Source organism: Furipterus horrens, unplaced genomic scaffold, assembly GCF_987537825.1.
Source record: "Furipterus horrens unplaced genomic scaffold, mFurHor1.1.pri manual_scaffold_10, whole genome shotgun sequence".
NCBI lineage: Eukaryota > Metazoa > Chordata > Mammalia > Chiroptera > Furipteridae > Furipterus > Furipterus horrens.
This window is the reverse complement of record NW_028327180.1, coordinates 60,430,678-60,532,855: the sequence shown is the minus strand read 5'-3', so window position 1 is coordinate 60,532,855 and position 102,178 is coordinate 60,430,678. Positions and strand designations below refer to the sequence as shown.

General features: G+C 39.1%; 1 protein-coding gene and 1 pseudogene across 4 annotated transcripts; both read right to left on the bottom strand.

The window, feature by feature from the left end:
* Positions 1-21,924: 21,924 nt before the first annotated feature.
* CNOT6 (CCR4-NOT transcription complex subunit 6) lies at positions 21,925-97,987 on the bottom strand. 4 transcript variants are annotated; one of them, XM_090290457.1, is made up of 12 exons: positions 97,738-97,987; positions 74,427-74,540; positions 42,771-42,957; positions 40,609-40,694; positions 31,891-31,995; positions 31,741-31,809; positions 30,567-30,724; positions 29,398-29,552; positions 28,440-28,594; positions 27,288-27,518; positions 24,144-24,346; positions 21,925-22,278 (listed from the first exon to the last, which is right to left on the bottom strand). In XM_090290457.1, exons 2-12 carry the CDS (start codon positions 74,536-74,538, stop codon positions 22,066-22,068), a joined length of 1,674 nt encoding a protein of 557 aa, XP_090146583.1. In that variant the 5' UTR covers positions 74,539-74,540; positions 97,738-97,987; the 3' UTR covers positions 21,925-22,065. The 4 variants fall into 4 exon arrangements, with proteins under 4 accessions (XP_090146583.1, XP_090146581.1, XP_090146582.1 ...); XM_090290455.1 differs by lacking the exon at positions 97,738-97,987 and adding an exon at positions 96,226-96,527; XM_090290456.1 differs by lacking the exon at positions 97,738-97,987 and adding an exon at positions 96,226-96,527 and having other exon boundaries at positions 31,906-31,995.
* On the bottom strand, positions 45,624-48,237 carry LOC150000403 (PRELI domain containing protein 3B pseudogene; annotated as a pseudogene).
* Positions 97,988-102,178: the final 4,191 nt, after the last annotated feature.

The following is a 102,178-nucleotide window of genomic DNA, read 5'->3' as shown; positions in this document are numbered from 1 at the left end:
CAAGAGGCATAAAATTGTAAGAACCCGAAGGAGCAAAAAAAAAAAAAAAAAAAGTTTTAATAGGCACCTTTTATTAATAAAGGGAATATAAATTGGAACCATAATGAAATATTACACCCACCAGATTACCAGAACTGAAGTCAGACAAAATCAAGCATTGGCAAAGTTGTGGAATAATGAAAACGAGTCCCCTGAACTGCTGGTGGGAGAGTAAGGGGAACACATACTTTGGGTGGGGTGAAGCAGTTCAACACAGTCCCTTGTGTGGCCCCACCACCCAGCAAATCCCGCTTTCCTGTTCAAACTCCAGAGAAGCCCTTACACCCACACCTACCAGATGTTCCGAGCAGAATCGTGTTTAAGGGGGCAGGGGGTGGGAGTGGGCAAGGAGGAAAACTACATACAATTCAAACATACTTGCAGATGATATTGGCTAGAAATATTTTGAAATATTATATTCATACAATGCAATATCACACTAGAATGAAAATAAAATAACTGTATGCATTTACATGAGTGAATCTTAACACATTGACCAAATAATTCAAGCCCCCACAAAAATGATACAAAAATTTCCATTTATGTATGGTTTTTGATACTTCGTATACCATTAAAATTCACCTCTTCAGATTGAATTTAGGGGTTTTTAGAATATTCAATATTGTACAACCATCATCACTATTGAACTTTAGAACATTTTTATCAATCACCCTAAAAAGAAAAGTCCATACCCATTAGAAGTCACTCTTCTTTGGAGAATTCAAATCCTTTACTCATTTTTAAGACTGGGTTGTCTTTTCATTGTTGAATTAGAAGAGTTCTTTATGTATTCTGGAGGCTTGGCTTATCAGATATATAATTTGCAAATATTTTCTCCCATTCTGTGAGTTGCCATTTTACTCTTTTTTCCCATGGAAGCACAGGTTTTCAGTTTATTAAATGTACTGGGATGAGATTGGTTAATAGAATCATACAGGTTTCAAGGATACATTTCTATGACACATGATCTGTATACTGCATTGTGTGTCCACCACCCAAAGTCAAATCATTTTCCACCACCATGTATTTGGTCCTCTTTACCCTTTACTATCCACCACCTCCTTCCCTCTGGTAATCACCATTCTGTTGTCTGTGTCTATGAATTTCAGTTTTATATCCCATATATTAGTGAAATCATATGGTTGTTAGCTTTTCATAACTGGCTTTATTTCCTTTAGCATAATGTTCTCAAGATCCATCCATGCTGTCACAAGTGGCAGTATTTCATCTTTTCTTATAAATTAGTATGTACATCTTTATCCAATCCTCTATCAAAGGACACTTTGGTTGTCTCTTGCATCTTGGCTGCCGTGAATATTGTTGCAATGAACATAAAGAGTTCACAAAACTAAATGAATAAATCTTTTTGAGATATTTGGGTAGAAAGCCAGCAGAGGGATTGTTGGGTCATATGGTAACTGTATTCTTAATTTTTTGAGAAACTTGCCATAATGTTTTCCATAGTGGCTATACCAGTCTACAGTCGCACCAGCAGTGAAAATGAGGGTTCCTTTTTCTCCACTACCTTTCCAACACTTGTTATTACCTGTCTTGTTGGTAACAGTCATTTTAACAGGCATGATGTGGTATCTCATTTCCATTTCCCTAATAGCTAGTCAAACTGAACATCTTTTCATGTATCTATCTGTTTGGCCATTCGTGTCTTCTTGGGAGAAGTCTCTGTTCAGGTCTTCTGCCCATTTTTTAATCGGATTGTTTGTTTGGTGTAGACTTGTGTAAGTTCTTTATATACTTTGGGTATCAACCTCTTGTCAGAGCTATTGTTTGCAAATACCATCTCCCATTCAGTTTCTTCTGTTGTGCAGAAGCTTTCTAGTTTGATATAGTTCCATTCATTTATTTTTGCCTTAACTTCCCTTGCCTTTGGGGTTCAATTCATAAAATGTTCTCTATGACCAAGGTCCATAAGTCAAGTGCATGTTTTCTTCTATGTATTGTTTCAGGTCTTAGAAAAGGTCTAGATAGGTCTTTGGTCCATTTTGAATTAATTTTTGCACACAAGGACAAACTGTAATCTAGTGTCATCCTTTCGCACGTGGCTTTCCAGTTTTCCCAGCAACATTTTTTGAAGAGGATTTCTTTTTTCCATTGCATATTTTTGGCTCCTTTGTCAAAAATTATTTACTCATATACATGTGGTTTTATTATTTGGGCTCTCAATTCCGCCAATATCATGCTGTTTTGATTATTGTAGGTCTGTGGTATAATTTGAAGTCAAGTAGTGTGATACCTCCAGCTTTTTTTTCTTCTAAGGATTGCTTTGTCTATTCGGGGTCTTTTGTGGTGCCATACAAATCTGATGACTTTTTGTTCTATTTCTTCAACAAATGACATTGGAATTTTGATGGGAATTGCATTAATCTGTATTTGTTTTGAATAATAGGGCCACTTTAATTATGTTGATTCTTCCAATCCATAAACATAAATATCTTTCATTTCATTGTGTCTTTTTCAATCTTTTAAAATAATACCTAATTAATCTAGCTTTTTCCTTTGGTTGCTTATGTTTTTTAAGATGTCTTATCTAATAAATTACTGCCTAAACCAAGGTCATGAAAATTTACATCTATGTATTTTTTTCTAAGGATTTTAACACTTTAGCTCTTATATTTAGATTTTTTATTCATATTGAATTTTTATATATGGTGTGAGGTAGGGGTCCAACTTCATTCTTTTGCTTGTAGATTTTCAGTTGTCCAGCACCATTTGTTGAAGACACTATTCTTTCCTCTATTGAGGTGTCTTGGTACCTTTATCAAAAATAAAGTGGCCATAAATATAAGGGTTTATTTCTGGGCTCTCAATTCAATGCCACTGATCTGTATGATATCCTTATATCAGTATTGCACTGTCATGTGACACTGTAGCTTTTTAATACATTTTAAAACCAAGAAATTTAAGTCCTCCCACTACGTTTTTTCAAAATTTGGCTAATTTTTTGGGGGGGGGGGCTTTGAATTTCCACATGGATTTTAACATCAGCTTGTTGATATCTGCAACAAACAAAAGACCAGTTGGGTTTCTGATAGGTATTGCATTGAATCTGTAGGTCAAATTGGGGAGTATCACCATCTTAATAATACTAAGCATTTCAATCCATGAACACGAAATGTCTTCCCATTTACTTATATCCTCTTTCAATGTTCTATACTTTTCACTGTGCAAGTTTTTTTTTCTTTTATTAAATTTATTTCCAAGTACTTACTGTTTTATTATTAATAAGTTTTCTTAATTTTGTTTTTTGTCCATTGATAGTGAATGAGTGATTTTTGTATATTGATCTTGTATCTTCTAACCTTGCTGAACTCACCCATTAATTCTAATAGGATTTTTGGTGAATGGATTACTCAGAATTTTCTAGGTACAAGGTCATGTCACCTGTAAATAGTTTTACTTCTTTCTTCCCAAGCTGGATACCTTTTATTTCACTTTCTAGTCCAATTTCTCTGGCTAGAACTTCTTGTACAATGTTGAACAGAAGTGGCAAAAGTGGTCACGCTGCCTGTTTTTCAATCTTAGGGCAAAGCCTTCAGTCTTTCACCATTAAGTAGGATGTAGCTGTGGGTTCTTTGTAAACTGTCTATCAGGTTGAGCAAGCTCCTTCATTCCTAGCTTGGTGTTTTTGTTATTTTTAAATGAAGGATTGTAGAATTTTGTCAAATATCTTCTCTGTGTCTAATGAGTTGATCCTGTCATTTTGTTCTTCATTCTATTGCTATAGTATATGACAGTAAGTGGAGATACTGAGCCAGTCTTATATCCTGGGATAAATCTCACTTGGTTATGGTGTACAATCCCTTTTTTACATATTGCTGGATTCAGTTTTGCTAGTTTTGTGTTGAGGATTTTGCATAATTCCTGTTGAGTTTGATTTTTCAGCTGTTTTAGACTTAAATAGGCATGCTGATTTCAAAACTGCAGTTAGTATTCTTCTATCACGTCAAGTTTTTTCTGTACATCTTATCTTAATGTGACCACTCTGGACTGGATTGATGAGAGAAGCACTAGTGCTCTCCTATTGGCTGAGAGCAAACCTCCCTCAAGTGGGGAGGGGTGGGGAACGACCTTGGAGACCAGCGACAGGTTCATACTTGTCTAGGCTATTCAGTTACACATGAGACAGTGTGGTAAGAGGTTGTGAGCTGCTCTATATAGTGAATCATATTCCAAAGTGTAGTCCAAGTTCTTGTCTGTATACAAGGAGTTAGCAGAATTTATTTTTTTAATTTACATACGTACTTATTTCCTTTCCTTCAGATCATATCTGCCTCTGCTATTTCTTGTCGTAAGTGCCTAAACAACCCTGATTCATTTTGTGATACTTGTGGAAGTTTCACCATTCCCAGTCAAAGGACAAACATCAGCGCATTTGTCAGGCAAGCCTATTTTGCATATTTTAAAGTAAAACTTGGTAATCAAGATAAGTCTTGGGCCCATCACAAGGTGTGCAAGAAGTGTGTCAAGTTTATGGATGTGGTCAAAGGGAACACGTGATAAATTGCCATTTGGTATACCTATGGTTTGGTGAGAGTCCAGAGATCATTCAATTGACTGTTACTTTTGTATAATGAAAACATCAGGATATAACAAGAAAAATAAATGTAAAATACAGTATCCTAGTCTACCATCAGCTATACGCTCAAGTGTCTCATTAAGCTGAAATCCCAGTGCCAGTTTTCATTGAACTACCCTCTTTCAAAAAACAAGAATGTGGTAAAGAACTAAGTGACAGCAACAATGAAGATTTTGAAATTGAAGATGACTCAGTTCATAAGGGATTTGATCAGCATGAGTTGAATGATTTGGCACAAGATTTGGGACTATCCAAAAAAGGCTTCAGAACTCCTACCATCAAGACTGCATGAGAAAAACCTGCTTGAAAAAGGAGCAAAGGTATCCTACTTTCGATCAAGAGGAAGTGCTTTTCTGCAGTACTTCCGAAGTGACGGTGGCTTTGTGTATTGCCATAACATACATGGTTTAATGGAGGAATTGGGAATTCCAATCTATAACACAACTGAATGGCGACTGTTCATCAATAGATCAAAGTGGAGCTTGAAGTGTGTCCTCCTTGACAATGGCAATTTCTTTGGTGCTGTCCCAATTGGCCATTCGGTTTGTTTCCATGAAGAATATGAAGACATAAAGAGAGTCATTGACCTGTTGCAATATCACAAGCACAACTGGATAATCTTTGTTGACCTTAAAATGGTCTGCTTCCTTCTTGGTCAGCAACGCGGATACACCAAGTATCCGTTTTCTGTGTATGTGGGACAGCAGAGCTCGTGAGAAGCATTGGGTGGAGTCAAATTAGCCTCCGAGATTTGACCTCAAACCTGGTTTTCCAAACATTCTACATGAGCCACTTGTTGACAGAAAGAACATATTCCCACCTCTGCACACAAAACTGGGTCTCATGAAGCAATTTGTTAAAGCTTTGCCAACTGAAGGAGACTGTTTCAAGTGTCTCATTTTGTCATTTCCTAGCCTGTTGTTTGAAAAGATAAAATATCTTAATATATATGTTTGGTAGCAGAACTTTACTACTTGTACACAATTTGACTTACAGTAACAATATATAGCCTTTATATGAATAAAACAGCTCTGAATTAACAGTATATTAGGTAATTTTTTCTTTATTTTCCTTTGTATGCACATTTTGTATGATTTTTGGGACAAAGGGAGGGTATCCTGTACCTTAAAAAGTTGACATGATAGAGAAAACTGGAGTCATTTTTGGATTCAGATGCCAAAAGTTAGTCAGAAACAAGTGTCAGATCTAACTCAATGAAAATTGTGTCCCCCAGTGTTATTAGTGTGTAGTTTTCTTTCCTTGTCTTATCTTTGTTTAAGATTATCAGGGTAGTATTGGCCTCATAGAAAAGAGTTAAGAAGTGTTTCCTCTTCTAATGTTTGGAAGAGTTTGTGAAGAATATTTATTCTTACGTATTTGATAGAACTCACCAGTAAGCCATCTGGGCCTGGAATTTTCTTTCCATGTAGTTCCCCCCCGCCCCAGTCCTAATTCAATCTCTTGTTATAAATTTATTCAGCTTTTTTTCTAGAAATTTGTCTATTTCACCAATGTAATCTAATTCATTAGCATACAAATTGTCCATAGTATTCCATAATAATTCTTATTATTTTGTAAGTTTGGTAATGTTCCACTTTCATTCCTGATTTTAGCAATCTCTTTTTTGTTGTTGTTCCATATAAAGACACATAACTTTTACCAATTTTTCCAAAGACTTTTGTTGATGTCTCTATTATTTTTATATTTTTATTATTTTATGCTCCAATTCTGTTTACTTCTGCTTGAGTTCACCTTGTGCTTTATTTTCCAGTGTCTTAAGGTTATTGATTTGAGATATTTTTTAATGTAGGTATTTATAGCTATACATTTCCTTTTAAGCACTGCTTTCACTGCAACTCATAAGTTTTGGTATGTTGTGTCTTCACTTATTTCAAAGTATTTTCTAATTTCTCTTGTGATTTTTCTTTGATCTAGTGATTATTTAGGAGTGTATAATTTTCACATACTTCCAACTTCCTTATAATTAGAGAATATACTTTGCACAATTTCAATTCTTTTAAACCTATTGACACTTCTCTTATGGCATAGCCCATAATCTACTGGAGCACGTTCCATATGCACTTCAGAAGAATGTGTATTCTCTGCTGTTGTGGTAGTGTTTTCTACACATCTCTTAGGTCTAGTTGGTTTATAGTGTTGTTGAAGTCTGTTTCCTTGATCTTTTGCCTAGCTGTCCTATCCTCTGACAATGGGGTACTAAAGTGTCCAATAGTCTGTTTCTTCCTTCCATTATGTCAGTTTCTACTTCATCTAGTTGGAGATTGCTTAACATTATTTAGCGCTATCCACCATTATAAAATGTCCCTTTAACTCTAGTAAATTTTTTGTTTTCAAGTCTATTTTGTCGATTACTATAGTCACTCAAACTTTATAAGTTTGCATGAAACCTTCTTCCATCCTTTTACTATCAACCTATTTGTATATTTGAATCTAGAGTGTCTCCTGTACACAGCATATAGTTGGATTGCTTTTTATTCATTCTGATCTTTTTATTGTATTATTAATCTGCTCACATTTAATGTTATTACTGGACTTATCTCTGCCATTTTACTTTTTTCAATGTCATGTCTTCCTTGTTTCTCTATTTCTCCTTTATTACTATTCTTTGTATTAACAGTTTCTAGTGTAAGATTTTATTTAATTTCTTTATAGTTTTCATACTCAATTTAATCAAATGTAATTGAAAAAGTAGATTCATATAACCAAATTGTTCTAAATATATACTTGTTTTCCCATAATGGAATTAAACCCTCAAAATCATTAAAAAAAAGTTTTGATGTCCATCAAGAAAACTTTTCTCTTGTTTAGATGAATCTATTTAACTTTATAGCAAAAACTTATGAATCTCTCTCCAATTTAAGTACTTTTATATCCAGGTAGTGATTCTTTCAATTCTAGATTAACATCAAATTCAAAGAGAGTACTTATATAATTTGAAAAGCAACTCTAAACTTTATCAACAGTGTTCTTCAAACTTCTCTTGTACATTTTGTGTTACAGAAACAGGGGTGTCCAAAAACAAACTCCAGAGTTTGCAGCTGGGGGATGGGGAAAAGGAAGCCGCTTTTAAGACGCCTTTGCATGCCTGGGACTAGTTGCTAGTGTCTTTGTTATGCAAAATGGTTCTGATATTTCCAAGGCCCAAGAAGATGGGAGGAGTCTTGAACTGTGGGATGGTACAGAAGGAGCCTACAGAGACTGCGCAGGGTTCTGTGAATGGTCAGAACTGGTTGCAACACCCACTGCATCAGAGGACACAGTCAGGGATATATAAGCAGCTGCGGACATTTTAGCTCGAACTCACATTCTCTCTGGCTCTCTCAGAGTCTTACGCTCTCCCTCTCTCTCTCGCTCGCTCTTGCTCATTCTCTCTCTCGGGCTCTCTCCATGCGGCTTGGTGAAGGGGCCTTCTCCATGCGGTTTTGAGAAGCTAGGTTCTCCATGCAGTTTTGAGAGGGCTCTCCAGGCCACTTTAAGAGGCTCTCGCCATGCAGTTTTGAGGAGAGGAGATCCACGCGGTTTGCAGGAAGAAAGCAGTTTAGAAGGAGGCTGAGAATCCAGGCGGTCCTGCATTGAGAGCTGGAGGGCACCATGGCACAGAAAGGACCTCCCCAATCAGATTTGAGTGATTGGCAGCTATGGTAAAGCTGAACTGTGCCTTGGAAGTAGGGAAACAGTGTTTCCGACTTTTCTAAGGCTGGCCTGGTTTGGTAGGGGGAGGCAGAACTATGTGTTTGTGGGTATTTTAAAGAACAGAATACTCAACAGCAGAAATCTGCAAATAATCTAAATCTATTTAACTGTTAAGTAAACAGTTCTTTTTCTTTTCACTAAACTCTAGGACTGAGAGTTGTAATTCTGGCGGCGGGCAATCGGGCCCTTAACTAAGTGGCCTGTGGGTTCTGTTTCAGTTGGAGCAGCACAGAGGTTCTGTTACATTTGCAGTCAATTTACAAAATGCTGCTAAGTTAAAATCTGTTAGAAAATGTGCAAAAATCGATGTTCATGATTCGTATTATGAAATTTCAACATAAATTCTTGTATCTGTCTGTGAAAATAAGCTTTTCCTTTCTTTGGGAGCTTCAATTTTAGATTCTATGCTGTGTGGTATCAGTAGAAAATGTTATCTAAGAGGAAAATTTTGCTTTTGATTACTGATATTTGGCAAACATTCCTTTTGTTGCAAGATAATCTTAAATTGGAATTGTGAACAAAAAGAGGGCCACATACTAAACCTATAAAGCTCAGGAGAGACCTGTGTGGTGACCTTATAAACTCAGTGACCACACAGGATGGTCTGAACATAAGTGTGTAACTAAAAGCAAGTGGTAGTTATGTCCTCAGCCTGTAAGTTCCTTGGCAAAGGTCAATCTTTACCTGAAGTGAGCCTGTCTACTGTCTTTCTGCATCTGAAATACTACATCTTTGAAATGTCAAGTCACCTCCTTTTCAGACCGCTCAGGGTGTTAGAAACAAGGACATAGTGACTCCCAAACCAGTAAAAAGTCATTAGTAACAAAGGGCAAATATAATTAAAGGGTCTTAAGGGCAAATGTAATTAGAGGGTCTCTGAGAAGGGAGCTGACAGCACTGGCATATCTACAAACCACAGAAGGGGCATTTAGATAACCGTGTTAGATTGTAACTCCAGAGTAAGCAGTAATGGGGAAACGGGAAAGAAGGAGAGGGGAGGGGGAGCTAATTGCATTAGGGCAGGGAAGCTAATCGCTCTCACTTTAGGGTGGCAATTTTAGGGTGGAGAAGATAATCACTTTAGGGTGGCAATTTCAGGGTGGAAAAGATAATCACTTTAGGGTGGCAATTTCAGGGTAGGGAAGCTAAGACTATAAAACCAGTTTCCTTTGTCTACTTGGCGCGCACATTCTCCTGGCTGTGAGGGTGCGCCCGGCTCTGCAGACTCGTGAATAAAGGCATCGTTTTACTGCTCAAGTCCTGTGTCCCAGTTTTTATTGTGAGCGTTTCTCACAAGGGTACCAGATAAGAGACCACAGAACCCGCATTGTTACATGCTCCTCACATATTATCACTATCTGCTGTAAATATTACTTAATTATCCTGTACCCACAAGTGTAAAACAAGTATGTGTTTCTCCACTTTACCTTTTATCCAGTTCTTAAGAGTTCCCCAGTTTGCTTTCTCCCACCTCCTCAATCTACCACCAATGAATTTCATTAAATCCACTTTAGGTGTCCTCCTTTTATTCCAATGGATAAAATAAGCAACAAAACTGCCATTATTGGGAGCATTTTCTCAATCCATTGAGATTTTGCTTTCTGGTAACTATAGTCAATTTGGCTCAAATAAACTCATAAAAATTGTCTAGAGGTTTGAATGTTTCTTACATTGACAGAACAGTAAGCCATTGTTAAAATTCCTTCATAATTCAACCAATGAACATTAGTAAAAAGGACAAAATCATTAAATTCTTTCATTTCTATTTCTCTGAGCAGTTTCCACAAACTGGTGATGGTCCTTGATTTAAAGTTACATATACTGAACAATGTTAATGTAGGAAGCAAGGAAATAGTGACTCCCAAACCAGTAGAAAATCAGTAATAACAAAGGGCAAATGTAATTAAAGTGTCTCTGAGAAGGGAGTTGACAGCATTAGCATATTTACAAATCACAATAGGGTCATTTATATGATCGGTTAGATTGATTGTAACTGGAGTAACCAGTAATGGAGAAACGGGGAAGGAGAGGGGTGGAGGAGCTAATTGCCTTAGGGTGGGGAAGCTAATCAATTTCACTTTAGGGTGGGGCACTTTACTATAAAACCAGCTTTCTTTGTCTACTTTGCGCGCACATTCTCCTGGCTGAGGGTGCGCCCAACTGCAGACTCGTGAATAAACGCCTCGCTTTGCTGCTCAAGTCCTGTGTCCCGGTTTTTATTGTTTCTCACAATGTCAGGGCTCCTCTGGGATCCTCCGCCTGTGTGCCAAGGGCACGTCTCTCTAGGGTGCCAGTGGACATACTGGAGAGCGAGGGCCTAGCTATCTGTGTTTTGAATTATTGCTCTGTTTATGCTCTGAAAGAATAAGAAAAAAATTGAGGTTTCCCAGGGAAATTTAAAACTTCATGTGCAAGAGAGTGAACAAAAGAAAGCATAAGGCATGGAAATGCAATTTTAGTGAACATTAAAAGGACAAGGATTTTCCTTCACATTGTGTATTTTTCTCCCTACCTAATCCCTCCACAATTTGACTATTTGAAGAAGTAAGTAATGACATTAGGTTTCTTTGCATAAAACTGTTACAGAAACAAGGGAGTCCAAAAATCCCCAGAGCTTGCAGCTGGGGGATGGGGAGAAGGAAGCAGCTTTTGGAATGCCTCCACATGCCTGAGGCTGGTGGCTAGTGTCTTTCTTATGCAAATGGCTTTAATGCATCCAAAGCCTCAGGCAGATGGGAGGAGTCTTGAACCAGGGGACAGTATGGAGAAAGCACACAGAGCCTACGTAAGGACCTGTGAATGGTCAGAACTGTTTGCAACGCCCACTGCGTCAGATGACGCAGTCAGGGATATATAAGCAGCTGCAGACATTTTAGCTCAGACTCTCGCTCTCAGACTCTCTCTGGCACGCTCGGGCTCTCACTCGCGCTCTGGCTCTGGCGCTCTGACTCTCTCTCACTCGCGCGCTCGCGCTCGCTCTCGCTCTCTCGCTCTCTCGTGTGCTCCCTCCACGTGGCTTGGTGAAGGGGCCTTCTCCATGTGGCTTGGAGAAGGGGTCTCCAGGCTGCTTTAAGAGGCTCTCGCCATGCAGTTTTGAGGAGAGAAGATCCACGCGGTTTTGCAGGAAGAAGGCAGTTTGCAAGGAGGCTGAGAATCCAGGCGGTCCTGCATTGAGAGCTGGAGGGCACCACAGCACAGAAAGGACCTTCCCAATCAGGATTGAATGATTGGCAGCTGCTGGTAAAGCTGAACTGTGTTTGGAAAGTAGGGAAACGGTTTCTGTGACTTTCCTAAAACTAGCCTGGTTTGGTAGTGGGGAGGCAAGGATATGTGTTTGTGGGTGTTTTAAAGAGCATAAGACTTAACAACAGAAATCCGCAAATAACTAAATCTGTATAACTGTTAAATAAACAATTCTTTTTCTTTTCACTAAACTCTGGTATTGAGAGTTATAATTTTGGCGGCGGGCAATCGGGCCCCTAACTAAAGAGCCCGTGGGTTTGTTTTCAACTGGAGCAGCCCAGGGGTTCTGTAACAAGACCAGTTACTAATGGTGGTTTTGTCAGCCTAGGCTTTGACTGGAATGTCATGCCTAAAGGAGGCATGCCTAGGCTAATGAAAGCCCATGAGGGAAAGGCCTAACACCTTGGTTGGTTGTGCGGTTCATGGCAGTCTTTCCAGGGAAGGAACAAAAGTTGCTTCCCTGATAAATGGCTAGGAGGAAACTTAAGGCACAATGGAAAACTTGAAGGACTTGTAAAAAACATGGGTTTTACAGGCAAGGCCAGATGGCAGGTGTGTGGCTCAGCTTGTGTGCCCAGAGGGCAGACTGAAGGTCAGCCTGAAGGTTCTTTGTGTGAGTTCCAGCAAAGCAGACTTAAAAGATTTATGTGATTAATTGCTACTCTTGTTGTGTTTATGCAAATGAACAGGCTAAATTAAAACTGGACTTAATGCAGTCCCTTTAATAACAAGGAGGGTAATCTTAGGGAGAAAGATCATAATTTGAGGAGGGTCACAGTGTTCGGTGGTGAACTGTGAACTAGTGCAGCTAACTGTGTCTATAAAGTTTATTTTAATTAAAGGTTTGTTTTCATTTGAAAGTTAAACCAGGTCTGTGACATTATCAAGGATGCTTAATTTACAGGCAAGAAGAATGTCAATTGCCTTGCAACTGGATGTCTTCCCAATAAGGCAGTCTTGCAAATTTAAAGACTGGTTTGTGAATTGTATTGTGTGAATTAACATGTGTGTTCTGTTTTCATAGGGCATAAACCTATGATCTCATTACCTGAGTGACTGTTTGTATATACAGGCCTCACTTAAGAAGCCCTTCTGCATTGCTGCATCCTGAGACTCAACAGTTTGGCTGAACTAAGTGGTTGGGTTGGTCTGTGGGCTCACTTTAAAAGTAGCCTCTCTTTTGCCTAAAATAACTTTAACCAAGGAGCTCCTCCCCCAAACTGCCAGCCTCTCCAGTGCAACCCTCTTCTTCTAACACTTAACCAGCAACAGGCCTTAAGTCAGGAACCCCATGTGGCTACCAGAGTTTATGGCCTAGGAGCTGATGCATCTGGCATAGATCCATTAGGGTGGCTAGGTCTTCACTAGTGACAGCTCGTCCTTCCCTAGAAAATCTAACTTCTCCCAGCCAGACCTCAGAAACACCTAAGACCCCAGAATGATCCAGCCAAGGTAAGTTTTTGAGGTATTATATCTCAGACAAACCATAGAGATAAGAGACTGGGTACAGGGACGCTTGGGTAGAATGGGTCAAATTTACCGTTAAATCACTGAAAAAAGCAACTGTTATGCTTGTACCACAGGGAGACCCCAGGCACAGGTCGTACCATTTCCACTAGGCTGGGACTCTGACCCCTCGGGAATGGCCTGTATGCTCGCTCTCTACCAGGATGAGAATGCATGGGGAAATGAGACTTGCAGAAGCTTGTCTCTCCTCTTCCCTCTATAAGGAGTAATGAAACTCAATCCCTCCCCTTCATACTCAGTGGGGCCCATGAATTACTCTTCTTGCATCTCTAGGTGGGAAGTGAATTCCGATACCCCTGTGGGAGAACTCCTAACATGCACTCATATCAGAAATGTGAGCCACCTTCACAGTGGAGCCGGCAACTATATTCCCCTCTGAATCCCCAGAGCAGATGTCTGGTGGTATTGTGGGCAGAGGAGTCTGGAAAATTCTACCTGACAGGTGGAGTGGAACCTGTGCCCTAGTTCAATTGGCTATCCCATTTACCCTAGCATTTCCAAAACTGGTCCAGACTGCCCGTTAGGAAAGAGGTCAATGGCGCCTGGTGGATCCTTTGATCCTCATATCTATATTGACGCCATTGGGGTCCCCAGAGGCGTTCCAAATGAGTTTAAAGCTAGAAATCAGATAGCAGCTGGGTTTGAGTCAGTGCTGCTCTGGTGGTCGACCATTAATAAAAATGTTGATTGGATAAACTATATTTATTATAACCAGCAGAGGTTTATCAATTATAGTAGGAATGCTATAGAAGGAATTGCTCAACAATTAGATGCCACCAGTCGAGTGGCTTGGGAGAACAGGATGGCACTAGATATGTTGGCAGAAAAGGGAGGTGTATGTGTACTGCTCATGGGACAGTGTTGCACCTTTATCCCTAATAATACAGCCCCTGATGGGTCTATCACTAAGGCCCTGCAGGGACTAACTACCTTAGCATATGAACTAGCAGAAAACTCAGGTATTGACAATCCCATAACAGGATGATTAGAAAACTGGTTTGGCAACTGGAAAGGTCATGAGCTCTCGTATCCCTCGTAGTGGTAGCAGGCGCCCTCACAGCTTTAGGCTGCTGTATTATTCCATGCATCATAGGTTTAGTTCAGAGACTAATTGAGACTGCACTAACTAAACAAATGCCAGCAACTTTTCATAATCTCCTCCTCATAGAGGCCAAAGGGAATCCTAACTATGAGGAAGAAAGTCGAGAAATCCTCCTTAGATTCGAAGGAATAGAATGGTTTGAGTAGTCAATTTTCCAAAAGAGACAGGGGAGAATTGTAGGAAACAAGGAAATAGTGACTCCCAAACCAGTAGAAAATCAGTAATAACAAAGGGCAAATGTAATTAAAGGGTCTCTGAGAAGGGAGTTGACAGTATTAGCATATTTACAAATCACAATAGGGGCATTTAGATGATCGCTTTAGATTGATTGTAACTCTGGAGTAACCAGTAATGGAGAAATGGGGAAGAAGGAGAGGGGTGGGGGAGCCAATCAATTTCACTTTATGGTAGCAATTTCAGGGTGGGGAAGCCAAGACTATAAAACCAGCCATCTTTGTCTTCTTGGCGCCCACATTCTCCTGGCTGAGGGTGCACCCGGCTCTGCAGACTCGTGAATAAATGCCTCGCTTTGCTGCTCAAGCCGTGTGTCCCTGTTTTTATTGTGAGCGTTTCTCACATTAACAACTGTGACACTTTTCAAGGCTCTGTTTCAGAAAACTAAGTGCAACTATTTTCAGTAAGCATCATAAGGTTAAATAAAAGGGGGGGGGGGGCGGCGGGCAGGCGTGGATCCAGTCTCCTTTAAACATTCTAGTCAATCAGATTTTTTAAGCTACCACAGCTGGAACACTATCTGTAGTGACAAATTATTTTTGTCCATACCCAGGAGAAATTCCTTGGCAGATGTGAAATATGCAAAATACCTGTCAGGTGAAATTATTTTAGGGTGAGAATTCACATTTCTTTGTAAAACTGGAGGTCCTTTAAGAAAAAGTATATACTTTGTTGGACATTTCCGGTGATTAATCTCATCTATGTCTTTTGTTGTGGTACAGCAAATTACAATTGTCATTCATCATGAAATCTGTAATATACCTTCTAGTCTTTTCCAGGTGTGGTACTAGCTCGGTCCTCTATCAGAAATTTAGTTATAGCTCCATACTTATCTTACATAGGTACATTTAACTCATGCTGTTTGCATAAAATATTCAACTAACACATTATAATGTTACTTTGGTAAGTAGAACATTGTTAGAATGGAATCAATTCTTTGACATCAACTGGTGATGTTTATGTGTAATACAAACAAGCAATACACTGATCCCACAATGCAACAGATAAAGGGAAATATGGTCCTATTAAAATGTTTCATTTAATCGCCTGGCTGCTGTGGCTCAGTGGATTGAGCGTCAGCCTGCGAGCCAAGTGTTGCTGGTTCAATTCCCAGTCAGGGCACATGACTAGGTTGCATGTCAGGTCCCCAGTTGGGGGCGTGAGTGAGAGGCAACCACATAGTGATGTTTCTCTCCCTCTCTTCCTCCTTTCCCCTCTCTAAAAAATAAATATATAAATAAGAATTTAAAAAAGAAATGTTTCATTTAATAGAAAAAATTTTATAGTTCCAGCCACACTAGATGTATTTCAAGTACTCAAAATCCACTTGTTGCTAAAGGCTACCGCACTGAATACCACAGTCTAATCCCGTTGCATGAGGGGAACTTAACTTCCTTTAAAATTCTTGGGTCCTTTCTATTTGTTGTGTGTTGCTTTATTAAAGTAACTTCTAATGCCTAGTCTTACCTAGTAATCTCTGATGGGCAGTCTTTCTACACTTAAATCATTTTCAGAATATGAAAGATTATACAGGAAACAGGGTAAAAAAATTAAATTAGCATCAAATGCTATCTTTTATTATTTTCTGGGTTTACACAATTGTTTAGCAGAGGCACCTGGATCTTTTGCAGACTAAAATCTGAATGAAAAATAATGGGGAATAAAGTTAAAATGCACCTTGAGAAACAAAATTATTTGATCAAATGTTTTTGTCATCTCAGCAAAGGAAAAGATAAAGCCTTCCTGGTAGAGACATGCTGGGTCAGGGCTGCCTACAGAGACAGCACTCACTTTCCAGTCTTTGCTGACACCCGTGAGTGAGGCAGGAACCAAGGTTCATTTGATTCCATTTCCTGAACATTTCAAATTTCCCTCCCTTCTGCTTACTGCCCTGCAAGCTGGCCTCAGCTTATCTTCTCCCAACTGAAACACGTCAGAACCCAGTTAACTAGTCATTCTTTTCATCCATCCTCCTCAGTGCTGCTACAGAGAGACCTTTCTAAAAAGCACACCTGGTAATGCTACTTGCACTTAAAACCCTGTATGGCTCTTTACCACCCCCTACAGGATGAAGTTCCAACTTCAGCATACGGTTCAAGGTTCAAAGGCACCACCCACTGTGCTCCAGCCTCTCTAGTGACTCACAACCAGAAAGCCACTCCATTCACAGGTGCACATGTTTCCTATATCCCTCACCTGCACCACTGCCAGGGCAGGCCACCTGCATCAGTGCGAATATTAAACAGAAAGCAAGTCCTGAGTTTCGCAGACTTCTTCGACCTGGTTTTGGTCACACCACCATTCCTATTCTCAATGTATGTCACAGACCAGGTTTTCAAGAGTCATGTTAACTTTGGAAAACAAGAGCACCAGCTCTGAAGGGGAAACCGCAGTCAGTGGGGCTGCAGGGCTGGCATCAAGCGGGCGTCCCAGTCGCCTCAGGCCCCACAGCTCAGACTCCTGCACGGGGAGGCTGGCATCGCGGGCTCGAGGCCACGCAGTCACGCCACTGCTGTGAGCCCAGTCTCTCGTGGCATGCCCGAAATAATTTACTGAGCTTTTGAGAAGATTAGAGTGACTTAAAGTTCACAGTTCAAAGAAAACTGATACTCCTTTGATTAAAAATGGTCATGTTGCTAAGGAAACTTTAGAAACTGGTCTTTGAGGCACCTTGCAATCCAGCAGTTTTCCCAATCCTCAGCTTTAGACTAGTTGGTTAGACTCATCTGGGGAACAACTGACCTAGAACATTTTGTTTTATTATCTGGAGGAAATTAACTTACAGAAATATTCCTCAAATTCTTGTGAAATTTTAGGTTCTTCTAATATATAACCTGGATACTAAAATGTTCTTTACAGTATTTGTGATTCTTATAATCATTTTAGATTTGAATACCTAAATAATGCTCCAAAAAGTGAATTCTGGGTATATAATATGACACAGTTCCCTAAAATCTGAAAACTTTATTCTAAATATATTCCAGTTCATGCTTCCTTAGGTACTTGATCCTCTAAAGAATTTATAAAGTAATATGGACATATTTCATTAACTTTTTTACACATTTTCTTGACAGTTATAAGGAGAAACAAGATTGCTGTCAGAGATAGACGTAAAATTATATATTCAGGTGTAGGTAGAAAATGCCTATTTTAAAAACGGGACATCTCAGCAAACATTATTTTATCTAATTGTCTTCTGATTTGAAATAATTTTCCAGCCTCTACATAAAAATTTACATTTATCTGTTACAGAAGTAGTTTCTATAAAGCAAATGAAGTTAATATCCTGAGTAGGGAAGTGACACATTTTAAAAGTTTATATACAACAGAATATACATGTAACAAGTAAAACATTTAATGTATAACCCCACCAACACAATGTTTGCTACTATATTTAAAAGCATTTATTTAAAATATGTCAACCTCCTTCCAAAAGATGGAAGACATATGAGCTCATTATGAGGTATATGGTAACAACAACAACAACAATCCTAAATGCAAAAGGACCATCAGTTGCCTAAATATAAAACTAAACTTTGGCAAAGATAGGAGTGTTAACAAAGAATAACAGAGCCATTAAGAAAATCTTTATGTTTACAGCATTTCTACAGTATTATGGCCTGACCCCAATCACTCTTCCCTTTCAGTGAGTGAGTTATAACCCTGTTCCAGATGACTCAGCATTTAAAATATGTGGTCTGCTGATTAACATTTCTTTTTGTCAAACCTCAGTGCTACAGCTATACAAATTACACTTTTAAAATATTTGAAACAGATATTGAATTTATTGGTCGGCTATGAGTAGGAAAATACATCAGTAAAGAAAAGAGACCCTGCTTATAAAGATAATACTAGCTAGTTACAATTTGACCAAGAAAGTTCCACTGGAAAGAACAGTAAAAGCCCTTGTGACATCCAGCCCATAGGTACAGATTCAGTTTCCCATCATCCTTATCAAAGAGCTGCCTAGGCAAGTGTGACATTCTTTGAGCTTAGTGCAGATAATGTGCTGGGTTTTGTTACAGGAATGGTAAACAGAAGTTAGTCCAGTGCATTACACAATATAATGTACTGTGAATAAAAACTAGATACTCTATTTTAGACACTACTTCAACATACTGGTTATTAAAATGTACATAACCAAGGAGAAGAGCAAAGTGAACGTCCTGAAATACTATTTCTGAGTTGGGGAAGAAACACTTGCTAAAGGTGTTGTTCGAACTGAATTACCTGCAATATTTGTTCTGGGCATTCTGACTGGTTCATTAAAAGAACAAGCTGCTGTAACTGTTCTGTTTAGGTTGGCTTTGTCCTTATATAACATGACCCCAAAATCTTAAAAATCACTATGGAAACAAATCTCATGAGTTCAAATAGTAAAAAATGGAATACTAAAGCTGAAATTTATTATTGAAAACCTGCATATTAGAAGAGCTTTGACATTTTAATTTCAACACTTGGAAGTGCATTCAGCCTATTAATAATATCCTTAGATTTCAAAGTGCTAACTAAAAATAAGTTTTCCTGGCTGTCACCAAATCAGGTAAAAATCAAAACTCACTTCTTGGAGATGTTCCTTGCCTATCTTCTAGAATGATTAAAGTTGCAATCAACATTTTATATCTACAACTTTAAATTATGCCATAGATTATTTTTGATGAACATAATTTAAATTCTCAAAGTATAAATAATTACTACCAATACAGTAAACTGTACTTCAAGAAATTTACAACAAGGAATCTTAATCAAGTGCCTCCAAATTTCTGATCATTAAAACAGAAAACACAGCCCAAGTTTTCTGTGAAACATTCATAAAATGGATTTATCCAGCAAGAACAATAAAATTACATTGTGGCAACACCACATTAAATGCATTTGTTACAGAATCTTTGAAAAAAAATCTATACTGTGACATACTGGTTTTCATTGCATTTTAGGAAGCATGAATTATTGGAAATTATTCAGGGCACAGAAATATTTAAAACACAAAACTTAGCTTAACAAAAGTATCACAATCTATTTTGGTGTTACCGTTTATTCCCTACAGACCCAAAATATTTCTTTTTCTTTTGAAGATTATAGTTGTAAATCTACACTCTTGGCTCAATCCATCACTAGCTCAGTAAGGTGGAGAAGCCGTTCAAACTGACCCACAGAATGCAGTATGCCTAGAAGAGGCAAGAACAAGTATTTTCAAGACATAACAGGCCATTGTGTATTACCATCCTGCCACCCATTCAAATATATTGAAGGCAATAACAAACACAGATGAAAACATTTTCTGTAAAGCTCAAACCTTTAGCATCTAACAAGTGCACTCTAGTTCCAGCATCTATGAAAAGAATACATTCTCTGTTAACAAATATAAGTAAGTGCTGCTCGCTGCTCCCCTCCCCCTCCATAAAGCTCTCTGGACCTGTTATTACACAATACAGATCAGAGGAAAAGCAGTTTCCTGTGTTTTTTCAGTCCGACCAGCTCCAGCCCACCTTTTCTGGACATTACCAACACAGTGTTTAGGAAAAATGAGTAAACACACCTTTATTCACACTTTATAAAAAATTTTTTTTAAAAACCCATAAGAAGTTATGCATTGGTTTTACATCAATAATACCAACTTTTCAACATACTGATTATAAACTGGACATGTTTGGTGTCAGCACAACTTAAAACAAAAAGCTAAAACCGAAAAAATCTATCAACAAAATCTTTAAAAAACCTTAAAGGAGAAACCAGGTCCCAAACAAAGATTCAAGATCAACAGTTTTTGGAGCTTTCCTTTTTTTTTTAAAGGAAAAAAAAAATCATTTATTTAAACAGTATGTAAATTTTATTTTCTCTTAAAAACAGAATAAGCACATTTAAGTGCCAAACACTTCTCATAAAATTTTAAGTCATAATCCAAAATGACTCATTCTCTGTGTAAAAACTGTTAATTAACATTCAACAGTTTTCCCCTAATGCCCACATGGTGTCCTTTTGCTGCTCCCTCGCCTACGGCTGAAACAAAAGCAGGTGAACCAACTTCCCTCTGAATTCATTTTACTTTTGAGATAAAAATAAACGAATGAGACCAGAATATATATAAGTTAACGTTGCAAAGTTAGCGCTGGCTTCAATCTCTAATCTACTAATGGCACTATGCGCAAAACACAAAGGGTACAATAAAACTTTTATCTTGGTTGACATATTAAAATGACTTAGTCACTTTAAAAATGATCTGAAGAATTGTCTTAAGGACCTGTTCTGAAAATACATCTCATTTATACTGCTTCATAAACGGAAAATCACTTAAAAAAAAAAAAAGGAATGATTTAAAAAACAAAACACAGAGACCAAGGAGTACATGGACAACAAGAAGAATTCACATGATAGTTGTGTTCTGGTGACGGCACTGTGCAGTGACACTAAGACACAGTGCGTGGGTCTGGGAAGCAAAGACCCAGGGAGTCACCCTATGAACATGTTCCAAAATGTGATATTCAATGCTTCTCAATAGAAAAAAAGTCACAGCTCATATAAAAGCATTTTCATAAAATTCTCACAAATGTTAAACAGTATTTAAAAACTATAAAAGAGGATGCACAGGCTTTCTCTGCATGCACAGGCAGTGTCTGGTAAGAACAACTGAGGCAGGCACAGTGGAGATAGACAGGAGGTATCTCAAAGAGGAGTTAAAAAGCTGTGCCTAGCAGCTGTAATTTTTTAACTTGAAAAAGTTAAAGGTTTAAAAATATCAGAATGTACATATATCAACCATTACATTCAGTCCATAAATGCCTAGAGATAGTCACTGCTCAGCTTATCTGTCCTGGTAGTTAGTTTTTGTAAAAACCCAGGAATTCACGAATAAGGTTACCTCTGGTCCGAAAAAATGTCCTAAGCTTTAAAAAAGTTTAAAGAGCAATGTTCTCTATTTAAAAACAAAGTAGTACAATAGGGCCAGGAAAACCCCAACAGTGCAAATCATTAGCAGAGAAAGTCTGTTGCAACTTCTTTTACAAGCCAGCCTTTAGAACATGTGGAACAGGTGTAAAAATAAAAAAACAGACAAACAAAAAAACTTAGCCTTAGTTTACAATATAATCATTTCCAAATCTGATCTTTTTAGTACAAAATTTCATAAATCAGGTCTTCTGTGGATCATATACAATCATACAGGCTAAATTCGAATTCTGTATTTTACAAACACATCTGAAAAAGGAGGGAGTAAAGTATGGAAGAATGGTCTCTGGATGTTATTACTGGCCGCAAAAAAGTAGTGCTACAGATTTCTGTGCAAAGAGAATATGCTGTTCAAATATTTTCCTATTTCAAGGCATGAAAATATATTGGATAGAAGAAACAGGAAAATTACTTGTAACAAATTAAAGATAGGTGCAAATACACCAATCCCTGTCTAACAGTATATAAAGCATATTGGGCTCAGAATTTGTCCATTGCTAGCACCTGGCTTTCATACTATACCCTTATGAAATAATCAGATGGAAAACTCAAATCATCATTAAGAAAAAAAATATATATATATCTAGTGGCCGTACCTCACTCCCCTGTATTCAGATTTTTTACACGTTTACAAGTGAAACTGAGGTTGTCTTCTGAAGGTATCTGACTACCTCCTGCCAGGAAGGTGAATGCCGTTAACTTGGGGCAGGAAAGGCAGTAAGAGCTCCAGTTGTGCAAAAAGTGAGAAGTGGTCGGAGGGGATGAGGGGGTGTGGGCAACCGCTGATATTATTCTCAACTAGCCAGTGGTGGTCCAGAGGTCCCAGGATGCCTAATGTGTTCAGCTGAGGCTTAGAATAGAAGATGTAGTCAATTATACCCTGAAAATGAGAAGGAAATAAAAAAGACAAGACCACACATAAGATAACTCCAAAATACTGAAAGCTCTCAAGACATAGCCTTGCAGTCTGTTTTGTAAACAAAGGAACTTATTTGTGTGTTGGAAGAGACAGTCTATCTACCGCAAACGGCCCCCAAAGGTCAGATCCCGCAGAATGAAGACAGCTCAGGCATGGTCAACAATGCTCCTGTCTGTATCCTCCTAGAATTTTTAATGAGACCTCTGCTTCTCTTTGCTCACTTAATCGGTGCCACTCTCCCTTGCTCACCACCCCTTTGCCATACGAGCCCTTTATTTGGGCAGGGGTGGGGGGATATGATGAACTGGGTCACATTCTTTGCATGGGCCAGTCTCTTTCACATAGGCTGCGCCCGGACTGAAACACTTTCTATTGGTCACCTGGTAAATTCCTTCTCAACCTTCAAGTGTCGAGCTCAGTCCCTTTCCAAAGACTCTGTCACCCACCTCACACCTCCTACCACCTCCAATTCTCCTCCCTTGCTCACCTGCACCCTACTCCATCCGCATCTATGGGCCTGAGGCCAGGCTGCCCTGCCCTGCAGGTGCTTAGCAGCACTGGGCACACAGCTAAGCACCTCCTGTTCGCCCGTCCTCCCTGTAACTTCATGTGCTCCTCTCCACATGTTCTTGGCCCAAAGTACTGAAGCACATTTAAAAGTCTCCTCCTTATCTCTACATCATCAACAGGAAAAAGGGAAGAAAATCCCCAACCTCTCCCACCTTTTTTGGTTATCGCCCTCACCTCTTAGGAATCTCCAAGTTGGTTTTCACTACCTCATCACTCAGTTCTTCTTCAACTCCTGCATGCTAGTCCTTCTGCCCAGCTCTCCAGGAAAACATCTCTCACCAACATCTTTCCTCACTCCTCTTGCCAAGAAAGGCCTGATTTCCTTGGCACTTAAGCTCCTTCACTCCTGGTTTTGCTCCTCTCTGGTTACTGTCATTTACATGTCAGTTTTCCCAGGTCTACTCCAGCCTCTCTTCTAATTGGCATGCTCATCTGTTCCCAGGACCCAATCATTATCTATGGTACTGGGGATCCCCCAAAGTCAAATTAAAAAACCATTAGTTTTCAAGTTTCTTTAAAGAGTCTAACAAGCCCTCCCCTCCAAAATTAAGAACATGTGAACACTAGTTATTTGCAGTCTAGAAGACAATCTAACCTGAACGATTCTGGTTCCAGCAGGTTAGAAGTGTAAAAGCTAGGACTGAAGAAAGCAGAAATGAAAGGTGGCTAATAAGGACAGTTGAACATAAGCCCCGAACAACTGCTGGTACCAAAAACGAGGACACTCACTAATGAAAGGCTGCCCACTGTAAGCTGTTAACTGTAAGAAGGCATGTAAACATATTCTAGCAACGTAAAAATAGCCAATAAACCAAGTTTTCGCACTTGAGGAATAGGTGCCAGTTAACCTCACCCCAACTGCCAGTGACTTAGGTACAGGACATCTTTATGTGATGGCTTCATAGGTTCTACAACTTGAAGCAAAACGACATACAATGAAACCAATTTTATCGCGGGCTAGTTCATATAACAAGAGTTAAGCTCCTGTGGCATCTTCACATCGGAATGAGACGATGCTGAAAGACGTGGCGGTGTCTGGGACCTGCTGTGCGGTGGCACTGCAATCCAGCTGTCAGCACCAAGCCTACCAGACAAGTAACTGCCCCAAAAGGTGAGACAGCTAACTCTGGATTTACTGACACTATTTCACCTGATTTCTTATCCTTGAAATGATGCTAACTGAGATGGCCTCATCTGAACACGCAGTCACATTTTAGAGACGTGACAAAGTAACAGACCTTGACTTCAGAACTTACCTTGAAGTCAAAGGTGTAGTTTGTGTAAGGCATCAGGCCGCTTTCGTAGGCACTCTCTAACTTGAAACCGTGTGTGATCCTGCCATTGGTTGTCCCGTTTTTCCCAGAACAGCTGAAGTTGGTAAGACTTTCATTGTATCTCAGCTCCTTAAAGTCCTTATGGTTTGTTTCTACTCCACCAGTGCTCAAATACTCTACAACACCTAGAATGAAAGTCAATGGACTTTTCCATTGTCTAGTATGAAATACACTGTACAAAATATAACTTAGAAGATTATGCAATAGTTAGCAGTTTTATACCATACCTTCTGTGTGTAAAATAGTCCCACTTTCTAAAATGGGTTTTTACATTTGCCAGAACTTGTCTAAATCCATTTTACATCACTTTAATAACAGTATACTGAATATTTTATGCTTTGCTTTACTGTTTCACATGAACTTATGTGTCTTTTTTAAATGGTTGCATAAGACAGCAGGCAGGGCTGGTATATAACATTTGTTAAACTAGTTTTTCATTTTCTTAAAACAATTCAGGCTGTTTCTACTTTTTTATTTTACACTTTTGTTTTAAATAAGATTTTACTTATATATAGAAACATCAGTGTGTGGTTGCCTCTCACACGTATCCAACAGGGCACCTGGCCCACAACCTAGGCATGTGCCCTGACTGGGACTAGAACCTTTTTGTTCGCAGGCAAGCACTCAATCCACTGAGCTGCATCAGCCAGGGCTCTTTGTACTTTAAAGAGTTAATAAATACCACAACCCTAGGTTTCTACTTATGCTAAATTATTTACTTGGTATAAAATACAAAGATTAGGATTCACTTTTCCATTATATAATGGCAGCTATGGAAGAGAATGGCACCAGTTGGTTACAGAGCAAGTTCACCATCCATGGAAACTATCTTCCCAATTTCCTAAACACAAGATGGGCTCTGCAAATACTTATTTTATTTTTCATTTAATTAGTTAGCAAGGTTGGACATTTTCCCTTGGGTTTGATATTATAACAGTGTTTTCAACAATGAAGTGGGTTTTAAGATCTGTATGATTTGACAAGTCTCTCTTTGCTGCTTGGATACTTTGTAGTGAAACAGAGGGTGGGAAGCAGGTGGAGAAACTGCCAGGGAATTGTCCTTCACTGCTTGATTAGCAGTAATCCCCAGACAGCTTGATGAGATAAAGAATTATGAATCCCAGATACTTTTATTTTCCTTGAAAACAGATTTTAACCCTTTTGAGTGCCAACGCCGCTGTGAGCGATGCTGACAAATTTCCCCAAAAGTGCCAGCGTTGCTCCCAGCGGCTCTTTTTTTGATGGCTATAAATGCAAATAACAATGGAATAATTCGTATTTTATGTTTTATCCTTTTTTTACCTCAGGTTATATACTGATATCACTTTTTCTCATGTTGATCCAAATTTCGAATTTTTACGCTTGTTCAAATACTGACATATTAGTTGTTATAATTTTTATTTACATTTTAAACGGTCCTTTTAATTTCATTTATCTTTGCAATAATTGTCGGAACTCTATGCAGTGTGCAAGATAAGAAAGCTTTTGCTAATGGACATTTTCATTGCTTCATGGTATAGCGTTAGCATGTTGTTTATAAACCTTTTTACTGTTGATATCTATTGATATGTCTCTAGTGTGAATGCTGTTTCTGCTCATTTTTTGTACGTTATGAAGTTTTTTCTTCAAAAATTTATGCAATATTTGGCATACTTCTTGTTCTCCATGTTGCTATGTGCTTTTTCAAATTATAATCATAAGTTTTATATTATGCCATGTAATATACCTCAAAAGCCATATTGAAGAAAAGAATTTTTTTCTAAAATAACTGTTGTAATAAAATAACTTTAATGCAATAAGTTTTTTGCTAAATTGAGTCAAAGAACACTGCTTACAAAAGAAGAGTGTATTTACTATATGTCGTGAAATTTTCAGCTAATTATTATAAATAATTTTTATAGACATTTTTCATAAACTATTTCTCAGTAAAATAGCCTGGCATTTCTCACACAGATTTTAGCAATTACGCATGGCACTCAAAGGGTTAACATAATTTCTATCTTCTGAATGGCTCCCATGTACCATGTTGGCAGTGATGTGCTACTGAATCCAACCCTCCCAAACATGTGCAGGCATGCGTGTATGCATGCATGAGAGTCCAAGGAAAAGGTTCGTATGCATGTGATAGAATATAAACAAGGGGTTGAAATGCAAAAAAGAGGAAATACTTAGATTCAATATTACAGGGGTTATGGTTTATTCACTGTACCAACTATGGAAAAATATTCAAGAATAAAGCTTTCTGTATTCTTCTACTTTGTGATAAAAATAAAAATCTGTTCTTTTTTATTAAAATCACTTGCCTGATCTGTGTAAATGAAGGGTTTTGATTTCCATTTAAGGTAGATTTTTCTAATCAAGCCCACCAAAATCTGAGATTCTGTAATAGATGGTTAAATTTAAACTGGATATCACATGTTGGAATACCAAAGAAGCTGTCTGGGCAAAAGTAGGTTTACAATTGTGAATACATGCAACACAGTTTATTCTTGTATAATTTATTATTACTTTCCATACAAACAAATGTAAACCTACTTTTGTCCACCCTATACACTGTATAACCTGGACATAATGAAACCTAATTATATGTTCTTTAATGAGTTATACCAAGTTATTACCTATGTGTTTATTGAAGATTATTAATGCCCTTCCTCCTGAGGTTTTCATGACACCTTTTCCTTTTCAAAATGTACCCCCTACTCCACATAAAAAAATTTAAACCTGATTCATAGATACCACTACAAACTGACTCTTTTACCAATTTTGGAATGATCAGAAACAATACATTACAAAAAACATTTCAAGTCCAAAAGCATTCTACATAAGCTAACATTCTACCCTGACCAGTGTGGCTCAGTTGGTTGGGCATCATTTTGCAAAGCGAAAGGTTGTTGGTTTGGTTCTCGGTCAGAGTACATGCCTGGGTTGAAGGTTGGTCCCAATAGGGGTGTGTATGAGAGGTAACCAATGTTCTTTTTTACACTGATGTTTCACTCCCTCTTTTTCTCCCTCTCTCTAAAAATAAATAAAATCTTAAAAAAAATAAAAATAATATTCTTTTCTTACCAGAGTCTGGCAAAGAATTAAGATCTGCGCACAACACCAGTGGAATATTTCCAAATTCTCCCAGTACGCTGGACTGGAGGCTTCGTGAGGCTTTATCAATAATGTTTTTCACTTCTGAGAGAAACATCATCGTTTGAACTAACTTCACATCAGAGTATTCAGGGTCCCAATGCATATGAGCATTAGCTACAAGAATAAGTTGTTTTTCTGTTCCAAGATGTGGCTTTCCAGCTGTAGTAGATAAAAAGAAAATAAACAGACAAAACCTGTCTATATGCCCACATATGCTTAGATTCTGAAAGCAAGCAGTAATCTCAGAGTCTTAGGAATAAAAAAGGACCTTAAAATTTACTTAACACTCCCCTACCTGATGATTTAATCTACCCTACAACAAACCTGAGAAACAGACATTTAAGCCTCAGCTGGTGTACCTCCAGCACTGAGTATTCATTGCTAATCAAAGATAGCTCATTCTATTTGGGACAGCTTATTTTTTAAATAGCTGTGTCTCCTTGAAACTTCTAATCTTAGCTTAGATGTACTAAATCAAGCCTCACAAAATTAAGTCTACACTCTTTTCCTTAGCTACATTTAAGACAGCCACTATGTTCCATCTTTCATCTTTTCTATCCTTCAGGTTAAATAACCCCAGTTCTAACTGTCCTTCAGGTGACAGGAATTTCAGTTCTCAGCATGACACTGACTGTAAATAATACTTTTTCATTTGAAGTAAGTGGTTGATTTCTCCAAAACTCGAGACCTTTAAAATAATGATTACAAGTAGGTCAGGAAGAGAAGACAGTTTACAGAATATCCCTACTGCCAAGAAATTATAGAAAGTACATGGAGTTCTTATCTCTGAGCAGTTATTTTAACTAATTATTACTTCAACCTTTCTTTTATGTGAAGAATTCTTGGGAGCAAAAGAACTTTTTTTCTTTGGCTTTATGCCTTTCAAGGTTTTAAATACTTTTCTTGGCAATGCTTTCTCATCTTAAGCTTTTTGGTAGAGAAAACGGGATGTGATAGTTTAGAAAAGATTTAAATTCTGAGTTTCTTCAGGTGTTAGACAAAACTATTATCACAAAACGAATTATCTTTTCCCATTCAATTTTGGAGGTCAATTTTACGGGAAGTGAAATGGTCACTCACATGACATTTCAATCAATTCCTTTCGAAGTTCTAGCAGTACTGCAACTCCAATGTTATCTTTTGTCATGACTCTGTTCAGCATAGCTTCAGACCCTTCTGAATTTGCCATGGCTAGCTGATTAAATTCAACAGTGTGTTTCTGAACCAAAGTAAATCTAAAACAGAAACAAATACATACAGAAACATAAAATTGGGAAAATCAGGATATTAATTAACTTTGTGAGAAATGCATTTTTCTCAAATTTCTTTAACAGATATAACGGCATGTAAATCACATTATGGAAAATCTCCACACCCAACACAGAGGTTTTCACACCCATTTAAGTTGTTCTCAGTCTGTTAATGACAAAAATAATGTCTTGATTTCAACTTCTACAACTTAATGGAGTCATCTTCTGTTTAGATTTTGTGTTGGAATATTTCATCTTGTAATTTTAAACATTCTTTGCCAAAGTATGGGTTTAAGTATCCCTCTACCACCAGGGAGGGAAGGTCAATTGCAAGGTGTTTCAATTAACAGAGTAAAATCCTACTGAACACCTGAAGAAACAGCAGCACCTTCAACATGTCTCCAAAACAAGATTATTTCTGATGATTCAAAACTAAAAGTATTGTCTAAGTTTTCTTAAGTAATAATATAATGCCTCATTCTCTAATTTACCAACTAATTTCCGTACTCTTGGTCCCCACCTTGCAAAGAGAAAATTTTCTGTTTTAAAAATTAAGATGACTGCCCTGACTGGTGTGGCTCAGTGGACTGAGCACTAGCCTGCGAACTGAAAGGTTGCCGGTTCAATTCCTTGTCAGGGCACATGCCTGTGTTGCGGACCAGGTCCCCAGTGGAGGCGTGCGAGAAGCAACTGCACATTGATGTTTCACTCCCTCTCTTCCTCCCAACCTTCACCACTCTCTAAAAAAAAATAAATAAAATCTTAAAAAAAAAAAAAAGGTTACTTACTTTTCTGTTTTGAAGAATATTGCACAGCCATCAACATGCTTTCTTTCTTGTTCTGACATTGTCCTAGCTCTAGATTTAGGACTAAAGAATCCATTATAGCCACGTTCTTTCAGCTCTACCAGAAAAAAACTGTAATACTGTTCTGTTTCAACTTCCTGAAAAATTGTAAACAGCAAAGTTATTTCATAAGACAAAATCAGCCACATGCATTAACTTTATAGTTTGCTTAAAATCATTTCAAAATACTGATCTGCAGAATAAAGAATCAATTACTATCTTTTCAATACAATTATCTGAAACCAATCAGAACACCTACTTGTTCATTTGATAGATACTAGTTGAACAAGGTCAATTCTTTGTTGTTTAGGAGTAAAGGCTGAAAAGACACACATGTTTATGCATGTATATTTCCTTATATTTTAGAACTGATGTAGAACAAGAATCAGAGAAGTAGAAGGAACTTCACAGATAATAATTTCAGGCCACAGGGAGAGACTGACATGCCCAAGGTCATGTAAGTTATGAGATGGACTGAGAACCCCAAGTCACTGTGCACTCATGTTTAATACTCTTTCCATTACATCCGAATTATTCTATTATCACTGGTGGTAAAGCAAGTCAATTTCAGCAACATTGCCACCCAATTCAAAAACAGTGTGCAGGGGCATTAGGGAGAGAAAAAGAGCACTTAGCTGTCATAGCAAATGCTTAAAACCCAGCTTAACCCATTTGCTTAATCTGGCAGCACAGTGCTACAGAACAAAGCAGGTGCTGAATGCTCCCAGGATTCACTAAAAACAGAAAAAGCAACTATTTTAAGAACTGTTACCCTGGCTAGCATGGCTCAGTGCACTGAGCACCGGCCTGCAAACAGAAGGGTTATCGGTTCGATTCCTGGTCAGGGCACATGCCTGGGTTGCAGGGTAGGTCTACCCAGTTGGGGCATGCAAGAAACAACCAATCGATGTTTCTCTCACACATTACTGTTTCTCTCCCTTTCTTTCTCCCTCATTTGCCCTCTAAAAATACAACCTTTTATAAAAAAGGAAAAGAATTGCTAAAGGTGGGACTTCAAATGTGTTAATGTAATGCATTCCCAGGTTACTCCTTGCTGTAATCAATTTTAGGGCATTTGTGCAATTTAAATGAACACTCTTATGGTGACTTACCTGAAGACTTATTATATCAGCATTGCAGCTCAAGATTTCCTGGATAATGGCCTTTTTCCTGTAATCCCAGTTTAGTGCCCATGATGGACAGTAGGCATATAACTGCCGGGTCGCATATTTATCGCAAAGAACATTATAGCACATGACAGAGAACAAGGCTGTAGGAAAGATAACTTCACTCATTCAACATGTGGCAGAAAAAAGCACACAATTATTTTCAATAGTCTTCACTTAAATGCTAAGTTTGACTTAATTCATTCAATATATGTTCATTGAAAAACTTCTATATGCCAGACATGGTGGATATAAATAAAAGCCAAATAATGAGGAAGGACAGATACATGAACAGATTATGAAATGGTGTGTCACCTGCCAGAGGCACGTACAAAAGTTTCAGAGACTAAGAGACTAAGAGACTAAGATCTTGAGCCCTCAGCCTCTAGCCCAGGGCCACTAAATTCTGTGCTCACTTGACCACTTCACTGTCATTCATGTAGAGTGTGGAAAGCTAACAGTTATTTTTCTTAATAGATAAAGAATAAGGGTGTCACAGACCAAATCTTGTTATGCTTATCACATAAGCTCCCAGATTATTTTCATACAATTTAAGTTAAAAGGAGATTAGAAGTCAGGAACTCCACTTCTCTCTCAAGCACTGGTAAGTGTTTAGGCTATCCTACAATTCTGTATCAAATACATTTGGAACATACTAGGGTTTAGAAACTTCCAATATAAAAAAATTTTTGTATATTCATTGTTACTAAATTTGATCAATACTTTATAATAGGGTTCCTCAACAGTGGAACTACTGACATCATGGGGGAGTCAATTCTGTGTTGTGGGAGTTATGCTGTGAATTGTAGGATGCTTAGTAGCAACTTGGAGATGCCAGTAGCACTTCCCCAACTGTGACAACCAAAAAATGTTTCCAAATATTTCCACCTGTCCCCTGGGGGAGACAAGCACCTCTGGTTGAGGAGCACTGCTTTATAGCATACTTGCTATAGCACAGCTGAAAGGCCAGGTGAGCAAGAATTAAGTCTTTATTATATTCCAAACAGATCAACTATAAGCATTCTACTATAACACTGACCATAATCTAAAACATGCCAACAATACTGTTAGGTTTATAAAGATCAAGTAAAAAAGTTAAAAAAAAAATAAGGCTACCAACCAGTTGGCCTTGTTCTGTCTGGTTCTTGTAACATAATCCAAGATCTTGGAGGTGGTTGTTCTGTTGAAACTAGTTGAATATAAAACACAAAATTAAGCAATATTCTTACATGTCTTCCTAAAAACACAGTTTAAACAAGTGACCACTTACTTCTTTTTGCAGTACCTGCCAAATTATCAAGCAAATAGTTTAGTAGCCTTTTTGTTCCATCTGGTTCCAGATAGAGGTTCAATATATCCTGGGTAAGTGGATTTCCTGGAAATATTTTTAAAATAGGTAAAAATGAAACCAAGACAAGTACTAAAATATTTCGAAATTGAAAAATATACCAAAATTATCAGATCATTCACAGCAATGTATATCACTGCTAATAACATACTAAATATTTTTTGTTTTTGATGTTAAGAGTAAAAATGATATATACTATGTTCTATAGAGCACCCAAAAATGATTATTAATGGATGATGCTAGTGTAGGAAATCCCTCTTAGTGCCCTGCCTCAGCACTGTTACAATGATTCAAAGCAGTGGCAATGAATTAGGGAAGAGCAGAGAGAAGGACTGGGTAAGATGAAGGTAACAACCAGCATTATAATTCAGAGACTCTAATTTAGGAATACAACAAAGCTAACAAGAAAACGTCCTACATAACAAATATAGTCATGGGGCACAATGGGTTTAAGATCAAGTCACTAAAGGCAGAAAAACCCCAGGGCTGTAAGCCACCTCTATATTCAATAACTGCTTCTTAAGTGCCAATAATGAAAGTACAAGAAATGATTTACGTGTATGAATCTTAATTCTCTCAGAAGAACTTCTTATGCACAGAAGAAAAGACAGTGTTTTCAACAGCTCCTATTCACACCACACAAATGGAGCCTTAGTTCCACTTAAAGACTAATAAATTCAACACATTGAAGGCAGCTGAAATGATAAAACATCTTAACCATGCTGAATGAAACAGCAACAAAAGGATATGGAATATAAAAGTGATCACAGCTCAGAGAATAAAGGTTTTTATTTTCTATTGTCTTGTGAAAGACTAGACTCATATGGCAGAACAATGACCAAGGGAAAGGACCTAATAGACAGTTAGCTCAGAACAGGGGAGGCTGGTAAACATGAGAACTATTTAAGATGAAATACCCGGGTTCGTGAGATAGCGGCTTAATTTCATGGACGGGAAGAAATTTCTCAGAATCATAGAGGTAGGAATGTGCTCCTGCAAGTGCAGAGCATGTTTCTGTAGGAAGACAATATGAGGACATCATTCCTCGTTTGTGCACAACTCCTGACAGCTAATAAAGCCCTGAAATTCTCACTCAGTCACAGTCCTGTGAGGCAGGTACCGTCACAGCTTAACAGGATCACTTGATAAAGAGAGCTTGAGAAAAGAAGTCAGCCACAAACTTCTCAGTACCAGGTAAGTGGCCCATTCTAACTAGACCTATATTAATGTTACCTTTTTACTACTTTCTAGTGCAAAAATATTTAGCAGCAACTACTGACTACTTATAACTTACACGACCCTCCCTTCTAATATCTTTCTTTATAAATTAAAAACCATCCCCCAACATAAGCATCTATTTATGACTCTAATAAATAGAGCTGAAGCCAAACAGTCTATTTTCCCCAATGTCTGCCTGCTTTTTGGAATTCCTTTACATTTGAAATTAATCTGCTCTTCATTGCCTGGAAAAATAAAATACAGGGGCAGGCAAAAGTAGGTTTACATCTGTAGCATAAATAATAAAACACAATAATTAATAAGTAGTAATACAAGGATGAATTTGCATACTCATATCTGTAAACCTACTTTTGTCCATTCCCCTGGCTGGTTTGGCTCAGTGGATTGAGCGTCGGCCTGCGAGCTAAGTGTCGCTGGTTCGATCTTCCAGTCAGGGCACATCAGAGAAGGAAAACTCTGACTCCAAAAAACCTCCGCTGCCTTGCGGCATACCTCTTCAGGGGAAAGGCTAAGGGAGTAAACCCCGACAGAAAATCCGGAGCCGGAGTCCCTAAGGCGGTTTGACATTGTAGTCAACACCGGCAACTCCTGCGGCGCACCTGAAACCAAGCTGTATTGACTCAGTCTTTCCCTTGGACCCTTCAGCTGTGAAGAGAGGGGGGGTCTGCTGCTTGGGCAACAGCAGACCCTCCATATCACCCTGCCCAGGCTCTGTAGCTTCAGCTTCACTGGAGAGGACACTCCAGCGTCATCGCAAGATGTCGATTCAACACGGGAGGAGACAGATAACGTGTCACTCCCGAGTCGGACTGCACAACCATTCTCGGCGGTGCAGATAGACTCTTAAGAAGCTACACCATCGTCTCTCGAGACGGACGGCTGCCGACGACTTTTGTCCACCCATGTAGAGAGGGTAAACAACAATAACACAATTCTGAAATTAAAACATGATCTTGAAGTAAGTAACAACAGTCACTTCTGGAAAGATGGAGTGGCCATACTTTTCCCTATTCCTCCTGCTAAACACAACTAAAATCCCTGTACCTTATATATAAACTAACATTAGACAATGACATGTGGTGAGAAGACAGAATAGCTAGAGACCCCAGGACCTGAGGAACACTGTAGAGTCGAATTCCTGGATTTATTTTTGCCTCATACATCCCACACACGGAGCCAAAGAAGCCAGCGACATGGAAATATCAACAGGTGCAGAAAAAAAAAAAAAAATTCTCAACAAAAGCCAAAGGATAGCCTAAAAAGACAAAAAACTTTTAGATAGTAACAGCTATGCTCCAACTAAACACCAAAGAAACATAACATTTCTTTGTCACCAAAGATGAGGGCACCTAGACTTCCACCCTTGTGAAGAAACAAGGAGGCGCCCAACGTCCCTAGTGGGGATAGTACCAGAGAAGGTCATGTAGGTGGCTGGGATTTTTACTCCCTTGGAGCAGCAGGACCTCCATTCTGTGGTGTCAGTAGACACTGTGAGGGGAGCCACAGCATGAGGTGGCTCTCCACATCCCTTCTGGGAATGATGTCAGAGGAGGCCAAGGAGAGTCAAGACCATTTCCCAGCAGTAATGAGGTCACCTCCACACAGTAACTGTGGAGATCACATAGAAAGCCAAAATTGCCACCATCATCCAGTTGACCCTCAACAGAGGCTAAGGGGAATCTGAACTCCTACCTCAGCATAGGAGATAGTGCCCCCCACTTTCCCTTCTACTGTTAGAGAAAGCCAGCAAAACCAGAGACTTAAATAACATAATATTATTAATTATATCCAGTTTCAAGTGAAAATCACTCATTATACCAAGAACCAAGAAGATTTCAAACTGAATGAAAAAAAAGATTCTAACACTAAGATGAAAGAAACATGAGAATGATCGCTCAAACCAGAGCAAGCATGATAAAAATACTTCATTGAGAAATTACAGGCATACTTGAAATAAATGAAAAAAATAGGCTCAGCAAAGAAAAAGAAAATTTTGATAAAATATAAACAAATGAAAATATTAAAACTGGAAGAAAAAAAAAAAAAACCTTAAGGTCATGGAAGCAAAGGACAAAGAACACAGGGCTGAAAAAGTACTCAAAGAAGTAATGGCTGAAAACTCCTCAAATACACCAAAAACAGGACAAACCCAAAGGAATTCACACCAAGCCACATCATGATTAAACTTCTGAAAACTAAAGACAAATAAAATTTTTTTGAAGACAGAGAAAAAAAGACACCTTATCTATAAGGGAAAAACCATTTGAATAACAGTTGATTTATCACCACAAACTATAGTGGCCAGAAGAAAGTGGCACAATATCTTTCAAGTGCTGAAAGAAAAGAACTGTCAACTCAGAATCCTATACCCAGTGAAAATATCCTTTAGGAATGGAGGAAAAATGAAGACATTTTCAGATGACAATAAAACTAAAAGAAACTGTTGCCAGTAGATCTACCCTAAAAGAACCACTAATGCAAATTCTCTAAATAGAAAGGAAATGATAAAAGGAACCTTGAAACATTAGGAAGAAAGATAAAAGAGTATGATTAAAAAGGGGAAGGGGTGGCAAATATATTAGGCTTTTCTTATCTTAAATCATCTTTGGTAGTTAAAATTTTTTTCTAACACTTGATTTGCTTCTAAGTTTATGTAGAGAAAACATTTAAGACAATTATATCATAAAGAGAGGGAAAATATTATAGAAGGTCATAAAGACAATTAAGGTTTCTATACTTCACTCAAATTGGCCATAACTCCAACAGACTGTAATAAGTTGTGTGTGTGTATATGTATGTGTGTGCGTATAAATAAAGCAATACCTATAGCAATCACTACAAAAAGATACACAAGTAGATCGTTCAAACACAGCATAGACAAACAAAATGGAAATGTAAAGGGTGTTTAAATAATCCACAGGAAGGCAAACAAAACAAAAAAGGGAGAACAACTAGAAAACAATATGTATAGTGCAGACAAAAGTCCTAATGTATCAATAATTACATTAAGTGTAAATGGTCTAAATATACCAATTAAAAAACAAAGACTGGCAGAGTGGATTTAAAAACATGACCCAACTATATGCTGTCCATAAGAAACTTACTTCGAATATAACAATATAAGTGAGCTGAAAGGAAAAAAAAAGGAAAAAGATATAAATCATACAAATATTAATACAAAAGCAGAAGTGGCTATGTTAATATCAAATAAAGTAGATTTCAGAGGAAGTAAAATTACCAGAGATGGAATACCATTACGTAATGTTAAAAGAAGACATAACAATTCTAGAAGGATATTCACCAATCAGCAGAAATAAAAAGTATTTTAGGCAAAAACTGACAGAACTTAAAGGACAATGGAGAAAGCTACAATTATAATTGTAGCTTTCTCTACCCATCTCTAAACAACTGAGAGAACTAAATAAAAAAGTCCACAACACCATTCTACCCATTAAGAGGCAAATATATATTCCTGTCCAGTGCCCAAGGGACAAATACTAGGATAGACCATATCCTGGGACATGAATTTAACAGAACTTAAATTATACAGAATGTATTAATTCTTCAGCCACAACAGAATCACACTAGAAATCAGTAACTGAAAAACAACAGGAGAATCTGTAAACACTTTGAAAATTCTAAATAATCCATGAATCAAAAAGAAAGTCTCATGGGAAATTTTAAAATGCATCAAGCTAGTGAAAAAATATATATAATGTATCAAAATTTGTGGCTGGACAGAGCTAGAGCAGTGCCGAGAGCGAAATATATAGCATTAAAATGCATATATTAGAAAAGAAAAAGTCCCAATTCAATAAACCAAATGTCCACCCTAAGAACCAGGGGAAAGAAAGCAAAATAAACCCAAAGCAAAAAGAAGGATGAAAACATTAAAGAGCAGAAATTAATGATACTGAAAACAGAAAAAAGAGAAAAACATTTAAGTCATTTCTTTGAAAAGATCAATAAAACTGAAAAACAAAGAGGAGACAAAATTTACTGAGATCAAAAATGAAAAGAGAATATCACTATAGACCCTACAGAAATCAAATGAGTAAGGGACTACAATGAACAGCTGTACATAAATAAATTTAACAACAGAGAAAATGGGTCTCTTCTCTGAAAACACACAAACTGTCACAACGGGGTAATTTAAATAGCCCTTTAGCTATTAAAATAAATTTTAAAATTTATAATTTTAAAACTATCAGAACTCTCCAGGCCCAGGCTGTTTCACTGGAAAACTCTACCAACTATTTAAAGAGGAATTAACTCCAATTCTACAGAATCTCTTCCAGTAAAGAGAAGATGAAGGAACACTCACAAATTCATTTCATAAAGCTAATATTAGCATACAAAAGTCAGCAATGAATAAAAAGAATTACATGCCATGATTAAGTGGGGCTTATTCCAGGAATTCAAGACTAGTTCAGTATTTGAAAATCAATTACCAGGCTATAAAAGAAAAATCACATGATCATATCACCTAACGCTTAATAAGCATTTGACAAAATAAAACCACCATTCATGATTAAAAACTCTCAGAAAAAGAGGAATATTAATCTGAGAGGGCACAGATTAATTTACTAGTGAAATTGTGCCTACATTTTTAGGAGCACAAACTCACCTGTCTATCATCATTTTAGCTATGCAAAGAAGATGAAAGTCGGGCTCTGTGTGGGGGTGACAGCATGACTTGTTTTAAACTTTGGGTGCAGGGTCAAAGCTAGTTTGTCAGCCCTTTGCATAAAACTTCTTAAGTTGAGAAGGAAGATCTACAAAATACCTACTGCTAACATTATACTTACTAGTGAAGACAATAGTTTCTTTCTAAGTTTGGGACAAAGAAGGGCTGTCTGTCGTCACAACTCTCATTCAACAGAGTGCTAGAAGTTCTAGCCAGTGCAATATGGCAAGAAAAGGAAATAAAAAGAATACACATTAGAAAGGAATAAATAAAGATGTCCTGCATGTAGATGACATCATTTTCTAGATAGAAAAACCCAAAAAAATTTACCAAAAATATTAAAGAGCAACTCCCAGAACTAGAAGTTCAAGAAGGTAAAATACAAGATAAAAAATGGAAAGTCACTGCATTTCTATCAACTAGAATAAACACATGGACAACAAAATTTAAAATACAATATCTTTCACAATCACTAAAAAAAACAAACCCACAGAAAAACTTAGGTATAAATATAACAAAAACATTTACAGAACTTATATACCAAAACTACATAACGATGAAAAAAAAGCAAGAGCTAAATATATGGAGAGACATAGCGTGCTTATAAACCGGAAAACTAAAGATGTCAATTCTCCACAACTGGATATGCAGGTTTAATATAATTCCAATCAAAATCCCAAGAATGTTTTTGTAACTATAGACAAGATTAAATTATATAGAGAAAGGCAAAAGAACTAGAATAGCTAAAATCATCTGAAAAAGAAAACTGTACCACATAATGAGATCTGCACCACATAATGAGATCTGTTCTCAAAAATGTGTGCCTAGACGATTTTGTCATTGTGTGAACACCCTAGAGTGTACTTCTTACACAAACCTAGACAGTAGAGTCAATCTAAACCAAGAGTATATGGTAAACTACCGCTGTATATGATGATGTGTTCCATCATCAACTGCAATATCATCATGTGGAGCGTGACAGTAGTAGAGGAAGTAACTTATCCTATATCAAGACATTATTTTAAGACTATCCCATTTCAAGTTTCAAGTAACTATGAGGCATTCACTGGCAGAGGGATAGGCACATAGCTCAATGGAGCAGAATCCAGAAAGATCCACATGGGTATCTCTTGCAAAAGCAAAAGCAATTCAATGGAGGACAGACTTTTCAACAAATGGTGCTGAAGCAACTGGACATTCCTCCACAGGCTGGGGGTGGGGGGGTGACGGGGGGAAGAATCTTGACCTAAAACTCACTCCTTTTAACTCAAAATGGATCACAGACTTAATTGTAAGGCATAAAACCATAAAACTTAGTACAAAACACAGGATCTTTGGGATCTAGAGCTATTCAGAGTTCTCAGACTTGATACCCAAAGCAGGATCCATAAAAGGAAAAACTAATAAACTGGATGTCATCAAAATGTTTGCTACGTACAAGACCCTGTGTTAAACTGTGATTTATGGTAAGAAATATACGGGCGGAGGGTGTGGTGGTGGAGGAGCAGGCTTACAGTTGTTGAGTACGCAAAACAGACTTTATTTTTGTATTATTATTTATTAGTTATTGCATTATTTTCTATATGAACAACTATAAACCTACTTTTACCCCATCCTGTATATTTGGTCTTCCTCCAATGTTCCTGGCACAGAGCTCCTAAGTTTGAAATTTCCTAAGTAATTCTATAATGTTCTACTTCTTTTGCCTTAAAAAACTGACAAAATATTAATGGTTAAATCTGGTGGTCAGTATACAGGTATACTTTGCTACATTTTAATTTTTATTAAATTTAAAAATAGAAAATAAAAAAACTAGGGTTACCATGGAATATGTAACAGAAGAAGGCATATTTACAGTTCACATTTCCGACTTCTACTTCAAGAAGCCTCAGCAAGTCCAGCCCACATAGAAAAAACTTTCCAAAGAACCATTTATAAAGCTAACATTTGTTCCATATAGTTTTACATATCTGTAATGTATTATCTGTATTTTTCCATTTCATTTGTTTTTGTGAATGATATCATTACTGATATGATATAAAATAAACTTACAGAAATAAACCTCATTTTAAACTGTATGTTTTAAGAAACAAAAGAGTGCAATTTGTGAAGACTTCATTATGTGACTTTAAAAAATAAGCAATTATAAAGTAAACTGCAAGACTGGTGAAGAAATTACTTTATGTGATAAAACATTTGTAGGTATTGGCATATTACTAAAATGTGACTTTTACTCTTGATGGCTTAAAAAAAAAATTTCCCAATAGTTCTTAATGGATCAAATTCTAATATCTTAAGGTCCTTATAAATCAAGTTTTTGAAAGAATGCTCAAATATTTTATTAACAGGTCCAAATTTCCTACTTACTGCTTTCTACATTTTGCAAGAGTCCCCGTTTTTGAGGTCTGAATGTAAGAAAAGCTGGACGATGACATATGTAAAGTATAACCTCAGGACTGTGTCACCAGAACAGAGGCAATCGAAACGAAGGCTAGAAAAGCAATGCTCGACTAGGAGTAAAGCAGAACACAAAGACTACTAGATAGTTTACAGGTAGGCAAGAGAGAAAACCACTCCATGTATCTAAGAAATTAATGAGGTTTAGTGAAGAGTTAGCCTCCAAATCTCCAGGTAAAAGGATTCCCTCTTACAGCTTCTTTAGACTCAAAGACATACATACAAAACAAAAGCAGCACAAATATGCGAAGTCATACCTTTCAGGCCTAAAGTCTGCAACTGAAAGAGTTTCCCCAGCTCAAAAGGTAGAACTCGTAACAGGTTGTTATTTAAATGGAGTTCCCTGTTGATGTAAAAATTCCAGGAAGTCAGAAGATTTATTAACCTTTAACAGCTAACATCAACAATATAATTTCTGGGAATATAAGCTCCAAAAATTGACAAAATTTTATATTATATTCCAAGGTCTAATATAGTGCTTCCCAAATCATATGTGGTGAAAACACACAAAAAACCCCACACTTCAACAAAACAATACATTTGTAAAATACAGGGAAACAATGAATTGCTAGAAAAATGAAATGAGGGGGAAAAAACGACCAACAAAATACAAGCTTTAATTTTTTTTAAAATTTTTGATTTATTTATTGTTTTTCTGTTACAGTTGTCCCACTTTTCCCATTTCTCCGCCCCCCCCAGCCCACCCCTTCTCCCACAGTCAATACCCACTTGTTGTACATGTCCATGGGTTATTTATACTAGTTGCTTTACTAAACCCTTCCCCTACTTACCCCCTCCTCTCCCTCCCACAAGCTTTAATTTTTTAAGAGTATTAGATTCAACAGATAGAAAACCTCTCCCATGCAGTGCTTTAGTTTGCAAACCGGCAGCCCAGAGACCACCAAGAGCAGCACTGTTCTAGACCATGTGGGGGCGACTACTAGACATGCTTAAGAACGTGAAAATGACAAAACTGCCTAACATGTGAATTGTTGAAAGAGAATGAAAATGATCATGTAATACCAACTCAAAACAGCTACTGATAGCTGTACAATTAACTTACGATTAACACTTCTTCAAATTTGCTAAAGTTTCACTTTACAAATAATAGCAGCTCTATTAACTACTAATGGTGATTTTAATGATTTGTTTTGTACAGATAACCATAATATAAATATCAAAGGACTCTCAATAGGGGAAAAAAAAAACCCTCAAAGACCCAACACTGAGCTACTGGCAATTTCCTTCAAGAAGTTTTATTTATCAATTTTCATATGTGAATAAGAGCTATTTTTACAATCCTTAGTTCTTGGAATTTAAATACACCTTGGTTACTAGTGAGTAAACAGAAGTTGGTAAGGTCATAAAATAAACAAGAAAAAATGTTCTCATTGGTTCCTATTTCCAAATATATCACATGGGAAAGAAAGTCCTTAAGTAAATATGGTTCAGGAGAAACGGTCATAAGTCAGTCTAAAAAAATATCAAAAAGCTGGACTAAGAAACTGGTAAAGAAACTCTCCTTAAGTCCTTACTCCGTTTTACTGTAAAGCAAAAAGCCAGCAGGACCACAGAGCATGGGCATGAAACATGAAATGGGGCAAGGCTTCCCACTGGGATTAGTATAATAGCCAGAAATTAGCTTCACATTCAACTTGCATGGATCGCATCTATCTTATAAAACAGAGGTAATAAAAACAACAGCGATTCCATTTATTAAGCACAGTATGTGCCAGCCAGCCTGCTCTAGTATCTTTCATCTCAGCCTTGGCAGGGAAGGTATTACAGCAACTTGACAGATGAGGAAACAGTCGGCGAGGTTAAGAAACTTGCCCAAAGTTTACTACTTGTAAATGGCAAAGTCAGGATTCCAATCTGAACTCTGCGTGACTCCACATCCCATTCACTTCCTACGCTCCACATGACAGTCCCCCAACTCAATGACTAATTCCAGCATTTTTCCGAGTCCAGGCTTTATTACTATCATGCACTGAAGCCCTGGGATGGCCAAAAAGGTTTCACTAACTGGCAGTGGTGTCCAGGACTCTGTGTTAAGGATGGTGCAGAATCCAGAATTTAATGGGGGGAAACACCACAACTGTCTGCACAGTTGAGTGCGTATGAGGGATTAACCCCGGTGCCTCTATTTGTTTACAACCACCTTCTCCAAAAATTTTGATGATTCAGAAAAAGTATATTACACAAAACACAGCAATAAAAGAAATTTTAGGCAATGGATTTACTTGATTTATTATTTATTAGTGACACTAAATTGTCTAAGAAAACTTTATATAAAGGATATAGTTATGTTTACTTTTGGTCAAATACCATCAAAATGATAGTGTAGTTTCCTAACAAAGTGAATGCTCTATTTCGTTTTGTGGGGTACACAGTTAGGTACTAAGTTGAATCTGCATACCTGAGTGATACCATGTTTCCGAGTTCTGCTGGTAAACTCCGGATTTTGTTTGAAGACAGGTCCAGATACACCAGATTATGAAGCTTGGCAATGTCTGAAGGAATACGGGACAGGAAATTGTCACTCAAGTGCAAAGCTGTCAGGTGAGTTAATGACCACAAAGATGAGCTTAAGCTTCTTACTCTTCCTGTAAAAATAAAGAAAGAAAGAAAGAAAAGAAAAAACAGGGCACGGATTATAGTATTCTCTGTAATTTGGTCCCCAGATTAAAGAATATTTAGGTGTTTCAATGAGCAATAACTTACCACACAAAAAATTGTGAGAAAGGGGTTAACAGGAGAAACCTTATCTATTCTAGGACGAGTCACCACTATGATTAAGTTATAAACTCTACGCTTAGCAGAATGAAAAAACCCATGTAAGGCAATATGTCAATATTTAGATTGTATCATTATTTTTAAGAGTATAATAGCTAAGAGTTTATCCTGTAAAGTGGCTTCAGCTATGACATAAAAATAAAAGTATGGGTAATTTCTACTAATGATAAGTCCATTATTTCAACATGGTTGATTTGGATTTATGCAAAAAAGAAAAAAAAAATCAAATCCAGTATCTCAGAGGCTGTTCACATCTATACTCCAGAAAATAGGAATTATGTCGGTAAACAAGATATTCTCAGTTTAGCCAAGTTTTAAGACCAGATTACCCAAGCGATAATTGTATCAAGAATCGTGTAACTAAAATAATTAAGGGTAAGAACACTTGCCCAGAAATATTTCAGATATTAAGTCACATCTACACAATCAAACAGTAGTAGACACAGGAGCCAATGAATAAGAACAGAATAATTTCTATCAATGCAGTATTAAATCTATACTTTGACACTTCATGATAAGATGCCAATCATTTCTACAATCTATCTAGGAACTTTCCTCATAACCTTTAATGGTCTAGGACCTAGTCTGTGGGAAAAAGAAACAAACAGATGTAATGAAAATATACCAGTCTTTGAGAACTGATTTCCTATTGGCTGAAAAGCAATCTTGAGACTTCCACATTTACTTGTTTACTTAATAAGAAATCTTTTCATCATCACGGCATTCATTACGCCTTTCTTAGAACAAGTATAATTTACAGAAATTATACAAGGCAACTTTTTATTAAATATCAGAATTTAGCAATGTTCTGTTTAGCTGAAAAGTTATTTCTATTGTAAAAAACCATTCTTGGTTACAAAAAAGAAACAAAAACCTTAACAAATTTCACTTGCTTTTATAAATCCCCTAAGAAGTCTTAGGCTAGCCCTGGCTGGTGCAACTCAGTGGATTGAGTGCTGGCCTGAGATCAAAGGGTTGCTGGTTTGATTCCCAGTCAGGCCAGGTCCCCATTTGGGGGCATGTGAGAGGCAACCAAGTGATGTTTCTCTCTCTCTCTTTCTCCCTTCCTCTCTCTCTCTCTTCAAAATAAATAAATTAAATCTTTTTTTAAAAAGTCTTAAGCTAAACAATACTGTAAGAAGAAAAACACTAATTTTTCAATAGTCTGTTATACTATTTTTGTGGTTTAGGTACAATATGTTACCTGGTTTTGTTTTATAGGAAACCTGACTAGAAGTTTTTCACAGTAAGCATTGTAAAATAAAGGCAAGAACTAATCACCTTTTAACAAAAATACCCTATAAGTAACAATTTTTTAAAATGGATTGATAATTAACTCCTACAAAATGTGAAACGAAATACATATACTAGATTGCATTTCAGAGTGCAGCTGCCCTGTGGCACTGAAGTGAGGACTTCCATAAGTAAAAGCTGCAAAGCACTTCAGGTAGTAGTTACTGTAGGTCAGTGCTTCTCCCCGTATTGCTCTGTTCTCCTTCCCCTTCGCCCCTATCCCTGCAGTGAGTGGCACACTATCATTAAAACCATTAAGTACCAGATTTGAAATTACTCAAATGATGTACAGCTCCTCATGTAAAAAAGATGTTTTGTGGTCACAATTACTTCGAAAAGGAATTATATTCAAATAACCTGACACAGTCATGCTTTAGCAATTACAAAACCATTGACCTGTGGCAATTTATAAGTTAGGCAAATGTGAAATGCTACAAGAAGTTTAAAGTGCTGCAAAATTCTGATAATGACTATTTTTTTCAGTTAACATAACCAGTCCATGACACAGCATACTAATTCATCAAGTACAAATCCAAGGAAGGTAATACCTTCACTAAGTTATAAAACTTTGACAAATCAATATAGTACTCCTTAATAGAATAAAATCATACTTTTCTTGGAGCTATCTATATATTACTTTAGTGATAATTTTCACTCTGAAAATGTCATTTAAGTACCAAATTAAAACAATGGTTTTTAATGGTGGTATAGAGCAGAGCAAGTTATTTTATACAATTTTAATATATCTTTTAAAACCATGCCATTTCTCCTTTGAACGTGGGATCCCTCTTCAAGTTTACCACAGGAGGCAACTGTGTCTCTTGAGAGGTGGCTCTGCTTTGTTCTGGAGTTGGTCCAAAACCAGGCAGAGCTCCAGTGAATGAAAAGCTTTAAAATTCTACCTGAAGGAGACTTAATATGCTAACTCCAGTTTCCAAGCACTTTTCAAAAACTATTAAATTTTCATGTAAATACCAGACAGTCATTTCAAACACTAATAACTTCAGATGTTACCTTTTATTTAGAAATCCTGTATCTCTTTGTTTTTATCAAGTCACATAGTCTGTCTTCAGCTTATTAAAAAAAAATTCTATCTAAAATATAGTTCTATTTTTTAAATAATGAATAAATATAATGCCAGCTAGTCGAGATCCAGGAACCGGGTGTTGCATACCAATTCCCATCATTTCTCTGCCACCACCGCTATCAGGGTCCTTTTGGTGCCTCCTGCTGAAGCCGTCAATTCTTCAATCTCAGCATTTAATTTGTGCATCATTTATTCCAGTGCTTCTCGTCCTGTATTAGCATCAGAAGAGATTGTACTTGCAACCTGCCCTTCAAGAGAGCTGTTGAGACTGACTCCTTTCACAGTGATGATGGCTTCTTGAGTCAAACAGTTTTTTCTGGGTTCTGAGGATGTGGTTTATATACAAGTCTCTCATCTACTGAAACCATATGTGTAAACGAAATAGTAGTGGATTTAAGCTCCATTGTTTTCTCTACAGAATCAACTACAAAATGTTCTTGCACATATGTTTTGGTTCTTGCCACACCAATAAAAAGATTTCACAATGAAAGGTGTTCCCCACTCTGTGCTAAGAAGTCTATGGCTGTGCAACTTTCCAGAAGGATCTACATGTCTGTCCAATACATCAGACCCAAATACATTTGGGCTCCTAGGGTTCTGGTATTTCTGCATTACAGCTGTTGTAACAGTTTTCCACGGGTGGTCAAAGACGAGCTCAAGTCCAGATCTTCCTGGTGCCAGTAGCCTGTGTGCTGTCCAGGTGGTGCAAAGAAGCCACACAGGCCCCCGCCTCACCCCCTAGGCCTTAAGACTTCTACCTTTAATCAAGATGAAGTAACAGGGACATTTACCATCCCACCTGACCTACAAAATCAGACAGTACATGAGTAAACACATTCCAGGTGTCAGATACCAGTCAGTGCAGGAACGGGATCCCTAAAGGATAGGAAACAAACACCGTGGGCCTACAATTGCCTCAGCGCACACTCCCTGACAGCAGCACAGGGAGGGGTCTCAGGGGAAACCCAGAGACCCCCACCCCCACCACTCAGTTCAGGAGACACAGGGAAGGTCCAAGAAAACCAAGATGACTCAAGTTTACAAAGGCAGAGCACCAGAGAGGACAAACACAAAGACAGAGGGGTCTGGTGGTAAGTTCTCAACGGAGTATTGACCAGCAGAAAGAAAAAATGAACACCCAGAAGGAGTGCATGCAATGACCCCAGGCGCACACAGAACGGAGGCTAGCTGGTGCGGACCACTGCCAAAGGGAAAATCTTGTTAACTCTTAAGGCATTTAGTGAAACAAAAATCAGCTCTAAAGGTTCCTCTGGTCTCCGCTAAGAAGGCTCTTTTGAGAAACTTGCTCAAAACTGTTTCCAAGTAACTGTATGCCAAAACAAAGCTCAATATGAATTATAGAAATACAACAATATGCACCCCCCACAAAGGTAAAAATGCACAATAGCTGCAATCCAATAAAAAATTACCAGGCACGCAAAGAAAGAGGAAAATAACATTCATAATGAAGAGGGAAAAATTAGTCCAGAAGAGATGGTCATAGAATTACTAGACAGACATTAGAAGTTACTATAACTGTATTCCATATGGTCAGAAGCTAGAAGACTAAACATGTTAAGGAGAGATACAAGATAGCACAAACCCTCAAACTGAACTTCTAAGTTGAATACCATGTATAAAATGACGATACAGCACCAGACCTATCCCACATGAAATAAAGAAAACATATTGGAAAAATTACATCAGTGAACTATTAAACAACTTTAATCTAATGTATGTAGGTGTAGTTGGAGTCTCCAAAACCGTGACGGGTTAGGAACAGAAAAAAAAATCTTAAGAAATAAAGGCAAGAGTCAATTGGGTACCTACATGCAAAAGAATGAAGATGGACCCCTACCTCACACCATATACAAAAATTAACTCAAAAACAGGCATAAACACACATACACAAAGAAAAGAAAAAGAAATCATAGACATAATCTTTGTGACCCAGGCAGGATTAGGCAATGGTTTTTTTAGATAACACTAATAACATAAGCAACAAAAGATAAAACTGGTAAATTGTACTTCATCAAAATTAAAATCTTTTGTGCCTCAAGGGGCACCATTAATAAGGTGAAAAGACAACCCAAAGAAAGGGAGAAAATATTTGAAAATCATAAATCTGATAAGACATTTGCATCCAGAATATATAAAGAACACTAACAACTTAGCAGAAAAAAGACAAACCAATTTAAAAGTAGGCAAAGATCATACAGATTTCGCCAAAGATACACAAATGGCAATAGCACATGAAAAAATGCTCCATATCATCATAGGGAAATGCTAGTCAAAACTACAATGATCTACTACTTCACATTCACTAGCACCACTATAATCAAACAAACAGACAATAACAAGTACTGGCAAATGTGGAGAAACTGGGACCCTCAAGGCTGCTGGCGGCAATGTGAAGCAATGCTGCCACTTTGGAAAATAGGATGGCAGTTACTGAAAAAGGTCAAACACACAGTTACCACATAAGCCAGCAATTCACTCCTAGGTATGTACCTGAAAGGGATGAAAACATGTTCACACAAAAACTTATACACGAATGTTCATAACAGAATTATTCTTAAGAGTCAAGAAGTGAAAACAATCTAGAGGTCCATCAACTGATTAATAAATAAAATGTGGTATATTCATACAACAGAATATTATGAAGTACTGATACATGCTACAACATGGATGAACACTTACAGAAGCTCATGACCATATATTATATGACTCCATTTATATTAAATGTCCAAAAGGGTCAAAAATCTATTAGGACAGAAGTAAGATTAATGATTACCAAGGGCTGGCTGACTGACATGAAATGGAAAATGAATGATCACATGCATAAAACTGTGAATATAAAAAAACCACTGAATTTGCATTTTACAGAGAACTGTGTGAATTATTTCTCAAAAAAAGAGGTAAAAGATTTTCCACACTTACTGAAAGCTACAAATCCAGACACAAAAAGTTCAATGAATTCAAAGCACACAGAAACTCCAGGAAGAACAAAATAGAAAACTACATAAAGACACATCTTAATCAAACAAAACAAATGAGAAAATATTAAAAGCGGTCAGAGAAAAACTAATTACAAGATCCAATCAAGAGACTGGTACAGGATCTGACGCCACCAGGGGCAGATCCAGGAAGTGCAGATCACTCTAAGAAGCATCGACAAACAATAGGAGTCACAAAAATGGGGAGACAGAGAAACAACCTCCCATCGAAAGGAAAGGTAGAGTCCCCAGAAAGAGTGCTAAATGAAATAGAGGGGAGCAAACTATCAGATATGGAATTGAAACCATGGATTATGGAGAAGCTCAATGAGCTCAGCGGAAACTACAAAGAACTCCAGGAAAACTACAGTGAACTCCAGAAGAACTATAAGGAACTTACTGAGAATTATACCAGCATCAAAAAGGACATGGAAGCTATCAATAAGAGTCAGGAGGAAATGAAGAATATAATCTCTGAATTGAAGAACACAGTAGAAGGAATTAAAAACAGGCTAGAGGAAGCAGAAGATTGGATCAGCGAGCTGGAGGACAATGTAGACAAAAACTCACAGACAGTGCAATGAAACGAAAAAAGACTGAACAAGACTGAAGAGGCTCTAAGACAGCTGCAGGACAACATGAAACGTAATAATATCCGTACCATAGGAATTCCAGAAGGAGAAGAAGAAGAGCAAGGAATAGAAAACCTCTTTGAAAAACTAATGACAGAAAACTTCCCTAACATGAAGAGAGAAAGAATCATGCAAGTCCAGGAAGCACAGAGGGTCCCAATGAAGATGAACCCCAACAGGCCCACTTCAAGACACATCATAATTAAAATGGCAACATTCAAAGACAAAGAGAGAATCCGAAAAGCAGCAAGAGAGAAACAACTAATAACATACAAGGGAGCTCCAATAAGGCTATCATCAGATTTCTCAGCAGAAACACTACAAGCCAGAAAGAAATGGCAAAAAATATTCCAAGCAATGAAAAACAGGCCTACAACCAAGAATACTCTACCCAGCAAGGCTCTCATTCAAAATGGAAGGTGAAATAAGGAGTTTCCAAGACAAAAGAAGGCTAAAAGAATACATCTCCACCAAACCAGCATTGCAAGAGATGCTAAAGGGTCTGCTTTAAGAAAATGAAGAAACAGAGAGAGACAGGGAGGAACACGAGTACAAAGGGGGAAAATGACAATGAATAAGTACTGAAAGAAAGAAGGAACTTCTACCATTTGCAACAACATGATTGGAACTAGAGAGAATTATGCTTAGCGAAATAAGCCAGGCAACAAAAGAAAATTACCTTATGCTATCACCTGTTACAGGAAACTAATGAACAACACAAACAAATGAGCAAAATTGAACCAGAGGTATGTAAACAAGGAATAAACTAACAGTAACAAAGGGGGAGATGGGAGGGAGAGAAGGGGTAAGAAGGGGAAGGGTCTAGTCAAAGAACATGTATAAATGACCCATGGACATGGACAACTGGGTGGGGACTGAATGTGGAAGAAGGGGGGGGCAGGGTGCAGGGAAGCAAGAGGGGGAAAAAAGTGAGACAACTGTAATGGAAAAACAAACAAACAGAAAATTTTTTAGTGGGGGGAAAAAATAAAAATATAAAGAATAGAAATGCAAGTTCAGTGAATATTATAAGGACAAGGATTTTCCTTCACACTGTATATTTTTCTCCCTATCTGATCCCTCCAGAATTTGGCATTCTAAACAAGTAAGTAATGACCTAAGTTTCTTTGCATAAAACTAATAAGACCAGTTGTTAATAGAGGTTTTTTTTTTGTTTTTTTTTTTCTTTAACTAAGACTTTGACTGGAATGTCATGCCTGAAGGAGACATGCTTGGGCTTTGGTTGTTACCAAAAAGCCCTGAGCAACTGGGACTGACTTTCAAAGGTAATAAAAGTCCACGAGATAAAAGGTCTGGTACCTTGGATGGATGAGCGGTCCATAGCAATCTTTCAAAGGAAGGAATGAAGGTTGTTTTCCTGAAAGATGGCTAGAAGGGACCTTAAGGCACAATGGAAAACCAGGAGGACCTGGAAAAGACAGGTGTTTACAGGCAAGGCTGAATGCCAGGTATGTGGCTCAGCTTCTGTGCCCTGAAGGGCAGACTGAAGGTCACCCTAAATGTTCCTTGCGTAAGTTCCAGCAAAGCAGAACTAAAGATCATAAGTGATCATTTGCTGCTCTTGTTGTGTTTATGCAAATGAACAGGATAAATTAAAAATGAACTTAATGCAGTCCCTTTAATGACAAGGAGGGTAATCTTAGGGAGAAAAATCACAACTCAAGGAAGATCACAATGTCCAGTGGTAGACTATAAAGTAGTGCAGCTAACCGTCTTTAAAGTTTCTTTTCATTTAAAATTTGTTTTCATTTGAAAGTTAAACTATGTCTGTGGCATTATCAAAGATGTTTAATTTACAGGCAAGAAGAATGTCAAATGCCTTGCAACTGGATGTCTTTCCGATAAGACAGTCTTACAGATTTAGAGACTTGTATGTGGGTTATGTTACATAAATTAACATGTGTTTTCTGTTTTCAAAGGGCATAAGCCTACGATCTCATTACCTGAGTGATTGTCTGTACGTATAGGCCTCACTTAATCCTGTCTGCATTGCTGCCTCCTGCGACTCAGTGGTTTGGCTGAAGTAAGTGGCTGGGTTGGTGAAGAACGGGGGTGGTCTGTGGGCTTCACTTTAAAACTGGTTTCTCTTTTCTATCCTAATGGCTTGGACAGAAAGAGCCCAGAGGCCTGAGAGGGGGGAAACCTAAAATATTTCCCTCAGTTCAAACTAAGTATAATGGGCAAAAGGGTTTTGGACAGGTGAGATGTACCTGGCATACCTTCCTCCAAAGAAGCCCTTCTTTTCCCTAATGTGGGACATTGAAAAATTAATACCTGTCTTTTATCATCTAGTGGTTATGGATTGAATGATGTCCTTTAACCCTGTTGCCCCCAGAATACAACAAGGATGCCAGCCTGTTAAACCAAGCATGCCGTTGTCCAGAGACAGCCAACCAACCTGGAGTCTGCACGATCCTTCCCCTTGTGGGAAGGCCACCCTCCCCTCCACACCCCCACTCTTATTAGGGATTTCTTGACCCAAGGGTAGGTAGGACGACAACCATGTCCAGCTTGAAGCAGCTAGAGGAGCTCGAGACCTTCGTCCATTGTCCTTTATAAGATTGTAAAGGGTCTTAAGTCTGAGAGGGAGGAATTGTTATTTTTTATTGTTAAAATATTTAACTAATTAATTATTTTTTAAAAAAAGGAGAATATATGAAAGGGTGAGGAAGGAGAGCTTGTATGTACGACCCATGGGCATGGACTTGGGGAGGGGATTGTTGGGGAAGGGCGGTGCTGGGCGGAGGGGAGCAAAGGGGAAGAAATTGGAACTATTGTAACAATATAATCAATAAAATATACTTAATAAATAAATAAATAAATTTAAAAAAAAGCAAAACGTAATGGAAATATAGTCTAACAATGAGACATAAAAGCCGCTGACATGAAGTTTCTAGGCTAGATATTGGATAAAGAACGAGTATTCTGAAGAAAGATAAAAATGGGATACAGTGAAAAAAATGGAGTAGAACTTGAAGATAGTGAGCAATGTATTTAAGATTTCAGAGGCAGGGAAGTTCCTGGTTAATACAGGTTGGGTGTGTCCCTAACAATAGGTTAATATTATATTAATTTAATTACATGTGTGTGTTTTCTCTGTCTAAGGACAACATAGTAAACATTTAGGAGTACCTAGTAAGTTAATTTATGTTTATAGTGGACTTAATATTGTTGGCTTTTAAAACTAAACATTGCTTATCATAATATTTAATCTTGTAATCAACTCATTAAAGGTAAGGCTGGGTGAATAATGATTTGGGGAACCTATTAAATTTCTTTCATTTCCTTTTATTTTCAAAAAAAAAAAAAAAAGATCCAATCAAGATGATGGTGCAGGTAGATATGGCTCACCTCTTTGCACAACCACATCAAAATTACAACTAAATTATAGAACAACCATCACTCAGAACTGTCAGAAATCAAGTTGAATGGAAGTCTGACAACTACAGAATTAAAGAAACCACATCCACCTAGATGGGTAGAAGGGGCGCAGACATGGAACAGGCTGATCCCTCATCCACATGTGGTCGGTAAAAATTTGGGAAGGGTATCTTGGGAGTAAGAGTCCCAGCCCCATACCAGGCCCTCCAGCCCAGGGTTCCAACGCCAGGAAGATAAGTCCCCACAACTTCTGGCTGCAACAATCAGCGGCGATTGAGTCAGTGGAAGAAACTTCTGGAGTCTCAAACAGTTTCTCTTAATAGAACCCACACACAGACTCACCTAATCAGACTCACTCCCTCTGAGCTCCAGCACTGGGGTAGCAGCTTCAAAGCCACCAGTGGCATACAGGGACAAACTGAAGCATCCAGCATCAAGGCAAGCAGAGGCCATTATTCCTATTCTAAACCCTCCACACACAGAGCTGGCAAGCTGGTGCCATATCTGAGACTCCATCAACCTGGCTAACACTGTTTGACCCACCTTGGCAATCCCCAGAGACTGCCACACCCAACTTATGAGCCCACCTAAACTGCTTTTCCATATGAATGACTGGTTTTGGCTCATGCTTCACAACTTCCTAAATGCTATCAAACAGGCAACAGCTGGCCTCAGTGAGCTCCAGGCCTAGCACTAACATTAGCCAGCTTAGACTCACACCTTGGCTCTGCCTGGGAATCTCCAAGCCCAGCACATGTAGCAGTCATCTCAGATTGCTTTATAGTTCAGGCAGGTTGCCCCGGGAAAAACACAAGTGGTGGCTGACGGTGGCCTATACCACCTAGGAAACTCCAGGACCAGCGCACCCAGTGGACACCTGCAGACCACGTCAGAATGTTACAGGAACAGGGGAGTCCAAAAACAAACCCCAGACTTTGCGGCTGGGAGATAGGGAAAAGGCAGCAGCTTTCAGGATGCCTTGCATGCCTGGGGCTAATGGCTGGAAACTTTGTTGCACAAAGATCTGCTTTGAAACTTCCAAGGCTCAGGAAGATGGGAGGGGTCTTGGACTGTAGAATGGTACGGAAGGAGCCTACAGAGCCTGCATAGCGTTCTGTGAATGGTCAGAACCGCTTGCAACACCCACTGCGTCAGAAGACGCAGTCAGGGATATATAAGCAGCTGCAGACATTTTAGCGGGTGTACTCTCTCCATGTGGCTTGGAGAAGGGGCCTCCAGGCTGCTTTATGAAGAGGCTCTCGCCATGCGGTTCTGAGGAGAGGAGATCCATGCGGTTTGCAGGAAGAAGGCAGGTTACAAGGAGGCTGAGAATCCAGACGGTTCTACATTGAGAGCCGGAGGGCACCACAGCACAGAAAGGACCTCCCCAATCAGAATTGAGTGATTGGCAGCTGCTGGTAAAGCTGAACTGTGCCTAGGAAGTAGGGAAACGGTGTTCCTGACTTTCCTAAGACTGGCCAGGTCTGGGAGGGGGAGGAAGAACTATGTGCAAATAAACAATTCTTTTTCTTTTCACTGAACTCTGGTATTGAGAGTTATAATCCTGGCAGTGGGCAATCGGGCCCCTAACTAACAGTTCGTGGGTTCTGTTTCAATCGGAGCAGCCCAGGGATTCTGTTACAAGAACACCACCACCCTGCCCCTGCACAGCTAATCCTTCACGGAGGGCGGAGGTTGGTGGTCAGTTGTCACAGCCAATCACTGTAGCTGACTGGTGTGGGTAAATCCCTCCCACTGATCTGCCAACAGCAACCAAGGCTCAACTACAAGAGGAGGGTGTACTCAACCCTCACAAAGGGCGCACCTCAAGTATCCAGCCTGGGTGATAGGGGAGGCTGTGCCACTAGACCCTACAGGGCACCTACTACATTAGGCCATGCTACCAAGACACAGAGTCAAAGCAGTTCTACCTAAAACATAGAAAAAAACACAGGGAGGCTGCCGAAATGAGGAGACAAAGAAACATGGTTCAAATGAAAAAGCAGATCAAAAGCCCAGAGAAAGAACTAAATGAAAGGGAGATATCCAATCTATTAGATGCAGAGTTCAAAGCACTGGTGATCAGGATGCTCAGAGAAATGACTGAGTACAGCCACAAAATAAAAGAAGTGAAGGTTATACAAAGTGAAATAAAGAAAAAATGTACAAGGAACCAAGAGTGATGGGAAGGAAGCCAGGATTCAAATCAATGATTTGGAAGAAAAGGAAAAAATAAACATTCATCAGGAACAGAAAAAAGAAACAAAAATAGAAAAAAATAAGGAGAGGATTAGGAACCTCTGGGACAACTTTAAACATAGCAACATCCAAATCATAGGGGTGCCAGGAGAAGAGGAAGAGCAAAAAATTGAAAACTTATTTGAAAAAATAATGAAAGAAACATCCCTAATTTGGTGAAGGAAATAGACATACAAGTCCAGGAAGCACAGAGAGTCCCGAACAAGTTAGACCCAAAGAGGACCACACAAGACACATCATAATTAACATGCCAAAACGCTAAAGATAAAGAGAGAATCTTAAAAGCAGTAAGAAGAAAGCAGAGTTACCTACAAAGGAGTTCCCATAAGACTGTCAGCTGATTTCTCAAAAGAAACTTTGCCAGCAAGAAGGGCCTGGCAAGTATTCAGAAGCATTCAAAGTGATGAAAAGCAAGGACCTACAACCAAGATTACGCTACCGAGAAAAGCTATCATTTAGAGTGGAAGGGCAGATAACGTGCTTCCCAGAAAAGGTAAAGCTAAAGGTGTTCATCATCACCAAGGCATTACTATATGAAATGTTAAAGGGACTTAAGAAAAAGATCAAAACCATGAACACTGAGAAAGACAACAAATCCTCAACTATCAACAACTGAATCTAAATCAAAAAACAAAAACAAAACAAAACAAACTAAGCAAACAACCAGAACAGGAACAGAATCATAGGTATGGGGAGCATTTGGTGAGTTATCAGCTGGGGCGGGGGAAGGGTGAGAAATGGGGAAATGGTGCAGGGATTAAGAAGCATAACTGGTAGGTACAAAATAGACAGGGGGAAGGTAAGAATAGTATAGGAAAAGGTGAAGCCAAAGAACTTACATGCACGATCATGGACGTGAACTAAAGGGGGTGGGATTGCTGGAGGGAAGGGGGCTACTGGGTGGAGGGAGGCAAAGGGAAAAATACTGGGACAACTGCGTAGCATAATCAATAAAATATACATTTTAAAAAATCAATAAATAAAAATTTTAAAGAAAAAATAATTACATTTCACACAGAAAAATAAAGATAAAATGTGTGTAAATTTTTCTAGTTGTCCCCAATGTAAGAGAAAAGACAATAAACAAAATATTTAATATACTGAAAAAAAAATTTTGTCAACTTAGCAACCCAGCAAAATATCTTTCAAATGAAGGCAAGTTACAAGATGATAAAAAGCTATGGAGATAGATGGTAGTGATGATTGCACAACACTGTGAATGTATTTAATAAAAACCTCACAAAGAAAATTCTAGAACCAGTTGGGTTCATTGGTGAATACTACCAAACATTTAAGGAAGAACTAATACCAATTTTCCACAAATTCATAAAGAAAACTGAAGACAAGAAGGTACTTTCCAACTCCTTCCACGAGGCCAACATCACCAAACCACGCAACCTAATACAAAAAAAACTACAACTCCACATCCCTCATAAACACAAATACAAAATTTAACAAACCTTAATAAATCAAATACAATAATATATTAAGAGTAACTACCAAGTAAGATTTGTGCCACAAAACATCCGATCTTTCTCCTTTCCTTCCTCTCTCTCTAAAATTAAATAAATAAAATCTTGCAGAAAAATTTAAAAAGAGATGTGCCAGGAAATTCAAGGTTCATTGAGCATTCAAAAAAAAAAAAAAGAAAATCATTCAAAACTTTTTTCTCAGATAGAAAATCATCTAAATAAATGCAGTAAGAGCATTTGACAAAAATTAATACCCATTCCTGATTTCAAAAACAAAAACTCTCAGTAAGCTAAGAATATGAGACAACTTCCTCAACCTTGATAAATGGCATCTACAAAAAGCTGTGGTAAATGAATGGCTACTTCCCCCCTAAGAGCAGAAACAAAGTAAGACCATGCATTCTCAATACTCCCATTCAACATTATACTGGAAATTCTAGCCTGTGCACTGACAAGAAAAGTTAAAAATTGGGAAGGTAGAAGAGGTAAAGCTATCTTTATTTGCAAACAGTACAATCATCTATGTAAAAATCCTATGCAATCTATAAAAGTACTACCAGTAAGTGAGTTTAGCAAGGTCATAGGGATAGATCAATATACAAATACATCTATTGTTATTCTATATACTAGCCATGAACAATCGGAAATTAAAATTCCAAAATGGCAATATTTACAATACCATCAAAATTATAAACTACTTTGGGGCAAATTTGAGCCCCCCCCCCAAAAAAAGTGCAGTACCTGTGTATTAAAAACTACAAAACAATGTTGAGAGAAATTAAAGAAGTCCTAAATAAGTGAAATTTATAGTGGTCATAGAGCATAAAATTCAATATTGTTGAACCATGCAATCCAGGAGACTAAGGCTCCCAGTTTACTCCATAAGAATGTTGCCTTTGGAGAGTCTGATGATGCCTATTTATATCTCTATAGCAGTGTATGAATTTAAAAGGACTCCAAAATTTGTATTCAATTTTAAACAGCTTAGTGACTTGAGAAAGGCTAGGATTAATCTAACCTACATTACGAGCCCTGTTTTGACAAGTAACTTCATTGCAAAATGCCCAGAATCCTTTATTGCTAAGTATCAGGAGAGAGGAGGAGAGTCTAGTGTTCCCTGAAATCAGAGGGTTACACTAAAGGGACTAGGTGTAATTAGTGTCCGTACAAAGAAATCAAAATCACTTTCTCTGCATTTGCAGATTTTTAAAAAACAAGGAAGATGTTTTGAATGAATCTCTAAAATTCTTACATTTCAGAAGAAACAGGAATTACAGTTGATCGTTATTCCTGTGAATTAAAACTCCCTCCAATTCATTTGTAACCCAAAACCAATTCTTGAAGCACCTTCAGTCATTCACACGGGCAGAGGAGCAAAATATGTTCCTTGCCCAAAGCAACTCTGAGCTGAAGTCCAACAAGCAGCTCTCATAAAGTAAACAGCATCTCCTTCACTATTCAGTGCCCCAGTTTTTGCTTTTTGTAAGTGATTTCAATGTTTAAAATGGCTCCCAAGCTTAATGCTAAATACAAAGCCCTATGTGCCTCATAGGGAAAATCCGTGTTTTAAATAAACTTCCCTCCGACATGAGTTATAATGCTGTCAGCCATGAGTTTAATGTTAATTAGTCAAGAAAATATATTAAATAAGGTATCTTTAAACAGAAACACACATAAAATAAACTTATGTACTTATCAGTCAATAAAAAGGTCATGACCAGAGGTTCACAGGAAGCTAACCCTGTCCCCTCTGGGACCAATGGTTCAGTATTCGCCAATTCAGTGTTCAAAGTGACTTTAGGCAAAAAAAAAAAAAAAAAAAAAAAAAAAAGATTTTGTAAATTTCAAGAAAGGAAAGGAAAGGAAAGGGGAAAGGGAAAGGGAAAGGAAGGAAGGAAGGAAGAAAAGAAAGAAGAAAAGGGAAGGAAAGGAAAAAGAAAAAGAAAAAGAAACAAGAAGAAAAGAAAAAAAGCAGCCCCGGTGGCTCAGTGGATTGGGCACCAGCCTGCGAACCAGAAGGTCACCGGTTCGGTTCCTGTTCAGGGCATATGCCTGGGTTGCAGGGTGAATAACAAGCACCGTGAATAACAAGAACCAACTGTAAATGGAAAAGGCAGTAATTTGAATTTTTTTCTACTTACAACTCTTATTGAAGTTAAAGGCTAGGATCTCAGGTTCCTACTAGCAAGGGAAACTGTAACCTCACAAAGGAGGAAGACTGTTTCGAGACTTGCAAATTGGATTAAGAGGAAGAAAAAAGATTAAATTACATGAAGACACTAAGAGAACATTTGGCAGATTAGAAACAACCATTGCTTAACTTAAAAATAGTAAAGTTGATGGGGAAGGAAATGTACTTAACACACCAAAGCATGTGAGTTAAATGGAAGTTTCAACCCATAAAGGAAAGTGTAATTGCAAAGGTACATATGGCTGAACTTTGGTGGGAATTCATGCTTAACAGCAATGGAATGATGAAACTATCTTAAATTATACAGATCTAATTGAAGTAGAAGAGCTTAGATCTAAAGGTAAAATTTAGCCTAGAACCTGGAGAATGGAAAGACTTTGGCAAGTATTAGGGAAAAGATAAGAGAAAAAAGAAAGGTGAGAATATTATGTTCAAAATAAAAAGCCCACTACAGCGGGATGAAGAAAAATAATCCATGCAAGTCGGGTACTGACCGTGTGGTCTAGGCTCCACCATTTAATACCTGCTTGGCCTTTGGAAGAGGAAATATTTACTATAAAGCTGAGTCACCAATATCTAAACTAGTTATACCTCCTTACATTTCTCTAAAAAACCTAAGCTTACTTTTCAAATAAAACTGCTTAGTAAATAATTCAGCAATGTTTAAAAATACCGAAATTCTATTACCCAGTAAAGTAACTACTATTTTATCACATCCATATGTTAATATAAAAATAGGAATCCAAGTGAATTGAATTATACATGCTTCTTTAACAGGGAAAAAACAAAGAAATTACGGACCTTCAAGCTCTTTTCCCTTTTTTGCTGTAACAGATTTTCTAAAATCCTTCCAAGGGTAAGAGGTTCTAGAAAACACGAAAGGTTCGAGTCTTTAGTTTTAACTGCATGTTTCACCCTTAAACTTAACTCCCTACAATGGAACAAGAAAGAGATCATCATTTTACACTTCCTCCTACCCACTCATTACATTCAAAAGTTAGTATCATCTTGAAGGAAGTTAAACAAATGGCCAATAAAGATATACAAAGATACTTAATGTCATGGACCATCAAGGAAATACAAATCAAAACCTCAATAAAATACTTCTCCACACCCACTAAAGTGGCTAAATAAAAATGTGTTGTCAAGGAGTGGAGCAACCAGCACCCCAATACATGCTGCTGGTTAGAATGTGAAATGATGCGGGAACTTTGGTTCAGAACAGGTGAATCTACAGATGTAGGAAATAAACTACTGGTTCCCTAGAGCTAGCGGGTTGGGAGGAAATAGGGGTGACTGTCAAGGAATATACGATTTACTTGGGGATGATAAAAACGTTTTAAAAGCAATGTGATAGTGGTTGCACAACTCTGAATATGATAAAACCCACTGAACTGTACACTTCGGTGAGTGAACTGTATAGTATGTAAATTATTTCTCAGTAAAACTGTTATATAAAAAATAAGGTTTGGCATAACAGAATAACAAAATTAACATGAAAAACAATATTTTGCATATATAAAATAATCAGATGGAAGAACAGAAGGTAAGACCCTATTTATAATAATAACTTGAAGGTAAAGTACCTAGGAATGAATGTAATAAATATATTAGGCTTAAGGAAACAAAAAGCAAATATAAAGACATAAATCATCCTAATTTATAAAATAACATGATTGTTTTAAAAATGTCAGGACTAGATAAGTTGATTCTGAATTTCATTATTAAAAAAATAGCCAAATATCATCTGTCAAAATTACAAATGCATATACCCTTTGGCCTACAGATACATTAACAGAGATGCAAAATAATCTGCAAGGTTATTCACTATAGCACTATTTATCACAGACTAACCACCAATACAGTGCCACTTAATTACAGTACACATGTGATAGAAAAGTACAGGACATCTATCTATATACTTATTTAGAAATCTGAAATACAATGTTACACGAGGAAAAAGCATATCTTTTCAATTAAAAATAAGCTGTGGAGTAAGAATCTATACCTGTATTTGTATATGCATAGAAGTACTCTAGAGAGATGCAAAGAAATGGCTAACCTGGGTGTGCATGTCCAGTGTGTGTGCAGGAGATGTACCTGGGGGGTTGAGAGAGACATGCACTGTATACTTGTTTACACTCTCACATGTCCATTCTTCCTGAGATGCCCTTAACCCCACATTCCCCTGGCTAATACTGTTAACTAGGTAGGATGTGTTTCCTGGACCCACCAAGCTGGTTAAGACAGTCTTAAAGAAAAGATAGTAGTTCAAGTTTTCTGTCCAGTATGTATAATGGTTTTTACCTTCTTGTGAGAGTCTCCTCTTAACAGTCTGAAAGGATCCTAAAATCTCCTCCTATCACCCACCACATCAGAAGTTTCAAAATGAATAAATGAGTATGTAAATAAGACATGTAAATGTTTTCCAGTGATAGGTGATGGCCTCAGAACTACCATTCTTGGGTTTCCCTCCTCTCCTGGTTACCTGTCCCCAACTCTGAACACCTTCCACAAAGCAGATACCTGGGCTCTCTTAGAGGGTGGGCAGCTCCACAAGCTGATCACATAATTAAAAGTTGCTTGACTCAAGGTACACATATCATGATAATAAAAGAGCTAAATATCACAGTCCTAAAAAGAGAGAGAGAATTTGATCCAGAATTAGAGAAAATATAGTCCGTCACTCTCCATGGAAAAACAGTCAGTCTGCACAGTTTCCTTTCACACTAAACTTAAGCCTCCAAAATGCTAAAAGATGTTACAAAGCAGAAAAGGCTACAGGCAACATTCAAAGGTCATTTAATGACCACCAAGGAGCCCAGATCCAAGCCCTTATTTCACGGGAAGTCCCTGAGCATGGCCCTGGCTGGCACATTTCTCCCTGCCTCACGCTGCCACCTCAGGGGCCTAGTACAAGAGCTACCTGGGCTACAGATGCACACCCAAGCAGGCAACCACAGGGCTGCCACCCCACAAAGAACAAGAACAAGGTGAACGTGAGAGTTGTTTGTTATCTGCAGGTTCTTAGGCAGAATTTCAAAATCTGTACACATATGAATGTTAACTTCCTGTAACAATAATTTGTTGTTGACCAATGTACCAAGGGAGGAAGAAAAGTAGATAAAAATAAGGTGCGGGAGAACCCACAAAAATGAGAATGAAAGCCTGGGAAAGCTTTAAAAATAGGATATGAGAAAAAAAAATCACTAGAAAAGGGAAGCAAAGAAAGGGCACGATGCAGGACATACACACCAGATCGCCTCTGGAAGAGTATATGCAACTGCACGGAGAGGTGAGCAGACGAAGGGAAAACTGCTGGCCAGAGGCTGAGGTGTTGAGCACAGCGTGAAGCCTCTTACACAGTCGGAGAGACTCAACAGGGATTCAGGAACTACCACGGGAGAACCTGTTAAACCACCACAATCCCACTTAGGAACTGCAAATGGAACAGAGGCGACCCTGGAGGAAGCCAACCCTCACAACTGCTCATCACCAGGCTTACGTGAGATGAGCCACTGATGAGATCAAGGTCACCCACGCCCACCAGTCTTGCCTGGCAAACACCAAAGGCAGATTTCACTCCTAAGGAAGAGAACACCATCTAGACCAGTGGTTCTCAACCTTCCTAATGCCGCGACCCTTTAATACAGTTCTTCATGTATTAAATACATGTATTCCCCAACCATAAAATTATTTTCTTTGTTACTTCATAACTGTAATTTTGCTACTGCTATGAATCGTAATGTAAATATCTGATATGCAGGATATATTTTCATTGTTACAAATTGAACATAATTAAAGCACAGTGATTAATCACAAAAACAATATGTAATTATATATGTGTTTTCCAATGGTCTTAGGCGACCCCTGTGAAAGGGTCGTTCAACCCCCAAAGGGGTTGCGACCCACAGGTTGAGAATCGCTGATCTAGACCATCAACTTAATTTACCATTTCATACATAATTGCTAGCATTCAATAAAAAGTCTAAAGAACTAAAAACCAAAGAAAAAGAGAAACAACAGAACAGAACCACCAGAGATTCAGATATTGCAGTTACCATACACAATCTTTTAAAAAAACTGTGATAGAACATTTTCAGCAAGAGTAACATGGACTGAATTTACCCTCCCACCTGTAACAATTAAAAAAACCGAACAAATATTATCTATGGAAACCTGACAGCAAAGGACAGAGATCACTGAGAGACAAAAACAAACAAGGTAAGCCCGCAAGACTGTTCCAGCATGCTGACTGCAGTTTCCAGGGAGCAGTGCGGTGAGATGGGCCAAACCCAGGGGCGTGGGGCTGGCCACAGTGGGTTGAGGGGATGAAGGTGCAAGTCCAGAAATGCCAAGGTGGCTCAAGTTCACACCACAGACTGCTCAAAGGAAAGAGCTACAGAGATATAAAGCTTTGGAAGTCTGAAGACGACCCCGCCTTGAGTCTTCAGCTGAGTACTAATCAGCAATACCTGTGAGGAACAATGCAAGCCAGGGGTGGGAGAGTGGAGACACACTGATGAGGGTAGAGGGAATGATACTTGGGATCACACAGGGCCAGGTACAGTTTGTGTTCTCACCAAGGTAGAAAATCTCATAACCCACAGTGAACTCAGAAAGGTATTACTTAAAAGCAAGCCTTGGGAGAATCAAACTATTTCTAAATAATTTAATTGTATCCTAGAACAAAGCTCAAGAGTATTTCTAGGAATACAAAAATATCCAGCATCCAAAAACGTAAAATTCACAATGTAATGTGTCCAATAAAAAATTAACCAGGCGTGGGGTTAAGGTGGGAGGTGGGCAGAGGAAGGAGGGGAGGACCACTGGTGATGGCAGCGGCAGTGGTAGTAGTTGGTGGCGGTGGATAAATCAAAACCAATCAAGAAATGAAAAAGACAGAGGTAGTAAATAAGGGCACTAAAAGTTATTAGACCTGTATTACACTTGCTCAAGAAGATAAAGGCAAACTGTTAAATAAAGGCATAGATGATGTAAAAATCACTCACATTTAACTTCTAGTTATGAAAAATAGTTACTATATGATATTAACAGCAAATTAGATACTGCAAAGAAAAGACTAGTGAAACTGAAGACAGCAATAGAAACTGTTCAAAAGGAAAAAAAGAAAATAAAGACAGGAATTAAATTAAATACTAAATCATTAGTGAGCTATGGAACTTCAATACAAATAACTGTATTCCCCAAAGGGCTGAGGATTGAGGAGGAGTATAAAAACAATTATTTGAAGAAATAGTGGCCTAACTTCAAATTTCATGAAAGCTATAAATCCACAGATCCAAGAAGCTCAACAAAAACCTGAGCAAAAGAAAAATGAAATAAAACAAAACAAAACTATATCAAAGCATATTATAATCACACTGCTAAAGCAGTGATGAAGAGAATATCTTAAACCACGGAAAAGAATCATACAGTAAAGAAACAAGGATAAGAATGACAAGGACTGCTCTTCAGAAGCAAAGCAAGTAAGGAAGACAGTGGAGCAGAATCTTTGAAGTACTGAAAGATAAAAACTGTCCACCTAGAATGCTATGTCTAGCAAAACTACCTTGCAAAAACAAGGCAAAATAAAGATATTTTCAGACATAAAATTTGAATATACAAAAATCACCAGCATACCTTCACTACAAGAAATATTAAAGGAAATCTTTCAACCAGAAGAAAAATGGTAACAGAAATGTGCTTACACACAAAGGAAGGAAGTACATGGGTAAAATAACTTTTCCTACTATATGACTGTTTAAAGGAAAAAATAACAATATTTTGTGAGATTTCTGAGTAGAAATAAAATATATGACAGCAACAGCACAAAGTCCCGAAGAAGAGAAACAGAAGTACATTGCGGTTAAGGCTCACACTATACATGAAATGGTATATTACTGATATACTTTATGTTGTAAACCCTAAAGTGACCATTACTAAAGAGTTACACCAAACTAATTAGTCAACAAAGGAGTTAAAAAGCAATTTTACAAAAAATAGAAAAAAGGCAGAAAGAAAGAAAGAAGAAGGAAGGAAGGAAGAAAAAGAAAGAAGAAAGGAAAGAGGAAGAGAGGAAGGAAGGAAGGAAGGAAGGAAGGAAGGAAGGAAGAAAAAGAAAGAGGAAGAAAATACAGGTGACCCTTAAACAATGTGGAGATTAGGGTTGCCAATGCCCTCGTCATAGTTGAAAATTGTATATAACTTTCTTTTTTAAAGATTTTATTTATTTTTAGAGAGAGGGGAAGGGAGGAAGAAAAAGAGGGAGAGAAACATTGATGGAAGATAGAAACAATTGGCTGCCTCTCATATGTGCCCTGATGGGGAGAAACCTGCAACCCAGACCTGTGCCCTGATGGGGGATCAGATCAGCAACCTTTTGCTTAGTAGGATGACACCCAACCAACCAAGTCACACCAGTCAAGACTGAAAATTAAATATAACTTTTGATTCCCCCAAAACTTAAGGTTGTCCCTTGGTATCTGGAGGGGTGGGAGGTGGTTCCAGGCACCAAAATGGGCATGATCAAGTCTTTATACAAAATGGTGTAGATCAATGCACCTCCAGATCCACGGACTCTCAACTACAGATTGAAAATAGCAGAGATATGTATTTTTAAGAATCTGTATATAGACAACCCTGGCTGGTTTGGCTCAGTGGATTGAGCGTCGGCCTGCGAGCTAAGTGTCGCTGGTTCGATCTTCCAGTCAGGGCACATCAGAGAAGGAAAACTCTGATTCCAAAAAACCTCCGCTGCCTTGCGGCATACCTCTTCAGGGGAAAGGCTAAGGGAGTAAACCCCGACAGAAAATCCGGAGCCGGAGTCCCTAAGGCGGTTTGACGTTGTAGTCAACACCGGCAACTCCTGCGGCGCACCTGAAGCCAAGCTGTATTGACTCCGTCTTTCCCTTGGATCCTTCAGCTGCGAAGAGAGGGGGGGTCTGCTGCATGGGCAACAGCAGACCCTCCATATCACCCTGCCCAGGCTCTGTAGCTTCAGCTCCACTGGAGAGGACACTCCAGCGTCATCGCAAGATGTCGATTCAACACGGGAGGAGACAGATACCGTGTCACTCCCGAGTCAGACTGCACAGCCATTCTCGGCGGTGCAGATAGACTCTTAAGAAGCTACACCATCGTCTCTCGAGACGGACGGCTGCCGCCGCCGCCGACGTATATAGACATTAATATGCTGTAAGGATGGCATGCCCAGAGAGGGTACCTAGGCTGCACCTCACCTGCCACACCGTGCCCTATGCATCTCTTCCATATAGCTGTTCCTGAGATGTACCCTTTGATAGTAAAGGTAAAAAAAATATATGTGTAAAAGAGGACCCACACAGTACAACCCCATATGTTCAAGGGTTAACTCTAAATTGTGTGACAGCATGCTTAAACCCAACCGTATTAATAATAGCATTAAATGTACTGTAAATCTAACTAAAGGAACTGAAAATAGAGAAAGCAACTAGTATCCTCTGGAAAGCACCAATTTGAGAACATTATTGCAACTGGGAGTTTAGTACAATTCAGTAGTAAGGGCCAAATGTCCACAGTAAGTCTGAAAGCAGTCTAGGCCCTAGGAACTCTACAAACTGACCAGCCAAGGACCCACACTGAGGATAAAACTCCAAAAAACAGAATTAAAATGGAGTAGGACAGGAATAAAAGATATGGGGAAAAAAAGGTCCAGATAAAAGTAAGAGAAGGGAGCAAAAGCAGAAAGTCTTATACACTGCAAAAAAAGAAAGGAAGAAAGAAAGAAAGAAAGAAAAAGAAGAGAAAGCTCAAGTAGTTAGAAAACTTTCCTGACCAGCCCTGGCTGGTGTGGCTCAGTGGATTCGGTGCCAGCATGCAAAATGAAGGGTCGTTGGTTTGATTCCCTGTAAGGGCACAAGCCTGGGTTGCAGGCCAGGTCCCCACTTGGGGATGTGCAAGAGGCATATCTCTTGCACATTGAGATTTCTCTTTCTTCCTTTCTTCCCCTCTCTCTAAAAATAAATAAATAAAATCTTAAAAATAAAAAAAGAGAGAAAACTTTCCTGAGCATACTTTCTAGTTCAGAAAACTAAATTAAAAAAAAAAATTATATGGTCAAATTTCATAAAAGTCATATTTTAAGAAATTATTATAAGAAAAATGGATAAAGACCAGGATAAGTCCCTACAAACAAAAGCTTACCTACCACAAACTCTTGAAAAGCTATTACATACATTTTCAAAATAAGCTAAAATGTATTAAGAAAATGATAAAAGCACTAAAAGAACATAAATAAGATTTAGAAAAAACTCAGAAAAGGAAAATCAAACTACGAAGAACTTCATAATGAATAACTGCAAGAGAAAATATTTTTAGAAAAGTTGGAGGAAATTTTTTTAAATCACAAGTAAATAAAAAAGAATTCAAAAATCAATTACTTTCTTGTATAGCAGCAATAAGCCACTGAATCTGACATTAAAAGCACAATACCATTAGCACCCCCATAAATGAAATACTGAAGTATAAGTTAACAAAAAATACACATGATCTACATGAGAAGAACTGAAACTGAGGAAAAAAAAATAAAAGAACTGAATAAATGGAGACATATTCCATGTTTATAAATAGAAGGACCTTGTCAGTTGTTCTCAATTTGACCTATAGATTCAATTCAATATCATCTAAAAGCTTAGCAAATTATTTGGGAGAAATCAACAAACTAATTCTGAAGTTTACATGAGGAAGCAATAGACACAAAATAACCAACACAAAACTGAAGAAGAACAAAGTTGGAGGACTGACAGTAACCAATTTCAAGGCTTACATAAAGTTACAGCAATCAAGACTGTTACTGATGAATAAACTGATAAATAGATCACTGAAACAGAATAGAAAGCCCTGAAATAAACCCACACAAATATATGCAGTCACCTTATCTTTAAAAAAAAAAAGAGAGAGATTTTATTTATTTAATTTTAGAGAAGAGAAGAGAGGGAGAAAGAGAGGGAGAGAAACATCAAGGCGAGAGAGAAACACTGATTGGTTACCTTTCATATGTGCTCTGACTGGGGACAGATCATGCATCCCAGGCATGTGCCCTGACTGGGGATTGAACCATCGACCCCTTACTTTATGGTAGGATGCCAACCAACTGAGCCACACTGGTCAGGGGTAGTCACCTGATCTTTGACAAAGGAGCAAAGGCAACACAATGGAGAAAACAGTCTTTTCAACAACTGGTTTCAGAATAGGACATCCACGTACAAAAATAACATATCCTATTTCCTAGCTCTGTCCAGTAAAAAGACCTAGAAAAAAATGACCAACCCAGTGATAGAAACAAGGACATAGTGACTCCCAAACCAGTAAAAAGTCATCAGTAACAAAGGGCAAATGTAATTAGAGGATCTCTGAGAAGGGAGCTGACAGCACTGGCATATCTACAAACCACAGAAGGGGCATTTAGATAACTGTGTTAGATTGTAACTCCGGAGTAACCAGTAATAGAGAAACGGGGAATGAGGAGAGGGGAGGGGGAGCGCTCTCACTTTAGGGCGAGGAGGCTGGTCAATTTCGCTTTGCCGTGGCAATTTCAGGGTGGGGAAGCCAAGACTATAAAACCAGCCATCTTTGTCTACTTGGTGCACACATTCTCCTGGCTGTGAGGGTGTGCCCGGCTCTGCAGACTCGTGAATAAAGGCCTCGTTTTACTGCTCAAGTCCTGTGTCCCAGTTTTTATTGTGAGCGTTTCTCACACCAGTAGCAGTGAGTGTCCCAAGCAACAGATATTATCATCTTGAAATAACATTTCCAACTTAAAAAAACAGATTTCTTGGAAAGAAAAACAATATTCCAGTTTTGAAGCAATAACTATACAAGATGAACCAAGAAAATATTGCTACACCAAACAGCAAGAAAACTACTAAAGACAGCTAGAGTGTGTAAAAGAATTCAGAAATCGTTTTTAGCAGCTCTCCTGTTAGTCAACAACAGGACAATTTAAGCATTAAAATAAGAGTAATTACAAATCACGACATATGTTTGAAACCCAAATGTTTAAAAATACTTGTTAATGGGGAAAGCTTCTCTTTACAGTTGCAGCCTTCCTAATGAAAAGGAAATTACAGAATTAGAATATCATTATTTCGCAACCGTCAAAGAACTAACGGCTCTAAGCAGTGAATTATCAGTGAAAAGGAGGCATTCGCAAACTTTACATGCCTCCTAAAAAAGAAAAATAGAAAGGCACGGTACCTCTTCACTCTTACACAGCACCCCCTTCAATCTGCCAAAGGGCTTAAATCTGAGTCTGATCAAGCTTCTGCATCCAGCTACTCATTTGCAGGAAATGCTGAAGATGAGAAACAGGCCGAACAGCACCAACTTCATCAGTGAGCAAAAGACCAACTGCAGAACCCAACAAGGCAAACCTCCCAGGCTCACAGGTATTTTGTAAGGAAAAGAATGGAGGGGGAACCTACAAATTAAGACATACCAAATAAAAGAGGGGATGGGTACTAAACTTTAGTGCCTAGTTATACATAATGTGCTGTTAAAACAAAGGAAGTAATTACTATAAAATTTACTATAAAAGTTACTTGTGGGAGCAGGGAGGGGCTGTGGCATATGAAGGGGATTCTGAGGTGAGAGGAAAACTTCTAATTCTTGGCCTGGGTAGTAAGTTACAAGGCTTCTGGCCTTATAACTCATGAATATATTTTGTCTGTGTGGTTTTCTTTACAATAAAAAATGCTTTCTTAAAAGTAAATGATTGACAGTCACTTGGCTTATCTGGTTACCTCCAAATGGCACAAGGAACTAACCATCATTCCCCTGGAACCAAAGGAGCCCATGAGATAACTTTGGGTCTAGGAGCAATGGCTGCAGACCCCTGGAACTTTGTATTATAGGATCTTAAGGAACCGATACTACAGCATATACATGAAATAACTGTTTCAGCGTGAAATAAATTCGGCCTTGACAACTGCTACACACAGGAGCTTATGTATTCAGGACTAAGACTATAAGAGAACCCTCGCGCACTGTTGGTGGGAATGCAGACTGGTGCAGCCACTGTGGAAAGCAGTATGGAGATACCTCAAAAAATTTAAAATGGATCTGCCTTTTGACCCAGTGTTTCCACTTCTGGGAATATATCCGAAGAAACTCGAAACACTAATTCGAAAGAATATACAAGAGGTATGCACCCCTATGTTCAATGCAGTGCTATTTATAATAGCTAAGATTTGGAACCAATCTAAGTGTCCATGGGTAGATGAGTGGATTAAAAAAGCTGTGGCACATTTACACAATGGAATACTACCTGGCCAAGGAAGGAAGGAAGGAAGGGGTGGGGGGGAGGAAGGAAGAAAGGAAGATTTCCATCATATGTGAAATGTAATGAACAAAACAAACAAACAAAATAGAAATAGACACATAGATACAGAGAGCAGACTGACAGCTAACAGATGGGAGAGGGGTGGAGGGCTGGGTGAAAAAGGTGAAGGGATTAAGGAAAAACAAAACAAACCCTCACAGACACAAACAGTGTGATGATGACCAGAGGGAAAGGAAGGTGGGGGGGGGGAGAGGCAGAAGAGGGTAAAAGGGGTGTAGATGGTGACAGAAGCAGACCTGACTTGGGGTGGCGAACACACAATGCAATTTACAGATGATGGCTTAGAGAATTGTACACCTGAAACCTATATAATTTTATTAACCAATGCCACCCCAATAAATTCAATAAAATTTTTTTTTAAAGACTATAATGTGACCTTCATGATAGTGTCTTTGTGAACTACAAGGCTTTGTTCCAAAGATTTAGTCAACCAATAGTATATCCTCTATTACACTTGGTAAATATAAGACTATTTGTTAAAGTATCATATGCTATCACCCAATAAAGGAGACTAATGAACAACACAAATAAATGAACAAAATTGAACAAGAAACAGAGTAGCAGTTAGCAGGGGGCAGGGGGAGGGGGGCAGGAGAGAAGGGGTAAGTAGGGGAAAGGTTTAGCAAAGGAACTAATATAAATAAGCCATGAACATGGACAACGGGGTTGGGACGGACCATGGGAGAAGGGGTGGGCTGGGTGGCGGGTAGCAATGAGGGAAAAAGTGGGACAATTGTAACAGAAAAAAAATAAAAATTAAATTAAAAAAATAAAAACGATAAGACTATTTGTTAAGGTTACTTTAGAGCAGCAGTTCTCAACCTGTGGGTTGTGACCCCTCTGGGGGGTCGAACGACCCTTTCACAGGGGTTGCCTAAGAACATTGGAAACCACATATATAATTACATATTGTTTTTGTGATCAATCACTATGCTTTAATTCTGCTCAATTTTTAACAATGAAAATACATCCTGCATATCAGATATTTACATTACGATTCATAACAGTAGCAAAATTAGTTATGAAGTAGCAATGAAAATAATTTTATGGTGGGGGTCACCACAACATGAGGAACTATATTAAAGGGTCGTGGCATTAGGAAGGTTGAGAACAACTGCTTTAGAGGAAGCTCTCCTCATCCTTCCCATCCTATATAAAGACAACTTTCCAAAATTCAGAGGAAACAGAGAACGGTGACCCAAAATCTATTTTCTAGCTTATCCTGATGTTTTAAGAAAGGGGAAACTTCCCTACATACAAAGAACTTGCAATTCAAAAACTGCTAGTGGAGGCTGGGAAAAAAAAAAAAAAAGAGAGAGAAATACAGTTAAATACTGGTCCTGCTGAAATTAAGAGGGCAAAGTGGGGACCTCCGGCCAAGATGGAGGCTTAGACAGACACGCTCGGACTCCCTCTACAACTAGAGAGGAATACAACTACTTCAAAACAAAAGATAACTAGAAATTTCAGAAAATAAAGCTACACGGAAGCCCAACGTACAAAGTTATAAACCAGTGGCACCCTTTGGCCAGGTAAGAAGAGCGAAAGGGGGCGGAGCTGTTTGCGGTAGCACCAGGGACAGCGGCAGGGAGAACAATCCCAGTGGCAGGGAGAGCAATCTCAGCTGCAGTCTAACCCCAGCAGCTTGCGACCCCAACGCTGGGAAAAGCAGCCACCACATCACCTCAAACGGTGAGGCCCAGAGGGCGGGAGGACGGATCCCAGTCTCCTAGCGGAATAACTGCAGGAATCCATCTTGGACCCCCGCCCCCACACAAAGCGCCACAGCGCTGCGAAATAGGTTGCGGATCGCCACTGGTCGCCGGGCAGTGACGACAAAGGGCCACAGCGCGGCGAGAAAGGTTGCTGGACCACCGCCGGTCGCTGGGTTGTGACGACAAAGGGCCACAGCACGACGAAAAAGGTTGCGGATCGCTGCGGGTCGCTGGGTTGTGACGAGTACACAGGCACTGCCCCCTACAGCCGGCCCAAGAAAACAAAACGCATCTGTCAAAATGAGGAAGACAACTATAGAAATCCTGGTGGCACAGCTCACCAGGCAACAGATGAAGAACCTAACAGATGAACAAATAAGAAACATGTCAGAGGCTCAGTTCAGGGCCATTGTTATAAGGTGGCTTACAGTAACAAAAGATCTGGAAAAAGATGAGAAAGAATTGAAAAACACTCATACTGAAAGGAACAAAACCTCATATGAGACAGATGGTGAGGAAACAAAATCCAGAGTTCAAATCAACAAACCAGAACATAGAGAAGGAACGAACAGTCAACCAGTGCAGAGAGAGGAAATGGGAAGCAAGGAAAATGATGAGAGGATCAGAAACCTCTGGGACAGCTATAAGAGATCCAACATACGGATGATCGGATTGCCAGAGGGCGAAGAAGAACTAGAAATTGAAAAATTAAGTGAAAATATAATAAAGCAGAACTTCCCAAACTTGGGGAAGGAAATAGACTTATAGGTCCAGGAAGCACAGAGAGTTCCAAAACAACTGGACCCAGGGAGAACCACTCCAAGACACATTATAATCAAAATGTCAAAAGTTAAAGATAAAGAATCTTAAAAGCAGCAAGAGAGAAGAAAAGAATCATGTACAAAGGGGACCCAATTAGACTATCAGCTGACTTCTCAAGGGAGACCCTGCAGGCAAGAAGGGACTGGCAAGAAATATTCAAAGTAATGAAAATCAAAAACCTACAACCACGAATACTTTATCCAGCGAAGCTGTCATTCAGAATAGAAGGGCAGAGAAAGTGTTTCTAGGACAAAATAAAACTGAAAGAGTTCATTAGATCCAAACCACTGTTATATGAGATGTTAAAGGGACTTGTTTAGAAAAAGGAGGATCAAAGCTATGAACACTAAAATGAAAACTGCATCACAAGGAACAACAACAGAAGCTAGGGAATTGAAACAAAGGCAAACTAAATAGGCAATGAGAATGGAAAAAGAACTATAGGTATGGGGAGCATATTAGGGGGAGGTCAGCAGGGAAGGGGAAGGGGGAGAGGGAGGGAGATGGTATAGAAATTAAGAAACATCGTAGGAGGGAAAGGAATAGACAGAGAGAGGTTGAGAAGAACTATATGTACAACCAATGGACATGGACTAAAAAGGGGGGGACATGGGGAGGGAGGGGGGCCACCGGGTGGAGGGGAGCAGAGGGAAGGGAAATTGGAACAAATGTAACACTGTAATCAATAAAACACATTAAAAAAAAAAGAATAATAAAAATAAAAGAAATTCAAAAAAAAAAAAAAAAAAAAAAAGAGGGCAAAATGGGTGTGGTGTCTTCCTGTGATTGGAAGGTAACTGGTAAATGAGAGAGCATATTTTTCTTTGGGTTCCCCAAACCCAGTAAGTCAAATAGGACAGAAGAAGGGAAAGGAAGAGAAATGTCACTCCACCACACCTACTTCAGGAAAATGAGCTCAGCTTAATTAAGGCCAGAACTCTCAAAATCAGGAGGGAGAAACCAGGAGAGACCATGAGGGTACCAACCTTTACGGCTGCAGAAGAGGGAGTTTGAGTTTACTCACTCATTAAGTTAACCAAAAGTTTTGAGCTGGCAAGGAAAGAATATTATTATTACTTCCTTTGTGTCTCCTGTGTAGCACTTCTCTACCTTAACTTGGCAGTTTTACTTCGTCTATAGTTATTTATACTGGTACACTCCCTTCTTCTCACTCTAGTATGCCAAGAGCTCCAGAATGACAGGGGCTGTGTTTTTTCATTTATGTATCTTCCATATGCCTAGTATAAGACCTGGCAAATGTTTTAAATATAGTACATTTGCTGCACTTCATTAAAAAACAAAAATCAAGGACAGAAAGAGAAAACTTGCTCTGTATTGTTCCAGGGAAGCACAGGGAGGCATATAAAGCCAACATTAACACAAAACTTACTAGCACTGGTTGCTTCAGACGTAATGTCTCTTAACCACCTATGAGGTATTAAAAATGGCTGCATTCCCCCTGGCAGGGATGCTCAGGATATCCTCTGTGGATCTGTGGGCTCATATATTTCTTGGAAAATGACTGCGAAGCACTAAAGGTAGAAGAGAACTTTGAGACCTGCTTTGAGATTTTGTTTTCTGAATAGGGCTGTCCTCAAAGACTCATATTGAAAGAAGCAAATGAAGAAAGTGAGGAGAAACCAATCTATCCCAGAACTTACCCTGGAACAAGCAGTTCCCACCACACTGGAAATCTATAATTTGAAAATGCCAAAGCTCAATCCTACTCTATCAAAGAATTAATTACCAGAACAAACTTTTGCACACGAGGCATTTCACATGTGTCATTTTCATTTCATCCTTGATATTATTATCCTGTTTATAAAAGGACACTGATATGGAGAGAATAAGCAGTAAATGAATTTAGAAATTTGATTCAAGCTATCTTCTTCCCACTGGACCTTCCTACTTCTAAAATAAATCAGCACTGGTAAAACGCAACATTGCTTCTTTCATGTACTGACATTAAAAACTTAATTTTCTACCATGTCTCAATTTCCATGCCATAAATTTATGTTTGCACGTCTTACCACTTATTTCAAGCTCTGCCCAATGTGATTTCTTTCCATTTGCTGCTTCCTCAGAGGACATGATTGTGTACATCCTCCGAGGGTCAGGGGGCTCGTATTTTTCTTTGGGCATGCCTGTTAAATGAAAAAAAGAAACCAATGAGTATTATGAAGAATAAAATAACTGAAAATAACAAGATCTTTTTAAAAAGTAGACACCTGTATTATGATCTCTAAATACCACTTCCCATTAGGAGCTCCTTGGAGAAATGAAGGACTAAACAAATTGTCCATAAAAATACATTTCTGAGAATCAGATAAATTTGAAAAATTAAATTGATATTAAAGAACTATTGTTCATTTCACTTGCTGGCTTTTTAAAAAATCTGTATCTGTTATAGACACATTCTGAAATATTTAGGTGAAATGAAATTTCACGTCTTGCATATTCCCCCAAACTTCATGTGAATGAACCATAACCCACTTTAACCAACTCTCCACCATGTGAATTTAGAGAGCTACTCAGCAATCATTTCCCTCATATGGAGTCTTTATACTGGCCAGAAATTATACTGTAAATTCTCCCAGCCCCTTGTCCTACATGACTTCTCCAAAACTCCAGCACCCATTCCTCCAGCTTCCTGCTGTTCTCTTTTCTCGTTAAAACAGAAAACCAGAAGAGGCCTTTGTATGAACTCCGACCTACGTCCAGCTATACATTTTTACTCGGGACAAAGTGCCTGCCCTCATGGCACTTAATTCCACCCCATCACCTTGCCTATTCAAGGACATTCTTGGTAATTTTCTCCAGTGTCAAATTTTCCCTCTGTACTGGATCTTTACCTTCTATACATATACAAGGTATTATTTACTCTATTTAAAAAAAAAGTCTTAACCCCATTTCTCCCTCCAATTACCACTTTTCTCTTATTCTCTTTATAAGCAAACAATCCTCAAGAGCTGTGCATGCTCCCTGTCTCCTAGTCCTCTTCTCCCAGTTAAACCCATTCACATCAGTTCATGCTTTTAACATCCCACCAAAAACTGTCAAGAAGAAAACCAGTGTGCCCTCATGCTGTTATATCCCAGAGATTAAAGAAAAAAAAAAAAGTTTAGAGAAAGAGGGAGAGAAGGGAGGGGAGACACAGACAGACATCGATTTGTTGTTCCACTTATTTATACGTTCATCGGTTGACTCTTGTATGTGTCCTGACCAGGGATTGAACCTGCAATCTTGGCATGTCAGGACAACACACCAACCAACTGAACTACCTGGCCAGGGCTATCCTTGTGATTTTCAACCTTTTTCATCTTATGGAACACATTAATTATTAAATTCTGCATCACACCAAAAAATGTTATATTTTTGGCCAATCTGACAAAAAAATTAGGTATAATTTTTATTTAGTCACACCTGATGGCTAGTTTTTTGATGGCTGTTGTCATTTTTTGGTTTGACAATCTAAGGAAAAAGAGGTCAGTGCCCTTGACCAAAAAGTCAGGTATTGCATGTTTTAAAAATTCTGTGGCACACGGGTTGAAAATTGCTATTACATCCAAAGGTCATTTCTCAGACTTCCTTTTACTTATCCTATGATCAATGATTGATGTAAATGATCATTCTGTCCTAGAAACATTTAGTTTACTTGGCTTCCAGGATATCTTTTCTCTTGGTTTTCTTCCTACTCTCTTTAGATTCAGTCTTTTGCTACTTCTCCCTGCAGAATTGGAATTAATTCCATTTTACCAAGAGAAACCTGAAGCCCAAAAAAATTTTAAGCAATTTTACCAGTGTTAAAAGACTGGAAAGTAGCAGAATCAGGCTTTGAATGTATCTGATTAAAAGTTAAAGCTACTTTCGAAGTGAAATAAGCCAATCACAAAAAGACAAATACTATATGACTTCACTTACATGAGGTACTCAGCACAGTCAAAATCATGAAGACAGAATGGAGGTTGCCAGGGGATGGGAGAGGGGGATGGGAAGTTACTGTTGACTAGGTATAGAGGTTCAGTTTTACAAGAATAGTTATGAAGATGGTAATGGTTGCACAACATTATGAATGCAATAACACTGAACATCACACTTAAAAATGTTGCTAAGATAGTAAATTTTATGTCGTATGTATTTTCCTACAATAAAAAAAAAATGAAGTTAAAGTTCTTTTCTTTATCCTACTCCCTACTGATGGGACGCAGTGCTATTTTTCAAACACAGAAATGGGCTTTGACTGTGTAGTCAAAACACAGGAGGAAAGTCATCCTAAAAAGCTGCTTGCAGAAAGAATACAAATGGTGAGAAGAATAGTCTGCACACTGTTTTTTTGTTTTGTTAAATACTGATTTTAAAACTTTCCTTTTATATGTTAATTTCTTCAGAATATAAATACAACTGACTTTACAGACTGATACAAAATACCTTACATGGAGAACTACACAGTCAAGAAATGTTCTCATTCAGCCTAGAGGACAACCTGTCTAAGCAAGTGCCCTTTCTGAATGATATGAATATGCCAATAACCTAGAAAATATAAAATGCTGTGTAAGGATACCAGAATTTGATAACAGCCCTATGATCACCCAAATGCCATTATTCTGATTGGCTTTTACTTACAAAACAACCATTTGCTCCTTATTGGTTTTTCCTAATAGAATTTAATAACGAAAAAATTGCTCTGTCCAGCTGAGGTATTTCAGTCCTATTATTAATTTGACTTGTTAGTGAAAGTTCAGAAGTCTGATTTACCAATATCATGTGAGTTAGTGTGGATCAATATCCAGAGTTTGATCACACCTCTGAAAATCGACAGGCGTTATTACTGAGCTAAGAAATCTGAACCAACCAGGCCCAGGACCTGGGGTCACAGAGACATGATTTCTGCCTCAGCAGCCACCACTCCCTTTCTTTGTTTGTCATAATGTGAAGATGAATTGTTTTAAAATTTAAGAAACAGGCCGTTATTCCAAACTCCAAAGCAGTGAGATCTTCTCTATTTCCTAAATCCTAACAGTGAGGACTAGGAAGGGGGTAGGGGTCGGGGTGAATGTGTTATAATAAAAGAAATGGTAACTGCACAGCCAGGCTCTTTCGGAGAGCAGTACAAGAAGCACAACCCCTTCCATTTTTCTGGGAGTCTGACTAGGTAGAGAAAAGGATGTAAGAATACACATTATTTAGAATTTTCCCCTAAAGCTTTGAAATCAACAAAGCAGATCTTACTCTCTAAAAAATACAGTATGTCATTGTAGATTATCATCTAAAAATAAAGAATAAGAGGTTTCCAAAACAGACTTGAAAACAGTCAAGGAGAATTATAAGACTTTTTAAAAGAGCTAGGCCAGAGCCAGCAGGTATATAGCACCTGACTATCAGTCTCCCACTCCTTAATCCAGTGCCAGATGTTACTACTGATGATGGCAGGACACAAACTGTCCCCTCTAGATCTCAGAGAAACAGGTTATTACCTTAGAATAATTACTCACCATAAAGAAACACAGGACATTACTTACCAGCATAGAAAGATATGCTTTTCATAATTAAACATTTTATGAAATGGCTAAAAATACAGAACTATGACCATCCTGGGAAAACTGGTGTTGCAAGTAAGATTTACAAATATAACACAACAAATAAAGGACTATCCTGAAGCATGTACACTAAGGGGGCCTGACTGCCCACCTACACCAAGGGAGAATGTCAGGAACCCAGTCTCTGCCCACAGTTTCAGGGGGGGGGGGGAGGAAGGGAGGGAGGGAGAGAGTGAGAGAGAGAGAGAGAGAGAGAGAGAGAGAGAGAGAGAGAGAGAGAGAGAGAGAGAGAGTGTGTGTGTGTGTGTGTGTGTGTGTGTGTGTGTGTGTGTGTGTGTGTGTGTGTGTGTGTACGCGCACGCGCACAGGAACAGTGAAGGGCTGGGGCAGCAGTCACGGGAGGGGTTATAAGGAATTTATCAGACTCTAAGGTAAAGAGCAAAGAAGTAAGACAAGAACAACTAAGGAAACAGACTGGAATGAAGACCTCCATAAAAGCCCAGTGTAAAAGGTTACTGCGCCCCTCCCCAGCCCTGAACAGATGAATAGTTCCCTAGATACAGCCCTTAAATTAAATCTACTTTTAACCATCCCCTGGTTAGGAGCAAGCAGAAAGAAATAGCTGCTGGAGACAGGAGCATATAGAAATGAGATCACAGCCTGGGTCTGTATTTGTCAGGAATCAAACTTACATTCAATCAAAATTGGGGACAAATATTTGAATGTTCCCAATGGGAAGAGGATATGTAATGACGAAAACCAGAGCTGAAATCACCAATCATCATTGCCCTCAGCCAGCAGGCATGCCACAGCTTGCCTCTCATCCACCCACCCACACTTAACCTTCCAAACGAGGCACCTAGGAACCCACACAGACCATAACTGAATAAAAAGCCAGTCAACACAGAGCAGCCAATGTCACACACAAGGTTAACATAGCACAATGATTATAAAAAAGTCACTACAAAAAGTCAAAATACCACAGAAATAGAAAATAATTTCACAAAAGAAATGCTTCTCATACTAAAGCACATGAGACTCATAAACAACAAGTAAAGTAGTATGGGACAGACAAACTGAGATGAAAAGGTAGAGTGTAAACCTAATGGGACAAACAGAAGTATCTAAATAGTACAAGCTCTAAAGCAAGATTGAGACCAAAAAAAAGGGGCAAGTCACAGAATACATAAACATATTTCCTACTAACATAAAAGACAAAAATGGCAAAAGAAAAGCAAAAAAAATGATTAACATAACATTATGATAGTAATTACCTACCCAGTAACTCAGCAAATCTACCCTTCGGCACTTACCCCCAAAACAATAAAAAATAAAAATGTATGTCCACATTTATATAAATGTCATCTCTAACACCTTTATTCATATTGCTAAAAACTGCAAACAACTCAGTATCTATCAACAATGAAAGGATACTCAAATTGTGATACAGCCACGTAATTAAATACTGCCTAGCAATAAGAATGAACTGTTGATATAACACACACATATATGAATCTCAAATATTATACTGAATGAAAAAGAACCAAAAGATATTTCATTTCTATGAATTTGTAGTGATAACAGTGGTTGCCCTTATGGGGAGTGATGAAAATACTTGGCATATTAACTGAGGTGTGGTTTATTTTGGTCTATATAGCCAATAAACCCAAAATGTACATTTTAGGTTCTACATTTCATGTATACTGTACTTTTCTCAACTAAAAAAATTCTATACTCAGAATGGCCATCATCAACAAATCAATAAACATGAAGTGCTGGCGAAGATGTGGAGAAAAGGGAACCCTACTGCACTGTTGGTGGGAATGCAGACTGGTGCATCCACTATGGAAAACAGTATGGAGTTTTCTCAAAAAACTAAAAATGTAAATGCCTTTTGAACCAGCAGTTCCATTGCTAGGATTATACCCGAAGAATCCTGAAACCCCAATTCAAAAGAACTTATGCACCCCTATGTTCACAGCAGTGCTGTTTACAATAGCCAAGCTCTGGAAACAGCCTAAGTGCCCATCTGTAGATGAGTGGATCAAAAAACTGTGGTACATTTACACAATGGAGTAGTACTATGTAGCAGAAAGAAAAAAGGAACTCCTACCATTTGCAATAGCATGAATGAAACTAGAGAGAATTATGCTTAGCGAACTAAGCCAGGCAACAAAGGACAAATACCATATGGTATCACCTAATACAGGAAACTAATGAACAACACGAACAAATGAGCAAAATAGAACCAAATGCAAGTAAACAAGGAGCAGACTGACAGTGACCAAGGGGGAAGGGGGAGGGAAGAAGGGAGAAGGAGGGAAAGAAGGGGAAGGGTCTAGTCAAGAAACTAGTATAACTGACCCATGGACACGGATAACGGGGTAACAGGGTGGGGATGGACTGTGGGAGAAGGGGTGGGCGGGGGGGGCAATGGGGGGAAAGTGGGACAACTGTAATAGAAAAAAAACAATAAATAAATTTTTAAAAAATTCTATACTAAAAAATGTGATCAAGTGCAAAGACAAACAAAAGGGTATTTTCAGACAAGCAACTGCTAAGAAAACAAACAACCCATGCACTTTCTGTAAATAAGCATTGTTTATGACAAAAAATGGAAAAACCTAAATCACCATCAATGAGAATATACAGCACAATCAGTTACTGTACAGTCATACCATGGAAAAGCATGCAGTTGTGAAAGAAGGATGTTAAGTAAACAATTAAGTCTTGCAATGAATTACTTCATATTGTAGGAATAAGCAAGTGAGTACTTATGTTAACACATTAACTGCCATGTGAGTTATATTTAACTCACCCTAGTTTTAAGCCTGGAGCCTTGTGAACCGTACACAACTCACACACCGCTTTACCTTGGGTGCCTCGTGGTGCACAGGCAACTCACGCTACCATGCTATAACATACATATTACGTGAAGAGTGGCCTCATGGGTAAAACCCTGCAGATGGTTTGTGAAAATCTTACTGATGGTGTTATTGTTAAAATAATAGTGGCAATTTAAAAATGTTGATCAGATGAATAGAGGTTAATTAATTTATTTTCTATTTATTTTAACCTTTAAATTTCACTAAATCTGACATGCAAACAAAAACACTTCCTTTATGAACTGTTTCCAAGTTTTCCCATTACTTTTTCATCAAATCACAAAGAAATATTTTGTTTTCAATGTTTTTATTCTATTTTTGTAATAAAACAGCATGGCTCCAGGGAAAACTATTTTTTTTCTAGTGTGGCAGTCAATGTGTTAATGATGTTAGGAACCACAATTTTCAAGGTAAAGAAATATTTATAAATAAATTAAATGAAAACACCAATACTAAAGCAGACTTGAAAATATTAACATAAACTCATGATGTTTTGTTTTTAAGTAGCCACTAAAGTGTTCTAGAAGCAATGTTACCTCTGGAACAATTGCACTCCTAATCCTTGATTTTGATCTCTAATATTAAGAAAACAAAGTTCTTTGCAAAATGGCCAATTACAAGCTTGAGGCAGGAATTTTATAAAATGAGCCTGGAACTTCCTTTAGCAACAAAAAGCTAAGTCTAATGGGGTCATCATGTCATGTCAACATAATACAGGCCCCTCCCTGGCCACAGTTGTAACAATTTGAGCAAAAAGAATCATAATTATAATGGAATGAAATACACTAAATCAGTATCTATGTTGCGGAAAACAGCTGGCAGTGATGTAAAACAAGTAGCAGAAGACAAGTGCGGTCATCAAGGCAAGAAGAAAGCAAGGCAGAGGGCAGGAGAGGGGGGGTGTCATAAGCACAAACCAGTCACCAAAATTGTGCCAGCTATTAAATGAAGACAATTGCTAACTTGAGTGATGTGTTTATCCTTTCAGCAGGTGCTGCATGTCAGAACAATCAAATAGCCCCAGTTGAAGTAAAAGTCCTACTTTACAAAAGAATGACAGCTAATAAATGAAGAATGAAATAAATTTTTTTTTAAGCAACATCATTTTGTGATTCCTAAGGACCCTTTCTAAAGCAATGATTATAAACTGGGTTAAAACCATTAGAGGAACCACTGGTGTACTGCCAAGGTAACACTACCACCCAGACTGTTTTCCGATCATGAGGCAGAAAATGCTGAAGGGAGAAATAAATCGTTACCTTCTTCAACAATCTTTGTAACTGCTAGTGGGGGGAGGTCCAGATAGGCTTTCTCTTGATGTGAGGGAATATGAAGTATACATCAACAATGTTTACAGCACCAAAGGAGCGATCTGACAAAATGAGAATGCGGGACTTTCTGCAGGAAAACTGGTCTGCTGCCTTCTACTAGTCTAGATTTGAAAAAAATTAAGAGATAGCATCAGATGTAATGAATGGTCCTATCAATCAGCAACGAAGGACATGACAGAGAAACGTTCCTACTTACAATATTAATGATTATGCAATCATGTTATTTAGATCTTGTACAAAAATGTATTTGTTAAAAGGCACTCTGAAGTTAAATAATCTATTTAAATTATATTGGCAGATATTTTTCAAGGGAAATGAGGCTGAATTACAGCTAATCTCAACTAACAAAAAAAAGTGCTAAATTTAATATCTATTTTCCTTTACATGCTTTCTATGTTTTCTCCTCCATTCTCTGTGCTGTACTTCTTTCCCAAACATTAAGGAGACAAGAAGATGGGCAGAGAAAAGAAAGGGAAGCAAAAGTCATGTGCAGAAAGACCCGTTTATTTGGTCAGGCTACTCTCAGAGCTACAAATCAGAGAATATATGGAAAGGTAGTGACATTAACCTTGGTACCAGTTTACCTCTCCCAACCCAATTTTTCACTAAATCCAACCAACTTTTTACATCTTCAGGATTTTTAACCGATTTTCTCCCTTTCAAAGCTACTTAAGTTAATTTAGACCCTCATTTCTCAGCTTCAAATATAAAACAACTTCCTCTACATCCATCTTTCTGACAGAAGTTCCTGTTCTTTACTGCTTAACAGCCTCCAGTGCGCTTCCTATCTATCTACCTAATGTCTAAACTTAAAGTCCTTTACAGTCTGGACTTAGCAAACGATTTTCTCACTCAACTTCAGCTCCTTACACACCACCCCATGAAGTCCTATGTTAATTGGAGCAAACCTATTACTAAGACAGTCTTGCCATACATGCTAATCCCTTCACCAAAGACAACCCTCCCTCTCAATTCCTACTCACCCTGCAAGAGCCCGAAAGCCCTTCTCAACAAAGGCACAGACAAGCTCACCCCACTCCCTCTGCACAGCATGCCCTTCTACAGCACCTGTCTCCCAGGGTCCTGTGCACGGCCTAGCACACAACACTAATGAACTGGTCTAAACATCTGTTTCTTTATGACACAGAATCAGGCTTCCAGAAAAGAAAAAGCAAGAAAAATCCAAAAGCAATTCATACACCTGAACCTTTTAAGGTAGTTTTCTTTACAGAATCTTTCATTTGACAAATATTTACTGAGCACCTTCTGTGTGCCAAGCACTCTGTCAAGGTGCTAGGAATAAAGAATAAATAAGAAATGCATGATCCTGGATCTCAATCTACTAGGGGAGCAAAGAAAAAATTCCACAACCATATAATCACACTACAACCCATTCTTATTTTGGCAAACATCATTCTAATTTAGGACTTCTGTTTTTTAACTTTTTTAAAAAATCCTCACCCAAGGACATTTTGTCATTACTTTTAGAGAAAAAGGAAGAGAGAGAGAAAGAAACGTGATGCAAGAGATAAGCACTGATCTGTTGTCTCCCATGTGTGCCCGGACTGGATATTGCATGCACCTAAACCAAGGATCAAACCTGTGTGCACCCTGGCTGGAAACCAAACCCAGTTATGGGACAACTCTCCAAACAGCTACGCCACACTGGCCAGGGCTAATTTAGGACTTTAGTTCCCATTTTTTCAACTATTACAATGGCCTCTTACAATTGGTATCTATGCTTTAAGATTACGTACAACTAACCTACATATCACTCTCAAATTATTCTTCCTAAAGCCAAGTTCTAATTACTTTGCAAAATTCGGGGGGGGGGGCATCCTTTGTTGATCAGACTTCAGAATAAAAAACTGAAAAAGCCTATCTGAATTGCTTCTGGTGCTATACCAGCTTTAAACTATGATTCTATAACATACTCTCTCCCCCACCTGACTTACTACTGCTTAGAAAACAAAATCAAATTTCTAGTTTAAAATTCAAAATATTCTACCTTTCTAGACTTTTGTCCAATACTTTTCTCTCTGTACCTTTTTAAAAAGAAAAAAAAATTACTTATTTTGAGAGAGAGGGGAAGGGAGGGAGTAAGAAAAGGAGAGAAACATCAATGTGTGGTTGCCTCTCGTATGCCCCCAACCAGGGACCTGGCCCGAAACCCAGGAATGTGCCCTACCTGGGAATTGAACCAGCAACCCTTTGGTTCACAGGCCGGCGGCACTCAATCCACTGAGCCACACCAGTCAGGGCTTCTCCGTACATTTTGATGCAACTGGCAGACGAACTGCCATACTTCAAATCTGCTCCATGTTTCCCTGTCTCCATGCCATTCTCACACTGAAATTCTATCCATACTTCAAAGCTGAGCCCAAATACTACCCCCTACCAGCAGCCCACCAAGGCCTCCACAGTGGACCAGGAACTGCTCACAAGCTGCTTCCCATAGCACTGGAATCAGGAATGCCTCTCACAAAGGATGACTAGACAAAAGAATAGTTCATTCCATGTCCTTCTTCAAAGACCAGTCTAAAATCCACAGCTTTCAGTGACTAAAAAATACCACATAACTCATGTTTCCAATAATCTGACACCAAGTTTTTTATAGCCCAGTACTTTATACCTTACAGTGAAAATACACTGATAGTTCCATGAAAAAAAGTCTACAAATTTCAAAACAGGTTAGTTCTGCATCATGTTTTTGACGAAAAGGGAAGCAGGAAAATGGTGATTATTTTAAAACAGAAAAGGAAATACCCAAAGAAAGAAAACGAAGTTGTAAACACAAATCGAAAATAACCTACTTTCTGTTATTACAAAAAAATCAAGCTACCATTCTAATGCCACAAATGGAAAAAAAAAAATCACTCCCTCTTTGAACACAGCCCAAATGACAATTTAGTCACAGGTACCCTAGAAATGTTTGTGTAACAACAAACCTGTTTCTACCAAGACATGAAGACATTTGAAATGTCATATAAACATAATAACTTGGTTGTTGTTTTTTTAAATGGAAATATTCTGGAATTTTATTTTATTTTTTTAGAATGAGACGATGGAAGAATGAGGGGGTGGGGGGAGAGACTGATTTTTTTGTTCCACTTAATCTATGCGTTCATTGGTTGATTCTTGTATGTGCCCTGACTGGGGTTTGAATCTGCAACCTTGGCTTATTGGGACAACACTCTAGCCAACTGAGCTACCCAGCCAGGGACTGGAATTTTAGATTTATGTTAATTATGGCTGAGATGGCATATTCGCCTTCTGTTTCGCCAAGTATATTAACTGAATTCCACAAATGAAAAGTATGATGTGACTCTACTGTAAATAAAACCAGCTGGCTCCCTTGGACTCCACTCCTAAGTCTTTTATAACCTCAATGCAGTTAAGGTACTTCTGCATCTCACCTTAAACCCAAATCGTCCTGCTCTCAGTGTCATCACATTTGTGTTCTTCTCTTTCTACTGAGCTTTCTCCCACCAGTGCACATTTACACAGACGATAAACCGCATTCAGGAGCTGTCCTTAGTGGCAAAATGTCTCACTAGTACCCTCGTGATAAAACCAACAAATATTGGAACCTCTGCAAAAGATAACTACTCTTATCTAAAAAGCAAAACTTAAACCCAACTGTGGATTTGTGGATTTCAAGGCTACTATTATAAACAGCTGGTGATACCATGGTGGGTATCTTACAACTCATATAATCTCTCAAATCAAGGTACTTGAACTCAACAGAAGAGGTAGAATAAAAAGTTAGTGAAAGAAACAAGATATCAATAAGATCTTACTAAAACGTGAAACTGTCACCTTGGTTTTCAAACCTGCCCCTCCCTCTATAATCACCACCGAGTTTTCCAAACCAGAAATATAAGTATTATCCTTGACTCTTTCCCAGCTAATCAAAGAAAGCCTTCACAACCAGCCTCCTAAATCTAGCCCCTTCTGTCTCCTAAGTCTTTCATCCACATTGCCTTCCTTCCCTGGACTCTTACCTGAGCTACTACTCCACCAGTCTCAGACCCATGTTTTTTCTTCCACTCACCCCCACTTTAATGCATCCTAAATACTGTCCAAATGACCTCCTACAGACACAGGTCCTTACCTCAAGGTTCTAAAACCACATCTCCTTCATCTCTGTATCCTTGGACTCTCTAACAAAGCACCTGACAAAGATGCTCATTTACAAAACAAAGTGTATTTATAACCAGGTCCTTGTGTGCCTCCTCAGTCTCCTCACCTGGGTCTCCCCAGTTCCCAATTACCTCGCACAAACCACCATGCCTTCGAATATGTCATTGCTCTGTGCCCCCCCCAAAACCTTAGTGACTCTAATCATCCTTCAAATGCCAAAGCAAGTAACCAGCTTTAAAAAGGTCTTCTTCCTTATCCCTCCCAAACCCAAGAGTTTATTATTTCCTGCTTTGAGTTATTCTGAATCTTGAAGATATTGTCTACAATTCTATTCTTTAATCACACCTTAGTTGTTTTTCATGTCTCACTTACTGATCCCTCTAATACAGGTGTCTTGCACTTACTTATATTTTAAATACTTTTATATCTTCAGAAGATGGTAAATATTAAATACTTGGTGAATACTTATAACGATTCAAGAGAAGAAACTGTAATAGAAAAAAAAAAAAGAAAAAGAGGAAACATTTTGCAAAAGACATGTGTACTTAACAGAAGCAGTGACTATCTTACCAGGAATAAAAACTAATATCTAGGCTTCTATTCTTGAAAGCAAAATCTAGAGAAACCAGAAAGAAGGATCTCACTGACCAAAGGCTGAGACTGTTGGTTCTAGGAAAGCCTGGGAATAAGAAACAAGCAGACAAACCTAAAGGTTAAACCGTATAAAAGTAATCTTAGTGACATGCTACGACAAAACAAGAGCAAACCTAACCTCAAACGGATGAGGGTAATGGCAAACTGTTCTGAGTGCTGGCCTGCCCCACTCTGCCCTAGGCATGCACTAACATTTCAGCACTCACCCCCTGGCAGGTCTATCAGGCCCTTCATTTATGTTATTTTAACCCTCAGGACTCTGGCAAGTAATTACTATTTCACTGGCCAAAGTTTGGGTTTTTTCCGAAAGATGGCCCTAGAAGCACTCAGTTGCCTTTAGCTTCATTCAAAATAATTTTGTTAGACTATATTGTGACAGCTGTCATATCAGTGTGCATTTAAAAAAAAAATCAAAATTGGTGAATTTCTGTGTAGCCATTGGAAGAAAATAAACAACATTCTTGACATATTATGCTTTATTATTTCAAGAAAGGCAAAAATGCAACTGAAACGCAAAAAAAAAATTGTGCAGTATATGGAGAAGGTGCTGTGACTGATTGAATGTTTCAAAAGTGGTTTATGAAGTTTCATGCTAGATATTTCTCGCTGGATGATGCTCCACAGTCAAGTAGACCAGTTGAAGTTGATAGGGATCATGTCAAGACATTGAGAACAATCAACGTTATACCATGTGGGAGATAGCAGACATACTCAAAATAACCAAATCAAGTGCTGAAAATCATATGCACCAGCATGGTTATATTAATTGCTTTGATGTTTGGGTTCTACATAAGTTAAGCGAAAAAAACCTTAACTGTATTTCTGCATGCGATTCTCTACTTAAATGCAACAAAAAACCTTCTGTTTTTAAAACAAATTGTGACAGGCAATGAAAAGTGGATACTTTACAATAATGTGGATCAAAAAGATCATGGGGCAAGCGAAATGAACCACCACTAATCACCCCAAAGCCTGGTCTGCATCCAAAGAAGGGGATGTTGTATGTATGGTGGGCTGGAAGGGAGTCCTCTATCATGAGCTCTCTGGAAAACCAGATGATTACTTCCAACAAGTACTGCTCCCAATTTGACCAACTGAAAGCAGCACTTGAGCCCTGGCTGCTGTGGCTCAGTGGATTGAGCATTAGCCTGTGAGCCAAGTGTCGCTGGTTCAATTCCCAGTCAGGGCACATGACTAGGTTGCACATCAGGTCCCCAGTTGAGGGCGCAAGCAAGAGGCAACCACACAGCGATGTTTCTCTCCCTCTCTTTCTCCTTTCCCCTCTCTCTAAAAATAAACAAATAAGTAATTTAAAAAAAAAGGAAGCAGCACTCGATGAAAAGCATCCACAATTTATCAACAGAAAATGCATCATCTTCCATCAGGATAATCTTCCATCAGGATAATGCAAGACTGCATGTTTCTTTTATGACCAGGCAAAAACTATTACAACTTGGCTGGGAAGTTCTGATTCATCTGTGTATTCACCATTTATTTTGGTCTTTATAAAATGCTCTTCATAGAAAAAATTTCTATGAAGACTGCAAAAGGCACCTGGAACAGTTCTTTGCTCAAAAAGATACAAAGTTTTGGGAAAATGGAATTATGAAGTTGCCTGAAAGATGGCAGAAGGCAGGGAACAAAACAGTGAATACGTTGTTCAATAAAGTTATTGGTGAAAATGAAAAATGTGCCTTTTATGTTTATGTAAAACCAGATGAACTTTTTGGTCAACCCAATATCATTCTCCTTATACAAAGGGAGGTCCAGAGAATGAGTAACTTGCCTGAGGTCAGATATACTACCTCCACAACTGTGATTTTTAACCAAGTCCAATCTAAAAGTTTGTGCTTTCACTCACAGTGCAAGTTTACCTGATTATCTCAATTTAATTCTCATAGCAACCCAATGAGGTAGAGGCTATTGTTATTTTATTTCAGTTGAGGAAACTGAGACCTAGGGTGTAAAGCTGTTCATAGTCACACACACTTGGTTAAGTAGTAGAGCTGAGATTTGAACCTGGGACAATCTAGCTGCAAAGCTATAGTTATTACATATTACACATCACTGCCTCACACACCTCTCTAGTATTCTGTTCCTGATAAAACCAAGATTTCACGTCCAGTCTCCAAATACTATGTTGCTGAGACCATGAGTCTTTTAGTTTCCTTTTCAGATATATCATCTTTTCTAAGCTACATACTCTCCACCTGTACTCTCCCAAATCCTCCTAATATTCTAGGAGAGCAGATCTCAAACTCTATCATCCCAGGACCCTTATGCATTTTAAAAAATTGGATATCTCAGAGCTTTCACTTATGTGTATTATCAATATTTACCACAGTAGAAATTAGAACTAAGAAATTTTAAATTTAACTCAGTAAATATGTTAATAAACATTTTTTAAAGTAACTATTTGCAAAAACAGTAAAATTTTGTGAGCAGAATGACATGGTCTTATATTTTTGCCAATCTCTCTAATGTATGACAGATTAGAAAACCGCTGAATTCGCTTATCTGCTCTGAATTCAATCTGATCAGACAACACACATTTTGCCTCTGGAAAACTCCACCCATACACTCTTAAGAGAAGGAGAATGAAAAAAGCAAACAATATCTTAGTAATATGTCTAAAAATTTAAGGTTTATTAAAAGGGGTGAATTTATAACACCCACCAAATAACCCACCCCCAAAATATCTCATCACAATTTCCATAAATCCTTAAGTAGTACAAAAATAAATATCAAACCAAATTGGTTTAACTAAGACCTCTGTGAAAACAAGACTTTTAGATTATAGTAAAATATTCTTCAAAACATGGAGATAAAAGAGCAGGCGTAATAGTGAATAAGCTCTACAAGGGAAAGCTGGCCCACCCATCTACATCCACAAAGCCCAGCCAGTAACAGTTCACTAGACAGCTATTAAAATGCAATTCTGCCCATGTGCACATACCCAATAATATGAATAAATATAAAATGCAGTAGGAGGAAGGAAGCACAGAATGTACTGCAACCACAATTTTGAGGGCGAAAACTAGCAATTTCATTAGACCCAATAAATTAATTCAAATACAACAACATAGGTACACCAAGTATAGGTCATCCACAAATTCCAACCCAAAATAAATACAAATACTTGTTAACTTAATATATATATAAATATATATATTATAAAGTATAGAGCAAAAACAAAAACAAACAAACAAAAACAAAAAAATCATTAAGACAGAATTTGTGAACTAATCAGCAAAAGCTGACTACCCACCATGATTTGTGTGGTAAAATCTCACCAACAGCCCTGGCTGGTGTGGCTCAGTTGGCTGGAGTATCATCCTGTAAACCAAAAGGTTGCTCATTGGATTAGGGTATGTGCAGGAGGGAAGCAACCAATCACTGTCTGTCACCCCCTCCTATCCCTCCTACCACCACCTCTCTAAAAGCAATTAAAAAAAAAAATGTCCTCGGGTGAGAATAAAAAAAAAAAAAAAAAAAAAAGTGGGAATTTTGGCCTTTTGAGGGAGTCAACCTTTATTCTAGCTTCTAATTCATGTATACAATCATTTTACCCACTAGTCCTCCCCGCCCCCTCGCTAAAACTAAGAAAGAAAATTATTCATGAAATGATGATTTTACAAAATAAAAAAATTTTAAAAAATCAATAAGTCGTTAATAACACTAGAATATTGATACAAAGACACACAGGGATGTTTCAGAAGATTTAGGAAAGAAATCTAAGGCAAATGTACTGTTCAAATGGAGTTCTGTTGTGCATTGCTTTTTGACAACAGATGTATTAGTGACTGCCCTTCCCTAAAATAGTGAAACACTTTAAAACTGGATTTTTGACCAGCAAATAGTATCTTACATGAACTCTCATGAGGATTTTGATTCATAACCAAGAAGAGAATCAAAAATATTAACAAAGATTACACCTGTTAGCGCTACTACATCAACATGATCAGCTACTAATGTGCTTATAAATGTGTGGCACCCACTGTGTCTCCCAGTATTACCAAATCTTTATCAAAGGTCTGCTCCAAGCCACACCACCATGGCAGTGAATCAGGAGGGAAGAGGCGGGAGTACAGTACAATGTCTAAGAATATAAACAAGAGCTCTAGCCAGGTGGCTCAGTTGGTTGGAGCACTATCCTGAACACCGAAAGGTTACAGGTTTGATTCTCCATCAGGGCACATACAGGTTGCAGGTTGGATCCCTGGTCGGGGAGCCTATGAGAGGCAACACATTGATGTTTCTCTCTCTCTTCCTCTTTCTCTCCAAAACAATGAAAAAACATCCTTGAGTGAGGATTAAAAACCACACAAACTAAGAGCCAAACATCTATATAAAATCCCAGCTCTGCAAGCATGTGTTTTCATCTTTAAGGCTAAAGTTTCCTCATTTATAAAATATCTACCTCGCCATTTTGGTGTGATGGTTTAATGATGTAACTAACACATGTAATGCACAGTGCCAATTACATCATTAGCCTTTGACAAAGTTATTTTTTCTTTCTGTGACTACCAACCCCTCAATCTAATTTTGGTAAATTTCCCTAAAATTAGAAGCCAAATGACAATTCTTTAGGTGTCCCAAATAAACTATAGTTTCATTGTCAACAATTTTAGGTGAAAATACATGAAGTTATTGGTCTGAAACAAGGCAGTTAGCTTCATCAGACACTTCTTTATGATACTGCAGTATTTATATACAACTATATACAATCTTAGGAAAGAAAAAACTTTGCTCCCCAGAAAGCTAAGTGCAAATATATTTTTGACTTTATTTCAATAAATCTTCATTTGTTTGGTCTTTACTTAGCAGGAACTTGTAATATACCCCACTCAAAATCTGCCTTGTTAAAAAAAAAAATCTATATGCAACTTCCTGAGGTTATCTAGAGAATCACCGATGATCCTTTGGATACCAAGACCACTGCCTAATTTTACTTTATTAGATTGCATGTTTACTTTGTGAATATATATTCATAGAAAATAACTTTGAAAGAAAATTACTATGTCTAATGGTTCCCTTTTTGCTACTATTTTACATTTTAAAGTGCACCAAAAATTTAACTGAACTTTTTTGGGCTACTTCACATAGTGCAAGCAAGTACAAACCTAACACAGGGAATATGAAAAACAAATTTTATTCTTCTAGTAAATGAAGATTGAAAGTTCTAACAGTATGATTTTACATCAGATAATCTCCACCTCCAATGAGGAAGAATTCCCTTTACTGTTTCTGAAATAACAAAATCCCACAAACAAGTTTATATAACCAAAAAGTCAATCATTTCAATATATCAGGGAAAAGTTTGAAATATGCATATAATATACACTAGAAATTTATTTTCTTAAGTTTTGGACTTAAAGAAAACAGAAGGCTGACACCTAACACAGGCTCCTACCTTCTCTTGTGCTTGTCTCCTCTTTAAACTATTACCCTTTTTCCTTCTCTTCCACTTTAAACTTTTCAAAATATAACTCCTCAGTTGCTCCCAGCCCAACCTATAGTCTGACTTCTACCTCTCTGGTCCCAGGAAAATTTGCTCTGCTTATAGTCACCGAACTGTCAGATCCTACCGAACCGCTCTCAGAGCTCATCTTGCCCTGAACTGGAACCACCTGTCACCACTGAAACCTCCTCCTGCTCAGCCCTGACCGCTGAGCACCTCCTCCTCCTGTAGCGCTCTCTGAGCATCTCCTCCTGTCATCCTCTCTTAGGCATCTCATGTTGCTCTGTCCTATTCTCTGACCTCTTTAACCCCTTTACTGACATCCTGTTCCTAAGGGTTCCCCCAGTTCTCTCCTCTTCCTGTATTAACCTGTGGTCCATGAGTAAGTCCTGCACTTGTGTGTATACATATTTTCATTCTCTTCAGCAGGGTCCAGAATTCTCCACCGATTCTCAGTTGGGGACCATACCTCCCCGAAAGCTGTGAAAAGCCTTTGTTTATACACTCTTTCTGAATAATCTCCTAACTTCCAATGCCAATTATTCAATGGCCAAATCTAAAAATCCCAACCACCTCTGGTCCAGATACCTATCAGACATATCCACATAAATATCCAACATGTCAAACTTAAAATCAAACTATTCCACTTTCCTCACCAAATCTGCTCTTGGTCCACTATTTCCCAAGTGAAATCATATGAATAGTTCCCCAAACTAAAGAACTTCTGAATCATATCAACTCCTTCCTATTTTTATAGCTCACTGCTTATTTGTCCCTAATTCTGGTATCTTCCATATTTATCTTATGCTTTTCTAGCTCTTATACTGATGGTCTTGACCTCTCACAAGGACTTAAATGAATTCTATGACCCCAGTATCTTGACCCCTTCCATCTAGCCTCCACATTTTTAGTGTCTCCTTAAAAACAGCGTGTCACACAATTTCCCTATCCCTATGCATCTAAACTCTAAACGGATCCCCATTATATACACATGGAAGCCCCAACATGTTGAGAAAAAGCCTAAAAGTATTTGCAAACTGTCTCTGACCCACTACTCCTGCCCCATATCCTCACATCCTGTTTCACAGCCTAAGTTGTATGTAACATGACTTTGCACATGCTATTCCTTCTACCTGAAATGCCTCATTCACCCTTCGAAACTCAGCTCCAAGACTTCTGAGTCAACTCCTTCAAGCTTCCCAAGCAGTAGTTGCTCTTTCCTTAGCCTGTCCCAAACTTTGTATATTCCTCATCACTATATAACCCGGTGAAGGCTCTACTGGTTCATTTGCCTTCTCTACAACCATTATCAACCCACTTGGGACAAAAACCATAAGCACCATAAGGGCAGCAAACCTGTATATGATGTATGACACATCAGTGTTCATTACAGTACTGTTTTAAGATGTTGTATTCAAGTATAATCAGGTCTGCTATATTGCATCTTCTGAAAATGTGAGTTTGTTCCAACATGATTGATAAATCAGGGAATCTGCACATAATGCAAATTCCCAATTGCTTATCTGAAAAACACTAGATGAAGGTAAAAAACAACAACCCAATGAACTGAGCTGCATAGACACACACACAGACTTCAAACACCCACCAACTACATCAGTTCACCGTGTATGTGTGTGTGTGTGAGAGAGAGAGAGATGAGACACACTTACCCGTATCTGGTGTTGATATAACATTCCACCTGAGTTCAGGTAAACTCCTACCACTTCACAATAACTCACAAGCAGCAACCATTCTATGACCATTTCCACAAGCAAACCAGGTCCTTTTCAAGGGAAAGTGCCACATTTACTGTAGTATTTATATACTGCTTAACCATTTAACATGTAAAACTACTACCATTCTTATCGGGTTCGCTTTTTAAAAATAAGTCAGTGACAATGTTTTTGGAGTATTGGGCCCCAATCCCATTTTCCCCCATAAGACCCGTAGTTTTTACTACACAATTTTGCATACCATGATGATATTTGGGAACCTATGTTGCTTTACAGCAGATTTGACTATACAGAGTTCTCAGGGTTTAAGCAAGTTTTAGTATTCTAATCCCAGTAACTTACTGAACAGAAAAATTTGCCACTGCCCCCCCCCATTTCATAAAATGTTTACAACCCATATCCCAACAGACTATTGAAGTAATCATAACCTTTAAGCTTGGTAGCTCTCACTTCTGGTGAGCAGAGGGTTGATTTTGACACTTTAAGGTCTACAGCTTGCCTAGTCTAACTCAGAAGACAAGTTCACAATGCCTAAACTTTCATGTGTAGCATTTTATGGGTTTCATTGTTTTGATTGCTTTTACCTTCTTCCAAAACATTCTGGCATTTTTATTTTAAATCACTGTGTATTAGAGAGCAGTTGGGCACAGCCCTCAAGCCTACTATAAAAGGGACCATAAGATACTATATCCAAGTTAAAAACTAGTCATTAACTCCATACTATCTCAAATGTTTAACTTTTTATATGTAGGGACTCCAAACAATCCTCCATACTAATGCCAAAGTGATCTCTAAATTACCTTATTCTCCTACTAAAAATATTCTGGCTCCCTCCTGTGCTGTAGGATCAAGATATGCACCTCACTTTTAGCTTAGCAAGCACAGTCCTTCAAAATAGAGGTTGGACACACCTTTCCAGGTTCAGCCTTAGTCCCTTCCCATACTCTAATAGCACCTTACTATTGACTGGCCTTCCCCAGCACTTGGCACCTCAGGGCACCTACTCTTCCTTCTATTTAAAATGACCTCTTCTCCCCAGTTTGACAAACACCTTCTGTGTTATTTTCTGTACACTATTTGCACACCTTCCACAAATTTAATCATCCTGTCTACTCCTACAGAACTCTGTACACCTACTAAGTCTATAAACTACGAGGCAGAAACTTGAGTATTAATCCAGCATAAACTATTCCTTCATATGTAACTTATGAAGGCAATACAAAGGGATTAGAGAGAAGTCAAACCGAGAATCAAGTTAAGGAAGCCTAAATAAGTCCCCATCTTGGAGGCAAATCACCTTCTCCTCTTTAATTACTAGTTAAAATACCAAAATATAGGGCATTCCATTGTACTCTAATGCACACAGGCTATGCACAAAGTTTTACAGTTTTGTGGTAAAATGTCTACCTTCCTAAAGTGAGTGGCAGGTTAAATAAAAAAGTACATCAGTAAAACATTTTGTGGAAGCTAAGGATTTGAAAATTAAAATCGGAACTTTTTTCCAACATTACGTTCCAATCACAAAAGTGTAAGTAACAGCATTATATATCCAGAAATCCAAGTCTTTTCTCCATTAACATAAATTTTTAGCTGACCCAGTTTGGACTTTCCCAGAGTGACCAACACTTGCCAGGCAGTCTCCCTAGCAGTGCACCTGGCACACGGGAATGCTGCCAAGTGTGCTGAACGAAGGTGCTGGGCCCCTCTAGGTCCACCGCCCAGATCACAGCTGTGAGCACCTCGACCCTTGATTCCAGGATGCCTCACCTGTTGCATCCCCTTCTGCTGCACTGTATGAAAAAGGTGTGTGCTTTAAAGAAAGTAAGAAGGCCAATACAGGTATAGCAGGACACCTAAGTACGAACCAAAATAACATGTGTAAGCTACAGGTGTAGCACACAGATTTTACAACGCCTTTATTTGTAGTCAGGACCAAGTTCTGTAAACTCCTTCATGTCTGCTCTCAAGAAAATAGTCTGAAATGTCCCAATAATTGTACTTTACCACCAAGATTCAAGAAACCCAAAAACACCTACCAATGGAACAGGCCTTCAAAAGAGCTCTGTCATCTATGTTACCACTTACCTTTAGATGCTTTTGAAACTGTGCTGACTTTCATCAAGAAACTTCCAAGTCACACAAGAAAAATGTCTTTTGTCAAATCCTTGACCATTTCATGAAGCGTCTTCTTCATTCACTGAGATGTGACCAGACTCAACTATCTCAAATAACTTCTAACCATTGAAACATCCTTTGCCCAGCGGGTGCTCAGCAGGTCACAGGGAGTCCCACAGGCCAGGTTGCGGTTCCCTCAGATCAGGGTACATCAGGACTCTGCCAATGACGCCTCAGTAAGGGGTCAACAAACGAGGTTTCTCTCCCCCTTCCTCTCTCTCAAATCAATCAATTAAAAAAAAAAAAAAAAAGCAGCCCTCCCAAAAGCACTGTGACTTCCAACAAGCGCTCCCCCTCAAGTGCACCCTCCAGGCCCCACACAAGGGTCCTTCCTGCATGACTATGGTCTGCTTGGGGTGGGGGTGGGGGGTAACTTGACCCTTTCATGACCTTAGTTTCCTCAGCAGCAGCTGTTCAAATACTTGGTTTAAAGCAGCTGTCTGGACTAATCACTATTCAAAAAATAATAAGCAATTTTTATTTTAAATCATACACTCTCAAGACCGTGATTAACTGAAGACAACAATTACCAAAAAAAAGAAGTCTTCAAATTCTTTTGACCAAGGGCCTAGTCCGCTGCCACCTCCAGCGCTGGAGCGGCACCCCGTAAGCACCCTGGGGACACAGCGCGCCCTGCCACATCCCTTCTCACGTCCTCCCGTGCCCTCCCCGACACCGAATCCCCAGCGGAAAGGAGCAGAGGGTTGCGCCACCACCACAGGACAGGCCCCTGGAGAGCAGGGGACTGCAGGAACTCCAGCAGGTGAGGCAGACAGTGGCGGCCGGGACCGGCCAGCAGCGGCCCGGAAGCTCCAGCGGCGGAGGCTACGCCGCGGTCACCGCACCACACGCCAAGGCTCCAGCCAAGCGGGCCAGCTCTTCGAGGGAGGCGGCGGCGGGAAGGAGGCCAGGGACAGCCTCCGCTGACAATGAATGGCTGGTGGTAGGAAAACACAGATGGGACTCGAGTCGCCGGAGAAAACTGCTCCAAGTAACCAGGACTGTCAACGAGTGCACAGCACCACCACCACATTCGGCGCTCAGTGCTTCTTGAACCACCCACCTAACCCCCTAAAGCCTGCACTGTGCTGAGTTTTCAATACTTTGGGGGGAAGCGTGAACCTGGGTTCCCTCCTTTGCAGTCGCTACTCAGGTCCGCACTTGGCGGTGCGCACACCCACACAGACACTCCTCCAAAGTCGCCACCCATCCCGGCTGCCAGTCCTGGCCACCGACTCGCCTGGCCGGGACCCCGCCCCCCAGCGGGGGCAGCGAGATGGCGACCGCGCCGCGTCGGCTGCTCCCAACAGCCGCCAGCTCGGCCCCGCCGCCCGTCCAGCGCAGGCCACCTTTGCCCCGTGGCCACGACTGGGTAGGACCCGTGCAGGAGCAGCCCCTCGGGCCTCGGGCCGGCTCGCTCACCTCTCTGGGGACACCGCCCGCCTCCGCCGCTGCCGCCTCCTCCTTGTGAGTGAAGCGGGGTCTGCCCTGTGGAACCACCATACCAGTCCCGCCCGCCGCTGCAGCGTCGCCTCAGCCGCCGCTCTTTGTTCCCCCTTCGAGCGCCACCTCCTCTGCCGCCCGCCTCAGCCGCCCTGGCGGCCGCTGCTATGCCCTCCCGCTCTCTTGGCCGCTGGCCTCGCCCTCCTCGCTGCGCCCGCCGCCGCCTTCGTCTCCGCGCCGCCGCCGCCGCCGCCACCGCCGCCGCCGCCGCCTCCTCCTCTTCCGCACCCCCCTCGCTTTCATTGAAAGCAAACAAGCATCATGGCGGCGGCTGCCGTCCCCCAGTCAGCTAGCGCCCCCCGCCCCCTCCACCACCCTTCCAACATCCCGGCCACCTATTGGCCGCTGCCACCAGGCGCGACCAACGGCGTTGAGGGGGTCGCTCCCAGCACGCCGTGCACAGCCCCGCCCCCTGGCCCTGCGCTCGGGCGGTGAGCTGAGCAGGCATGCTTCTAGCCTGCGAGCTCCTGGTCCGCCCCCTCTGCTCTTTGCTCCACTGTGCAATGCTCCTCTGCTTTTGCACCGCGCTCTCTTTTATTTGTCTTGAGCTGTTCACTTTTGTCTCCTTTCTTCCCTCGTTTTCCTTGATATTCCAACCCTTCGTTTCACCTGTCAGTCATGTGGAAACACGGACAAGCTCTCAGACTTTGGACCTTAGCCAGTATCTTAATTTGCCTTAAAGACCAGACATTTCCTTGTCAACAAATGCATGATTCTTCCCGCTTCAAATATGCAGGAAAAAATTACTTAATGGCCCGTTTCGGTCCATTAATGGTCATTCGATCACGTAAATTAAGGGACAGTTCTGGTGGTGGGATCTGAGCCAGGGTAACTTAAAAGTGTCCTATTCAGGTGGTGGCTGAAGGTGAGCAAGGAAGGGCTGGCTGATGATGGGGCCAAGCTGGGAGGTGAATCAAGCCCCACCGCACTCTGAGCAAGCTCACATCTAGGGCAGGAGAAACACCCAGCAGACTTGAGGCCCACTCAAGACACTTGAGGACAGGCATGGCCTGAAGGAAAAGGAAAGGCCATCTGCTCACCTGCATGGCACACCAGGCTAGGCTCCTTCCTGAAAAGTCAGCCCTGAAGAAATGCGAGTGACCTGGTTCCAGTAATTAACAATAGCAACCCTGACAAGGCCACCTTGGGCCAGAGCATGCTGGAAACGGGTGGCTTCTGCGGCAATGGAGAGCTGGAAGCACAAGGAAAAGGTTGAGGGACACCCCAGTCCTGCAGTGCCACAGGACATTAGAAGAAGGCAGGGCGGCATGAAAGTCCAGCAGGGATAGGGGGTTGTCAGGAAAAGGGCGCCCTCCACATCCTCCGTACCCAGGCGGCTGAGCCCTGGGATTGTGCAGCCCTGCTGCACGCCAGCTGGGCCTCTGCCCCCGGTCAGTGCTGTGTCCTGGTGACCTGCCCTCCAGCCTGGGGAGAAGGGCATCTTTTTGTAATTCATCTGCCCACAAGAAGCTACTTTTTGTGATTGGAGGAGGGGTAGTTCAGCTACATAACAGAAAACTTAGCGGCATAAAACAAATTTATTGTGTCTCATGATCCTGGTGCCCAGCTAGAAAGTTCTGCTGGTCTCGCTTGGGGTCTCTCATGTCTCTAGTGAGATGGTGGTTGGAGGATGGGCATCTGTGAGGCCTCTCTCTGTGCCACATCTCATCCTCCACTTTTCTTTGTGGTCTCTTCCTCCAGCAGGTGATCCTGGATGTCTTATATGGCAAACCAGGGCTCCACGAGCAAGGAAGTAGTAGCTTCCTAGCCTTCCAAAGAATGTCACTTCTGGAGTCTGCCACTCACAGTATCAAAGCCAAGTACAGATTCAAGCGGAGAGGACATAAGCAGCGCAGGAGCTGCATGTACAATAGTGTGAGGCAGGCTTATTTGGAGTCATTTCGGTAGATTGGGGGTGGCGACAGGGAGGGTACCAATAGTGGCCCTGCCTGTGCATGTCCTGTTCTTTGTGACTATCTGAAGAAAGTTCCAGAAAATGCTTCTCAGCTTTCCAGATCCAGATCAACATGCCCCTCATGTCATGAAAAACCTCCTATTGCAAGTTATAAAACCCCAACTCAGATAGACTTGATGCAGGAAGAGGCCATTTATGTATTCAGGTGTCACATAACTGAAAAGTTTGGGCATCACAAGATGCCATCAAATATCACATAATTTCACAATTATGTGGAATTTAGAGAACAAAATAAACAATGAAAATAGAGACAGACTCATGGATAAAGAGAACAGACTGAAGGTTGACAGATGGGAAGGGGTGGGGAACTGGGTGAAAAAGGTGAAGGGCTCAAGAAGTACAAATTGATAAGTTACAGAACAGTCACAGAGATGTAAATGACAGCATAGGGAATATAGTCAATAATATAATAACTATGTATGAGGCCAGGTGGGTACCTGAAATAGCAGGGAGACCACTGTGTAAAATACATGATTGTCTAACCACTATGCTATACACCTGAAACGAATGCAGAATAATATTGATTGTAAATGAAAAATAAAAAGAACTTATCTCACTCTCCCACCGTTTACTCTGCTCTCCTCCTTGGTGGCTTCTTCACACAGGCTATGTGACCAGGCAGGAGAGATGGCCACTACCACATGCAGGCTTAGATTCTACAGCTTCTTCACTTGGGTAGAGAGTACTTCTTTCCTAATCATTCTAGGAAAAACCCAGGGCAACTCTCATTGGCCTGGCAAGCGCCCTGTCCCTACCCCCACAGCAAGGAGTGAGTGAGGTCAGCCCCACTTGAACCAGATGTACTGAGGGTGGGAGAATTGAGGGTGGACAGAAGAAGGAAAGCAGATTCCACCTCACCCCTCCTCTGCAAAGCCTTCTCTGGCACAGCTGGTCACTGTTTCCCCAGCCTCCCAGGCCCTTTCCTGCCATCATGGCACTTAGCAAATCCTGTAGTCATCTCCTCTGCCAGGATGTAAGCTTCTCAAATTTGAATCATGTTGCCTCCATGCCGCCAACTGGGATTGATTTTGAGTCTTTTCCACTCACAGGCTTTCCCAGCTCCTTCCTCTGTTAGGAGCACCCTGTCCCAGAGGCCCAGGGTGGGCACATAACCAACCTAGGATTGCTATGCAGGTGAAGGAAGAGTCCTTGCTCCATATGGGCGATAAGCTAGGACAGTGCAAGTTGGTGGCAGTCTGCATCTTCCCCATGATAGGGAGAGATGACAGGTGGTGCAGGGAGACAATCTTGTTGACAGAGCCCTGGAGAAATGTGCCAAAGTCCTGATTTCAGTAATTTTTCCTTTTAGCCTGTGACCTACCCCAGTTATGTGAACCAATAAATTCAGTTTTGCTTCAGTTAGAGTGGGGCTTCTGACACTTGCAATCAAAATACTTCTAATTTGGACTTCCGGCCAAGATGGAGGTCTAGACAGACACGTTGTGTCTCCCTCCACAACTAAGAAGGAATACAACTACCTCAAAACTAGAGACAACCAGAAGTTCCAAAAAACCGAGCTGCATTAAAGTCCAACAAACAAAGATAAAAAGAAGAAATACTCATCAAGACAGGTAGGAGAGGCAGAGCTGGGATGGAGAGGATGTGATGTGGTGGTGGCAGCAGCGGCAGCAGCAGCAGGCTGGTGGAAAGCACAAACATTTTTTAAAGTCAAGAGGGACACCTGGGGAGCACTCCCAGCACCAGACCAGACTGCACAGCTCACGGTTCCAGCACCGGGGAAAATAAAGCCTCATTGCTTCTGACTGTAAAAACCAGTGGAGGTTGGGACGGAGGCAGAAACGCCAGTCTCTCAGTAGAGTCCGCTTGTTTAAAGGGCCTCCATGGTCCTAGAACGTCTTCAAACCACCCACTCTGGGAACGATGACCACGGCAACAGTTAGAGAGGCACCAGTCCCATATGGAAGTGGGAAAGTGCTTGGAAAAGGGGCAAGTGCTGAATAAGTGGCATTGTTTCCTCTCAGACCGTCCCCCCCCACACAGTGCCACAACGTGGTGAAACGGGTCACCTGTACTGATGAATACCTAAGGCTCCGCCCCTTACAATGTAACAGGTGCAACAGCTCTACCTAAGACACAGAAGCAAACAAACACAGGAGCCTGTCAAGATGAGGAGACAGAGAAGCACGACCCAAAAGAGGGAACGGATCAAGGTTCCAGTGGGAGAACTAAGTGACGAAGAGATAGCCAACCTAATAAAAGAGGAGATAGCCAACATAACAGATGCAGAGTTCAAAACACTCGTGATAAAGATGCTCACAGGCTTGACAGATATGCTTGAGTATGGCAAACGCATAAGAAGTGAAAGCTGTGCTAAATGAGGTGAAGGAAAATCCACACAAAACCAATGGTGAAGGGAAGGACACC

Coding starts and splice junctions, on each gene's coding strand:
- CNOT6 (XM_090290455.1), bottom strand. CDS start 96,259: ATGAAAGTCAGCACAGTTTCAAAAGCATCTAAAG. Junction 29,553..30,566: donor CTGATATAATAAGTCTTCAG/GTAAGTCACCAT, acceptor ACAATTTTTCAG/GAAGTTGAAACAGAACAGTA. Junction 27,519..28,439: donor GGAATTGATTGAAATGTCAT/GTGAGTGACCAT, acceptor TATCTACTACAG/CTGGAAAGCCACATCTTGGA.